General features: G+C 44.3%; 2 protein-coding genes across 2 annotated transcripts; both read left to right on the top strand.

Moving 5' to 3' along the window:
• Positions 1 to 5,288: 5,288 nt before the first annotated feature.
• On the top strand, positions 5,289 to 116,721 carry LOC117045022 (the record flags this gene model as incomplete). Its single annotated transcript, XM_033145811.1, is given in 13 exon segments — positions 5,289 to 5,310; positions 5,409 to 5,495; positions 8,300 to 8,423; positions 9,078 to 9,519; positions 9,768 to 10,778; positions 30,561 to 32,999; positions 46,026 to 47,197; positions 48,537 to 48,540; positions 69,882 to 71,278; positions 84,101 to 84,799; positions 88,715 to 88,718; positions 100,823 to 101,907; positions 115,386 to 116,721. Coding segments are annotated over 13 exon segments (9,822 nt in total), but the record flags the coding sequence as incomplete, so codon positions are not given.
• On the top strand, positions 89,717 to 90,744 carry LOC117045116 (U6 snRNA-associated Sm-like protein LSm6). The gene is made up of 2 exons (XM_033145894.1): positions 89,717 to 89,843; positions 90,389 to 90,744. Exons 1-2 carry the CDS (start codon positions 89,724 to 89,726, stop codon positions 90,509 to 90,511), a joined length of 243 nt encoding a protein of 80 aa, XP_033001785.1. The 5' UTR covers positions 89,717 to 89,723; the 3' UTR covers positions 90,512 to 90,744.
• Positions 116,722 to 129,494: the final 12,773 nt, after the last annotated feature.

Raw genomic sequence — 129,494 nt, forward strand, 5'->3', positions numbered from 1 at the left:
CCTTAATATAGTTGTATTTAAATAAATTATTTGTATTGTTGGTAATCCAAATTCCCTAATATTTTGTTTTGCTTATCACTTTCAATCCTACCTCTTTTTGCAATCTCTCAATTTCTTCTTTTGTCAATTTTTTGGTCAAGATATTAGTTTTGTTCTTATTTAAACTAAGGCCAGCCAGACTTCCATATTCTTCTACTCTCTTTATACTTTGTTTAATACTTTCTATTGGTTCTTCTACCATAATAATGACATCATCAGCAAAAGCTTTGATCTTGTGAACATCTCTTCCATTCTTAATACCTTTGATTTTGTCATCATTTTGCATATTTTCCAATAGAAATTCCAAACTTAATATAAAAAGTAATGGAGATAAAGGGCAACCCTGTCTGGTACCTCTTTGTATCTTTATTTCTCCCGTTATTTCACTATTTATTATAAGTTTTGCTCTTTGATTTTTATATATTGCCTCAACTGCATTTAAGAAATTTTTACCAAATCCTAATAATCCTACTGCACCTTTGAGAAATGGCCATGAAACTCTTATCAAAGGCTTTCTCTGCATCCAATAATAGAAGAGCCACTTTTTTCTCTTTCTTTACACTCAGGTACTCCAAAACATCAATGACATTCCTCATATTGCTATGCATGTGTCTATTTGGCAGAAACCCTGTCTGGTCCTTATTTATCTTATCCCCCAATATTTTCTTTAACCGATTTGCCATAATTCCAGTGAATAATTTATAATCATTATTTAAAAGGGAAATTGGTCTAAAGTTTTTAACCTGATTGTTGTCTGTTCCTTCCTTGGGGATAATTGAAATAAGTGCTTCTTCCCACAATTTTGGAATAATCCCTTTGTCATAGATTCCATTCATGACCATCCTCAAAGGTTCTTTTAATGTGTGTCTCTTGTAAACATATTATGTCTAATTTTTTCTTTCTTAACAGATGTTCCACCCGGTTCCTTTTTACCTTATTGTTCATTCCATTTACATTCCAAGTAATAACTTTCAGGTCCATTTCTATTAATTGAATGTTTATTAGTGTATAATGCTAGATCAACTCTCTGGAATTCAAAGTTTGTTACTAAAGGTTGTCAGTACCAAAACAGAAAGAAAAAGCACTTAGAAAAAGAAAAAAAAGAAAAAAAAGGTTATCTCATATATGTCACTTACATTTGGTATATGTAACAATCAGATTAAAATTATCCTATTATAAAATTTTCCCCTCTCTCTGCAGAACTAATATTATATTCCTTTTATAGTGGCTTACTAGACCTGGAAGGTGTGGACAACAGGTTTGGTTGGCATTCATATTTATTTTATGAAAAGGTGAAGGTCCACAAGGGGTTTCTTAACCATCTAATCAGGAAATCGTTATATTTAATTTGGACCAAATTTAAAAATGCAATTGAACTGAAAATACCGCTGTGGACCTCACCAATAGATGTAATAACAATTAAAAAAGTAAATATGGAAGGAGGAAGAGCCACATACCAAATGTTGTTAGAAGAAAAACAGAATGAACTACACCTGAAAAAATATGAAGAAATTAAGGAACACCTCACGGATTGGTTGCAATACTTTCAAATTTATCAAAGATTTGCGATTGACAAAAAAATTGGCATAGCGAAGGAAAAATCTAAATTTGAAAAAGAGGTCCTCCAAAGCAAAGGGAAATTTATTTCGCGTATATATAACATACTTTTGGAATGGGAACTTAAAGGGGAGGAAGTAAAATCAGTAATGGTGAGATGGGCCCAGGATTTAGGTTACAATATAATGATGGAACAATGGGAGAGATTGTGGCAGGAGGATATTAAATTCACTGCCTGTTACAGCCTTAGAGAAAACACCTTAAAAATGATGTATAGATGGCACCAGACACCAGAAAAACTAGCCAAAATGTATAGAAATAGATCCCCTTTGTGCTGGAGGTGCAATAAAGAAATCGGGTCATATAAACACATGTGGTGGACGTGTCCTGTTATATCTGATTATTGGAATGCTGTATATGAAGAGCATAAAAAACTGTTAAAGTATACATTCAAAAAAAGACCAGAAATGTTCTTATTAAGTATCTTGCTGGAAGAGATTAAAAAAACGGAGAGAGTACTATGTTTGTATGGTATAATAGCGACTAGAATGGTAGTGGCCAGGAACTGGAAAAATCCAGTTTCACCAACTATAACGGACTGGCAAAACTTAATGATAGAATATTTTTAACTAGCTAAAACAACAAGCAAAGTTAGGAAACAGATGACCCAGGAAGTTTGGAAGGAGTGGAGGATATTTAAAGAATACTTAAGGAATAGCGGTATAAGTGGAATCCTAATGGCAGATGCTGACTAAACCTTTTAAAGTAATTAATAGAGACTTAAGGATGGAAAAATATTTGTTAATGAAATATATAACTGTACGTGACAAAAATATAATAGTTTAATATGCAATAAGGATAATTGGAGGTACAAGAATTTATTTATAAATAAGAAAAGAAAAGAATGTTTACTTTGTGTGTTTATGTTTGTGTATATGTGTATTTGTGTTTGTATCTGTACTTTTTTAAATAATAAAGAGAGATATTAAAAATATATATAGTGGCTTACTTATTATTGCTGGTCCTCTTCGCCCTCTATCTCTTCCTCATCTTTCTTATCTCCCTTTTGTCCTTTATTCCCTTCTATTTTCCCCTCCCCCATTGATTTCTCAAATTTTCTCCAAAACCTTTCTGCTTCTAGTTCCGTGGTTACTCTTATCTTTGTCTTGTTATACATAAAGGAGACCCCTTCCGGAAATTCCCATTTAAAATGGATATTATTTCTCGTCAACACATCAGTCAGAGTTTTTTATTTCGATCTTTTCCTCAGCAGTCTTGGTGGAACCTCTCGCTTGATGACAATCTCTATCGTCTATCTTAAATTTTTGATATTTTTTCCTTTGCATTATTTTATCTCTCAAGATTCTAGAGTTCAGAAAGACTAAACAATCCCCTGGCCATCTGCTAGCTCGTGTGTGTCTTGGTTTCAGTCTGAATGCTCTATCAATACATATAGACACGTCCTCCTCTTGCAGTTGCATCCATTCTGCCAACCCTTTAATAAGAATGTTCTCCACATTTTCTTCCTGACTTTCTTTAAGACCTCTAAATCTCAGAGTCAGTTCGTTTTGCCTAAGTTCTTGCATAGCGATCGCGTCCCATGTTGATTCCTGTATATCTTTCAACCTTTGTAGCTCTTCCATTGCTTTTTTTTATAAGAATTTATTAGATTTTCCAATTAAGAAACCAATTAAAACCAATACATTATAATACATGGTTAAACACTCCAGGCTCCCCCCTCTCCCACCGAGGGGAGCAATACACACCAAACCCCCCTCTCACAGAGGTAGCAACAATCATTTTACATTTAACCACATACTTTCCAAAGCACAGCATGCTGACCCTCCTCCCGGGTCAGTCAATTAAATTCCAATCTTTATTCCTTTACAATGACTTCCTCAATCCTCCTCTTACTGATTTCTAAATTATTACATAGTTGCAGCTTTATTTACCTTTAAACTCTAATTTAAAATCCATCTCATCATTTTACCTATTGAACATTTCTCTACCTCCGCCTCAAAATACTTCTGTAATTTCTCATTATCTTAACCAAAAATTTTCATATTGCTCATGCACCTCCCTCCCTTATGGTCCCAGAATTTATTTTTCAAAGCATTGTCCGTTATCGCAGTGTCCATATCCAATTGTCATAACCGTAATAAAATACCATTTCGTTTTTAAATTCTGATATTTTACCCTATACCCTCCCTTTCAAAGAACCCGGCCCATGAAACATAAAAAAGAAGATCCTGTAACTGTCCAACTAATCGCAGGTCTGTAGTCCTTTGACAATCCAGTGGCAACAGGAACCAGTCTTTAACACTGTTAAATTCTTCTTGCCTAAAGGCTCCAATTAATGTATCCTGTTCCAGCTCCTCTTTTTCAGCATTGTCACTGTTCCCTTCTTCCTTTCCCTTCTGTTCCAATGTAAAGTCCTCCAAATTGTCCACAGTCTCAATCTCCAATTCTTTATGTGCCAATTGTGCAATGGTGTTGATTCCCACGGCTACTTGCTGCAAAAGTTCCAAAGCTTGCTTTACAAACCGCGAGGACAGTTTTCCCTTTGTCATTTCAAGGTCGAGCTTCAAGTTGCTAGTCACAACAATTTATTTCTTGCTATGTAGATCCTTACTGCATAAGTACACCATTTTTATTTTTAATCATTGCCAAAGTTTATAATATCCACTCCATCTGGACCTCCAGGAAAGAGGAAAATAGATCCAATCCACTTTTAAAACTAAAAACACCCTTACAAAAGTTTATTTGTTTCAATCGCATTGAAAATAGCTTCAGTTACAAAGTCGCACTGTCTCTTAATCTCAGCAGAGAGGGATTGACTTCCGTTTTTAGAATCCCCTCCGAAGCCAAATCAAATCAAGTTACTTACAGTTTTCTCTTCAGATTTGTTCATTTGTCCATTTTTTATTTACTTGGAAGAATTGAAACGCTATAGCCCCTCAGTATCGCAGCTTCGTGCAGGCAGGGAAAGCAGTATGTCCGATTTGCCGGGGCTCCACTCCCTCGCTCTCGGGGGCTCAAAACAGAGCCTTACCGGGGAGGGAGGAGCACCCTTCTGGCACCAGCCGGATGACCATGCCCCCAAAACTCGTTTTGGGGTTCCTTGGGGGTCTTCTGCGCTGTAGAAGACACCCCGTCCCTGCCGCACTCAGGTTTGCTCAGCCGAGCGAAACCTGCGACTGACTCCATTGCTTTTTCTTGACTCCTCCTGTTTTCTCTACAATCATCTGATATTTTCTTCACCACTTCTTCTTGCTTATTTATTTTTATTGTCAGGTTCTGTGATTTCGTCTCCATCTCTTGATCTTTCTTTTGCAGTTCTTCATATTGTTTATTTAGGTCCACTATCGCTTGGGAATTTTGTTCAATCATTTTCAAATTTTGCTCAATTTTATTTTCCATTTTGTCTAATTTCACATTTATGGAATCCATTTTATCACCTAATTCTGCTCTTAGCCCCAAAATCAGCTCCTTTATCTCACTAATTTTCCACTTCCATATTTGATGGGCATCTTTGAGTGGTCGCTGGGGTACTGATATTATGGTTCTTAGACTTCTTATCGTCCTTTTCCATTTTTCTTTACTATCTATTCACTTCTCCAAATATCTATTTTTATAGTCCTTTTATAGTCTTTTTATTCTGCTTTGTTTTATTCCTTTTGAGGAGATGGGTAATGGTTCTTTTCAACGGGAGAGGTTTGTCTATATATTTAAAATCTCATCTTTTGCTTTTCCCCCTTTATTTTTCGTTAGTTTGCCTGTTGACTCTCAGCCTTTTTCCTTTTTTCGCCCAGCTGGAGACCCCCTCACCCACTCCTACTCACTCAGCACAGATCCTCAAGCTGTCGTCTTTACACCTCGTTCTTCCCCCGACACTGCAGGTACATCCAGACTCGGCGTGCTGGGGTGGGTGGTGAGCTCTAAGTTCTAGGTCTCCCGTTTTAGTTCTCTCTCATATATTTATTTCTGTATTGCTTTTTTGTAGTAAAAAGGCTCTCCAGTATTCAGACAAGTTCCTTCATATATAAGTCCTTGTTAACTCCCTTGGCTTATTTCAGTTTAATATCGAAGCTGCAAGGGTTATTGTGGTTCAATATTCGAGACCACAATAATTTATTGTTGATTTATAAGGTTTATACTATTAGCTCCGCTCTGGGTTTGCTTTCTTGTCTCCTGAAAACCCAGCCGCTGAGCTGCGCCTTTGTCTCGAGGCTTTTCTTACAGAGGGTTGGGTTACTCGATTGCGCCGGGGTTTCTCTATCGATCTTTTTTGTGATATTAGTGAGAAACCTGGTCTGAACAAAGACATTGGATTCTTAGCTCATTATACATAACAAAGTATCTTTAGCCATCTCACCCCTTGCCTTTCCCTGCAAGACTTAATTGCAGCCGTTAAGAGTCGTCAACAGGTTTTCCACACCTATCAGCTGATCACCTATTCCCACTACCCTTCTGAGTAATACCCCTCCCCACTCCCTCACTATATTTAAGGATCTGGTGACTTCTGTTTCAGTGTATCTGAAGAAGTGTGCATGCGAACGAAAGCTCATACCAAGAACAAACACAGTTGGTCTCTAAGGTGCTACTGAAAAGAATTTTCTATTTTGTTTCAACTATGGCAGACCAACACGGCTACCCACCAGTAACTTGTGATATTATTGTTCTTCTTACCCCTCTTCACGGCGATGTTCCTTGCCCTCTGAGCTCAGGAATTTTCCTCTGTGAGCTTATGTTCGTTGCCTCCAAAACTTCTTTCCCTCTGTGGATAGACTGCCCGAGTCACAACCCTGGCAGTTTTAGACCTGGCTGCAGGAGCGGCCAAACTGGAAGCCGATCTCTTTTCAGTTTATCGCTCTGCTCTAGAATCTTTCCTGGTATTTATGTCAGGCTGACTGGGCGGTAATTGTTTGGGTCCTCTCTTTCCCCCTTTTTGAAAATAGGGACAACATTTGCCCTCCTCCAGTCTGCTGGGACTTCGCCTGTTCTTCAGGAATTCTCAAAGATTACTGCCAGTGGTTCTGAAATCACCTCTGCCAGTTCTTTTAATACTGTTTGATGTAGCTCATCTGGCCCTGGAGACTTGAATACATTAAACTAGCCAAGTATTCTTGTACTACCTCCTTACTTATTCTGGGCTGTGTTTCCCCTGCATTCCAATCATGAGACTTATCCCACCAGGTTACAGTGATGCCTATTATGTCGTATTTAGTTTGCTGTACCAAGAGCTCAAGTTCATCTTGTTCATTTCCCATGCTCTGTGCATTAGTATACAGACATTGAAGACCATTGAGCATTCCCCCATGGCTCTTATTTAAGGATATTTTCCTCCCACCACTAGGTCTGCATGCTGTTTGCTCCATTTGGTCCTTGACATTTGAATGATCATTGTCAGCACTTGATAGACTCCTACCTTCAGGACCACTGTCTCCCTCCCCCACATAAGTAAGTTTAAAGCCCTCCTGATGAGGTTTTTGAGATTGTTGATGAAAAAGTTCCTCCCCACCCTTGTGAGGTGCAGTCCATCACTTGCCAGAAGTCCATGTTCAAGAAACTGCAGACCGTGATCTAAGAATCCAAACTGTTCCTGCTGGCACCATTTGCGAAGCCAGGTGTTCACTTCCCCTATTTCTCTCTCTCCCTGGGCCACGCCGTTCAACTGGGAGGACAGATGAGATGACAATTTGTGCATTTTATTGCTTCATAATCACTTTTGATCTTCTGGAGGCTATGGCTTGCAGTGTCATTGGTTCCCACATGGACCAAAAGGAAGGGGTATTTGTTAGTGGGTTTTATGATTCCTTGCAGCCGCTCTGTTACACCTTGGATCTTGGCCCCAGGGAGACAGCACACCTCTCGAGACGTCAGGCCCACAGATCACTGCTTCTGTACCCCTCAGTAGGGAATCCCCTATCACCACTACACGCCTCCTCTTAGGCTTGGTTGGGATTCTTCCATGTGCTGTCATTCCAAGGTCACTTGCACATTCCCGGAGGACTGACTGTGCTGCTCGTCTTCATATTCCTCATCAACTGTGATCTTCAAATGGAGTCTGTTCTTCATCTTCCATGTTAAGGGAGAGCACTTCAAATCGATTGTGTAGTTCTAAACACCCAGAGCGATCCCTGGGCTTTCTACTTCTATGAGTCACGTTCCTCCATACATCTGGTCCTGTGTTGGGGAACTGTCCTCTTCCTCAGGGATGTGCTCTGACTCCCCCTTGGTGCAGACAGTGTGCTCTGCTGCATCCATGAAAAGCTCAATTTCATTAATTTTCTGAAGCGTAAATATATGGGCCTGAAGTTGCTGGACCTTGTCTTCTAGTAGGGCAACCAACTTGCAATTGCTGCAGGTGTAGCTGCCTACATCCTTTGGCAAGAAGACAAACATTGCACAGGAACTGCAAGTGACTACAGTTGTCCCCTCACCCTCCATCCTGAAAAGCTTGAAGTCAGGACAAAAAGGAAGCCTAGGTCTCCCCCAATAAACGTTTGAGACCAGTTCCCCTTTATCTAAAAGATGGGTCAAACTGGCTCTGACTAGCTCCGCCCACAGCTAGTCACCTGACAACAGAAGCCCTGCCCCTTCAGGGAGAGCACACAGCCAGAAACAAACACACACACAAGCCTGGATAGTCACACAAATCCAAGAGGCAGAAGCCCCAGAAGCCCTTGTGCTCCCGCCTCAGCCGCTGCCCTCCAGGGGCATACAGGGGAGAAATCCTATCAGTGCATGGAATGTGGAAAGAGTTTCCGTTGGAGCGCCGTTCTCAGTTCCCATCAAAGAAATCATACATGGCTGAAACCCTATCAGTGTGTGGAATGTGGAAAGAGCTTCAGTCAGAGCTCCAAACTCACTTCTCATCAAAGAATCCATACAAAGGTTGGAAAAAGCATTATACAGCTTTAGGAGCCAGGCCAATCTGCACCTTTTTAACAACGAGTAAGAAAACACCTGGAAAGGACCATACCAAATGGACATCCGGTGTGAAGAGGTAACTTTTCCCATTGCTGAACAATGCCACAGATAGAGATGAAATGCTAGAAGTGTTCTCCGGGGCAAGGGGAGCTGCTGGGTAATTGAACTATGGGCTCAAAATATTTTGAATTTTTGAAATTTGTTGAATTGCATTCTTGATTAAATTTTCTTTCCAATGATATATAGTTTTATCTTACTCCAAAAGAAGTGGTGTTATGAACCATGAAACCTCTGAAATACACTTTTTTCCAAAAGTCTTCCACAATTTTGACCACTACTGTATATCAAACAAAGCAAAATTCAACAACTCATCAGAATCTAATAATAAATATGTTGGTTAATGACAAAAAACACAGGTAATGAACACACACCCAACTCCCTTCGGTTCTTCTCCATTTGTTCCTGAGGCTCTAATCCCTTTTTGTCTTCATTGCAGATTGTGATGAATTGGAAATCGAGAACAAAGGTGACCACGACAAAATCCCCAGAGAGGGGAAGCCCCGTAAAAATTTGGAGTGTGGGGAGAGCTGTAGTGAGAGCTCCCATTCCACATCCCATCAACAAAATCACATTGGAAAGAAACCATATGAGTGCTTGGAATGTGGAAAGAGTTTCAGTCGAAGCGACTCCCTCACTTCCCATCAAAGAATTCATACAGGGGAGAAACCCTATCAGTGTGTGGAATGTGGAAAGAGCTTCACTGATAGCTCCTCTCTCACTTCCCATCAAAGAATTCATACAGGGGAGAAACCCTATCAGTACGTGGAATGTGGAAAGAGCTTCAGGAATAGCAGCGATCTCACTTCCCATCAAAGAATTCATACAGGGGAGAAACCCTATCAGTGTGTGGAATGTAGAAAGAACTTCAGTCATAGCTCCTCTCTCACTTCCCATCAAAGAATTCATACAGGGGAGAAACCCTATCGGTGTGTGGAATGTGGAAAGAGCTAAAGTCATAGCTCCTCTCTCTCTTCCCATCAAAGAATTCATAAGGGGAGAAACCTTTTCAGTGTGTGGAATGTGGAAAGAGCTTCAGGAAGAGCAGCGATCTCACTTCCCATCAAAGAATTCATACAGGGGAGAAACCCTAGCAGTGTGTGGAATGTGGAAAGAGCTTCACTGATAGCTCCTCTCTCACTTCCAATCAAAGAATTCATACAGGGCTGAAACCCTATCAGTGTGTGGAATGTGGAAAGAGCTTCAGTCAGAGGGGCAATCTCACTTCCCATCAAAAAATCCATACAGGGGAGAAACCATATCAGTGCGTGGAATGTGGAAAGAGCTTCAGTCAGAGCTCCGATCTCACTTCCCATCAAAGAATCCATACAGGGGAGAAACCCTATCAATGTGTGGAATGTGGAAAGAGCTTCAGTCAGAGGGGCAATCTCACTAAGCATAAGAAAATTCATACAGGGGAGAAACCATATCAGTGCATGGAATGTGGAAAGAGCTTCAGTCGGAGCTCCCATCTCACATCCCATCAGAAAATTCATACAGGGGAGAAACCCTATCAGTGTGTGGAATGTGGAAAGAGCTTCAGTACGCACTCCACTCTCACTTCCCATCAAAGAATCCATACAGGGGGAAAACCCTATCAATGCGTGGAATGTGGAAAGAGCTTCAGAAAGAGCTCCAATCTCACTTCCCATCAAAGAATCCATACAGGGGAGAAACCCTATCAGTGCGTGGAATGTGGAAAGAGCTTCAGTCAGACGGGAAATCTCACTTCCCATCAAAAAATCCATACAGGGTAGAAACCCTATCAGTGCGTGGAATGTGGAAAGAGCTTCAGTTTGAGATCTTCTCTCACTTCCCATCAGAAAATTCATACAGGGGAGAAACCATATCAGTGTGTGGAATGTGGAAAGAGTTTCAGTCAGAGGGGCAATCTCACTTCCCATCAAAGAATCTATACAGGGGAGAAACCCTATCAGTGCGTGGAATGTGTTAAGAGCTTCAGAAAGAGCTCCAATCTCACTTCCCATTAAAGAATCCATACAGGGGAGAAACCCTATCAGTGTGTGGAATGTGGAAAGAGCTTCAGTCAAAGGGGCAATCTCACTTCCCATCAAAAAATCTGTACAGGGGAGAAACCGTATCAGTGCGTGGAATGTGGAAAGAGCTTCAGAAAGAGCTCCAATCTCACTTCCCATCAAAGAATCCATACAGGGGAGAAACCATATCAGTGCGTGGAATGTGGAAAGAGCTTCAGTCGGAGCTCCCATCTCACATCCCATCAGAAAATTCATACGGGATAAACCCTATCAGTGCGTAGAATGTGGAAAGAGCTTCAGTCATAGCTCCAAACTCACTTCCCATAAAATAATCCATTGTATAAACCATTATACAGCTTTAGGAGCCATGCAAATCAGCCCCTTTTTTACCAGGCGTTTGTCTGATTGACATTTAATGCCCTTTTAAAATGTGTTTTTATGTGTTTTTATGTTGTGTTTTTATGTTGTAACCATCCTGAGACCTGTAGATGTAGGGAATAGACTCTAACTCTTAAGGGCCCAGGGGGTCCCTTGCCCCCATAAAATATTTGATGAAGCCACCGCCCAGTTTTTTGTGTGTGTTTTTCAAACACAATCTTTTATTCTTCTGCAGCTTGCCATACAATGTCTCTTTCAATTTGCTCTCTGAAAAAACAAACACACAAAGCTCACTAGGAAAACAAAATACAAGAAAATACAAATGTGGACAGGTCCCTTCTTTGCGGGCCTAACACATAAGTTGCTTTAAAGCAGGGTTTCCCAGACTTGGGTCCCCAGAAGCTCCTGGACTACAGTTCCCATTATCCTTCCTCATTGGTCCTGAGCCACCCCAGAGCCAGCTGCCTCAGCATGGATTTTGAAGTCGGCCAGTACTAGCAGTCGGGGAGTCCTCAACTCCGCCAGCGTGACCAGCTCTGTCCGCTCAGGCAGGGAGACCATGGAGGGCAAAGGAAACAAGAAGCAGCCCTGCTAGGAGACCCCCCCTCAGCAAGACCCCAACCCCAGAGTCTGTTCAGCCCTCTCCGCTTCTTGTAGCTGGAGTCCGTCTGGGCGCTGCCCTCCCAAGCCAGGTGGGAAAGGCCTGCCAGGCAGGGACTCCCAGCAAGAAAACCTGGGAGGTGAGTCTTGGGCAAAGAAGGGACAAGGGAGTTCCCTGTCTCCAAGGTGTGGGGCTTACCTTCTTTCAGATTCAGCTGTAATCAGGCCAGGTCTGGCTGAACTACTGTCATCTGCAGAGGAAAGAAAAATCCGGGTCAGATGATGCTATGAAACCCACCTTGGATGGGTGCAAGAGAGCACAGAAGCAGCCCCAAGGCAGGAAGGAAGAGCCTCCCTCTGCTTTGGGCCCAATCCCTTGTCCCAGAGGGCCTCCCTGAACCCTGGAGCCTCCTGGGCAGAGGTGGAAGGGCAGCATCAGGAAAGGGGGCAGGAAAAGCCTCTGGCCTCATCCTGGCCCCCAATATTCCAAGAAATGAATGCATGAAGGCAAACTACTTACTGTGAACTGGGGAAAGCTTTGGGCAAAGGGCAGCAGTGCAGAGATGCTGCTGGCTGCCAGGTTTTTGGTCTCCCCACTTTCTTCAACGGTGTAGCTTTGGAGATCCTGCAGGTGAGAAGAGTGTCTGTGCTGATGCTCCTCAGGTGAACAAAGAAGGCCCTCAAACATGCAGAGCAGAGGAGAGACGTCAGCTCCTTCCGGGGGGCATTCGGAGGATGGCTCCGACCCCAAAGGCCAGGCTTGATTTCTACGGGATCGGCAACCCCATACCTTAAGCTGGCACAAGGCCTTCCCCCAAAGCCCCCCACCTCACCATGGGGGTCTCTCACACCACTGGTCACTCACCTGAAGGATGTGGATGCCTCTCAGGGTAGCTGTGTATCACCTGGAGCAAGACATCTTGCTCCGGCTCCAGCGGCTGAGATGGCAAAATCAGGCTGTCAGTTCCTTGTGGGGGGAGGGCTCCTCTGCATCCGAGAGTACAGAGTGGGGGGGGGGAAGAGCCCGGGCGGGGGGCAGCTCTGAGCGATCCTCTCTCTGCTCTTGTTTTCTCCAATACTCACTATTGCTGGAGGGAAGAAAACCCAAGAAGAGGAAAACATGGGGACAGGTGAGTTCCTCTCAGAGCACCTGGCCAGGTTCTTCCTAGATTCTTCTCCTGGATTACTCAGCTTCTACTCAAAGTCCTATTACAGGGGTGGGACGCCCCAAACACTGGAGCAGATGGAGCCTGCTTGGAGCACTTCAGGGTTCGGAGCCCCCTGAGCTGAGCTGCCTGGCAGTTCGGAATCACCTCCAGCAGGTACAGCTGATCTTCCTCTAGCAGCTGAAAGGCAAAAGTCAGGTGTCAGTTCCTCGCAAAAGAGGGGAAGGCTTCTCCACATCCGGGAGTGCAGAGTGGGGAGCAAGGAGGGCAGGTCTGAATCCCTGCTCTGGTTCTCTCCAATACTCACCCCTGGGGGAGGGATGTGCAACTGCAGCACATCTGCAAAGAGAAGGACATGGGGACAGGTGAGTCTGTCCCTGAGCACCTGGCAAGGCTATTCCAAGAGTTTTCTCCTGGATTCCGAGTCGTACTAGATGGGCAGGATGCCCCCGGCCTTAGGGGCTAATCCTGGCCTCCTTCAACCAGAATGTGGCTCCCCAGGATAATGCAATGGCCAACATCCGGTTCCACTGCACACTTTTAAAATTTAAATCTCAAAACAGATCGCAACTTTCAGAGCATTTGAATCACATGAGTGGAAAGACCACTGCCATTCACAGAAATAGGACTATACTTCCTTCCTTCTCCCACCTCTAAAGTGAACGTCAACGGAACAAAACCGCATCGACCCAAGTCTGCCTTCCTCCGCCAACCTCAACTTTGCTCTTCACATGATCAATTTTGATTATTATTATTATTATTATTATTATTATTTATTTATTTATTTATACCCTGCACATGTGGCTGGGTTTCCCCAGTCACTCTGGGCGGCTTCCAACAAAATATTAAAATACAATACTTCATCAAATATTAAAAGCTTCCCTAAACATAATAACAACAACCATCCATTTTCAGTGCATTGAATTAGCAATTAAGCACTTCTGGAAAGGGAAATGGCACACTTTTGTATATTAGCATAAATGCAGGCATAAGAAAGTATTACTCATTTATGATGAGAAGAGGATTTATTTATTTAGAACCTCGCTTGGTTCCTCCTTGGGAGCCAGTGCGATTGTTTCAGCAGTGCTCGAACTCAGGACCCGCTGCCTTGAGGGACATCTAAGAGCAGTTTGACAGGGGAAAGGTCTCCTTTGGGAGGGGGTAGACTCTCCTTCCTTGGAGGTTTGTAAGCAGAGATGCTTTAGCTGAGATTCCTGCATTGCTGGGGGTTGGACTAGATGACCTTGGGCTCCCCTCCTCTCTCTCCACTCCTGAATTCCTTGCTTCCTGCAAAGCCCTTTTCCCTGCAAGCTGTTCCTCTGGTTTCCAGACAAGGAAGGGAGATGCTCAGAGTCCAACCAAGAGCCTCACTCGCAATAGGATATCTGGGCATTGGCGTAGCCCCCTAAATCCATTAATAATAATAATAATAATAATAAACTGAGGTTCTGCCAAGCGAGAGAGGGCTGAGCTGGGTGGACTCGGCTTTGCATCGTCATCAAAATTTAATTCGCCCATCAGTCAGAAAACAAGGATTTATCCATACAAAAATTAAAACGACTTTTAAGCATCTAAAGGAACATGACACTTAAGCCAGCAATAAGAAGTAGGTTATACATTTAGACCCATGTCAGTGCTGTCAATTTTAACCTTACGGTGCTTAAGGGGCAAAAATAAAAAATAAAAAAGGAATTTGGCCACCAAGGATGCTGTTGGTCCAATAAAGTTATTCAGCAAAAACAAAACCTGTTTTTCTCTGTCTACAGGACTAGGTTGGGATAGCAGTGGAACTATAATTTTTTTGTCTAAGGTGTACATAAAATGGGCAGATCAGAAGAATATGCTCAGTTGACTCAACCACTCCCAAGGCACAGGGACAAAATCTCTGGGCATATGGGACTCCCCTGTACCTTCCCATCCAAACCGCCGATTCCAGCACATTAAACCTGGCAGCTGTGAAAAGCCTACGGTAGGTACTCCACGTAGTGGATTTCCTCCAGATGAGGGGCTGGTGAAATCTGAAATATCTGGTCCCCCCCAAACATCCCAGGTTTCACAAGAGCAGTGTCCTCTTGTCTTGCAATGTCCCTCAATCTTTGAGAGATCACAGCTCTAGCTTGACTGAATGTCATGGATCCCAGGTAAAGATGTGACAATCCGCAAGCCTGCACTTCCATTTATAATCTCCTTTCCCCACGATGATGGGAAATCATCCCTCTGTATCAAGGGTTAAAGAGAACCGAGCTGCCTTCCTAGAGAGGACAGGAAGCAACAGGGGGCGGGACAGGTCCTCCAGAGCTCAGGCCCCTCCCTCTCCTGCAAGGGCTGCCTGGCTGTCCCCTCCTGGGATCTGGTGAGTGGGGAGGCGGTGGGGGTCCCAGGGCTGCAGCAGGGGAGGGGGCCAGCCTGGGGGGGGGACTGGTCTGCTCATGCAGGGGGAGGAGAGAGAGGGGCCTGCCAGGGAGGGGCCAGGTCTGCAACGCTCTCCTTCCGGGAGATCACAGGATCCCAAATGGCTCCCACGAAATCTCGCTTCTTTAAACAAAGTACTTTTAACTCCGTGTGAGGTCGCTCAGCATCATTGCACAACAGAGGAAACATGGGCAAATGGTTCTCCAAAGCTGGACGAGGAAGGAAGGAAAGGGGGGAGACGAGAAAGGCCAGGAATAAAGAGAGGGATCCCATCCCATAGTCTGGCTGCTGCATTACAAACCAGTTTCCCAGTGTCTCCAAGGGCAGCTCCACACGGAGGCCACTGCAGCAATCCCCTCGCACCCAGAGCAGGGCATCCCAGGACCACATCCTCTCTCTCCCAAAGGGATTGTTGCTGGAAAACCAGCCGGAAATGGGCGCTGCTACTCACTGAGCCTCCAGGGACCTTGGCATCAATGGCTGTGTGTGTGTGTGTGTGTGTGTGTGTGTGTGTGTGTGTTAAGCTATCTGACAGAATATTAATGCTAAAATACCTGCCTAAATCTCAGGGGAAGTGTCTTTGGCCTCACCCACTTGGCCCTCATGGGGTTGGCCAGATACATACCTGGCCCTCAGAGCAAAGAAAAAGAGATCCCACCCAAGGAGCAGCAGAGAGTCCAAGTGCAAGAAAAGGAGACAGAAGCAGGGGAGTGGGGGGTTGGGGTGGGGAGCAACTCCCGAGGACCCCCGGGTGAGGACTCCACTAGAGCCAAGCGTCCATTTTTTGCAAGATACAACTGATTCCCTTGTCAGTCAGTTCTGACTTCATGCATTGACTGGAAGGCAGCAGCAACCAGGTTGATTAATCTCACAGAAATCCCTTCAGTTGCCTCCACATTTTGCATTGCTAGAAGGCTAGAGACTTATTTCTTCTCCTCTTTCTCCTCCTCTTTTTTTCAAAAAGATAGCTCAAGGTCTGGAATGCGGTACAGTCCAGCTCTGGTTCCCTCCAAGACTCATCCATGCTTGCTCAGGGAACCATTCCCTCCCCGCATCCTCCAAATTCTGTAACAGAACAATGTATTTGCTTTGTAGGATTTGCTAGAGCTTCTCATTAAGACGGACAGAAATTGGCAGAAGACCAAAGGGTTCCTTCCGATCTCTCAGAGGCTTCCTGAGACCACAGATGGATGAGCAAGACTCAGCTGGCCCTGAAGCAGGAAGAGGACATGCCATCCAAACTGGGAGCAGTGGGGGATTCTGGGAAAACCCAGTGCAGAAGATCCTGGGTGAGGAGGACACCCTCTGCTCAGAGGTGCAGAGCCGGCAGTTGAGGCAGTTCTGCTGCCAGGAGGCCAAAGGACCCCGAGAGGTTTGCAGCCGACTCTACCACTTTTGCCACCAGTGGCTGAAACTGGAAAGGCACACGAAAGCTGAGATGCTGGACCTGGTGATCTTGGAGCAGTTCCTGGCTGTCCTTCCCCCAGAGATGGAGAGCTGGGTGAGGGAATGCGGAGCGGAGACCAGTTCCCAGGCAGTGGCCCTGGCCGAAGGTTTCCTCCTGAGTCAGGCAGAGGAGAGAAAGCAGGTGAGAGAGACTTTCCTCTGGATACCTCCGTTGGACACCAGAGAGAGGCCACTGGGTAAGGAGAGAGGTAGGTTTTCTCCGTTTGGTCTCATTCTGTTGGTTTTCCAACTCCTCTGAGGGTTCTTTTCATCTTGTTTTGGGGGGAGACAGTTGGGAACAAGGGTCCAGGGGAGGGGAGATGTATTTCTAAACCAGTGTTTTTCAACCTTTTTTGGGCAAGGGCACACTTGTTTTATGAAAAAAATCACGAGGCACACCACCATTAGAAAATGTTAAAAAATTTAACTCTGTTCCTATATTGACTATATATAAAGTCATTCTCTTGAATAGGAATCAAATAAACACAATTTTTCCCACGGCACACCAGGCAACATCTAAACAACTGACATATGAAACAGGCACAAAAGTCCAAATGCTCTCAGCAGGTAAGGCTTTCTCAAAGGCCCATCTGTAGTTAGAGATGCCCTGTATCACCTGTGAGAGAAGCAGGCACTCCTGGCATCCTGTTTACCTTTTTTCTCTTGCAGGTGACAGAATGATGCTGGCAAGACCTCCTGATCCGTCTTTTCATGGGGGCAGAAGGGAAGCAGTGGCTGTGGAACCTGATCAGGTCAGGGGAAGCTGCCTTGTGGGGACAGAGGCCGAGGGATGGAGCAATTTCATGGACTGGTTGGGCACAGAGGAATGGTGGGAGGAAGCAGCCGGAGAACCAGAAAAGGAAGATGGCTCAGAGCCCAAGAAGTGGAGGTAGAAGAATGATGGGCGGTCAGAGGGGGAAGAAGGAGAAGCCCGGGAAGAGGAGGTGTCAGAAGGTTGAAACAGGGTTTAGTGAGCTGAGAGACTCTGTGACAGAATGCAGTCCAGAATAAGAGGCAGAAGAGGAAGGAGGCGAGTGGGAGGAGGGAGGTTGAGAGGCAGAGGTGAGTCAGGATAAGGAGGAGCCACCGGTGGTTCCCTCTCCTTTTGCCAGAAGCCACCCTCCCTGCTTGTCTCTCAGAGCCAGGAGACCTCCTGCATTGCAGGAATCTCTGCTAGATCATCCAAGACAGATGGCCATCCAAAATAGGCTTATTTTTCAACACTCAGGAATGATGTAAGAAGATCATGGCCAACATATAAAGAACTAGTAGTAGAAATGAAAGAAAGACCAAAATTAAAAGAATTTGAAGAATTACAAAAGGATGGAATGAGCTGGTTGGAATATTTTCAACTAAAAGCAACTTTTGAAAAAGACTTAAAAATAGAGGGTTTGAAAATAAATCAGGGAAATTAGAAGAATTTTTACAGAGTAAACAAAAAGTACTTACAAAAATGTATAAAATATTAAATAATAAACAACCAGATCAGGAAATCAAAGGGAAAAATATACTAAATTGGGAAAAAGATTTTGGTTATGAAATTGAGTATAATAAATGGAAGAAGTTTTGGACAAGGGATATTAACTTCACAGCATCATACCAATTAAAAGAAAACTTTATGAAAATACACCATGGATGGTATATGTCACCGGACAGGATAGCAAAAATAAATAAATCTGAAAATGATAAATGCTGGAGGTGTAAAGAGATGATAGGAGTAGAATAATTTAAAGTTGAATTACAGTAACATTAAAAAATGCATGGTGTCAAAGGAAAGAATGGCAGAAAAATTCAGTTGGAAATAGGTAGTGTTACGCAGCGGTGGAAGTCAACCAATTGTAATGTAATTTTTCCTTTAAAAAAAGTATCTTTTTTTTTCTTTTTCCTTTTTCTTCCACTCCGTTATTTGCTTTTCTTCTTCTTCTTTTCTCTCTCTTCTTTTCCCTTTAGTGGCTATTTCGTTTGTTTTTTATGTAAGTATGTACTCTTATGTAAATTTACAAACTTATGTATACATTTTATGTAATAGAACTTATTAAATTAATAAAATTTTAAAAATTAAAAAAACAAAAACACAAAAACACAATAGGCTTATTTTATTTCTAGATTGATCAGTGAATGCTAAAATGGGTTTCTAAGCAGTGGACAAATGAGAACAAATATTGGCCTGGATAACTAGCCCCATCCGCTGCAAAATGGGGCCTGCCCCCCATTCCTCCCCCTCTCCAATTTATTGGTATTTCCACACAAAACAACAAATAAAAAGCATACATTCTACATAAAAAACAAACACACCACAAAATACAAATAACAATCAAATAAAACTAGTACATACCTATCACCCCACAGGAACTTATCAACTTATTCATAACCATAATATCTAATATAAAAATCACAATCTTAACTTCTTATATACGATTTTAACCTAACATTGTATAGCTATCGTCTATTATGTTCACTGATTTCACTTCAAATGTCCAACTTTTCACGTTGTTTCAAATATTTTTTAAATTTCTTCCACTCTTTGTGCACCTTCTCCTCCCTCTGGTCTCGGAGTTTCGCGGTCAGTTCTGCGAGTTCCATATAATCAATTAACTTCATCTGCCATTCTTCTACTGTTGGGAGCTCTTCACCTTTCCAGTTTTTAGCAATCAAAATTCTAGCAGCTGTTGTGGCATACATAAAAAACACTCTGTCTTTTCTGGGTATCTCATGGTTGGTTATGCCCAACAGGAAGGCCTCTGGTTTCTTAGTAAAAGTGTTTTTCAACACTTTTTAAGTTCGTTGTAATTTTTCTCCCAGAAGTCCTTAACCTTTGGGCACGTCCACCACATGTGATAGAAGGTACCTTTACTTTTTTACATTTCCAACATTCATTACTCACTCCATGATACATCTTAGCTAATTTAACTGGCGTTAAATACCATCTATATACCATTTTCATAATATTCTCTCTTAAAACATTGCATGCAGTGAATTTGATACCTTCCCTCCACAGCTTCTCCCAATCCTCTAACATAATATTATGTCCCACATCTTTTGCCCAGTCAATCATTACAGATTTGACCATTTCATCTTTTGTATGCCACTCTAGCAACAAATTGTACATTCTGGAAAGGTTTTTAGAGTTCGGTTCAATTAGTTCTGTTTCCAACTTAGATTTCTCTAATTGAAAGCCATATTTCCTGTCCAACTTAAAAACTTCATTTATTTGGTAGTACTGCAACCAGTCAGCAACCTCCTCTTTCAATTGTTCATAACTCTTCAACTTAAAATTCTGGCCTTCTTGTTGCAGTATATCAGCATATTTCGGCCATTTTGCAGGCATGTTAGGCCTCTTATAGGCCTTAGCCTCCACTGGAGATATCCATCTAGGGGTCTTTCTCTCCAGTAAGTCTTTGTTTCGAATCCAAACCTGATACAAGGCATTTCTAATCACATGATTTTTGAAAGCTTTGTGGGCCTTAACCTTATCGTACCAAAGATAAGCGTGCCAACCAAAAACATTATCATGTCCCTCCAAGTCCAACACATCCGTGTTTTCTAACTTAAACCAGTCCTTCAAAATAAATCCTTAGGTCTGGCAGGGAGAATCCACCTCTTTCCTTAGAGTCTGTCAAGATCTTGTATTTTATTCTAGGCTTCTTCCCCTGCCAGATAAATTTAGACAAGTCCTTTTGCCATCTTCTAAAACAATCGAGCTTATCTATAATCGGTAACACTTGGAATAGAAACAGCATCTTTGGTAATACATTCATCTTTATAGCCGCTATTCTGCCCATCAAGGATAACTTTAACCTAGTCCAAGTCTCTAGGTCTCTTTTTATCTCATTCCATAATTTTTCATAATTGTCCTTGAACAGGTTTAGATTCTTCGGAGTCAGATACACCCCTAGATATTTCACCTTTTTAACAAAGTTCAATCCAGTATGGTCTTGCAATTTCTGTATCTGCAATGGCGTCATATTTTTTGTCAGTACTTTAGTTTTGGCTTTATTCAGCTTAAATCCTGCTACTTGTCAAAACATATCAATCGTCTCTAGTGCTTTGGGAACACTGCTTTCTGGTTCTTGTAGGGATAACACCAAATCATCGGCAAAGGCTCTCAATTTGTATTCTTTCTCTCCCACCCTTATTCCTTTTATCTGTTTATCGGTCCTAATCATATTCAAAAGGACCTCCAGGACCGTAATAAAAAGTAAAGGGGAGATAGGGCACCCTTGTCTCGTTCCTTTTTCAATTCTAATTTCTTCTGATATCACACTGTTTATTATAATTTTTGCTTTTTGTTCTTTATAAATGCCATTAATGCCATTTAGAAATCTTTGGCCGACCCCCATCTTTTCTAATTTTTTCTTCATAAAAGTCCAAGAAATATTGTCAAAGGCCTTCTCTGCATCAATAAACAACAGTGTTGCATCTGTATTTATCTTCTTTTCCAACCTTTCCAATATATCCACAATAGTCCTTGTGTTACTGTTTATATGTGTTCCAGGTAAAAAACCTGCTTGATCTTTGTGGATATAATCCTTCAACACTCTTTTTAGTCTCGTGGCCATGACATTTGCAAAAATTTTATAATCCACATTCAAAAGCGAAATTGGTTGGTAATTCTTCATAGATGTTTTATCGGAATCTGGTTTCAAAATCAATGTGATATATGCTTCTTTCCATGAGTCTGGTGCCCTACCTCCCTCCAACAGTCCATTACACACATCCTTCAACGGCTGAATTAACCAATCTTTCAAGGACTTATAATACTTTGCAGTCAGTCCTGGGGCCTTTCCTATCTGCATGTTGTTAATTGCATCTTCCATCTCTTGAGTTGAAATTGGGTGGTTGAGTATTGTTGCTTTCTCTTCTGGGACTTTGTGCAATCCATTTTTCTCCAAGAATTGTTCAATATCTTTCTCCTCTACTTTCTCTTCCTTGTACAATTGTTTGTAGAATTTTTGAAAACACTTTCTAATCTCCTCTGGATTCTCCACATTCTTATCTTTAACCTTTAAATTGGTGATGGTATTCAATTTCTGTCTCTTCTTTAACTGCCAAGCCAACATTCTCCCACATTTATTAGCCGAATCAAAAGTTCTCTGCTTCATCAACTTGATTTTCCATTCTATTTCTTGATTTAAAATTTTTGCATATTGGGACTGTAAGATCTTTATTTCTTTCTGGATATGTTGGTTTTTCAGATGCCCTCTTAATTTCTTCTCTTTTTCTTTTATTTGATCCAACAGTCTTTCCTTTTCTAAATTTTGTTGCTTCCTCTTTTTAGCTTTTTCCCTTATGAGGAACCCTCTCATCACCGCCTTACTTGCGTCCCAAACAATTCTTTTCTCCACTTCTGTATTCAAATTTATCTGAAAGTACTTGTCACGGCAACCCTTGCCTTTTTGCTGTTGCTGTGAGTAAAAGCCGGCTCCAGTTTCAAGCTTCAAAAGCATTTATTTAGTCCTTGGTAATTACAGTGCAATAAATCATGGCTACTCCCTCTACGGCAAATATCCTAACTGCTCTCTTCTTCGCGCGCTTTCCAGCATAAGAATTTCCTGGTCGCTCTGAAATGACGTGTGAATTTCTTCTTCCCCCTCTGGCTCCCCTCCCCCTGTCTATTACTGACGTAAGTACTTTCTCTTTCTTCCGGTGATGTCTGCAAGTGAGGGCTGTCTGATGAGGACGTATCTGTTGAGATTAATTGTGCCGGTTCTCTATATCCAGCCTCCTCCCCCTGACTGTCTGCTTTCCAGCTTTCTCTCCCTGTTCCTTCTCCCACGCTCCCTTCCCGAGCCATGCTTGGCTCCGTGACAGTACTCTCTCATCTTCTTTGCAGCTTCTTCGATGAGCTTGGCATCTCTCAACAATGCATCATCCATTCTCCATCTAAAAGAATCCTTGGAGAGAATTTTTAAATCCAATTGTACAGCATTATGATCTGAACAGGTCTTGGGGCAGATTACCGCCTTCTGTATTTTTGGTGCCAATCCTCTAGAAATCCAGATGTAATCGAGCCTCGACCATGACTACTGTGGTTCTGAGAAATAAGTTGCCTCAGTTTCTGTTGGGTTCTTTAATCTCCATGTATCAATTAAGTCCAAATTATCTACCATCTGAAAGAAGGTTTTGGGCAGTTTCCCATCATTTGTAATTTTTGTCCTTTGTGATCTGTCCATCAAAGTGGAAACTGCCCCATTGAAATCTCTAAGGCAAATCAAATTATAGTCCAAATAGTCCATCAGCAAATCATGGATCTTTTTAAAGATGACTGACTTTCCTTCATTTGGTGCATAAAGTCCCAATATTAGGTATTTGTTGCCTTGTACCGGTACTTTAATCTCGATTGCAATGTATCTCCCTTCTTCATCTTTAAACAGCTGTCTTGGATTATGTTTCGATTTTGCATAAATTACAACTCCTCTCTTCTTGACCTTGTCAGAAGATATAAATTCTTGGCCTAACTTTTTATTCTGTAAAATCCTTCTATGGTGCCGGATAACATGGGTCTCTTGTAAACAAATTATATCCAAATTCTTCTTCTCAAGTGCATGGTATACTCTGTGTCTCTTCGGTCTCTGGTTCAGACCGTGGACATTCCACGTTAAAACCTTCAGCGCCATCTTATAGTTTATTCCCTCCTGTCGCTCCTTCTTCTGCTGCTGCTTCCTCTCCTTCTCCTGGGACTACTCTTTCTGGTCCAGGTGGGTACAACTGAAAAAGTCTTGCTGGATCCAATGAAGAACCTGCAAAATCCGCTATGTGCTTATCCAAAAACTTCTTATCTTCAGGGGATCTGATTCTTCCTCTTCTCTCTTTATACTTAAAAGTTAGGCCTTCAGGGAATTCCCAGCTGAAAGGGATCTTCCTTGCTCTCAAATCCGTCGATAAATCATTGTAGTCAAATCTCCGGTTCAAAAAATAACGTGGGATGTCCTTAAAAATGATTACTGGTTTCTGCTGGACCACCAGGTTTTTCTTGTAATGAAAATCAAGTATCTGGTCTCTCTGGAATCTATTCTGGAACACAATCATACAGTCATTAACTGTTTTAGGGCTCTTCTTGCCTTTCGTTCCAAATCTATAGGCCTTTAAAATGAATGTTTGCAAATCGTTTTCTTCTAGCTCCCAGAAAGCAGAGAATTCCTTAATTATAAAGTCCTTCAAACTTTCTTGCTCCAACTCGGGCAAACCTCTCAGCCTCAGGTTATTCTCTCTCTCTTTGAGTTGCAGAAAAGCCAGAGGTTCTGGTACGTCTCTTTGTTGAACTTCAATCCTCTGAATCTTTTCAGGATCCACACTCTCAATTTAACTTTCAGCAGTCTTAATTTTTTCCTTAAATTCCTCTGACTCTTTTTTTAAGTACTTCCACCTCTGTTCCAATCTTTCCAATCGCAGCCCTGTTCTCCTTTACCGTCTTCTCAACAGAACGAATTGCAGTGTCCAATTTATTAGAGGATTCTTTAATATCACTTTGAAGTTTCTCTTTAGTTTCTTTAATGTCACTTTGGAGCCTCTCTGCAACTGCCTGCAGATTAGCATTGACTTTCTCCATAGCTGAAAGCATTTGCTCCTCGTAAGTTTTTGTCAGTGAAGCTTTTCTCTTTTTTTCCTCTTCTTCTTTTCTTACTTTTGCCCTTGTGGATGGTGTTTCCTGAACTTGCATTATCAAAACACTCTATTTCTGGTAGCTCAAGGTCACTTCAGCCACACTAGATCACTGTGAGCCAGACTCAAAACAATCCTATAACAGTCTCCAGTTGGAAACAGCAGTCGGAAGCAGACTAATACAATGTATCCACTGCCCGCTAACTGACCCGGACTCCTTACTCCAGAGGGTGTAGCAGTGTCTTCTTCAGAAATTATAAATCCAAAGGAAGAAATCGAACAACCATAATGTTTTCCCCAACTGGGGTCTTTAAAATCTCCAAAAAGTTCGTGAAATCAGTATTAAATTCCACTTTAAACTGCGCGGCTCAGCTCCATTGACATTACTTTGATCTCACCGCTGTCAGAGAGAAACGAACTTCCTCATTTTAAGTTCCTCTCCGAAAGCCAAATTCAGTAACTTTAGAGTCAAATTAAGCTCCGTACTTACAGAGTTCTTGCTTTGAGTCCAAATTGAGAAAGAATGGGGCACTAAAAATCCGGCAGATCCCGCTGCTTTGTATCCTCGGTTAGCAATGGCTTCTTCAGCGCCGTGTGGGAGCCTCGCTCACCCGATCCTCCCTTTTACAAGGGTCGATCAGGAGCGGGGACGACACGTCTGGCGCCCGCAAGAAACCCGGGTCCACAGAACGCTCCTCCCGTGGCTTTAAGGGGTCCGTAGCGTGGTTACGGTCACCCCAAATCCCCGAGGATACCGGAGCTAACTCAGCTCCCGGCTGCTCGGAATGGCGCCCACACCGGAGGTCCCCCTTGAATTTGACTCTAGGGCATTGGGAGGGAAGTTCCCAGAACAGCTCAATGTGCAGCAAAGCAATCCTATTGAAACAACACCGTCATTTACAGGAAGGGAACAAGAGAGCATTGTGTAGCACATCATATTGATGCTGTCTCAGAGGAGGACATTTCCCTTTTTCTTTTAGGGTCCAGTGTGCTTTGAAGATGTTGCTGTTTGTTTCACAGACGAGGAATGGCCGTTGCTGGATCCTGACCAGAGAGCTCTGCATAAGGACGTCATGGAGGAGACTTGTGGGATCGTGGCCTCTCTTGGTAAGGCTCCCTGAGGGATCGTCCTATCTGCCTTGAAATTCAAAAAATACCTCTATGGGACCAACCTCATATATTTTCACAGAGCTCAACAGCGCCCCCTACAACACCTGGGAACCTAACACCCCCACAATAAACAGTAAATTACAAGGTGGTTTTTTTTTAACAATCTTCCTCCAGTTATTCCTTTCTCTACCATGATTGGGCTGCTCTGAACTGCCCAGGCCATCTTAAATGTCAGCTTCAGAATTGTTAGGAAAGATAAGTAGCTTCAGGTTTTCTGTTTTTGTTTTTGCTCCTGTCAGTCTTGGGTTGACCAAAGAGACGACTGACCTTGGAGATAGAGGGGATGCCATGACTGGGCCAAACAAAATCCATCCCAGAGAAGAGCCAGGCTTATTGAATATCAGGTAGTAGTAGCAGTGATGATGAAGAGGATGAGGATGATAATACTTAAATCAAGGTACCATTGTAGTAATAATAATACAGTGATACCCGTTCGCAACCAGAGGTACCACTGTAATTTTTATTTTTACTCTGACAATCTGGCTGTGTTGCCCCAGCCACTCTGGGCGACTTCCAACAAATATATAAACATGAAACATAAATAATAATCATAATCTGATCCCATATAAAAAGAGAAATAACTTTAAAATGAACAACTTATACGAATGGCCAAAATTGTGGAAACCTTTTGTGAAAAGTGTATTTCTGAGGTTTGATGGCTCATAACACCACTTTTGTGTGGATTCATAGAATCATAGAATCATAGAGTTGGAAGAGACCACAAGGGCCATCCAGTCCAACCCCCTGCCAAGCAGGAAACACCATCAAAGCATTCCTGACAGATGGCTGTCAAGCCTCCGCTTAAAGACCTCCAAAGGAGACTCCACCACACCTTGGTAGGAAATTCCACTGCCAAACAGTTCTCACTGTCAGGAAGTTCTTCCTAATGTTTAGGTGGAATCTTCTTTCTTGGAGTTTGAATCCATTGCCCCGTGTCCGCTTCTCTGGAGCAGCAGAAAACAACCATTCACCCTCCTATATATGACATCCTTTTTTATATTTGAACATGGCTATCATATCCCCCCTTAACCTTCTCTTCTCCTGGCTAAACATACCCAGCTCCCTAAGCCGTTCTTCCTAAGGCATTGTTTCCAGGCCTTTGACCATTTTGGTTACCCTCTTCTGGATACGTTCCAGCATGTCAGTATCCTTCTTTAACTGTGGTGCCCAGAACTGGACACAGTATTCCAGGTCAGGTCTGACCAGAGCAGAATATAGTGGTACTATTAGCTCCCTTGATCTAGACGCTATACTCCTATTGATGCAGCCCAGAATTGCATTGGCTTTTTTAGCTGCTGCATCACACTGTTGACTCATGTCAAGTTTGTGGTCTACCAAGACTCCTAGATCCTTTTCACGTGCACTGCTCTCAAGCCAGGTGTCACCCATCCTGTATTTGTGCCTTTCATTTTTTTTGCCCAAGTGTAGTACTTTACATTTCTCCTTGTTAAAATTCATCTTGTTTGCTTTGGCCCAGTTGTCTAATCTGTTAAGGTCATTTTGAAGTGTGATCCTGTCCTCTGGGGTATTAGCCACCCCTCCCAATTTGGTGTCATCTGCAAACTTGATCAGCATGCTCTCAAGCCCATCATCCAAGTCATTGCTGAAGATGTTGAATAAGACTGGGCCCAAGACAGAACCCTGTGGCACCCCACTAGTCACATCTCTCCAGGAGCCATTGATGAGCACCCATTGGGTTCGGTCAGTCAGCCAGTTTCAAATCCACTGAATGGTAGCATTGTCTAGCCCACATTTTACCAGCTTCTTTACAAGAATATCATGGGGCACCTTGTCAAAGGCCTTGCTGAAATCAAGATAGGCTATATCCACAGCATTCCCTTCATCTACCAGGCTTGTAATTCTGTCAAAAAATGAGATCAGGTTAGTCTGACATGACTTATTTTTCAGAAACGCATGCTGACTTTTAGTGATCACAGCGTTCCTTTCTAGGTGCTCACAGACTGTTTGTTTAATGATCTGCTCTAGAATCTTTCCTGATATTGATGTCAGACTGACTGGGCGGTAATTGTTTGGGTCCTCTCTTTCCCCCTTTTTGAAAATAGGGACAACATTTGCCCTCCTCCAGTCTGCTGGCACTTCACCTGTTCTCCAGGAATTCTCAAAGATTACTGGCAGTGGTTCTGAAATCACCTCTGCCAGTTCTTTTAATACTCTTGGATGTAGTTCATCTGGCCCTGGAAACTTGAATACATCTAAATTAGCCAAGTATTCCTGTACTACCTCCTTACTTATTCTGGGCTGTGTTTCCCCTGCTGAATCATCTGCTCCATATTCTTCAGGTTCGGGCATTGTTTTCTTTCTTGGAGAAGACTGAGGCAAAGTAGGCATTGAGGAGTTCTGCCCTTTCTCTGTCCCCTGTTTGCATTTCACCATCTTCTCCTCTAAGTGACCCCACTGTTTCCTTGTTCTTCCTTTTGCTACGGACATACCCATAAAAGCCCTTTTTATTGCTTTTAACCTCTCTAGCAAGCCTGAGTTCATTCTGTGCTTTAGCTTTTCTGACTTTGTCTCTACACGTGCTGGCTATTTGTTTGAATTCCTCTCTGGTGGTTTCCCCCTTTTTCCATTTTTTGTACATATCCCTTTTAAATCTTAACTCAATTAAAAGTTCTTTAGATAGCCACCCTGGCTTCTTTAGGCACCTTCCATGTTTCCGTCTCACTTGTATTGCCTGAAGTTGTGCTTTTAATACCTGCCTTTTAACAAGCTCCCAACCATCATGAACTCCCTTCCCTTTTAGTATTTCTGTCCATGGGATTAATACCATAAAATTATATATTAATGGAAAGATAATTTAATGAAGAATGTAATGCAATAACTTTTATGAAGGAGTATTTATTAGAACAGCAGTCATAAAGAAAAAATGTGAAACCTTTGGTAACCATTGGAAACCTTTAGCTTTAACTACGGCCTTACAACGTCTTCCTGTGAAGTGAACCAAGTTTTTAGTTCTGCAGCTGTAATAATGTGAAACCAAGACTGAATTATTGCCTCTGTTAATTGGGCTTTATTGCTGGGCTGCTTCTGACTAACATGTTTCTTTAGTCGGCTCCATAGATTTCCGATTGGGTTAAAGTTTGGGCTATTCCCAGGCTTCAGTATCTAGGAAAAGATCACCTGCAGAATGGTTCAGTTTGAGCTCAAGTATTCCATTAATACATTTGGGGGCATTTACATCCCCATGAATGATGCAAATTCTGCCCACACCTTTTGCTGCCATACAACCCCAGAGCATCACACTATCTGGGTGTTTCACGGTCAGTGTAATGCAAATAGGATGTAAATCTTCTCTTATTCTCCTCACGTATTTCATGCCATCACTACCAAGCAAGGAGATTTGCGTCTCATCGCTCCAAATAACACTGTCCCCTTGTTCCACTGTCCAGTTAACATGGGTTTTTCCTTAGAATTCTAACGTTTAGACCAGTCCTTGCACTCAACTTCACATTACATTTCACCATGTCATCTTGTATAGACCCAGATGATTTTCTTCTAACATGTAGGGACAGTCTCTCCATACTTCGATTGTCACTTGCCTTTCTGCAACTTTTCCTGCATTTACCAGTCTGATTTTGTAGTTACTGAATCTCCTTATCCCTCTTCAAAAATATAGAAATGCCAGTTTGGTTAAGATTCTCTCAATCTTTCATCTAATTTCTTCCTTACTCTCAGGGGCGTAGCTAGCCGCTGGGCTGCCGGGGGCGTCAAGCCAAGCGGCACCCATGGGGGCGGGGCGTCGCTCTGTGCGCATGACGTCATGACGCATGCGCTCGGAACGACGCCTCTGCCTGGGCCAGTTGGCCCGCCCCTCTCCCGCTGCGCTCCGTGAGCGGAGCCGTCCCGGGAAAGGAGAGGGGTTGGGCCAGCGAGGGGGGTATCTTTCCCCTCGCTGGCCTGCCCCTGTCCTTTCCCCTCGGGCTCCACTCCCTGACCACAGCGGGCAGGGAGCAGAGCGGCGAAAAAAGCCGCTAAAAGGGGGAAAGCCCCCTCTTTCAGCGGCTTTTTTCACCACTGGCTGCAGGCGGGCCGTGCGCTGCTGCTCCCGGGTGACGGAGGAAGGGGCAGTGTGTGTGAGTGGTGGGAGGGGCTGCCGCTTGTCACCCCACGTGCCGCCATTCGTTCCGTCGCCCCGGGAGCAGCAGCACGACACACACTGTGCGTTGCTGCTCCCACGGCGACAGAGCAAGCGGCAGTGCATGGGGGTGACAAGCGGCGGCCCCTCCTGCCACTCCCCACGCACCACTGGTCACCCCGGGAGGAGCAGCGCTGCACGGATGGGGTGCTCGCTCGGCCAAGCGAACACCCCGGCCGTGCAGCGCTGCTGCTCCCGGGGTGACCGAGTCGGAGGGAGCGGCGGCGCGTGGGAGTGGTGGGAGTGGCCGCCGCTTGTCACCCCACCCGCCGCTTGTCACCCCCACCCTCCCCTGTCACTGGGGGCGTACCGCCCCTACCGCCCCTCCCCAGCGACGCCCATGCTTACTCTACCCTTCTTCACTTAATGATACAATTTTACATCGCTTTCTGGGTGACCAGTCAACTCTTTGTGCCATTTCTATAATTATATTATGTTTTACAGCCTCACTAAATGAAAGAACACCAAAAAACCAACCAACTTGATAGTAGTCACATAACACACTGACAAAAGTCAACCTAAGAAAGTTGTACTTCCTTTTTCTGGTTATTTGGCTATAACGTTTGCTAGCATATGCATAATTGAACAAACTTTGTTGAATTGCATTCTTGATTCAATTATCTTTCCAATGATATATCATTTTATGATATTACTCCAAAAGATGTGGTGTTATGAACCATCAACCTCTGAAATACACTTTTTTCCCCAAAAGTCTTCCGCAATGTTGACCACTACTGTATATCAAACAAAGCAAAATTCAACTATTCATCAGAATCTAATAATAAATATGTTGGTTAATGACAAAAAAAACACAGGTAATGAACACGCACCCAACTCCCTTCAGTTCTACTCCATTTGTTCCTGAGGCTCTAATCCCTTCTTGTCTCCATTGCAGATTGTGATGAATTGGAAATCGAGAACAAAGGTGATCACGACAAAATCCCCAGAGAGGGGAGGCCCCGTAAAAATTTGGAGTGTGGGGATAGCTGTACTCAGAGCTCCCATTCCACATCCCATCAACAAAATCTCATTGGAAACAAACCATATCAGTGCTTGGAATGTGGAAAGAGTTTCAGTCGGAGCGACTCTGTCACTTCCCATCAAAGAATTCATACAGGGGAGAAACCCTATCAGTGTGTGGAATGTGGAAAGAGCTTCAGTCATAGCTCCTCTCTCTCGTCCCATCAAAGAATTAATACAGGGGAGAAACCTTTTCAGTGCGTGGAATGTGGAAAGAGCTTCAGGAAGAGCAGCGATCTCACTTCCCATCAAAGAATTCATAAAGGGGAGAAACCCTATCAGTGTGTGGAATGTGGAAAGAGCTTCAGTCATAGTTCCTCTCTCTCTTCCCATCAAAGAATTCATAAAGGGGAGAAACCATATCAGTGTGTGGAATGTGGAAAGAGCTTCAGGAAGAGCAGCGATCTCACTTCCCATCATAGAATTCATACAGGGGAGAAACCATATCAGTGTGTGGAATGTGGAAAGAGCTTCACTGATAGCTCCTCTCTCACTTCCCATCAAAGAATTCATACAGGGGAGAAACCCTATCAGTGTGTGGAATGTGGAAAGAGCTTCAGTCAGAGGGGCAATCTCACTTCCCATCAAAAAATCCATACAGGGGAGAAACCCTATCAGTGCGTGGAATGTGGAAAGAGCTTCAGTTTGAGATCTTCTCTCACTTCCCATCAGAAAATTCATACAGGGGAGAAACCATATCGGTGTGTGGAATGTGGAAAGAGCTTCAGTCACAGAAACAATCTCACTTCCCATCAAAGAATTCATACAGGGGAGAAACCCTATCAGTGTGTGGAATGTGGAAAGAGCTTCAGTCGGAGCTCCCATCTCACATCCCATCAGAAAATTCATATAGGTGAGAAACCCTATCAGTGCATGGAATGTGGAAAGAGCTTCAGTTTGATATCTTCTCTCACTTCCCATCAGAAAATTCATACAGGGGAGAGACCATATCAGTGTGTGGAATGTGGAAAGAGCTTCAGAAAGAGCTCCAATCTCACTTCCCATCAAAGAATCCATACAGGGGGAAAACCCTATCAGTGCGTGGAATGTGGAAAGAGCTTCACTGATAGCTCCTCTCTCACTTCCCATCAAAGAATTCATACAGGGGAGAAACCCTATCAGTGTGTGGAATGTGGAAAGAGTTTCAGTTATAGCTCCTCTCTCTCTTCCCATCAAAGAATTCATACAGGGGAGAAACCATATCAGTGTGTGCAATGTGGAAAGAGCTTCACTGATAGCTCCTCTCTCACTTCCCATCAAAGAATTCATACAGGGGAGAAACCCTATCAGTGTGTGGAATGTGGAAAGAGCTTCAGTCATAGATCCGCTCTCTCTTCCCATCAAAGAATTCATACCGGGGAGAAACCTTTTCAGTGCGTGGAATGTGGAAAGAGCTTCAGGAAGAGCAGCGATCTCACTTCCCATCAAAGAATTCATACAGGGGAGAAACCATATCAGTGTGTGGAATGTGGAAAGAGCATCAGTATGAGCTCCTATCTCACTTCCCATCACACAATTCATACAGGGCAGAAACCCTATCAGTGTGTGGAATGTGGAAAGAACTTCATTCATAGCTCCTCTCTCACTTCCCATCAAAGAATTCATACAGGGGAGAAACCCTATCAGTGTGTGGAATGTGGAAAGAGCTTCAGTTTGAGATCTTCTTTCACTTCCCATCAGAAAATTCATACAGGGGAGAAACCATATCAGTGTGTGGAATGTGGAAAGAGCTTCAGTCACAGCCACAATCTCACTTCCCATCAAAGAATTCATACAGGGGAGAAACCCTATCAGTGTGTGGAATGTGGAAAGAGCTTCAGTCGGAGCTCCCATCTCACATCCCATCAGAAAATTCATACAGGGGAGAAACCCTATCAGTGCGTGGAATGTGGAAAGAGCTTCACTGATAGCTCCTCTCTCACTTCCCATCAAAGAATCCATACAGGGGAGAAACCCTATCAGTGCGTGGAATGTGGAAAGAGCTTCAGAAAGAGCTCCAATCTCACTTCCCATCAAAGAATCCATACAGGGGAGAAACCCTATCAGTGCGTGGAATGTGGAAAGAGCTTCAGTCAGAGCTCCGATCTCACTTCACATCAAAGAATCCATACGGGGGAGAAACCCTATCAGTGTGTGGAATGTGGAAAGAGCTTCAGTCAGAACTGCTCTCTTACCAAGCATCAGAGAATTCATACAGGGGAGAAACCATATCAGTGTGTGGAATGTGGAAAGAGCTTCACTGATAGCTCCTCTCTCACTTCCCATCAAAGAATTCATACAGGGGAGAAAGCATATCAGTGCGTGGAATGTGGAAAGAGCTTCAGGAATAGCAGCGATCTCACTTCCCATCAAAGAATTCATACAGGGGAGAAACCCTATCAGTGTGTGGAATGTGGAAAGAGCTTCAGTCATAGCTCCTCTCTCACTTCCCATCAAAGAATTCATACAGGGGAGAAACCATATCAGTGTGTGGAATGTGGAAAGAGCTTCAGGAATAGCTGCGATCTCACTTCCCATCAAAGAATTCATACAGGGGGAAAACCCTATCAGTGTATGGAATGTGGAAAGAGCTTTCGTCACAGTTCCCATCTCACGGAGCATCAAAGAATTCATACAGGGCTGAAACCCTTTCAGTGCGTGGAATGTGGAAAGAGCTTCAGTCAGAGGGGCAATCTCACTTCCCATCAAAAAATTCATACAGGGGAGAAACCATATCAGCGCGTCGAATGTGGAAAGAGCTTCAGTCAGAGCTCTAAACTCACTTCTCATAAAATAATCCATTGTATAAACCATTATACAGCTTTAGGAGCCAGGCAAATCAGCCCCTTTTTAACCAGGCCTTTGTCTGATTGACATTTAATGCCCTTTTAAAATGTGGTGTTTTGTGTTTTTATGTTGTGTTTTTATATTGTAACTATCCTGAGAGCTGTAGATGTCGGGAATAGACTCCAGCTCTTAAAGGCCCAGGGGGTCCCTTGCCCCCCATAAAATATTTGAGGAAGCCACCCCCCAGTTTTTGTGTGTGTTTTTCAAACGCAATCTTTTATTCTTCTGCAACTTGCCATACAAAGCTCACGAGGAAAACAAAATACAATAAAATACAAACGTGGACAGGTCCCTTCTTTGCGGGCCTAACACATAAGTTGCTTTAAAGCAGGGTTTCCCAGACTTGTGTCCCCTGAACCTCCTGGACTACAGTTCCCATTATCCTTCCTCATTGGTCCTGAGCCTCCCCAGAGCCACCTGCCTCGGCACGGATTTTAAAGTCGGGTAGCACCAGCAGTCTGGAGTCCTCAACTCCGCCTGCGTGACCAGCTCTGTCCGCTCAGGCAGGGAGACCATGGAGGGCAAAGGAAACAAGAAGCACCCCTGCTAGGAGACTCCCCCTCAACAAGACCCCAACCCCAGAGTCTGTTCAGCCCTCTCCGCTTCTTGTAGCTGGAGTCTGTCTGAGCGCTGCCCTCCCAAGCCAGGTGGGAAAGGCCTGCCAGGCAGGGACTCCCAGCAAGAAAACCTGGGAGGTGAGTCTTGGGCAAAGAAGGGACAAGGGAGTTCCCTGTCTCCAAGGTGTGGGGCTTACCTTCTTTCAGATTCAGCCGGTAGCAGGCCAGGTCCAGCTGAACTACTGTCATCTGCAGAGGAAAGAAAAATCCGGGTCAGATGATGCTATGAAACCCACCTTGGATGGGTCCAAGAGAGCACAGAAGCAGCCCCAAGCCATGAAGGAAGGGCCTCCCTCTGCTTTGGTCCCAATCCCTTTTCCCAGAGGGCCTCCCTGAGCCCTGGAGCCTCCTGGGCTGAGGTGGAAGGGCAGCATCAGGAAAGGGGGCAGGAAAAGCCTCTGGCCTCATCCTGGCCCCCAGTATTCCAAGAAAGAATGCATGAAGGCAAACTACTTACTGTGAACTGGGGAAAGCTTTGGGCAAAGGGTAGCAGTGCAGAGATGCTGCTAGCCGCCAGGTTTCTTGTCTCCCCGCTTTCTTCAACGGTGTAGCTTTGGAGATCCTGCAGGAGAGAAGAGCGTCTCAGAGTCAAGCCAACTCTTGGCCAAAGCGCTTTCTCCTCTCTTGGAAAAGGCTTCTGCTGCACTCAGGGCAACCCTAAAACCACCCTGATGTCATCAGGACACTTACATTGAGTAGCTGGAGGAGGGTGGCAGCATTGGGGGGCCTCCGTAAGGAGACCCTCCAGCAGGTGGTGGAAATGACCCTTCAGATCCCATGGGAAAAGAGAGAAGAGAGGTTACGTGCAGTGTGGAATTACGTAAGAGCCATGCAAAGACAAGCTAAAGACAAAGGACCACCCTCCCTGTGTTGATGCTCCTCAGACATATGAAGAAGTCCCTCAAACATGCAGAGCAGAGGAGAGACGTCAGCTCCTTCCGGGGGGCAGTCGGAGGATGGCTCCGACCCCAAAGGCCAGGCTTGGCTTTCTATGGGATCGGCAACCCCATACCTTAAGCTGGCACAAGGCCTTCCCCAAAGCCCCCCACCTCACCATGGGGGTCCCTCACACCACTGGTGCGATGAACCTCCACTTCAGACTCTCCCCTCGTTACTAAGTGAATTTTTAATGAGGTGTTCTGGGTCAAATTACAATGCACCCCACCTGTCCCTCTGAGGTCCGTCTGTTATTTCACTTCCCTTTTATTAATAATCTGGGAATTTCTTAGTAACGGGAGTTTTCCTGTCCAGCGGCCATGGCCAGTTATATCTTCTGCTCTGGGCTTCAGGGGTTAACCTCTCCTTTGCCTACAGTTCGGGGTCTCTCTTTATTAGATCCCCTCACTATATCAGTTAGCTAAGCCCTCTTAGCAACCCTGTGGCAACACCAGGGTTTCCGCCCGCTAGCCCCTCCTGAGGGAACTCCAAGACACAAACTATCACCCTTCAGTTTAGTTTTGTCCTTTCCCTGAGTTCACCTCCTCAAGAGCCTATATAATTCGCTGGACCAAATGAACGACGATATTTTCTTAGCTCAACAATAAGAGGTCTTTATTTCTTACAGAACATAACAGTTTCAGTGATGGTTCATAAGCTTAGTTTCATAACAGTGTAAACTCTTTCTCTCAGCAACATCTACACATCTTCAACGATCTTAACCTAACCTAACCTAACCGAAACCTAACCTGGCCCCACACCCTCCTCCTTCCAGTCACCACTCTCTCTACACACTAACGGCTCCACCCTCCTTTTAAAGAGCGGAATGTCCCACCTCCCAAGGGGTATCTGCCACTCAAAGTGGGGTGCCCATTAACTCCTAAAATACCGTGGGTTTCTGAACATCCCCTAACTTAGATCTGAGTCATTACATTTCTCCCCACCCCAAAGATATTGCATAGGCATACTCAAACCTTTCAGAGTAATGCTGGAGCAAGGAGTTTATTCAATACCTTTATATTGCATACCTAATACAGGAATCATTATTTACAATAAGACATTCAAATACTCATACCTTCACTTATTATGTCATGAAATATCTTGATAGAGCATCAGCTATCACATTGTCTTTTCCCCTTATGTGCTTTATATCAAAGGTGTAGTCTTGTAGTTGCAAAGTACACCTGATCAGATTGTTATTAGTGCACTTCATCTGATTTAGCCATCGCAACCGGGAATGATCAGTATACAGAGTGAACTGCCTTCCCCACAAATAAGGTTTTAACTTGGTCACAGCCCACACAATCACTAAAAATTCCCGTTCCACCGTAGAAAGTCGCTGCTCCCTTTCAATTCACTTTCTACTAATATATAGGACCGGATGTAAAAACTTTTTAACTAGGAGCAGGGGTGCTGACCAGGGGCTTTGTGAAGGTTCTATAAGCCCCAACTCCAACATTTCTTTTACCTCCCATGATACCAAATCTGCCTGCACTCCTGTTACCCTGTAAGGGGTTTTTGCAATTGGTCTTGCATCCCCGTTTCAATTTTATGCACAATCATCCCTGTTCTTCCTGGGATGTCCGAAAACACTTGTGCATACTGCGCCAAAACCATTTTTAATTGGTTTTCTTGTTCTGTATTTAATTCACTATCAAAAGACACTTTATCAAGGGTAGTTCCTGGGCTTACCTTCCCCCATCCCTCTAGTTTCATTTCATTCTTCCTCTCACCCTCAAACTTCAAAATTAGATTCTTTCGATTAGAATAGGGTTTGAGTAAATTGACATGTACTACTTTGCACCGCCCCCCTTCCTTGTCAACCTCTACCATATAAGTCACCGCAGACATCTTTTCAACCACCCGAAAAGGACCGTCCCAAGAAGCTTCCATCTTCCTCCGCCGTCTGGTCCTCAGCATCAACACGCTGTCTCCAGGCTGAAAAGTTCTATTCCGGGCGTGCGTGTCGTACCACATCTTCTGTCTCTTTTGGGCTTTCTGTGCATTGCTTGCAGCTTGCTCTCTCAGCTGTTGCAACCCCTTCTGCAGATCTTGCACGTAGGTCACTACATCTGTGCCATTGATCTCTTCGTGTCCAGTCCATGCATCTTTCAATAAATCAAGCGGCCCACGTGGTTGTCTCCCAAATAACAACTCAAAAGGGCTAAAACCTGTGCTTTGCTGTGGTACCTCCCGATACCCAAACAGAAAATGTTGTAGTCTTTCATCCCAATAATTTGGATGATTCATGGCATAGGTTTTAATCATCTGGTTTAGAGTGCTGTTGAACTTCTCTGTTAACCCATTAGTCTGTGGATATGCGGAAGTCTTCAGATGCTTAATTCCACATAGTCTAAATAGTTCTTCCATAGTTTTCGAGACAAAAGTCGATCCCAAGTCCATAATAATCTCCCTCGGAAAGCCTATTCTAGCAAAAACTGATAATAGTGCTTTTGCTACGCTCTTGGCATCAATTTCTCTTAGAGCTACTACTTCCAGATAATGTGTGGCATAGTCAACCACATTAAGAATAAATTTATTTCCTCTGGTGGTTGCTCTTGAGATCGGACCTACTATATCTACACCTATTCTAGTGAAGGGTTCCGATATAACTGGGATAGATTGCAGCAATCCCTTAGTTTTATCCCCGCTTTTTCCTGCCATCTGACATACATAACATGACTGGCAGTATGATCAGATATCTCTCCCCACTTTAGGCCAGTAAAAACGTGCTTGCACTCTTTCTCTGGTTTTACTTATGCCTAAATGCACAGCGGTGGGGGCATCATGTGCCATATTCAGCACCTGAAGCCTGTATTTTCTTGGCAACACTAGTTGCTCTTTCTTTTCCCACTCAGCTGTGGTCCTTCTCCTTAGAGATAATCTATATAACAGTCCTTCTTTAATAATAAATGCCCAGGGCTTCTCCACAGATACCTCTGCCTCCTGCCCTTGAGCTTTCTCCCAGACTTCTTTTAAAGTCTCATCATTTTGCTGCTCATTCATGAACTGATCCCTATGTTCGGTTGCAACTGCCATATTCTCCAACATTCCGTACCCCTCATTTTCAACTGGGGCCTCACTAGTGGCATCCAACTGACTTTCTAAGGCTTGGGTTTGGGCTCTGGTAACAACTTGTATTTTACTCCTCTGCTTTTCAATATCATTGCCTATCAGGACAGGCTCCTCAATATTGTCCCAAACGCCCACTTTCCACTTCCCCTTGAAGCCTTTATATTCAACCTGTACTTCCACGACAGGTATTTCGAACTCAGGTCCCCATAGCCCTCTCAGATTGAATGACTGATCTGGGAGATACTGGTCCCTTTGTACACAGTGTGATTTCACTAAACATACATCACCGCTGGTATCTCTCAATCCTTTTAATTCTTTTCCATTAATCATCACTGGCTCAATATAGTCTCTTCCACCCTCCTGCTCAGCTTTCCAGACTTGCATTACTTTCGCTACAGGCTCCAAGGAACTCTCAGTCTCGTCTGAGCTCATATTCTGAGGTAATTCCTCTACCTCAGTTTGAGTTAATAATTTTACAGATTTACTAGATGTTGTTGTACTTTGCTTCTTAACCAGCAGGGGGCATTGTCTCTTCACATGATCTTCTTGGTCACAGAAAAAACAAACAATTTTTCTCTTCACATTTCTGTCTTCTCTGACAGGAATTTTCTCAGACTTGTCCTTTTTCTCACTATCTCTCCATTGCTTATCCTTGCGCCATGGTTTTGGACATATTCCCTCTTCTAAATCTCCCTCCAGTCCATCCACCAGCTCAGCTATCTCACTCACACTTGTTAGCCGCTTATCTTTTATAAACCAACGTAAATTTCCAGGGATGTGTTTATAGAATTGTTCCACACAGATGAATTGTTTCAATTCATTAAAGTCTTTCACACCACTCCCTTGAATCCATCTGTCTAGTAAGCGTTCTAATCTGCTCGCCAGCTGTGAATACATTTCTTTAGGGTTACGCTTTATCTCTCGAAAGGCTTTTCTACTCTGGTCTGCAGTCAGCCCACAGCGTACTCTCACCCTTTGTTTGAATATATCATAACTAGATAACTCAGTTTCCCTCAGATCAGAATATATTTCACTCAATATTCCACAGATTTGTGGTTTTAGGTATACCATTGAGTTTTCTTCATTTTCTTTCAGTTCTTTGCACACTCTCTCAAAACTAAAGAGAAATGCCTCCACGTCATCCCCATTCACATACTTAGGGAAGCGTTTTAAGTTGGCTGAGGTAAATTCACTGCTATCTCTGCTCTGAGGTAATTCTGCCCTCAGCTGAATTTCTTCTAACCTCATCCTTCCCATCTGCATTTCTTTCTCCATAGCCAATCTCTCCTGTTCTAATTTTAATTTTTCAGACTGCATTCTCTCCTCTGAAGCCAACTTAGCTTTCTCTCTTTCTGCCTCTGAAGCCAACTTAGCTTTCTCTCTTTCTGCCTCTGAAGCCAACCTAGCTTTCTTTCTTTCTGCCTCAATTCGGGCTAATTCTAATTTCATTTTCATTATTTCTATTTCAGAACTGGGGTCTTCTCTTTCCTCAACCCCTTCTGTTCTCTCATCTCCTTTGGCCTCTCTTGCTTTTCTTAAATGAGCCATTTCCTTCACAGGATTATATCGTCTCAACTACACCAAACCCTTGCGTGTGGGTTACAGATTCAAATCGCGACGCTGCCACCAATTAATGCGACAAACCTCCACTTCAGACTCTCCCCTCGTTACTAAGTGAATTTTTAATCAGGTGTTCTGGGTCAAATTATAATGCACCCCACCTGTCCCTCTGAGGTCCGTCTGTTATTTCACTTCCCTTTGATTAATAATATGGAAATTTCTTAGTAACGGGACTTTTCCTGTCCAGTGGCCGTGGCCGGTTATATCTTCTGCTCTGGGCTTCAGGGGTTAACCTCTCCTTTGCCTACAGTTCAGGGTCTCTCTTTATTAGATCCCCTCACTATACCAGTTAGCTAAGCCCTCTTAGCAACTCTGTGGCAATACCAGGGTTTCCGCCCGCTAGCCCCTCCTGAGGGAACTCCAAGACACAAACTATCACCCTTCAGTTTAGTTTTGTCCTTTCCCTGAGTTCACCTCCTCAAGAGCCTATATAATTCGCTGGACCAAATGAACGACGATATTTTCTTAGCTCAACAATAAGAGGTCTTTATTTCTTACAGAACATAACGGTTTCAGTGATGGTTCATAAGCTTAGTTTCATAACAGTGTAAACTCTTTCTCTCAGCAACATCTACACATCTTCAACGATCTTAACCTAACCTAACCTAAACCTAACCTGGCCCCACATCCTCCTTCTTCCAGTCACCACTCTCTCTACACACTAATGGCTCCTCCCTCCTTTTAAAGAGCGGACTGTCCCGCCTCCCAAGGGGTATCTGCCACTCAAAGTGGGGTGCCCATTAACTCCTAAAATACCGTGGGTTTCTGAACATCCCCTATCTTAGATCTGATTCATTACAACTGGTCACTCACCAGAACGGCCTCTGCTGTCCGGTGCTTTGACACCTGAAGGATGTGGAGGCCTCTCAGGGTAGCTGTGTATCACCTGGAGCAAGACATCTTGCTCCAGCTCCAGCGGCTGAGATGGCAAAATCAGACTGTCAGTTCCTCATGGGGGGAGGGCTCCTCTGCATCCTACAGTGCAGAGTGGGGGGGGGAAGAGCCCGGGCGGGAGGGGGGCAGCTCTGAGCAATCCTCTCTCTGCTCTTGTTTTTTCCAATACTCACTATTGCTGAAGGGAAGAAAACCCAAGAAGAGGAAAACATGGGGACAGGTGAGTTCCTCTCAGAGCACCTGGCGAGGTTCTTCCTAGATTCTCCTGGATTCCTCAGCTTCTACTCAAAGTCCTATTACAGGGGTGGGATGCCCCAAACACTGGAGCAGATGGAGCCTGCTTGGAGCACTTTAGGGTTCGGAGCCCCCTGAGCTGAGCTGCCTGGCAGTTCTGAATCACCTCCAGCAGGTGCAGCTGATCTTCCACCAGCAGCTGAAAGGCAAAAGTCAGGTGTCAGTTCCTCAGGAAGGGAAGGCTTCTCCACATCTGAGAGTGCAGAGTGGGGGGCAAGGAGCACAGGTCTGAGTCCCTGCTCTGGTTCTCTCCAATACTCACCCCTGGGGGAGGGATGTGCAACCGCAGCACATCTGCAAAGAGAAGGACATGGGGACAGGTGAGTCCGTCCCTGAGCACCTGGCAAGGCTATTGCAAGAGGTTCCTCCTGGATTCCAAGTCCTACTAGATGGGCAGGACGGCCCAGGCCTTGGAGGCTAATCCTGGCCTCCTTGAACCAGAATGTGGCTCTCCAGGATAATGCAATGGCCAACATCCGGTTCCACTGCACCCTTTTAAAATTTAAATCTCAAAACCGATCACAACTTTCAGAGCATTTGAATTACATGAGTGGAAAGACCACTGCCATTCACAGAAATAGGACTATACTTCCTTCCTTCTCCCACCTCTAAAGTAAACGGAACAAAACCGAATCGACCCAAGTCTGCCTTCCTCCGCCAACCTCAACTTTGCTCTTCAAGCCAAAAGACAACACTTCCTCGTCCCGGGCGAAACCCCCTGGCCTTTTATTGGTAGAACCGCCACCACGCCAGTGGCGTTTACCTCAGCGCAGCTCAGGGACTGTGGAGATTCCAACTTCCTCTTTCAGAAGGAGAACACTCACATGATCAATTATTATTATTATTATTATTATTATTATTATTATTACTATTACTTATTTATACCCTGCACATGTGGCTGGGTTTCCCCAGTCACTCTGGGTGGCTTCCAGCAAAATATTAAAATACAATACTTCATCAAATATTAAAAGCTTCCCTAAACATAATAACAACAACAATCCAGGGAGAGGGGAGAGCTTTGGGTCATTCATTAACATGGATGGGGACTTATTCTCATAATGTTTAATTGGTTGGTGAAATTGGCAGCCACAATATTTGGCATAGACAGGCTTGCCGGATTGGTACGGGGGTCATGTCTCTTCATGGAGGAGCAGCAGGAGGAGAAGAGAATCTCTGGTAATAATCAGAATGTCTAGAGCTTCCAGCTAGAGAGGCAGTCTAGCACGGAAGGCACCTGCGAGAGGACAGGCCACAGGAGTGGGCTGTCGCTGGTGGGCTTCTAGGAGACATCTGCTTGGCCGTGGCTGTGGGCAGGAGCCCCCTCTCTGGGTCTGCCATATCCCTTGCTATATCCAACAGTCCAGTCCAAAGGAAAGAGTATTACCAGCTGTTCAAGGGCTGCTCTGCCTCGCATTCTTTTACCCTGCACATCTGGCTGGGTTTCCCCAGCCACCCTTGGCAGCTTCCAAAAAAACATGAAAATACAATTCCTTGCCTCCTGCAAAGCGCTTTCCCCTCCAAGCTGTTTCTCCAGTTTCTGGCCAAGAGAAGGAGATGTTCAGAGTCCAGCCAAGAGCCTCACCCCCAAAAGGATATCTGGACATTGGCGTAGCCCCCCCCCCTAAATCCATAAAAAAGAATAAATAGCCGAGGTTCTGCCAAGCGAGAAACGGCTGAGCTGAGTCAGAGGGCTTTGCAAGGGTTAAAGGGAACCGAGCTGCCTTCCTAGAGAGGACAGGAAGCGAGAGAGAGGAGGCCAGGTCCTCCAGAGCCCAGGCCCCTCCCTCTCCTGCAAGGGCTGCCTGGCTGTCCCCTCCTGGGATCTGGTGAGTGGGGAGGCGGTGGGGGTCCCAGGGCTGCAGCAGGGGAGGGGGCCAGCCTGGGGGGGGGGGCTGGTCTGCTCAGGCAGGGGGAGGAGAGGGGCCTGCCAGGGAGGGGCCAGGTCTGCCACGCTCTCCTTCCGGGAGATCACAGGATCCCAAATGGCTCCCACGAAATCTCGCTTCTTTAAACAAAGGAGTCCCTGGGACTTGAACTCTGTGTGACGTCGCTCAGCGTCATTGCACAACAGAGGAAACATGGGCAAAGGGTTTTCCAAAGCTGGACGAGGAAGGAAGGAAAGGGGGGAGAGAAAGGGCAGGAATAAAGAGAGGGATCCCAGCCCATAGTCTGGCTGCTGCATTGCAAACCAGTTTCCCAGTGTCTCCAAGGGCAGCTCCACACGGAGGCCACTGCAGCAATCCCCTCGCACCCAGAGCAGGGCATCCCAGGACCACATCCTCTCTGTCCCAAAGGGATTGTTGCTGGAAAACCAGCCGGAAATGGGCGCTGCTACTCACTGAGCCTCCAGGGACATCAGCATCAATGGCTGTGTGTGTGTTAAGCTATCTAACAGAATAATAATAATAATAATAATAATAATAATAAATTACCCCCCCCCTAAATTTCAAGGAAGATGTCTTCTTCCTCATCCACTTGGCCCTGAGGGGGATGGCCAGATACATACCTGACCCTCAGAGCAAAGAAAAAGGGACCCCACCCCAGGAGTCTGTCTGGAGAGCGGCAGAGAGTCCAAGTGCAAGAAAAGGAGACAGAAGCAGGGGGGTGGGGGTGGGGGTGGGGAGGAACTCCTGAGGACCCCTGGGTGAGGACCCCACTAGAGCCAAGCATCCATTTTTCACAAGATACAAGATTCCCTTGTCAGTCGGTTCTGACTTCATGCATTGACTGGAAGGCACCAGGTTGATTATTCTCACAGAAATCCCTTCATTTGCCTCCACAGTCCAGTGTGCTTTGAAGATCTCGCTGTTCGTTTCATGGACAAGGAGTGGGCGTTGCTGGATGGATACTGAGCAGAGAGCTGTGCAAAAGGACATCATGGAGGAGAATTGTGGGATCGTGGCCTCTCTTGGTAAGGCTCCCTGTGGGATCGTCATATCTGCCTGGAAATTAAAAAAATACTTATATGTGACCAACCACATATATTTTCACAGTGCTCAACAGCGCCCCCTATAACACGTGGGAACCTAACACTCCCACAATAAACAGTAACTTACAGTTTTTTCTTTGAACAATCTTCCTCAAATTATTCCTTTTTCTACCAGAATTGGGCTGCTCTGAACTGCCCAGGCCATCTTAAATATCAGCTTCTGAAGAAGTGTATATATAAATGTATAAGTATTAATGTGTATAAAGGTAAAGGGACCCCTGACCATTAGGTACAGTTGCGGACGACTCTGGGGTTGCGGCGCTCATCTTGCTTTACTGACCGAGGGAGCCAGCTTACAGCATGACTAAGCCGCTTCTGGTGATCCAGAGCAGCGTACGGAAACGCCGTTTACCTTACCGCTGGAGCAGTACCTATTTATCTACTTGCACTTTGACATGCTTTCGAACTGCTAGGTAGACGGGAGCTGGTACTGAACAATGGGACCTCACCCCATCATGGGGATTCGAACTGCTGACCTTCTGATCGGCAAGCCCTAGGCTCTGTGGTTTAGACCACAGCGCCACCAGCGTCCTTATAAATGTGTATATGTGGCTATAAATGTGGGATGGCATTCAAAGTATCTATCTATCAATCATCTATCTAAAATGAGCCACTTATACTCTTGTCCAAAATTGTGGAAACCTTTTATGAAAAGTGTATTTATGAGGTTTGATGGCTCATAACACCCCTTTTGTGTAGAGTAATACCATAAAATAATATATATATGGAAAGATAATTTAATGAAGAATGTAATGCAATAACTTTTATGGACAGCAGTCATAAAGAAAAAATGTGAAACCTTTGGTAACCATTGGAAACCTTTAGCTTTAACTACGGCCTTACAACGTCTTCCTGTGAAGTGAACCAAGTTTTTAGTTCTGCAGCTGTAATAATATGAAACCAAGACTGAATTATTGCCTCAGTTAACTGGACTTTATTGCTGGGTTGCTTCTGACTGACAAGTTTCTTTAGTCGGCTCCATAGATTTCTGATTGGGTTAAAGTTTGGGCTGTTCCCAGGCCATTCCAGCAGTGGAATAGGATTATCTTGAAAGCACCTTCTGCACACAGCAGCAACATGACATGCAGCTGAATCCTGTTGAAATAGAAAATAAATAAATAAATATTTCTATACATAAATATAAATGCTTCAGTATCTGGGAAAAGATAATCTGCGGAACGCTTCAGTTTGGGCTCAAGTATTTCATTTATGCATTTGGGGGCATTTACATTCCCATTAATGATGCAAATTCTGCCCACACATTTTGTTGCCATACAACCCCAGATCATCCCACTATCTGGGTGTTTCACGGTCGGTGTAATGCAAGTAGGATATAAATCTTCTCTGATTCTTCTCCTCGCGTATTTCATGCCATCACTACCAAGCAAGGAGATTGGGGTCTCATCGCTCCAAATACACTGCCCCCTTGTTCCGCTGTCCAGTTAACATGGGTTTAATCTTTTCAACCTTTGCTTGACAGATAACAATGGCTTTTTCCTTTGAATTCTAACATTTAGACCAGTCCTTGCACTCAACTTCACATTACATTTCACCATGTCATCTTGTAGACACCCAGATGATTTTCTTCTGTCATGTAGGGACAGTCTCTCCATTCTTCGATCGTCACTTGCCTTTGTGCACCTTTTCCTGCCTTTAAATGTCTGATTTTGCAGTGATTGAGTCTCCTTATACCTCTTCAAAAATATAGAAATGTTTAAGTTTTCCCCAATCTTAAATCCAATTTCTTCATAAGTCTAGCCTTGTTCACTTAATAGTACTATTTTACATCACTTTCTGAGTGACCAGTCAACTCTTTGTGCCATTTCTATAATTTTATTATGTTTTACAACCTCACTAAATGAATGAACTCTAAAAAACAAACCTACTTGATAGCAATGAAATGCACTTTTTTATATACAAAAGGCTTCCACTATTTTGACCACTACTATATATCAAACAAAGCAACATTCACCAACTCATCAGAATCTAATAATACACATGTTGGTTAATGACAAACAACACAGGTAATGAACACATAGCCAACTCCCTTCCATTCTCCATTTGTTCCTGAGGCTCTTATCCCTTTTTGTCTCCATTGCAGATTGTTATGAATCAGAAATTGAGAACAAAGGTGACCACGACAAAATCCCCAGAGAGGGGAAGCCACGTAAAAATTTGGAGTGTGGGGAGAGCTGCAGTCAGAGCTCCCATTCCACTTCCCATCAAGAAAATCTCAGAGGAAAGAAACTCTATCAGTGCATGGAATGTGGAAAGAGCTTCAGTCAGAGGGGCAATCTCACTTCCCATCAAAAAATCCATACAGGGGAGAAACCCTATCAGTGTGTGGAATGTGGAAAGCGCTTCAGTCAGAGCTCCTCTCTCACTAAGCATCAGATAATTCATACAGGGGAGAAACCCTATGAGTGTGTGGAATGTGGAAAGAGCTTCAGAACAAGCTCCAATCTCACTTGCCATCAAAGAATTCATACAGGGGAGAAACCCTATCAGTGCTTTGAATGTGGAAAGAGCTTCATTCTCAGCAGCATTCTCACTTCCCATCAAAGAATTCATACAGGGGAGAAACCCTATCAGTGCTTTGAATGTGGAAAGAGCTTCAGGAAGAGCTCCGATCTCACTTCCCATCACAGAATTCATACTGGGGAGAAACCATATCAGTGCGTGGAATGTGGAAGGAGCTTCAGTGTAAGCTCCTCTCTCACTAAGCACCAGAGAATTCATACAGGGGAGAAACCCTATCAGTGTGTAGAATGTGGAAAGAGCTTCAGGAAGAAGGACAAGCTCATTTCCCATCAAAAAATTCATACAGGGGAGAAACCCTATCAGTGCTTCGAATGTGGAAAAAGTTTCAGTCAGAGTCACCATCTCACGTCCCATAAAAGAATTCATACAGGGGAGAAACCCTATCAGTGCTTCGAATGTGGAAAGAGATTCAGACAGAGCTCTGATCTCACTTCCCACCAAAGAATTCATACAGGGGAGAAACCATATCAGTGCTTTGAATGTGGAAAGAGATTCAGTGCAAGCTCCCCTCTCATTAAGCATCAGAAAATTCATACAGGGGAGAAACCCTATCAGTGCTTTGAATGTGGAAAGAGCTTCATTCACAGCAGGAGTCTCACTTCCCATCAAAGAATTCATACAGGGGAAAAACCCTATCAGTGCTTTGAATGTGGGAAGAGCTTCAGTCAGAGCTCCTCTCTCACTTCCCATCAAAGAATTCATACAGGGGAGAAACCCTATCAGTGCTTCGAATGTGGAAAGAGCTTCACTGATAGCTCCTCTCTCACTTCCCATCAAAGAATTCACACAGGGGAAAAACCCTATCAGTGTGTGGAATGTGAGAAGAGCTTCAGTCAGAGCTCCTCTCTCACTTCCCACCTGAGAATCCATACAAAGTTCAGAAAAACAATTATACAGCTTTAGCAGCCATGCAAATCAGCACCTTTCTAACCAGGCCTTTGGCTGATGGACATCTAATGCTGTTTTTAAATGTGGTGTTTTGTGTTTTTATGTTGTCTTTTTATTTTGTCACCATCCTGAGACCTGTGGGTTTAGGGAATAGGTGCCAACCCTTAAAGGCCTAGGGGTCTCCCTCCCCCTGAGATATTTGAAGAGGCCACTGTCACGCAGCGTAAATTAATAATGCAGAGTTTTCAGTGAAATAATAAGAGCTTTACTAGAGTAAACTTCTTCATAAACAACATGGTTCCAAACAGTTTGACTGAGATTACATACTGACTCTGCTCACAACTGAGGCGCCTCCTCTCCAACATCCCTGAATGTCAGAAACCTCTACATTTGGTTTAAAAAGAACAAAATCCCTCTGGGACTTCTTGGTAAAATCAGACATGGTGCCGCACATAAAACCAGGGTTTTATTAGATGCGGAGGATGCAGTGTCTGCAGATATTCCTTACAGGCGAAGGAATTCTCTGGTGAACAATCTGGATTCAGATTTACCATTAGACATTTCAGTAATTGCAACACAAAAAACTGTGTTTCTGTATGGACCTGTCCCTGCAAAAAGATGTACATTGGTAAATGTTCTAGGCCTATAAGACTCGGGATCAATGAACACTGATCCAGAATGCGTAATCATATTATGGAAGCGCCCCTTGTGGAACATTACATTCAACAAATACACACAGAAGATGATTTCCTATTTTTCGTTATATGGAAGCTGCCGCCAAATCGTTTCCACCGCAAGAACTCTGATAGACTTCTCTTGCAACAAGAAACCAGATTTATCCATCTTTTTAATACGTTTTCTCCCTGGGGTCTGAACAACCATCAGGACTTTACTTCCTTTCTATTATTTGCTTTAATCTTTATTGTAACTTTAAGACCAACTGTATCGCTGTTGCTTTAAATTCTCTCAGCATATTGTTATAACTCTTTTTGTAATCTCAAACTGTACCACTGCTACTTTAATTCTTTAGCAGACCACATTTTTTCTTTCTTTTAAATTTCACAAACGCTTTTTGAGTAATTCAACTCAAAATAATTGGTACACTTTGACCTGAAAACTCTTAAGACACTAGTAGGTAAGATTAACTTTCCTTGTACATTTCTTTGTATATTTCATATATGTTGTAACAGATTGGTCCTAGGTTAAGGGCTTCGGAGTATCCCCAGGGAGTTAAGAGTTAAGTTGCACTCCGTTAGAGTGACAGTTCGCTGTTGGGTGGTGGGACATTCCACACTTTAAAAGGAGGGAGCAGCCGTTGAGAGAGAGAGAAGTGGGCGGAGGGAGAGTGGTGACTGGAAGGTAGAGGGTGTGGGGGCCAGGATAGTGGTGGTTAGGTTTGAAATACTGATGTTCAACTGAAGGAAGATATGCTCTATCGTAACTAAGCTTGTAAACAGAAGAAATATTAAGACTGTTATGTTTGGTGAAAAATAAAGCCTTGTTCTTGTTGTGCCAAGACATATTGTGAATTATTTGATCCAGCAAGTTAGGAGGGCTCAAAAGAGGGTGAACTCAGAGAAGTGGACCAAAAGACTTACAGGGTGATAAGTTAGGTCCTGGAGTTACACTAAGGAGGGGTGCAGGGGCTAAAAGCCTAGAAGTGCCACATAGTTGCCCTGTGAGCTGAGGTAACAGTAGCAGGGAGGGTTCATACGTGAGTGAATCCCTGGACTATAGGCCAAAAGGACTTTACATCCCAGTAGCCCAGAGCCAAGCCTTAAACCGGCCACGGTAGCTGGATTGGAGTACGACTTCCGGTTTGGGCGCCATCCCGAGCAGTTGGGAAATGTCTCAGCTCTGAGACAGCTCCGGTTTCCTCGGGGGTAGGAGCACCCGCAACCGCGCTGCGGGCTCCGGTAAACCACGGGAGGAGCATCCCGTGGTACAGGGTTTATTGCGGGCCCCACAAGTGCCGACCCGTTCTCAGGCAACCCTTGTAAAAGGGGCGCTTGAGCGAGCGGGCTCCGGCAAGGGGCTGAAGAGGCTGTCTCTAACCGAGGAAACACAGCGGCAGCAACTGCCGGATTTTGAGTGCCCTGCTCTTCCTCTATCTGGACCTTAAAGAAGTACTCTGTAAGTACGGAATTTAATTTTGGACCAAAAAGAACAATTTGGCTTATGGAGAGAGATTAAAATGAGGAAGTCCGTTTCTCTCCAATAGCGGTAACAGGACGGTAACGTCAAAGAAGCTGGAGCCGTTTTAAACTTGCTTTGAAGTTTAACTCTGATTTCGTATACCTTAGAGTCCCCTGTTTTTGGGGGTAAGACTAAGACTTTGATTGATTTCTTCCTGTGGATTATAAAGTATCAGGTTGATGTTACCAACCCTCTGGCTAAGGATCCCTGGCTGGTCCGGTAATGGTGGCTGCTGACTGGCTGGCGCAGTTGGAAAAGTACTGAAACCTTATCACTTCCGCCCAACTAATTCCCACGGTCTCCGCAGACCCAACAATGACACCAATTCAGGAGAGAATATTGTTGGAACTAAGACTACTTCAATCACTTCAGCAAAATCTCGCAGGAAAGTTTATCCAGATTGCAGCAACTTTGGGAAATTCTGCTCTATGCTCGCTCGAAGGAGAGGAGGTAGTGAAAGTGGACCCTGTGGAATCTTTGGAGGATGAATTGGCACTGGCTTCTAAGCAAGAGGGGCTTCCTTTATGTGAGAGGCAGGGAGCTCCCAACGGGAACATTATAGTTGACTTTTGGGGTGGCAGCCCAGAAGTTCAAGAAGTTCAAGAACAACAGGGAATCCAACAGAAACTTGAGAGTGGGGAAATGAAATGTTGTTATGACTTTATTGAAACAAGCTATCAAGAAGAAAGCTACACTCTGGAGAAGAAGCTACTTTTGAAGGGAAGCGTAGAAGTGAATGTGAAAGAAGTTAAATCAGTTTTGGATGAGATAATAGGAGAAGGAGAATCTGGACTGGTGGAAGGTTGGGGGGGAGACTGGGGGTGTGTGGGAAAGTTGAAGGATGGGAAACAAATGGGCAGGAGAGGGGTGGGGTAATGGGTGAATTATTAGAAAGGAAAGATTGACCACGGTATCCGACACCAGAGGGAAAATGGAATATGAGATTGGAAGAAATATTTAGGCATAGGTTATTTTGTGCTTTTTTTTGTTCCTTTTTTTAATAGACTGAGAATTGGAATCAGAAGATATATAGGCTATAGCATAAAAAAGTTAAGTTAAGAAAGGATATAAGAGGTAGTGATGTGTAATTTGATGTTTATTTTATAAAATAAAATTTTGGAGTTAAAATGTGTGGATAAGAATAAGGATTAAGATGTAAGATATAATGAGTATGATTGTATGACTAAGATTAGAGGGTGAAAAGTAGATATTACAATGTTACAAAGTTACTAAAAGAGGATTGGAAATGAACGCAGAGGAGAGGACGTGGGGAGGTCCCAATAGAATGTTAATAACCAGGGAAAGATAATGAGATTTTTGTTTTTTTTTGTAGTATTATAGTTTTGTAGTTTTGTAGTTTTGATATTTGTTTTTTGTTTGTTATTGTTTGTTTGATTGTGGTTTGTATTTGTCTTATTGGAAATTTAATATTTTTTTATAAAAAAAAGGAGTACCCTTGTTACTACAGGACACTGAGTGGAGGGGGGGAATGTTGGCAGTTTAGTCAGACCTCGAAGTACAGGTGGGGTGGGTGTGTAAGAGTACACAGCACGCCACCACAGAGAAATAAATAGTAACGGGGAATTTGAGAGGGGTTCCGTCGCATATATGCATTAGTAAATTTGTAGATAACTAAATCTGTAGACAATTTTAGACTATCAATGTGATAATTAACATAGGGTCTCTCAATTTTCCAGCTGAGGAATAATACCGAAACAAGGCCTTGTCCTGGCATTTTCATCTCATTTGTATTACAAACCTCAAGGAATAAAACCCATAAGAGACTTATATAATTTATATCTATCAAATCGTTAACTTGGCCTGAGTCCTTTGTGTCCTTTTAGCTTCTTTTCCTGAATCAGTTTTATAGCAGATTCTAAAGTCAAGCATTCTCAACTAGTGCCATTCAGTTGGCGCCAGAGGCATCAATAACCACCTCAACCTGTTCTGAAACCACCCCGCTGGTGATCTGGGAAAAAGATGTACGGAGCGTTTTACAGAGACAGAAGGCCAGAAAAGCTCCAGGCACAGATGGGGTGACTCCTCTTTGCTTGAAAATGTGTGCGGCACAATTGGCTCCTCTCCTCACAAAGATATTTAATCATTCTTTGGAGTTGTGTAGAGTCCCTTCATGCTTTAAACATTCTGTCATCATTCCTGTACCTAAGAAACCTTCCATCAGTGTGATGAACGATTATAGACTGGTTGCTTTAACATCTGTGGTAATGAAAGTCTTTGAGAGACTAGTGCTGGCCTATTTGAAAGACGTTACTGATCCCTTGCTGGATCCTTTGCAATTTGCTTATTGAGCTAATAGGTCAGTAGATGATACAATCAACATGGCATTGCACTACATCCTGCAACACCTGGATTCCCTGCGGGTCTATGTGCGAGTTTTGTTTGTGGATTTTAGCTCAGTTTTTAATACTATTGTTCCATCTAAATTGTTTTCTAAATTACTTCATCTTAATGTACCTGCCCCTGTTTGCCAATGGATATACAGCTTTTTAATGGACAGGAGGCAGCAGGTGAAGTTGGGGAAAATTATATCGAGCAACAATACCATCAATACCGGTGCTCCCCAGGGGTGTGTCCTTTCCCCACTGCTTTTCTCTCTATACACAAATGACTGTACCTCAACTGATCCATCAGTTAAGATCTTGAAATTTGCCGATGACACAACAGTTATTGGGCTTATCCAGGACGACGATGAATCCGTGTATAGGTGGGAAGTAGACCATCTTGTTTCGTGGTGCACCAGAAATAATTTGGTGCTAAATGCCCAAAAGACAGTGGAAATGGTAATTGATTTTAGAAGGCACTTTTCCGTCCTGCCACCACTTTCCATGGTTGTAGTAGTAGAGTCCTTTAAGTTCTTGGGCTCTATAATTTATCAAAACTTAAATTGGTCAGGCAACATCAATAGTATTATTAAAAATGTTGACCAGAGGTTGTATTTCCTGCGTCAACTAAGGGAATTTAAATTGCCCCAGGAAGTGTTGATCCAATTTTACAGAGGTATCATTTAAACTGTTCTCTGTAATTATATTACTGCTTGGTACAGACCAGCCTCCAAGATGGACAAGAAAAAGCTCCAACGAGCAGAACGAATGGCAGAAAGGGTAATTGGTGCTAGCTTGCCTTCACTAGGGACACTCTATGCTACGCGAGTTAGGAAGAGAGCAGAGGGAATTGTCTTATATCCTTTGCATCCCAGTCATCATTTGCTTGATTTACTTTCAGCTGGACGTTGCTACAGGACTTCATACACAAAATTGGCCAGGCCCAGGAACAGTTTTTCCCCTTGTGCCATTAAATTGTTAAACTCGTAGTTGTGTAGCGGAAAGGGAGGTCAGTTATGGGTGGGGTTTCTTTGATGTGTCATTGTATTGTGAGTGGAACAGTGTTTGTATAAGGTATGTTTACATTGCAACGTAAAAGGTAAAGGACCCCTGACCGTTAGGTCCAGTCATGTCCAGGGGCATCTTAAGTATATCAGGCGCCCTGGCATGACGCCGAACTCACGCTCCGCCGGGCAGCCGGAGGGCATGACGGGGATGGTGAAGCTGTGCTCCGCTGAGCAGCCAGAGGGTGGGGCGGGGACGGCCAACTCGCGCTCCGCCAAGCAGCCGGTGGGCGCGGCGGGGATGGCGAAGTCGTGCTCCGCCGGGCATCCGGAGGGCGTGGTGCGGCAGGTGCCGGCGGGGCTGGAGGGTGGAGGCACCCTCCAGGCCATGGCGCCCTGGTGCCTTGCGCCAGTAGGCTCTGGTCATGTCTGACTCTTGGCTTGCGGCACTCATCTTGCGTTAGTGGCCAAGGGAGCCGGCGTACAGCTTCTGGGTCGTGGACAGCATGACTAAGCCGCTTCTGGTGAACCAGAGCAACACACGGAAATACCATTTACCTTCCTGCTGGAGCGATACCTATTTATCTACTTGCACTTTGACGTGCTTTCGAACTACTAGGTGGGCAGGAGCGGGGACCGAGCAACGGGAGCTCACCCCGTTGCAGGGATTTGAACTGCCAACCTTCTGATCAGTAAACCCTAGGCTCAGTGGTTTAACCCAGAGCACAATGTACTTGGCCAATAAAATTATTCCTATTCCTACAATAATTAGGCCATATCTAGATTCTCCCTCACTCACTGGAACAGGACCAATTAAGTCAGAATGAACAAGTTGCAAAGCATGTGTAGAAATTCTATCGCTTCTACCTGGTATTGGTTGCAACTTTGATTTTGCTTGCTTGCATATAGCATAATCAAGGCATGTGCTGCACTTGTTAACTTTTAAATCTTCACATATTTTTTGCATGTTCTCCAGATATTTGAAACTTGCATGCCCCATTCTTCTATGCAAAGCATGGATGCAGTTTTTATGCAGGCAATTATAGTTTTGCTGACATAGTTCGGTTATTAACATATCATTTTTTCCAGCTTTAGGTCTCTCTGTGACCCAGGGGCATTTCTAGCCCCTTGGCACCCCTGGGGGTGGAGCATCGCGGGGGGTTTGCGTCCCGAAGTTGCCACCGATGGGGGCACCCCTTCGTGCAGCGGCTGCTCGTGCCTGTGCGAGGAGCAACCGCACGAAGGGGTGCCGGGCAGTGGATTTGGGAGTCTGCAGGCTGTGAGAGCCAGTGTGGTGTAGTGGTTAAGAGTGGTAGACTCGTAATCTGGGGAACCGGGTTTGCATCTCCACTCCCCCACATGCAGCTGCTGGGTGACCTTGGGCTAGTCATACTTCTCTGAAGTCTCTCAGCCCCACTCACCTCACAGAGTGTTTGTTGTGGGGGAGGAAGCGAAAGGAGAATGTTAGCCGCTTTGAGACTCCTTCGGGTAGTGAAAAGCGGGATATCAAATCCAAACTCTTCTTCTTCTGCTTCCCGAAGCCACCACCCGGCGGTGGCACCCCTTCCTGCCATGGCTGCTTGTGCCTGCGTGAGCAGCCGCCACACAAAGGGGTGCCGGGTGGTGGATTGGGCAGCCTGCAGAGACACACTAAGCTGCCGCCCGGGCTCCCTTTGCGGAGCGCAAGTCGGGGCAGGGAGAGGGACGGGCCAGCGAGGAGGGGGTGGCACTATTTTCACTGGAAGGGGAGGACTATTTTCGGCACTGCCGGAGTGGAGCCACAGGGGCGGCCAGTGAGGGGAGGTGCCACCCCTCCTGGCTGGCCACCCCTGTCGCTCTACCCCGGCAGTGCCGAAAATAGCCTTTAAAAAATAAAAATAAAAATAAAAATTTTTAAAGCCCAGGGGGCGGGGCCACCGCCCGAAATGTCACCCTCAGCAGGGTGCTGCTGGCCCCCCCGCCCCCCCTTGCTACACCCCTGCTGTGACACCATCACTGGGTGGAGAATGCTGTAAATAGTACAAGCCATCCACCATTTTTGTAAAAGTAATTACCTTGCCCTGCTTCTTAATAAAACACTCATCACCCTCAAAAATAAATTCAAAACCAACATTTGTAAGGCATGAAATTGACAATAAAGAAGATTCTAGTTCTTCAACAAACAATACATCACTCAATTCTGCATCAGACATGGCAGATAACACATACCTATACCTGAGTTTGGGCAATGCCATCCATCAGCAAGACAAATGCTGTTCTTGCCTTTTGATAATTTGCTCAGGGTTGTAAAGCAGTCAGGGCTGTTCATTATGATTCTGACAGAGCCAGAGTCCAAAATGTAGCTGTCTGGAAAACTTTTCTTTTCTTGTGGCGGTCAAGACGAAATGCGTCCGCTTTTCTGTCTCACTTGGATCGCTTGCTCTTCCTGTGATTTTCACACTGCAATCTTTTTTCATGTGCCTGAGATTGCCACACCAAAAGCATTTCTTCGCCAACATGGCACGATCCATGGAGTGTTATTTGGTCCCTTCTCCTCCTGAGAATCTGGGTCTCTGGTTAGCACAGCGACTCAAACTCCTCCAGTCTGCCTTCTCCCTCAGCTTTTCAGATTCCTCCTGTAGACGGGTTGTCACATACACCATCGATAAATCTTCTTGCCTTATGCTTTCCAGAGAGGCTATCACAATATTAAAGCTTGGTGGGAGACTGGATAGCAGGATATAGACTTGATTCAGGTCTGGAAAACTTTTATCTCTCCTTTGCAACTGGAGGAATAACATGCAGAAAGTCTGGAGGTGTGTTGTTAAACATCCACCTTCAGGCAGCACAGTTCTGTACAGCCTCCTAGTTAGTCTAATTATTGAACCAGCGCTGTCAGACAGGTGTATCTGACATAGACAATCCCAATATTGTTTGGCAGAGTCCAAATCTGCAATGTGCAGGACCTGTGGCTCCTCTAAAGCCAACAAAATGTGCGCTCTGGCTCTATCATCTTTTTAAAAAAATTATTTTTATTCATTTTACAATAAAAAAGTACAAACAAAACATAAATACAACACAGACACACTAATACAAATACAAATTTTCCTTGTATCTTAGTAACATTTTTCTTTCTCATTTTCTTTATTTATTTATTTATTTGATTAGTTCGTTTTCCATTTTGCCAAAGAAACCAACTAAGAGAAATGAAAAGGAAAAGGGGGGGGGGAATCTTCACATTCCTGCTCAGAGTGTTGTGGCTTCAAACCAGTTTCCACACAGTGCCAAAGTCTATCACATTTTAGAACCAGTTAAAGTTTGAAAGCCCAAGTCAAGTAGTTCTTTCCATTCAGACGTTCCATCTGGGCAGTGTTGCCAAGATTAATAAACTGCACAGGTTGCTGAGCTGGCATGGCTTCTGCTCCTTGCTGCATCGGGTCTGCTTCTTTGGTACGCGGCCTCACCACTGGAACTTCAGTCCCTTCGAGGTCCTCACCGACAGCACCCTGATTCTCCAGCTTTAGCAATTCGCCATCAATTAAACACTGGGCCCCATAACCTGTTGCGCAGCGTAAATTAATAATGCATAGTTTTCAGTGAAATAATAAGAGCTTTACTGAGCTAAAGTAAACTTCTTCATAAACAACATGGTTCCAAACAGTTTGAATGAGATTTACATACTGACTCTGCTCACAACTGAGGCAGACTGACTCTGACTGAAATCTTACTGAGAACATAGAAAGAAAATGGCTGCTGCTTTTAAGGAGAGAGTCACATGTCAGAGTGATTCAGCAGTTAGGCCTGAATAACTTTAGTAGGCCCGAATGATTGTGCAGTCCAAGTACTTCCCAGCCTGCTTTGCTGCTTCTGCTCTCATGTGTCTTTGTCACATGACAGTCACCCCCCAGGTTTTTTTTAGTTTTTTTTTCAAACGCAAACTTTTATTCTTCCGCAACTTGCCATACAATTTCCCTTTCAATTTGCCCTCTTAAAAAATAAAAGAAATAAGCTCACAAAGGTCACGAGGAAAACAAAATACAAGAAAATACAAATGTGGACAGGTCCTGAACCACTTGAACCTAGAAGAGAGGAGCAGGGGAGAGTGACTCAGGAGCTCCAATGGGTGTGGTGTGCTTGTGTCTGTGCGGGGGGCGAGAAAGGATAAGGCCAATGGCATTGAACAGCTGGAGAGATGCAAGATGGAGCCAGGCAGAAGTGTAGTGGTTGGAGGGCTGGACTAGGAGTACTTGAGAGAGCAGGATTCGAATCTCCACTCAGCCATGAAGCTCCCTGGTGGACCTTGGGCCAGCCTAGCCTACTTCGCAGGGCTCCTATGAAAAGAAAAAATGGTGGCAGGGAGAACCATGAAGGCCACCTTGAGCTCCTGGGAGGAAAGTGGGCTAGGAATGTCCTAATAAAAGTGGAGGATGAGTGGGGAGAGAAAAGGGGAAGGCAGGGAAGAGTGTGGAGGAGCTGAGCTCCCTGGAGAAGACTGGCCGGGTCGATTTCCAGAAAGCCAAGGCTGTGCAGGAGACCCCAGGACTCAAACCACTACCACCACCACCCCTGGACCAAGAGAAAGGGAAGGAATCCTACTTACAGCCTGCCCATTTCTTCCAGGAAAAACTACCACCCTCTTTTCTAAATTAGCTAACTATTTAAAATGCTCATCCAAGCCTAACTCAGACCCCAACCCCAGCCCTAAGCCTACCCCTAACCCTGAGTACTCTATGTACAAAACAAATATATACAAAATATATACCAAAGAGGCACAAATGTGCACAAAATAAAAATATAAAATATTAAACAAAAGAACAATAAAATAAAAACAAAAATATTAAAAATAAAAACAAATCAAATAAAAACAAACAAACAAACAAATAATCAACCACTAAAGCACACCTGTGTCAAGAATCTCAGCGGGCTGAAAACAAACCAAGGCAAAAGCAAAAGCTGTGAGGGGGAATGAGGGCTCTTAGCTGCTTTGTGCAAAATGAATGAAATAAAGTGTTAAAATAAAGTATAAATAAATCAAATAAAAGTAATAAATGAAATCATAATCAAAATAAGAAATTGAGAGTATAAGAATCCACTGAAGGCCTCGCCTAATCCTTCGCCAAACACCACCAACTGCAGAGTGGGGGGCAAAGAGCCCAGCCAGCGGGAAGCAGGTCTGAGGGGCCCAATCCCTAAGCCAGCAGGATCCTCCTCTCCTGCAGATGCACAACCCCTTCCCCAAAGCCCCTCCCTCCCCCACTTTCCCATGGGGGTCCCCCACACCACCCATCACCTGCTTGGAGCACTTCAGGGTTCGGAGCCCCCTGAGCTGAGCTGCCTGGCACTTCTGAATCACCTCCAGCAGGTACAGCTGGTCTTCCTCCAGCAGCTGAAAGGCAAAAGTCAGGCTGTCAGTTCCTCACCAGCCAGTGCGATTATTTCAGCAGGGCTAGAACTCAGGACCCGCTGCCTTGAGGGAAATCTAAGAGCCCTTTGGCAGGGGAAAGGTCTCCCTTGGGTGGTGGTGGACTCTCTTTCCTTGGAGGTTTCAAAGCAGAGATCGGACGGCCATCTGCCATGAATGCTTTAGCAGAGATTCCTGCATTGCTGGGGGTTGGACTAGATGACCCTCGGATCCCCTCCTATCTCTCCACTCCTGAATTCCTTTCCTCCTGCAAAGCCATTTCCCCTGAAGCTGTTCCTCTGGTTTCTGGACAACGGAGGGAGATGCTCAGAGTCCAACCAAGAGCCTCAACCCCAAAAAGATATCTGGGCATTGGCGTAGCCCCCCCCCCCCCCATAATCCATAAAAAGAATAACAATCTGAGGTTCTGCAAACCGAGAGAGGGCTGAGCTGGGCGGAATCGGCTTTGCAAGGGTTAAAGGGAACCGAGCGGACTTCCTAGAGAGGACAGGAAGTGACGGTGATCCAAGTCCTCCAGAGCACAGGCCCCTCCCTCCCTCCCTCCCCCCTCCCTCTCCTGCAAGGGCTGCATGGCTGTCCCCTCCTGGGATCTGGTGAGTCTCCTCTCTCTCTCTCTCTCTCCCCAGAGGGTGCAGTGGGGAGGCGGTGGGGGTCCCAGGGCTGCAGCAGGGGGGGGCAGCCTGGGGGGCCTGGTCTGCTCATGCAGGGGGAGGAGAGAGAGGGGCCTGCCAGGGAGGGGCCAGGTCTGCAACGCTCTCCCTTCTTCAAACAAAGGACTTTAACTCTGTGTGACTTCGCTCAGCCTCATTGCACAACAGAGGAAAAGTGCAAATGTTTTTCCAAAGCTGGGCGAGGAGGTGGACTAGCCCCCCCCCCAAAAAAAACACGTGGAGGAAGGAAGGAAAGGTGGGAGAGAAAGGGCAGGAATAAAGAGAGGGATCCCAGCCCATAGTCTAGCTGCTGCATTGCAAACCGGTTTCCCAAAGTCTCCAAGGGCAGCTCCACACGGAGGCCACTGCAGCAATCCCCACCTAAATTTCAAAGGAGATGTCTCTGGCCCCACCCACTTGGCCCTCAGGGGGTTGGCCAGATACATACCTGGCCCTCAGAGCAAAGAAAAAGGGACCCCACCCCAGGAGTCTGTCTTGAGAGCGGCAGAGAGTCCAAGTGCAAGAAAAGGAGACAGAAGCAGGGGAGTGGGGGGTGGGGGTGGGGAGGAACTCCTGAGGACCCCCACTAGAGCCAAGCATCCATTTTTCAGAAGATACAAATGACTCAGTTCTGACTTCATGCATTGACTGGAAGGCAGCAGAAACCAGGTTCATTAATCTCACAGAAATCCCTTCAGTCGCCTCCACATTTTGCGTTGCTAGAAGGCTATAAACTTATTTCTTCTCCTCTTCCTCATCCTCTTTCTTTTCAAAAAGAAAGCTCAAGGTCTGGGATGTGGTGCAGTCCAGCCCTGGTTCCCAGCAAGACTCATCCATGCTTGCTCAGGGAACCATTTCCCCCCCTGTCCTACAAATTCTGTAACAGAACAATGTATTTGCTTTGTAGGATTTGCTAGAGCTTCTCATTCAGAGGGACAGAACTTGGCAGAAGACCAAAGGGTTCCTTCCGATCTCTCGGAGGCTTCCTGAGAGCACAGATGGATGAGCGAGACTCAGCTGGCCCTGGAGCAGGAAGAGGCCATGCCATCCAAACTGGGAGCAGTGGGGGATTCTGGGAAAACTCTGTGCAGAAGATCCTGGGTGAGGAGGACTCCCTCCGCTCAGAGGTACAGAGCCGGCAGTTGAGGCAGTTCTGCTGCCAGGAGGCCAAAGGACCCCGAGAGTTGTGTAGCCAACTCTACCACCTTTGCCACCAGTGGCTGAAGCCAGAAAGGCACACGAAAGCTGAGATGCTGGACCTGGTGATCTTGGAGCAGTTCCTGGCTGTCCTTCCCCCGGAGATGGAGAGCTGGGTGAGGGAATGCGGAGCGGAGACCAGTTCCCAGGCGGTGGCCCTGGCCGAAGGTTTCCTCCTGAGTCAGGCAGAGGAGAGAAAGCAGGTGAGAGAGACTTTCCTCTGGATTCTCCCAAGGGGCTCCAAACAGGACAGAGAACATCCCATAATGGTCTGCTGATGGCCCACCCGTTTTCTGGGAAAGCATACATGGAATGAGATCTCACACCCTTCAAGTCTTTGTCATTCTCTTTCTAATATTTCTCAGCATTCTCTGTTTTGAATCCTTGTTTCTTTTTCAGGGAAAAGATCATTTTGCAGAAATGGACCTGGATTCCTGTGAGGCAGAGAGGCCTCCGTTGGACACCAGAGAGAGGCCACTGGGTAAGGAGGAAGGTGGTTTTTCCTCCGTTTGGTCTCATTGTGTTGGTTTTCCAACTCATCTGAGGGTTCTTTTCATCTTGTTTTGGGGGGAGACAGTTGGCAACAAGGGTTCAGAGAAGGGAGATGTAGGTATTTCTGCACAACAAACATATGAAACGGGCACAAAAGTCCAAATGCTCTCAGCATGTAATGCTTTCTCAAAGGCCCATCTGTAGTTAGAGATGCCCTGTTTCACCTGTGAGAGAAGCAGGCACTCCTGGCGTCCTGTTTACTATTTCTCTCTTGCAGGTGACAGAATTATGCCGGCAAGACCTCCTTATTCGTCTTCTCATGGGGGCAGAAGGGAAGCAGCGGCTGTGGAACCAGATAAGGTCAGGGGAAGCTGCCTTGTGGGGACAGAGGCCGAGGGATGGAGCGACGTCGTGGACTGGTTGGGCACAGAGGATTGGTGGGAGGAAGGAGCCAGGGAACCAGGAAGGGAAGACGTCATAGAGGCCAAGGAGTGGAGGTGGAAGAAGGATGGGCGGTCAGAGGGGGAAGAGGGAGAAGCCTGGGAATAATAATAATAATATTTATTATTTGTACCCCACCCATCTGGCTGGATTTCCCCAGCCACTCTGGGCGGCTTCCAACAGAAATCAAATACAAAAATATCATACATTAAAAACTTCCCTAAAAAGGGCTGCCTTCAGGTATTTTCTGAATGTCAGGTAGTTGTTTATTTCCTTGACCAATATTTTATCCTATGCCCACCCTTTCAAAAAACCCGCCCCATAAGTCAAAAGTGACGAAGTCCTATGTCTGTCCATCTTCTCGCAGCCGTGTAGCCTTCACACAATGCAGTGGCAGCAACCTAAGTAAGTTCACTTGTTTATCATCCTCCTGGATCGGATCTTTAACATTTTCAAAGTCTTCTTGTATAGAAATTCCATTTAATGTGTCTTGTTCCAGTTCCTCCTTCTCAGCATTGTCGAGTTCTTCTTGGGTATAAATTCCATTTAGTATGGCTCCTTTCAATTCTTCCTTTTCCTTTTGTTCTGGTATTGAGTCCTCCAGGTTACTCTCTGTCTCCAATTCTCTATTCTGTAAAGTTGGCTTCAGTCCTTCTGCCAATTGTCCAATACAGTTTATTCCCACGGCTACTTGCTGCAAGAGTTCTAAAGCTTGTTTTATAAACTGCGGAGACCATTTTCCCTTTGTCATTTCAAGGCCGAGTTTCAGCTTCCTAGTCAAAACAATTTATTTCTTACTGCGTTGTTCACCATTTTATTTAATTCATACCAAACTCTTCCAGACCTCCGGGAAGAAGGAAAGTATATTTTCCAAGCCTGTCCAAATCAAATCCACTCTTAAATCCTTTGCAAGAAACGCAAATACAGAAGTTTTCTTTGTTTCAATGCATTGGCAATAGCTTCAGTTTCAATATCACACTGTCTCTTAATCTTCAGCAGAGAGGGACTGACCTCCGTTTTTAGAATCCCTTCCGAATCAAATTTTAAAAAGGATTTTCTTTTAAAAATGGGTACTCACAAAGTCCAAATGTATTCTTGGAGAAATCGGAGCGCTCCAGCTGTCAGCAGCCACTACTTCTTACTGTGCCTGGTAGTGTTCTCCTCCACAGTGCCCCAGCCTTCTACCCCGTTCGCAAAACGGCCGCCCTTACAAGGGCTTACCAGCGAATAAGGGAGGCTTTCCAGACAACCGCTGGAACCATGCCTCCAGGACTCTCTACCTGGAGTTTTTACCAGGGGTCGCAGCGCAGTTGCAACTCCCCAATCCAGCACAATAACGGAAAAACCTCGGAACTGAGATTTTTCCCGACTGAACAGCTTGGCTCTCCGACCGGAAGTCCAAATCATTAGGTTCTTATCCCCCATATCCCACGTGGAGTTCCGTAGAAAAGCCAATCAAATTAAAAGTTTAATTGTGGATTCACCAATGGCAAGGTGATAAGCATTCATCTCCTAGCTGTCAGAGAACAAGGCAGTTGCTAGTTATTTACACTTCAAAGCAAATAGCAAAAGGAAACTCCCTCACATTCTGATTTATAGTAGCATATAAATCAGGTAACCTCCTTCCCAGCTTTTACTGGCAGGTGCAATTAAACTTACATAGTAACATTCCACTTCCTCCCTCCCTGCGTGTCTCTCAGAGCCAGAGCCAGGAGACTTCTGACAATGGAGGAGGAAAGGCAGGCTGCACACTGGCGTACCGTTCAATCGCTTGCCAGAAACCTCAGAGAGGAGGGGACTTTGAAAGCTGTGGGGAGCCAGGGGCCTTCACTCCCGGCAACCGATTCCGTGGAGGAAGACCATGTCATGGAATTCTACTCAATACTGATCCAGAGCAGAACTCCAACGTATAGTTAGCAGAGTAAAAACTTTAACATGTTACAGGATCCCCCCAAAACCGACCAGAGGCAATTGTATTTCATCCAGCAGAGCTTTCCTGCTACTGAAGGCAAATGAGCAGTTGTCCCAAATCCCAAACGTTCAGGGTTGGCCCTGTCCATAAGAAATCCAGTTGCAGCAGAATTAACTGGAACTTACAATATGTCTAAACCTTAACACTCAGCATACTACGTACAGAACAGCAGAAGGAAGAGAGACAGAAAGAGAAATTGAAACCCAGGCTCCTTCTGGCCTCTTATTATAGTCAGCATAACCTTGACAGAAGAGATAACAGAACCACTTTAACCTAGCTGTGCTCGCTTCTCTGAAGGAATAACCCAAACACCAGGAACTTTCTGCTCGTTTCTTTTATGCAGAGAAGCTTCCAGAACCCTCTTGAATTAATTAAAATAGGAAAGAGCTCTACATATCAGATCAATACTTTTTGTACCAAGAAATAAAAACTGACACTCCCCGCATTTATTAGGTGCAGGAAGTACTGATATGCAAGACACCTATAGAAAATCATTGCATGTACACCATCCTTCCATAAGAATAAATCCTAGCCTTTTTTTGGTAGACCTGCAGTTCACCAGCAGACGACACAATCTGACCAGATGCTTCTGTGAGCAGCAGAACGACACCCTGACTCCTAGAAAAAGACAACTCAACTTTCTCAAGCTAAATGTAGCCGATCGCATTATAAAACAAAACACTACCTATGAAACCTGACACAGTTAAGGAAAAAACACGACTCACTTGTCAGGGATCGCCTGGCTCCTTGCGAGGAGAGGGTGAGGGGAGGTCCTACTCGGCAGGAGAGCCAGGGCAGAGGTATTCCTTGGGAGGAACGAGGGGAGAGAGGTCCTCCTCCCGAGGAGGAGTAGGACAGGAGGACTACTCAAGGGGAAGGGCTAGGAGGAGGTTCTACTCGCGAGGAGGGCAGGGAAAGAGGTCCGCCTCGGGAGGAGGACAGGGAGAGCAGCCTTTCGCGAGAGGAAGTCTCACTAAGTTACTGGGAACCCCAGCCACTTCGGTCAACAGACTCTTCCTCCTCCTCCAGCATTTCTCCTGAGGTCTCTCCGAGGAGGAGGAGCAGAGGGTTGGAGGCACTGGGCAAAGACCCAGCACCACCAGCCAGAGAGGATTTGAGGAAGAGATGCTGCTTCCGGCGCCGGCACAGCATCGGGGGATCAGGAGGCAACACAGACGTCATTTTGGGGTGCCGAAACTTTGGTGTTGGGCAAGAAAATGGAGAGGGGCACTTCCGGATTCTGCTAGTGACTGAGCAGTCATGTTTTGAACTAGCTCTACAATGTAAATAGGAATGCACAATAAATAGTCTTGATGAATAGATGCAGAAAATAATGGAGTAACAAGAACTCAGGCCACAGTAATGGTTTGATTAATTTCAGTTTTACAATTGTTTTGTAATATTATTTCTTAGTATTTGTGTGTTGAGTGGAAACAAAGCACCAGGACACGGCCCTGTTTCGGAAATTCTTCCTTCTTCAGCTGCAACAATCAGAGACCCTATGTAAATTACCGCCACAACAGTCCAAAGTTATCTAAAAATTATATAAACAAATATATGAATCTGGATTACCTAATTCTAAACTCTGTGACACCAGCCTTCTAAATGTCGCCATTAGGATTAATCTGTAGCTGCAGTTTTCATGGAATCCTAGAGTTGTAAGGGTCATCAAGTCCAACCCCCTGCATTGCGGGAATCTCTGCTAGATCATCCAAGACAGATGGCCATCCAAACTAGGATTATTATATTTCTATATTCATCATTGAATGCTAAAATAGGCTTCTAAAGCAGTGGACAAACAGGAACAAATAGTGGCCTGGATTCACCTAACCAGCCCCATCCGCTGAAAAATGGGGCCTGCCCCCCCATTCCTCCCCCTCTCCATGCTCCCATAAACCCCCTGAATTTGACTCTAGGGCAATGGGAGGGAACTCCCCAGAACAGCTCACAAGGAGAGGAGAAAGGGGATCCTTGCATCTGGGAAACTGGAATGCTTGCGTCGGCAGAATGACTTGGAAAACACAAGGTGGAGTACCACCTATTTGCACAAAGACGAACACGCATTATTAAAACGCAGAATAAAATAAGCATCCATTAATAAAATGTGCAGCAAAGCAATTCATTTGAAACCACACCGCAATCACTACCGAAGGAGTCTCAAAGCAGCTCACATTCTCCTTTCCCTTCCTTCCCCACAACAAACACTCTGTGAGGTGAGTGGGGCTGAGAGACTTCAAAGAAGTGTGACTAGTCCAAGGTCACCTAGCAGCTGCATGTGGAGGAGTGGAGACACAAACCCGGTTCACCAGATTACGAGTCTACCACTCTTAACCACTACACCACACTAGCTCTCTCTGTTGGAAGGAAACAACAGAGTATTGTGTAGCAGATGATATTTTTGCTGTCTCAGAGGAGGACATTTCCCTTTTTCTTTCAGGGTCCAGTGTGCTTTGAGGATGTCGCTGTTCGTTTCACGGACGAGGAGTGGGCGTTGCTGGATCTTGACCAGAGAGCTCTGCATAAGGACGTCATGGAGGAGAATTGTGGGATCGTGGCCTCTCTTGGTAAGGCTCCCTGTGGGATCGTCATATCTGCCTGGAAATTCAAAAAATACCTCTATGTGACCAACCTCATATATTTTCTCAGAGCTCAACAGCGCCCCCTATAACACCTGGGAACCTAACACCCCCACAATAAACAGTAACTTACAGTTTTTTCTATGAATAGTCTTCCTCAAATTATTCCTTTTTCTACCACAATTGGGCTGGTCTGAACTGCCCAGGCCATCTTGAATGTCAGTTTCAGAATTGTTAGGAAAGATAAGTAGCTTCAGGTTTTCTGTTTTTGTTTTTGCTCCTGTCAGTCTTGGGTTGACCAAAGAGACGACAGACATTGGAGATGGAGGGGATGCCATGACTGGGCCAAACAACATCCATCCCAGAGAAGAGCCAGGCTGTTGTTGTTGTTGTTCAGTCGTTCAGTCGTGTCTGACTCTTTGTGACCCCATGGAACAGAGCACGCCAGGCACGCCTATCCTTCACTGCCTCCCGCAGTTTGGCCAAACTCATGCTAGTACCACTGTAGTAATAATAATTATTTTTATTTATACCCTGCCCATCTGTCTGGGTTGTCCCAGGCACTCTGGGAGGCTTTTAACATATATATAAACATGAAACATAAATAATAATGATCTGATCCCATATAAAAGGAACATTAAAATGAACAACTTATACTAGTGGCCAAAATTGTGGAAACCTTTTGTGGAAAGTTTATTTCTGAGGTTTGATGGCTCACAACACTTTTGAGTGGAATAATACCATAAAATAATATATCAGTGGAAAGATAATTTAATGAAGAAAGTAAGGCAATAACTTTTATGAAGGAGTGTTTATTAGAACAGCGGTCATAAAGAAAAAATGTGAAACCATTCGTAACCATTGGTAACCTTTAGCTTTAATTACGGCCTTCCAACACCTTCCCATGAAGTGAACCAAGTTTTTAGTTTTGCAGCTCTAACAATGTGAAACGAATAATGAATTATTGCCTCTGTTAATTGGGCTTTATTGCTGGGTTGCTTTTGACTAGCAAGTTTCTTTAGTTGGCTCCATAGATTTCCAATTGGGTTAAAGTTTGGGCTATTCTCAGGCCATTCCAGCAGTGGAATAGGATTATCTTGAAAGCACCTTAGAATTCTAACATTTAGACCAGTCCTTGCACTGAAGTTCACATTACCGTATTTTTCGCTCCATAAGACGCACTTTTCCCCTCCTAAAAAGGAAGGGGAAATGTCTCTGCGTCCTATGCAGCGAAGGCTCTTCCTCCGATTGCTCTACACGGAGCCAGGAAGTAGGGGTCTGGCCCTCCTTCCCAACGCACTGTACAGCGATTGCAGCGAGAGCCGGTAAAACTCTTGTGTGCAGCTCCTGCTTTGCTCACAGCTTTCCCCCCACAATGCATGCTGGGCCCATGCTCACTCGCCCCACTCCCTCAGCATGCTTCCCTTTCCCAGCCTCTCTGTTCCTGACCCCACACCCCATTCTTCCCTCAGTGAAGGCATCATCTCCCTCCCTGACCCCACACCCCATTCTTCCCTCAGTGAAGGCAGCATCTCCCTCCCTGACCCCACACCTCATTCTTCCCTCAGTGAAGGCAGCATCTCCCTCCCTGACCCCACACCCCATTCTTCCCTCAGTGAAGGCAGCATCTCCCTCCCTGACCCCACACCCCATTCTTCCCTCAGTGAAGGCAGCATCTCCCTCCCTGACCCCACACCCCATTCTTCCCTCAGTGAAGGCAGCATCTCCCTCCCTGACCCCACACCTCATTCTTCCCTCAGTGAAGGCAGCATCTCCCTTCCTGACCCACACCCCATTCTTCCCTCAGTGAAGGCAGCATCTCCCTCCCTGACTCCACACCCCATTCTTCCCTCAGTGAAGGCAGCATCTCCCTCCCTGACCCCACACCCCATTCTTCCCTCAGTGAAGGCAGCATCTCCCTCCCTGACCCCACACCCCATTCTTCCCTCAGTGAAGGCAGCATCTCCCTCCCTGACCCCACACCCCATTCTTCCCTCAATGAAGGCAGCATCTCCCTCCCTGACCCCACACCCCATTCTTCCCTCAGTGAAGGCAGCATCTCCCTCCCTGACCCACACCCCATTCTTCCCTCAGTGAAGGCAGCATCTCCCTCCCTGACCCACACCCCATTCTTCCCTCAGTGAAGGCAGCATCTCCCTCCCTGACCCACACCCCATTCTTCCCTCAGTGAAGGCAGCATCTCCCTCCCTGACCCCACACCTCATTCTTCCCTCAGTGAAGGCAGCATCTCCCTCCCTGACCCCACACCCCATTCTTCCCTCAGTGAAGGCAGCATCTCCCTCCCTGACCCCACACCCCATTCTTCCCTCAATGAAGGCAGCATCTCCCTCCCTGACCCCACACCCCATTCTTCCCTCAGTGAAGGCAGCATCTCCCTCCCTGACCCCACACCCCATTCTTCCCTCAGTGAAGGCAGCATCTCCCTCCCTGACCCCACACCCCATTCTTCCCTCCGTGAAAGTACGGTAGCATTTATTACTACTCGGGAGGAGGAGGTGGTAGCAGCAAGATGAACATTTGGGGGTGCCCCACATGCACCCCACGCAAGACCCTCATTCAGCCACTGGTCTTGCTGGGACAGTAGTGCCTGCCTTTGCAGAAGTGTGAAATTTGAAGAGTGGCTGTGGTTTGGTTCTTGCATTGTGTAAGTTTGACTTTAAATGGGAATTGAATCAGATTTCTCCCTCATTCCTCCCTCATATGAAAGTCCCCAGAGCTCTCTGCAATGAGCAAAAAAGAAGAAAGTCCCACATCTTTTGGGTTTATTAAAATAATTGTGTAGGTCCAAACCATATAGTCCTTCGATCTAAGGGACTCAGTGGTGGAAGCTCATATATTTCCTTTGCCAGCCCCTCTTAGTAAGGGATAAAGTCTCTCCTCGTTTGTTAATGACAGTGATGGTGGTTCTTAATGCCATTGTTGACTGCTGTTCACTTTACATTGTTGAAATATTCTAATATACTGGTAGTTTTTTAATAGTTTAGTTAGTACATTTGATTCAGAATATTTTTTTCTTGTTTTCCTCCTCTAAAAACTATGTGCATCTTATGGTCTGGTCTTACGGAGCGAAAAATACCATACATTGCACCATGTAATCTTGTATACACCCAGATGATTTTCTTCTGTCATGTAGGGACAGTGTCTCCATTCTTCGATCGTCACTTCCTTTGTGCACCTTTTCCTGCCTTTACCAGTCTGATTTTGTAGAGACTGAGTCTCCTTATACCTTTTCAAAAATATAGAAAGGCCAGGTTTAGTTAAGTTTCCCCCATCTCTCTCCTAAATTCTTCATAACTGTAGCCTTGTTCACTTAATAGTACAATTTAACATCGCTTTCTGGGTGACCAGTCAACTCTTTGTGCCATTTCTATAATTTTATTATGTTTTACAACCTCACTAAATGAAATAACACAAAAACCCCAACTTGATAGCAATCCCATAACACACTGACAAAAGTCAACCTGAGCAAGTTCTGCTTCCTTTTTCTTGTTATTTGGCTATAACATTTGATAGAATATGGGTAACTGAACAAACTTTGTTGGATTGCATTCCTGATTAAATTATATTTCCATTGATATATAATTTTATGACATTACTCCCAAAGAAGTGGTGTTATAAGCCATCAAACCTCTGAAATACACTTTTTTCCAAAAAGGTTTCCACAATTTTGACCACTACTGTATATCAAACAAAGCAACATTCAACAACTCATCAGAATCTAATAATAAAAATGTTGGTTAATGACAAAAAACACAGGTAATGAACACACACCCAACTCCCTGTTGGTATTTTTACCACTCCCATTGCAAGAATCTGGTGCTCTTATGTTATGAGAAAGGAGGGGGCGGAAACTGCTCTTCTGTTCTTCCATCCCTGACACACAGAGAGAAAGTTTTCACTCTTATCTATGTAGTGATAAGATGGCTGCATGAGAACTGAAACACTAAAGCATGCCTGTAGTTTGTAGTAGTTTTAGAAATAAAAAAGGCACGCTTCAAAACCTCCACAGCTTGTTTCCACTTTTATACTCTGCTAAAGTCTGGTGATTGCAATGAGAAGTTGTGAGTCCACCAGCACACGTTCTCCGGGAGTGTGATCAGAAGGTCGGTGGAGGTGCTCCAGTTGCCTAGCCCAGGCAAGCGCTGAAGGCGTGGGTTGAAGTGGGCGTACTGACACTCCCTTCAGTTCTTCTCGATTTTTTCCTGAGGCACTAATCCCTTTTTGTCTCCATTGCAGATTGTGATGAATTGGAAATTGAGAACCAGGGTGACCATGACAAAATCCCCACAGAGGAGAAGCCACGTAAAAATTTGGAGTGTGCAGAAAGCTGCAGTCAGAGCTCCCATTCCACTTCCCATCAACAAAATCTCATTGGAAAGAAACTCTATCAGTGCATGGAATGTGCAAAGAGCTTCAGTCGGAGCTCCTCTCTTACTAAGCATCAAAGAATTCATACAAGGGAGAAATCCTATCAGTGTGTGGAATGTGGAAAGAGCTTCAGTCACAGCTCCGATCTCACTTTGCATCAAAGAATTCATACAGGGGAGAAACCCTATCAGTGTGTGGAATGTGGAAAGAGCTTCATTGACAGATCCTCTCTTACTAAGCACCAAAGAATTCATACAGGGGAGAAACCATATCAGTGCATGGAATGCGCAAAGAGCTTCACTCGGAGCTCCGCTCTTACTAAGCATCAAAGAATTCATACAGGGGAGAAACCATATCAGTGTGTGGAATGTGGAAAGAGCTTTAGTCACAGCTCCCATCTCACTTCCCATGAAAGAATTCATACGGGGGATAAACCCTATTGGTGTGCGGAATGTGGAAAGAGCTTCACTGACAGGTCCTCTCTTACTAAGCACCAAAGAATTCATACAGGGGAGAAACCATATCAGTGTGTGGAATGTGGAAAGAGCTTCAGTCACAGCTGCTCTCTTACTAAGCATCAAAGAATTCATACAAGGGAGAAATCCTATCAGTGTGTGGAATGTGGAAAGAGCTTCAGTCAGAGCTCCCATCTCACTTCCCATGAAAGAATTCATACAGGGGAGAAACCCTATCAGTGTGTGGAATGTGGAAAGAGCTTAATTGACAGGTCCTCTCTTACTAAGCACCAAAGAATTCATACAGGGGAGAAACCATATCAGTGCATGGAATGCGCAAAGAGCTTCAGTCGGCGCTCCTCTCTTACTAAGCATCAAAGAATTCATACAAGGGAGAAATCCTATCAGTGTGTGGAATGTCGAAAGAGGTTCAGTCACAGCTCCGATCTCACTTCCCATCAAAGAATTCATACAGGGGAGAAACCATATCAGTGTGTGGAATGTGGAAAGAGCTTTAGTCACAGCTCGCATCTCACTTCCCATGAAAGAAGTCATACAGGGGAGAAACCTTATCAGTGCATGGAATGCGCAAAGAGCTTCAGTCGGAGCTCCTCTCTTACTAAGCACCAAAGAATTCATACAGGGGAGAAACCATATCAGTGTGTGGAATGTGGAAAGAGCTTCAGTCACAGCTGCTCTCTTACTAAGCATCAAAGAATTCATACAGGGGAGAAACCTTTTCATTGTGTGGAATGTGGAACTAGTTTCAGCTATAGCTCCTCTCTCACTTCCCATCGGAGAATCCATACCAGGGAGAAACCCTATCAGTGTGTGGAATGTGGAAAGAGCTTCATTACGAACTCCACTCTCACTAAGCACCAAAGAATCCATACAGGGGAGAAACCCTATCAGTGTGTGGAATGTGGAAAGAACTTCAGGAAAAACTCCAATCTCACTTCCCATCAAAGAATTCATAGAATCATAGAATCCTAGAGTTGGAAGAGACCCCAAGGGCCATCCAGTCCAACCCCCTGCCAAGCAGGAAACACCATCAAAGCATTCCTGACAGATGGCTGTCAAGCCTCCGCTTCAAGACCTCCAAAGAAGGAGACTTCACCACACTCCTTGGCAGCAAATTCCACTGTAGAACAGCTCTTACTGTCAGGAAGTTCTTCCTCACATTATAAAACAATACACTACCCATGAAACCTGACACAGTTAAGGAAAAAACACAACAGCTATCTTATAAACCTTCTCTTACCTTGTCTTACTAATAGTATATGAACTCCACTCAAATACATAATCCAAGGCCTGAAAGCATCACTTTATAGCAGGTATGTCCAGCTAGTAGATCGCAATCTACTGATTGATCCCCAGCTGATCCTGGTAGATCGCAGGATCCTTATCGTGTACAAAAAGTTACAGGAAAAAAGCTTTCAAACTCTGCGCAATGCTCCCTCTAAAAAGCTCAACAGCTCTGGGCAATCCACCCACCCAACGAACACTCCTTCTCCCTCCGATGACAATGGGTAGATCACTGCCAGATTTTTTTATACTGGGAGTAGATCTCAGTCTCTTGGGAGTTGGACATGCCTGCCTTATAGCAAACCTCTCTAACAGAATACTCAACAGAGCACCTCTTTACCAGAGCACTTCAACAAACCTTGCACTATATAATCTGAGGTTTTAAGAAACAAAGATCTTACCTTTTGTTGTTGTTGTTCAGTCGTTCAGTCGTGTCCGACTCTTCGTGACCCCATGGACCAGAGTACGCCAGGCACGCCTATCCTTCACTGCCTCTCGCAGTTTGGCCAAACTCATGTTAGTAGCTTCAAGAACACTGTCCAACCATCTCATCCTCTGTCGTCCCCTTCTCCTTGTGCCCTCCATCTTTCCCAACATCAGGGTCTTTTCTAGGGATTCTTCTCTTCTCATGAGGTGGCCAAAGTACTGGAGCCTCAACTTCAGGATCTGTCCTTCTAGTGAGTACTCAGGGCTGATTTCTTTGAGAATGGATAGGTTTGATCTTCTTGCAGTCCACGGGACTCTCAAGAGTCTCCTCCAGCACCATAATTCAAAAGCATCAATTCTACGGCGATCAGCCTTCTTTATGGTCCAGCTCTCAGTTCCGTACATTACTACTGGGAAAACCATAGCTTTAACTATACGGACTTTTGTCGGCAAGGTGATGTCTTTGCTTTTTAAGATGCTGTCTAGGTTTGTCATTGCTTTTCTCCCAAGAAGCAGGCGTCTTCTGATTTCGTGACTGCTGTCACCATCTGCAGTGATCATGGAACCCAAGAAAGTGAAATCTCTCACTGCCTCCATTTCTTCCCCTTCTATTTGCCAGGAGGTGATGGGACCAGTGGCCATGATCTTAGTTTTTTTGATGTTGAGCTTCAGACCATATTTTGCGCTCTCTTCTTTCACCCTCATTAAAAGGTTCTTCAATTCTTCCTCACTTTCTGCCATCAAGGTAGTATCATCAGCATATCTGAGGTTGTTGATATTTTTTCCGGCAATCTTAATTCCAGTTGGGGATTCATCCAGTCCAGCCTTTCGCATGATGTATTCTGCATATAAGTTAAATAAGCAGGGAGACAATATACAGCCTTGTCGTACTCCTTTCCCAATTTTGAACCAATCAGTTGTTCCATATCCAGTTCTAACTGTAGCTTCTTGTCCCACATAGAGATTTCTCAGGAGGCAAATGAGGTGATCCGGCACTCCCATTTCTTTAAGAACTTGCCATAGTTTGCTGTGGTCGACACAGTCAAATGCTTTTGCATAATCAATGAAGCAGAAGTAGATGTTTTTCTGGAACTCTCTGGCTTTCTCCATAATCCAGCGCATGTTTGCAATTTGGTCTCTGGTTCCTCTGCCTCTTCGAAATCCAGCTTGCACTTCTGGGAGTTCTCGGTCCACATACTGCTTAAGCCTGCCTTGTAGAATTTTAAGCATAACCTTGCTAGCGTGTGAAATGAGTGCAATTGTGCGGTAGTTGGAGCATTCTTTGGCACTGCCCTTCTTTGGGATTGGGATGTAGACTGATCTTCTCCAATCCTCTGGCCACTGCTGAGTTTTCCAAACTTGCTGGCATATTGAGTGCAGCACCTTAACAGCATCCTCTTTTAAAATTTTAAATAGTTCAGCTGGAATATCATCACTTCCACTGGCCTTGTTGGTAGCCAGGCTTACCTTAGATAAAACCAAATTATTGCCTTGGTTTCTTCCATCTGTCTGTCTAGTTGTTTTAACTGTATCTTGTTTTGAAACTGTTTTGTGGGTCTTTGGACCGCAATAAAGTTGCAATATAATCTCACTTTTCAAACCGTCCACACTAAACAAACTTCCACCTAGAAAACTAGTCCATTAATTGATTGACAATGCAAACTGACAGACCCTCAGGGAATGAGTTGCTGTTCTCCTTAGGCCTGAAACTCATCTAAGCCTGTGAATATCATGTTCTTGCTGGTAAAGAGTTAACTCCAGCTATGAACTGTGGGATTTCCTGCCCAGATAACTCTGTGACACCAGCCTTTTAAATGTCGCCATTAGGATTCATCTGTAGCTGCAGTTTTCATGGAATCCTAGAGTTGTAAGGGTCATCAAGTCCAACCCCCTGCATTGCGGGAATCTCTGCTAGATCATCCAAGACAGATGGCCATCCAAACTAGGATTATTTTATAGCTATATTCATCATTGAATGCTAAAATAGGCTTCTAAGCAGTGGACAAACAAGAACAAATATTGGTCTGGATTCACCTAACCAGCCCCATCCGCTGAAAAATGGGGCCTGCCCCCCATTCCTCCCCCTCTCCATGCCCCCATGAACCCCCTGAATTTGACTCTAGGGCAATGGGAGGGAACTCCCCAGAACAGCTCACAAGGAGAGGAGAAAGTGGATCCTTCCATCTGGGAAACTGGAATGCTTGCGTCGGCAGAATGACTTGGAAAACACAAGGTGGAATACCACCTATTTGCACAAAGATGAATACCCATTATTAAAACGCAGAATAAAATAAGCATCTATTAATAAAATGTGCAGCAAAGCAATCCATTTGAAACAACACTGCAATCACTACTGAAGGGAGTCTCAAAGCGGCTAACATTCTCCTTTCCCTTCCTCCCCCACAACAAACACTCTGTGAGGTGAGTGGGGCTGAGAGACTTCAAAGAAGTGTGACTAGTCCAAGGTCACCCAGCAGCTGCATGTGGAGGAGTGGAGACACGAACCCGGTTCACCAGATTACGAGTCCACCGCTCTTAACCACTACACCACACTAGCTCTCTCTGTTGAAAGGAAACAACAGAGCATTGTGTAGCAGATGATATTTCTGCTGTCTCAGAGGAGGACATTTCCCTTTTTCTTTTAGGGTCCAGTGTGCTTTGAAGATGTCGCTGTTCGTTTAAACTTTAAACAATGAATTTCTCAGTATATGATTTTATTTCTTAAAATTTTTTTTATTGAAAAAATCCAAATTCATACAATTTATCAATATTACAACCAATTACCTTTTACTCTCTTTCCCCCCCCCACCGTCCCGGACTTCCCTCAGCCCCCCTTTCTGATTTCTCTATTCATATTGTTTCTGCATGTTATAAAAATGTACATCTTAATTCAATGTTTATTCTTATTCTACTAATAAAAAGAACAATTGTGCATTTCTTTTCCAACCCTGCCAGTGAATCCAAGTCTCTTTGTAAGAGCCACACAAATACAAAGGACCACCCTCCCTGTGTTGATGCTCCTCAGGCACACGAAGAAGTCCCTCGAACATGCAGAGCAGAGGAGAGACGTCAGCTTCTTCGGGGGGGGGGCAGCCGGAGGAAGGCTCTGACCCCAAAGGCCAGGCTTGGCTGTCTACGGGATCAGCAACCCCATGCCTAAGCTGGCACAAGCCCTTCCCCAAACCCCCCCACCTTGCCATGGGGGTCCCTCTCACCACTGGTCACTCGCCAGAATGGCCTCCGCTGTCTGGTGCTTGGACACCTGAAGGATGTGGAGGCCTCTCAGTGTAGCTGTGTATCACCTGGAGCAAGACATCTTGTTCCGGCTCCAGCGGCTGAAACGGCAAAAGTCAGTCTGTCAGTTCCTCGCAAGGGGAGGGCTCCTCCGCATCCAAGAGTGCAGAGTGCGGTGGGGGCAATCAGCCCGGGCAGTGGGGGGCAGCTCTGAGCGATCCTCTCCGTGATCTTGTTTTCTCCAATACTTACTATTGCTGGATGGAAGAAAACCCAAGAAGAGGAAAACATGGGGACAAGTGAGTTCCTCTCAGAGCACCTGGCCAGGTTCTTCCTAGATTCTTCTCCTGGATTCCAAGTCCTACCAGACGGAAGGGACACCCCAGGCCTTGGGGCTAATCCTGGCCTCCTTCAACCACAATGTGGCTCCCCAGGCTAACGAGATGGGCAATATCCGGTTCCACTCCACCCTTTTAAAATTTAAATATGAAAACAGATCCCAACTTTCAGAGCATATAAATCACATGAGAGGAAAGACTGCTGTGCCACTCACAGAAATAAGACTTTACTTCCTTCTCCCACCTTTAAACGAAACCTAATTGACCCAAGTCTGCCTTCCTCCGCCAACCTCAACTTCGCTCTTCAAGCCAAAAGACAACACTACCCTGTCCCAAGGTGAAACCCCCTGGCCTTTCATTGGTAGAGCCGCCACCACGCCAGTGGCATTTACCTCAGAGTGGCACAGGGACTGACTAAGCGGGCAGCGAGATGCTTTCAGCCTCGGACACTTGGCGGATTCTAAAATGGCCATGCAGGCCAGATTCATGACCCTGGTGTGCTGGATATGGCACGAGGAACATAATTTGAGGACCCCTGGTCTACACTGACTGGCAGCAGCTCCCCAGTTTCAGGCATGGATTTCGTCAAGCCCTTGCAGGAGATGTCAGGGGTTGACCCAGGGACATTCTGCATGTCAAGCAGATGCTCTAGGGCTCCCCATTTTTCACTAGCCTTTCAACGTTATGCTATTAACAACCGTGGAGATTCCACCTGCCTCTTTCGAAAGAACACTCACCTGATCAATTTAATTAATAATAATAATAATAATTTATTTATACCCAACACATCTGGCTGGGTTTCCCCAGCCACTCTGGGTGGCTTCCAACAAAGTATTAAAATACAATAGTCCATTAAATATTAAAAGCTTTCCTAAACATAATAAACCCAGCCAGATGGGCGGGGTATAAATAATAAATTATTATTATTATTATTATAACAACAACCATCCATTTCAGTCCATTGAATTAGCAAGCATTTCTGGAAAGGGAAATGGCATACTTTTGTATATTAGCATAAAAAGCATGCATCAGAAAGTATTACTCATTTATGATGGGAATAGGATTTATTTATTTTGAACTTCTCTTGGTTCCTCCTTGGGAGCCAGTGCGATTGTTTCAGCAGTGCTCAAACTCAGGACCCACTGCCTTGAGGGACATCTAAGAGCAGTTTGGCAGGGGGAAGGTCTCCCTAGGGAGGTGGACTCTCCTTCCTTGGATGTTTCTAAGCAGAGATCGGACGGCCATCTGCCATGGATGCTTTAGCTGAGATTCCTGCATTGCAGGGGGTTGGACTAGATGACCCTCGGACCCCTCCTATCACTCCTGAATTCGAGGAGGAGGTTCCTTTCCTCCTGCAAAGCCCTTTCCCCTCCAAGCTGTTTCTCCAGTTTCTGTCCAAGGGAAGGAGAGGCTCAGAGTCCAACCAAGAGCCTCACCCCCCCAAAAGGATATCTGGGCATTGGCGTAGCCCCCCTAAATCCATAAAAGAATAATAATAAACTGAGGTTCTGCCAAGCGAGAGACGGCGGAGCTGGGCGGACTCGGCTTTGCAAGGGTTAAAGGGAACTGAGCTGTCTTCCTAGAGAGGACAGGAAGCAAGGGAAGGCGGGCCAGGTCCTCCAGAGCCCAGGCCCCTCCCTCTCCTGCAAGGGCTGCCTGGCTGTCCCCTCCTGGGATCTGGTGAGTGGGGAGGCGGTGGGGGTCCCAGGGCTGCAGCAGGGGAGGGGGCCAGCCTGGGGGGGGGGCCTGGTCTGCTCAGGCAGGGGGAGGAGAGAGAGGGGCCTGCCAGGGAGGGGCCAGGTCTGCAACGCTCTCCTTCCGGGAGATCACAGGATCTCAAACTCATTTGGCCTTTCAGAAAAAAAGGACTCCCACGAAATCTCCCTTCTTTGAACAAAGGAGTCCCTAGGACTTTAACTCAGTGTGACATCGCTCAGCATCATTGCACAACAGAGGAAACATGGGCAAATGGTTCTCCAAAGCTGGACGAGGAGGTGGACTTGTTGTTCAGTCTTCTTCCTCCTCTTTCTTTTCTAAAAGATAGCTCATGGTCTGGGATGTGGTGCAGTCCAGCCCTGGTTCCCTCCAAGACTCATCCATGCTTGCTCAGGGAACCATTCCCTCCCCCCATACTACAAATTCTGTAACAGTACAATGTATTTGCTTTGTAGGATTTCCTAGAGCTTCTTATTAAGATAGACAGAACCTGGCAGAAGACCAAAGGGTTCCTTCCGATCTCTCAGAGGCTTCCTGAGAGCACAGATGGACGAGCGAGACTCAGCTGGCCCTAGAGCAGGAAGAGGCCATGCCAACCAAACTGGGAGCAGTGGGGGATTCTGGGAAAACTCTGTGCAGAAGATCCTGGGTGAGGAGGACACCCTCCGCTCAGAGGTGCAGAGCCGGCAGTTGAGGCAGTTCTGCTGCCAGGAGGCCAAAGGACCCCGAGAGGTTTGCAGCCGACTCTACCACCTTGACCGTCAGTGGCTGAATCCAGAAAGGCACACGAAAGCTGAGATGCTGGACCTGGTCATCTTGGAGCAGCTCCTGGCTGTCCTTCCCCCAGAGATGGAGAGCTGGGTGAGGGAATGCGGAGCGGAGACTAGTTCCCAGGTGGTGGCCCTGGCCGAAGGTTTCCTCCTGAGTCAGGCAGAGGAGAGAAAGCAGGTGAGAGAGACTTTCCTCTGGATACTCCCAAGGGGCTCCATACAGGACAGAGAACGTCCCATAATGGTCTGCTGATGGCCCCTCTGTCTTCTAGGAAGGTATCCATGGAATGAGATCTCACACCCTTCTTCTTCTTCTCCTCCTCCTCCTCTTTACTGCTGCTTCTCTTTTTTTAAATTAAATTTTAATTAAATTACTATTTTAACATTATCACAAACAACATATATCCATATCATTCATATTACATTCCCTCCTCCCTTCTCCCCGGGCTTCCCCCATCTCCCACTTCCGATTTCCCCCCTCTTATTCCGCACTGCTATATCTAATAATTTTAATATACTATTTTCATATTACCAATATATGTTACTAACATCGTCAATGTTTAAATCCTGCCATCAAATCGCTGGTCTTTTTCTGTTTCTGTTTCTGCTGATAGTCTGTAAGTGGTTCCCATAGTAGTCTGCTGATGGCCCATCCGTTTTCTGGGAAAGCATCCATGGAATGAGATCTCACACCCTTCAAGTCTTTGTCATTCTCTTTCTAATATTTCTCACCATTCTCTGTTTTGAATCCTTGTTTCTTTTTCAGGGAAAGGATCGTTTTGCAAAAATGGACCTGGATTCCTGTGAGGCAGAGAGGCCTCTGTTGGACACCAGAGAGAGGCCACTGGGTAAGGAGGAAGGTGGTTTTTCTCCGTTTGGTCTCCTTCAGTTGGTTTTCCAACTCCTCTGAGGGTTCTTTTTATCCTGTTTTGGGGGGAGACAGTTGGGAAGAAGGGTCCAGAGGAGGGGGAATGTATTTCTGCAAAACTAACATATGTTAGTTGGCCAAACTGCGAGAGGCAGTGAAGGATAGGCGTGCCTGGCGTACTCTGGTCCATGGGGTCACGAAGAGTCGGACACGACTGAACGACTGAACAACAACAACAACATATGAAATGGGCACAAAAGTCCAAATGCTCTCAGCTGGTAAGGCTTTCTCAAAGGCCCATCTGTAGTTAGAGATGCCCTGTTTCATCTGTGAGAGAAGCAGGCACTCCTGACCCCCTGTTTACCTTTTTCCTCTTGCAGGTGACAGAATGATGCTGAGAAGACCTCCTGATCCGTCTTTCCATGGGGGCAGAAGGGAAGCAGCGGCTGTGGAGCCAGATCAGGTCAGTGGAAACTGCCTTGTGGGGAGAGAGGCCGAGGGGTGGAATGATGTCAAGGATCAAGAAGTGGTGGTGAACAACAGTGTTGTCTCAGAGGAGGACATTTCCCTTTTTCTTTCAGGGTCCAGTGTGCTTTGAAGATGTCGCTGTTCATTTCACGGATGAGGAGTGGGCGTTGCTGGATCCTGACCAGAGAGCTCTGCATAAAGACGTCATGGAGGAGAATTGTGGGATCGTGGCCTCTCTTGGTAAGGCTCCCTGTGGTATCGTCATATCTGCCTGGAAATTCAAAAAATACCTCTATGTGACCAACCACATATATTTTCACTGTGCTCAGTAGCGCCCCCTATAACACCTGGGAACCTAACACCCCCAACAATAAACAGTAAATTACAGTTTTCTCTTTGAACAATCTTCCTCAGATTATTCCTTTTTCTACCACGATTGGGCTGGTCTGAACTGCCCAGGCCATCTTAAATGTCAGCTTCAGAATTCTTAGGAAAGATAAGTAGCTCCAGGTTTTTTGTTTTTGTTTTTGCTCCTGTCAGTCTTGGGTTGACCAAAGAGACGACCGACCTTGGAGATGGAGGGGATGCCATGACTGGGCCAACAAAATCCATCCCAGAGAAGAGCCAGGCTTATTGAATCTCAGGGGGTAGTAGCAGCAGTGATGATGAGGATGATAGTAATACAGTTGTACCTCGGTTTACAAATCTAATCTGTTCTGGAACAGGACTGTTCTTAAATCGAGGTACCACTGTGGTTATAATAATAATTTTTGTTTATACCCTGCCCATCTGGTTGGGTTGAGTCAGCCACTCTGGGCAGCTTCCAATACATTTATAAACATGAAACATAAATAATAATAATCTGATTCCATATGAAAAGAACATTAACTTTAAAATGAACAACTTATACTAGTGGCCAAAATTGTGGAAACCTTTTGTGAAAAGTGTATTTCTGAGGTTTGATGGCTCATAACTCCACTTTTGTGTGGAGTAATACCATAAAATCATATATCAATGGAAAGATAATTTAATGAAAAAAGTAATGCAATACCTTTTATGAAGGAGTATTTATTAGAACCGGGGTCATAAAGAAAAAATGTGAAACCTTTGGTAATCATTGTTAACCTTTAGTTTTAATTACGGCCTTCCAACACCTTCCCATGAAGTGAAGCAAGTTTTTAGTTCTGCAGCTGTAATAATGTGAAACCAAGACTCAATTATTGCCTCTGTTAATTGGGCTTTATTGTTGGGTTGCTTCTGACTAACAAGTTTCTTTAGTCGGCTCCATAGATTTCTGATTGGGTTAAAGTTTGGGCTATTCCCAGGCCATTCCAGCAGTGGAATAGGATTGTCTTGAAAGCAACTTTTTTTTCCTTTTTCCTTTTTGTTTTTTTATAATAATTTTTATTCATTTTATCCAATATAATAAAACAAACACACAACAACAAAAGAAAAACATAACATAAACAGTTAAACACAACAATAAAATATATAGTATTTTCATCTAATTTTCTTAACATCTTAATAACACTTCCTCCTGTCTTCCCTTCCTGGTTTCCATTTTAACTCCTATTTTAAGCAGATTCATCTTCATATTTAATTTTCCTACCTCTTATTATCCATTTAATCAATTATTCATTTTATAACCCATTCTTTCCTATTTTCTTAACTATCATATTTATTTTACCCCATCCTTCTTCTTCTTCTTTTCTACTATTACTAGTGCTTCCAGGAACCCCTAGGTATATCCTCTGAATTTCTTATCTTCAACCTGGAAATCATATATTCATTAACTTTTATAATTTTCCAGTTTTCCGACTCCCCCCTCCCCCTCCCAGTCTTGCAATTCCGCTGACAGATCATTTTCCCCAACCCCTCCTCCTACCAGCAACTTCTCTCCCCCCCCCGCATCCCAGCGAGTTCCTTAAAAACCTTTATTTAAAATCATTCCCATTCTTTACACCATATGTAAAAGATTTATAACCTAAATCCTTCTCAATATCCCAACAGTCCAGTTCAAATCCATATTAACCTATTTAGAGAGAAATATTCACTTTTTCAACCCACACCACTCCTGGAAATTCCCCAGACCCATAAGTCACCCAGTAAAGTCTGCTGCCTTTCTCTCTTCTTTTGGGCAAATCTGTCCTCTTTGTCAGCATCCTCCTTTAGGTAACATCCTTTTAGATCAGTTGACAAGCATCTCCTTCTTGTTTGTTGTTCTTTCCTTTGGAATAAATCTATGACAGGCTTCAGCTCCTTCAATTTTCTTAACAAATCAATGTCAGCTTCATTCTCCAAAACTTATCGTTCCTCTCATTTGATAGCTGCGATTCTTCATTTCCAAAATCCAAGTTGACTTTTAACATTTGGTTGGACCTTTTCCAGGTCTGTAAAATTCCATGCAATAATTCTAAAGCCTTCTCCTTGAAAGAGGCGGACCATCTTTCCTTTGTCATTTTCCTCAAGGTCAAAAAATTTCTCTTTGGCCATAACTGGAAGTCAAACAATAAGAAGTTCCCACAGTAAGTTTTTTGTTTCCACCAGCTGTTTTACTGTGAGCTTTCCACCAGACTTATTGAGAGCAAACTTAATCCAAGCTGACAGTGGTTTCTTTGTAACAAATTAGTATCAGTCCTGCAAACTTTCAATCTTCCAGGGCGAAATAGATGATACTTTCTTTCAAATTGTCTTAGTACTAACTTAAAGAGAGCTCGCTGTTCTGCCCAGGGTCCATGCTTTCAGAGCAGGGATGGCTCTTGTCAATTTCCCCTTTGCTGACAGCGGTTGTACTGCCGGTGGGGGAGGTGGGCTGTCAAATTTAACGACCCTCAATTCATAGGGATCAATAGAAAGAAAGTTTGACAGTTTTTACAGCTTTTAAGGTTCCCGGTAACAGCGACCGCCTCCAGGTCCCCAGTGGAGGAGACCGGTTCCGTTTTTAGATCTCTCCGTGTCCAAATTCTTAAAGCTTCAAATCAAATTTTTACTCATGCTTTTTCTTAACTTAATTCCTTTTTTCAACGAAAAACGAACCGCTAACTGCCGCCAGTCCTGAAGCTTGTGTGAAGAAGCTAGTGATGTCTGTCCTCAGTGCCAAGGAGCTCCAATCCCTCACTCTCGGCCCGCTCCCGCGGGGGCTTTGCCGGGGAGGGGAGTCTACAAAATATAGAGAGGCACCCGCCAGATCCTCACGTCCTCAGAATGCTCTATCTGAGGTTTTTTTCAGGGCCCTGCAGTGCTTTTGCAGATTTCCCCTCGCTTTTTCCACACAAGAATCCCGGAGCCCCGAGATTCTTCGACCGGCAAAAGCAGCGCGGTGGACCGGAAGCCTGAAAGCACCTTTTGCACACAGCAGCAACATGACATTGAGCTGAATCCTGTCAAAATGGACTATATATATATATATATATATATATATATATATATATATATGCTACAGTATCTGGGAAAAGATCACCAGCAGAACGTTTCAGTTTGGGCTCAAATTTTTCATTTATGTATTTTGGGGCATTTGCATTCCCTTTAATGATGCAAATTCAGCCCACACCTATTGCTGCCATACAACCCCAGATCATAACAGTATCTGGGTGTTTTACGGTTGCTGTAATGCAAATAGGATGTAAATCTTCCCTGATTCTTCTCCTTGTGTATTTCAGGTGATCATTACCATGCAAGGAGATTTTGGATCTCATTGCTCTAAATAACACTGCCCCATTGTTCCGCTGTCCAGTTAACATGGGTTTTTCCTTTGAATTATAACATTTAGACCAGTCTTTGAACTCCATACATTGTGCCATGTCATCTTGTAGACACCCAGATGATTTTCTTCCGTCATATAAGGACAGTCTCTCCATTCTTCAATCGTCACTTTCCTTTGTGCACCTTTTCCTGCCTTTACCAGTCTGATTTTGTAGCGACTGAGTCTCCTTATACCTCTTCAAAAATAAAGAAATGACAGCTTTGGTTAAGTTTTCCCCAACCTTTCTTCTAATTTATTCCTAACTGTAGCCTTGTTCACTAAATACTACAATTTTACACCGTTTTCTGGGTGATGCGTCAACTGTTTGTGCCATTTCTATAATTTTGTTATGTTTTACAACCTCACTAAATGAAAGAACACAAAAATACCAACCAACTTTATAGCAATCACATAACACACTGACCAAAGTCAACCTGAGCAAGTTGTGCTTCCTTTTTCTGGTTATTTGGCTATAAAGTTTGATAGAAAACAGGTAATAGAACTAACTTTCTGGATTAAATTATCTTCCAATTGACACATAATTTTATAATATTACTCCCAAAGAAGTGGTGTTATGAACCATCAAACCTCTGAAATACACTTTTTTCCAAAAAGGTTTCCACAATTTTGACCACTACTGTATATCAAACAAAGCAACATTCAACAACTCATCAGAATCTAATAATAAAAATGTTGGTTAATGACAAACAACACAGGTAATGAACACACACACAACACCCTTCACTTCTTCTCCATTTTTTCCTGAGCCTCTAATCCCTTTTTGTCTCCATTACAGATTGTGATGAATTGGAAATCAAGAACAAGGGTGAACGTGATAAAATCCCCAGAGAGGAGAAGCCACGTAAAAATTTGGAGTGTGGAGAAAGCTGCAGTCGGAGCTCCCATTCCACTTCCCATCAAAGAATTCATACAGCGGAGAAACCCTATCAGTGCTTTGAATGTGGAAAGAGCTTCAGTTACAGCTGCAATCTCACTTCCCATCAAAGAATTCATACAGGGGAGAAACCATATCAGTGCTGCGAATGTGGAAAGAGCTTTAGTCACAAAATCAGTCTCGTTTCCCATCAAAGAATTCATACAGGGGAGAAACCATATCAGTGTGTGGAATGTGGAAAGAGCTTCAGGAAGAAGGACAAGCTCATTTCCCATAAAAGAATTCATACAGGGGAGAAACCATATCAGTGTGTGGAATGTGGAAAGAGATTCACTGAGAGGTCCTCTCTCATTTCCCACCAAAGAATTCATACAGGGGAGAAACCCTATCAGTGCTTTGAATGTGGAAAGAGCTTTAGTCACAGAATCAGTCTTACTTCCCATCAAAGAATTCATACAGGGGAGAAACCATATCAGTGCTTTGAATGTGGAAAGAGCTTTAGTCAGAGCGCCCATCTCTCTTGCCATCAAAGAATCCATACAGGGGAGAAACCCTATCAGTGTGTGGAATGTGGAAAGAGCTTCAGCTGTAGCTCCTCTCTCAGTTCCCATCAAAGAATTCATACAGGGGAGAAACCATATCAGTGTGTGGAATGTGGAAAGACCTTTAGTCAGAGCTCCAAACTCACTTCCCATAAGAGAATCCATACAAAGTTCACAAAAACCATTATACAGCTTTAGGAGCCAGGCAAATCAGCCTCTTTTTATCCAGACCTTTGGCTGATTGACATCTAATGCCCTTTTAAAATGTGGTGTTTTGTGTTTTTATGTTGTTATATAATGTTGTAACCATCCTGAGACCTGTAGGTGTAGGGAATAGGTGCCAACTCTTAAAGTCCTAGGGGTCTTTGCCCCCCAAATTTTTTTTGAGGAGGTGTGGCGTTTGCCCACTCATAATGCAGACATACGGGGGGAGAGAAAGGGTTAATGGGCTGACCAATAAGAAAGCCCAGGGGCAGAGCCTAACTGTGTTTAAGGCTCAACACATGGGTTTTGACAATTAGTTCAGTTGGTTTCCTTTTTTTTTCTTTTAATCCAAGCTTTCAGGGAAACTTAACATATATACATAATAACCAAAATTACCCATAATTCCCTAACATAAAATATAATAACTAAATTATAACTACATAATTATATGCTTATAAAAAACCCACCCACCCTCTACTTCCCTCCACAGCAATTCTACTTCTTTATATTTCACTCCACTTCTTTATATTTGACCCCAAGACGGCCATCCATGGCAGAGCTAGATGCGAACTTTCATGTGAACGAATTAAATGAATAAATCCATCAACGATAAATTGGATAATATCCAATTAAAGATAAAGATGGAACAAAACTCTAAATTAATTATGGACTTGTCGGGTCAATTGAAAGATCTAACAATTAAGAATATGGAAATCGAAAAAACGGTAACGGCAAAATTAAAAAACAGGAAGAAACAATGAAAAAATTGCAAAGTGAAATAAAAGGTCTTAAGAAAGGACAAGAAGTAATGAATGCCAATATAATAGAGTTGAAAAATATATAAGAAGATACAGGAAGAGGCAGTAGGAGCAATTGGAGGGGGAGAAAAGAGATCATGAGGAGAATACAAGAGGACAAAGTAATACACTACGTTCCCCACAAAAAGCAAAGACAGAAGATAGACTGTAAGGAGTTAGGAGATAATTGAATATCTTTTACATCTAATAAATTATTGAACCCTGAATTGAATTGTTAAATACTAATAAGGTTTGATGAATCTGAACATAATTTCATGGAATAGTAATGGTTTAAATAACTAAACTAAAAGGAATAAAACACAACACATACTAAAGAAACAAAATGGGTTGTGGTTTGCCTACAAGAAACTCATATAGCTAAGAGACATGAAAGATTATTAGTGAATAAGAGATTAGGTACAGAATTTATAGCTTCAGACCAGACCAAGAAAAGAGGTATAGTTTTTTAGTTTTTTTATTATTTTAAACCCTATAGTTTTTTATATAAACCCAAAATTAGAAGCTAAACCATTATTTAAAGATGTGGAGGGAAGAACACTGGGAATACAACTGATGAAAAATAAGGAGAAGCTAATACTTGTAGGTATCTATGCACCAAATGCCAACCAATCAACATATTTTTTAAAATTACAGGGGAGATTATTAGAATTTAATAATGTGAAGATGATGCTGATGCTGGTGGGTGACCTGAAAGGAGTTACTTTGTTGAATCTAGATAGAACCGAAAGGGAAATCAAAACAAAAACAAGCAAACTCCGAGGACATTTTTTCAAATAGTGGAAGATCTGAATCTAAAGGATATCTAGAGAGAGAAACACGAGAAAGAAAAACAGTTTACATTCTGACACATGCAAATCAGCAAGCCGAACTGATGCTATATGGGCATCGAATAATCTTATCCCAGCAATAAAGAAATTAGAGATCCTACCTAAGTCTATATCAGACCATAACCCAATAATGTTGGTAATGAGACGAAAGGAAAACAAAGGCAGAAGCTGGAGAATGAATGAAAGATTATTGAATGATGAGAAGATATGGGTGAAGGCACAACAACTGCTGAAGGAATAAAAATAATAATAATAAAAATTCCTTCCAGTAGCACCTTAGAGACCAACTAAGTTTGTTCTTGGTATGAGCTTTCATGTGCATGCACACTTCTTCAGATACACTGAAACAAAAGTCACCAGACCCTTATGTAGGGGAGTGGGGGGGTATGACTCAGAAGAGTGGTGGGAATGGGTGATTGACTGATAGGTGTGGGAACCTGTTGACGACTGTTAATGACTGCAAGGGGTGATGTAAGGTTCTCAGTTGTTGCTCATGAGTAACCTAGCGGACTCTGTCGCTTCTTTTCTAAAGTCTTTATTGTGCAGATATTTACAGTGCAGAGCATAAAAGTTCACATCTGTCTCAGCCTTCGGCAGAGTCCGGGAATGACTCTCCAGTTTTTAGACCAGCATAAAAGCCGCGGGATGCGGAACCCCCTCCTACCATCCCTGCGCCTAGCCCCTCTGCGCAGGTGGGGAGATGGAAGAGGTGCATCTCCCCCTGTGCCTGCTCGGTGCGCTGGCTCTCTGACCCTGCTAGAGCCCTGATCCACACTCCCCTGGTCAGGCTCTCCCTCCCCACTACAGGGACCGCTGCCTTCCCCACTAGAAGAAGAAGAATTGCTGAGCAGATGGTGTGGGGGCTTGCAATACCCAGAAAGCCCCAACACCACTCTGCGCTGAGGCGAGGGCAGTACCCTGACAGGTGAGATGGCTAAAGATAGCTTTGTCATGTATAATGAGATAAGAATCCAATGTCTTTGTTCAGACCAGGTGTCTCCATGGTTTTAAGTTTGGTAATTAGTTGCAATTCAGCAACTTCTCTTTCCAATCTATTTCTGAAATTCCTTTGTATTAAGACAGCTACTTTGAGATCTTGTATAGAATGTCCTGGGAGACTGAAGAGTTCTACTGGTTTCTCTGTCCTGATTCTTGATATCAAATTTATGTCCATTTATCCTTTGGCGTAGGGTTTGTCCTGTTTGTCCAATATAGAGGGCTGAAGGGCACTGTTGGCATTTGACTGCATATACAATGCTGGAAGATGAGCAATTGAATAGTCCTGAGATGTTATGTTTGATGTTGTTGGGGCCAGAAATGGTGTCCAGGTTTATGTGGCAGCAAAGTTGGCATCTGGGTTTATTGCAGGCTCTGGTACCAGTGTCCATGTTAAGTCCTGTTGTTGTATTATTGTGGGTGAGGAGTTGTTTAAGATTGGGTGGCTTTCTGTAGGCGACGAAAGGTCTTCCTCCAAGAGCTTGAGAAAGAGAACTGTCATTGTCTAGGAGAGGTTGTGGATCTCTGATGATGTGTTGTACTGTTTTAACTTGGGAGCTGTATGTGATTACTAGTGGTGTTCTGTTATTTTCTTTTTTGGGTCTGTCTTGCAGCAAGTTCTCTCTGGGTATCAGTCTGGCTCTGTTGATCTGTTGCTTAACTTCAAAACTCGCCAAAAATTATAAATTAAAATCCAACCTTTGTTGGAAATGTAACAAGGAACCTGGAACAACAATTCATATGTGGTGGGGTTGCAAGGAAATAATTTTTGGGGGGGAAATAATACACGAGGAACTTAAGAAAATGTTAAAAATACCCTTGATTTAAAAAACCCCAAAGCTTATCTTTAAGCTTTAAAGGTATTTAAGCAGAGGCTTGACAGCCATCTGTCAGGAATGCTTTGATGGTGTTTCCTGCTTGGCAGGGGGTTGGACTGGATGGCCCTTGGGGTCTCCTCCAACTCTAGGATTCTAGGATTATCTGTAAGGGCTGGTGGCCAAAGGCATACCACATATATAAAAAAATATCTTTGTATGCAACAACAGCTGCCAGGGTAGTGATTGCCACTAAATGGAAATCTCAGGACTTACCAACAAAGGAAGAGAAGAAGCAGAAAAGTTTGGATTTGATATCCCGCTTCATCACTACCTGAAGGAGTCTCAAAGCGGCTAACATTCTCCTTTCCCTTCCTCCCCCACAACAAACACTCTGTGGGGTGAGTGGGGCTGAGAGACTTCAGAGAAGTGTGACTAGCCCAAGGTCACCCAGCAGCCGCATGTGGAGGAGCAGAGGTGCAAACCCGGTTCACCAGATTACAAGTCTACCACTCTTAACCACTGCAGCACACTGGCTCTGGATTTGCAAATTAAGTGAATATATAAAATTGGCAAAATTAACCTCAATCATAAGATACCAATCAAATCAAGTTAAGAAAGGAGTGGAAGTATTTCGAAGATTATATGTCAAAATATTGTTCTAAAAACGACATGCTTACATTAAACAATGTAAGCAATAACAAAACCAAAAGAGAAGGAAAAATCAGAATTTAACAATATATATATATATATATATATATATATATATATATATATATATTCTCATTGCGTGCGCGCCAGACAGAACCTTGCTCCATAACCGCTGAACCAAATTGCATCAAATTAGGACACAGCATACCATGACCATAAAGGAAGGATCTGGCATCATAAAAATTCAAAAAAACCCATACCTGATATACCTAAAATAAAGAATAAATGCAAAAAAATTGGTGCACCTATAGATGTCACCAGCAACAGCACTGATACCACAAACAGCAACCAATAGAAAGGCGCAATCCACTCTCGAGGCGACAACCTACAACAGCCGCCGCAAACGGTTGTCCGCCATTTGCGGCCTAACTTTCAGCGGCCTACCTTTCAGCCACTGCCTCAAGGGGCCCGACAACGCATAACAAGCAGGCAGCTCTTTGCAGAGAGGCGGGGGGCAGAGTGGGTGGGGGGCGACAGAGCTGCTGCTACGCGGGCAAACCTCAAGAGGCAGGAGAGAAGCCGGGCTGTGAGGCAAGCCAGAGTTGCGAGGCCAGGTTGCTATGGTAACGCGGGGCAAAAATGGAGGCCACCAAACCCCAAAGAAGCCATCTGCATGTGCGTGTGCGCACCTTCCCAGTAAGCAAGAGCGTTTTGGGGTGCGGGGGAGGGGAAGGTAGCAGGCAGAAACGGGGGGAAAGACGGAGAGGAGGCAGGTCTGTCAAAATGAGTTTACGGAAACAAACCCCAAGTGATTTCTTGAAACAAATTATTGGAAGACCAGTTGTTGTAAAGTTGAATTCTGGAGTTGATTATCGAGGTGTTCTGGCTTGCTTGGATGGGTACATCCATTTAAGGGACCGCCTCTCCTGGTATGTCCCATGTAGGACCTTAAGGTCCTCAAGTGATAATCTTTTGGAGGTCCCGAGCAACAAAGACGTTAGGTTGGCCTCAACTAGGGCCAGGGCCTTCTCAATATTGGCCCCGACTTGGTGGAACAGCCTATCACGGGAGACCAGGGCCCTGCGGGATTTGGCATCTTTCCGCAGGGCCTGCAAGACGGAGCTGTTCCACCTGGCCTTTGGGTTGGTTTCTGTTTAATATTTATGCTTCATCTTTTATTGGTGGGTTATTTTGAAATTGAGACCTGCAGTTTTAATTGAATTTTAAATTTGTATTTTAATCTGTTATTTTAAATTGATCGTTTTTATGTTTTTTGTTGTGATTTTAATTGATGTTAGCCGCCCTGAGCCCGGTTCTCTGGCTGGGAAGGGCGGGGTATAAATAAAATTATTATTATTATTATTATTATTATTATTATTATTATTATTATTATTATATTATATTATTATTATTATTATTATTATTATTATTATTATTATTATTATTACATGAATATAGCTCTGGAGCAGACAGAGGAATATGTAAGAGGACAACTAAAGAATAAATATGGGGATGTTTTCATCAGAGGAAACAATGTTTTGTATATAAGTACACAGAAGAGGAGAATGTGAGCATATCTGAAGATGGAACATTTTTGTATTGCAACTTTAGTTTCTTAACATTTTTTTGTTTGTTACTGGCAATTCTTCAGTGAACAAGGTTATTTCATTCTGCTGTAAAAGTTACATGGCCTGTAAGAAAGGATGGTTGTTTTTTATATGTAAAAACAAAATGGAATATTGCTGACAGAGTTTGGAATACATCTTGTGTTATAATTTGGAATGAAATAAACTTGGAAAAGAAATTAAAAAAAAAACGGGGGGAAAGACGGAGGGGAGGCAGGCGGAAATTCAACGGGAGAAGCTGTGTGGAGGCAGTCAGAAACGGAGAGGAGGCAGGAGGAAATTCAACATGAGAAGCTGTGGGCATGGACAGTTTATATATATATATGTATATGTATGTATGTATATATATATATATATATATCTTCCTTTTCCATTTCACAAAAAAGCCACTGCAACGCACTTTGCCGCTTGCAGAGTGGCACCGGGCAGGGGGCAGCGGCGGTGGGTGGGGGGGGCAGGCTGGCCATCGCCCCCTCCATTTTGGCGCCCTAGGCAATTGCCTAGTCCACCTTAATGGACGCGCCGGCTCTGGGCGGAAGTTAAGAGCACGTTCTGTGTTCAAGCCTGCGCCATTATTCTTTGAGCCTTACCAATCGCTCACTTTTCTTAGAATCACCCCTGCGTCCCGCAAGCTCTTGCCCTCCTTCAGTTCCCAATACTTTTAATTCCAGCACTGCTCCTCAGTGTCTCCGTCTTTTATATATGCACGTTGTTCTGTCTAGTTCCCTTTATATCATTTCTCTCTATGCCGCTTCTATCTTGCTTGGTGTCTCTTTCACTTTCTTCTTCTTTCTTCCTCCGCCTCTCCATGTGCTCCCCCCCCTTGAATTCCTGTTTTCTGCTCCTCTTCTCCTCCTTCCTCTCCTCCGCTCTCTTTTATGATTCCCTCTTTCCCACCGCACTTTTAACCTCTCTTTATTGTTTTATTTTAAAGCCTCCTTACTGCCAAATATATTTTGGCTGGCAAGGGCTTGCTCCCGGAGGAGGATCCTGGCTTTCCCCTCCTCTCTTGCCGTCACCCTGCAGCTCCAGGGAAATAGCCATGCAGGTCAGCTCAGCTTTTATAGCTCTCTGCTAATCTGCTGGAAGTGAGAGCTGGACCATAAGCAGATCCTGAAGTTGAGGCTCCAGTACTTTGGCCACCTCATGAGAAGAGATTTAATTTGAATAGGAATAAAACCAAATATTGGCAGGGGAAGAAATTGAACAGTTCCAGAAAGAGGTGGGGTTAAAAGTAGCAAACAAAGTAAAATATCTCGGTATCTGGATCACCAGCAATACAAATAATCTATGTAGGGACAACTATATCAATACATGGAAAGAAATTAAAAAAGATTTGGATATTTGGAGAAGATTAAATTTGTCATTATTAGGGAAAATCGCGGCCATTGAAATGAACATACTGCCTAGAATCTGGTATCTGAAGAAGTGTGCATGCACACGAAAGCTCATACCAAGAACAAACTTAGTTGGTCTCTAAGGTGCTACTGGAAGGGATTTTTAACTTTTTATTTTGTTTAAGCTTAAGCTTAGCCACTTAAAGCAATCTGGGGGTCCTCTTCACCCCGCCGCAGCAACACCAATTCGTCTCGGGACCTCCTTGTTCACCCCCCCCCCCGCCCCACTGTGGAAAGGCGAAGGAAACGCATCAGTCCCTGAGTATCGAACAACACCTTCCCCGGGTGGTTTACAAATTGAATAAATACAGAAATCGCCGTCCTTTGCCCATGTTCCAGCTTGTCAATATCCTTATTTATTATCATTTTTCAAATTTATTTGCCCTTCATCTGAAGATATCACAACATAAACATACAGGTTGAAAGCCTGGCTTTCTCAAAAACAAGTAAAACCAGAGAAATCTCTCCTCCCCTTTTTTGGATGGAATTACAAACTTTGTTGATCAGGGGACTTCCCAGGTTCTGCCAAGCGAGAGAGAGTTGAACTGGGCGGACTCGGCTTTGCAAGGGTTAAAGGGAACTGTGCTGCCTTCCTAGAGAGGAAAGGAAGCAACAGGGGGCGGGCCAGGTCCTCCAGAGCCCAGGCCCCTCCCTCCCTCCCTGCCCAGTCCTCTCCTGCAAGGGCTGCCTGGCTGTCCCCCCCTGGGATCTGGTGAGTGGGGAGGCGGTGGGGGTCCCAGGGCTGCAGCAGGGGAGGGGGCCAGCCTGGGGGGGGGGCTGGTCTGCTCATGCAGGGGGAGGAGAGGGGCCTGCCAGGGAGGGGCCAGGTCTGCAACGCTCTCCTTCCGGGAGATCAGAGGATCCCAAATGGCTCCCACGAAATCTCCCTTCTTCGAACAAAGGAGTCCCTAGGACTTTAACGGTGTGTGACGTCGCGCAGCGTCATTCAGCAACAGAGGAAATATGTGCAATTGGTTTTAAAAGGCTGGACGAGGAAGGAAGGAAAGGGGGGAGAGAAAGGGCAGGAATAAAGAGAGGGATCCCAGCCCATAGTCTGGCTGCTGCATTGCAAACCAGTTTCCCAGTGTCTCCAAGGGCAGCTCCACACAGAGGCCACTACAGCAATCCCCTCGCACCCAGAGCAGGGCATCCCAGGACCACATCCTCTCTGTCCCAAAGGGATTGTTGCTGGAAACCAGCCGGAAATGGGTGCTGCTACTCACTGAGCCTCCAGGGACCTTGACACCAATGGCTGTGTGTGTGTGTGTTAAGCTATCTAACAGAATTATAATGCTAAAATACCTGCCTAAATTTCAGGGGAAGTGTCTTTGGCCTCACCCACTTGGCCCTCAGGGGGTTGGCCAGATACATACTTGGCCCTCAGAGCAAAGAAAAAGGGACCCCACCCCAGGAGTCTGTCTTGAGAGCAGCAGAGAGTCCAAGTGCAAGACAAGGAGACAGAAGCAGGGGAGTGGGGGTGGGGAGGAACTCCTGAATCCCCCCTGGGTGAGGACCCCCACTAGAGACAAGCATCCATTTTTCACAGGATACAAATGATTCCCTTGTCAGTCAGTTCTGACTTCATGCATTGACTGGAAGGATGCACAAACCAGGTTGATTATACTCACAGAAATCGCTTCATTTCCCTGCACATTTTGCATAGCTAGAAGGCTAGAGACTTATTTCTTCTCCTCTTCCTCCTCCTCTTTCTTTTCAAAAAGATAGCTCATGGTCTGGGATGTGGTGCAGTCCAGTCCTGGTTCCCTCCAAGACTCATCCATGCTTGCTTAGGGAACCATTCCCTCCCCGCGTCCTCCAAATTCTGTAACAGAACAATGTATTTGCTTTGTAGGATTTGCTAGAGCTTCTCATTCAGAGGGACAGAACTTGGCAGAAGACCAAAGGGTTCCTTCTGATTTCTCAGAGGCTTCCTGAGAGCACAGATGGATGAGCGAGACTCAGCTGGCCCTGGAGCAGGAAGAGGCCATGCCAACCAAACTGGGAGCAGTGGGCGATTCTGGGAAAACCCAGTGCAGAAGATCCTGGGTGAGCAGGACACCCTCCTCTCAGAGGTGCAGAGCCAGCAGTTGAGGCAGTTCTGCTGCCAGGAGGCCAAAGGACCCCGAGAGGTTTGTAGCCGACTCTACCACTTTTGCCACCAGTGGCTGAAGCCGCAAAGGCACACGAAAGCTGAGATGCTGGACCTGGTGATCTTGGAGCAGTTCCTGGCTGTCCTTCCCCCGGAGATGGAGAGCTGGGTGAGGGAATGCGGAGCGGAGACCAGTTCCCAGGCGGTGGCCCTGGCCGAAGGTTTCCTCCTGAGTCAGGCAGAGGAGAGAAAGCAGGTGAGAGAGACTTTCCTCTGGATACTCCCAAGGGGCTCCAAAGAGGACAGAGAACATCCCATAATGTTCTGCTGATGGCCTATCCGTTTCCTGGGAAAGCACCCATGAAATGAGATCTCACACCCTTCAAGTCTTTCTCATTCTCTTTCTAATATTTCTCGCCATTCTGTTTTCAATCCTTGTTTCTTTTTCAGGGAAAGGATCATTTTGCAGAAATGGACCTGGATTCCTGTGAGGCAGAGAGGCCTCCGTTGGACACCAGAGAGAGGCCACTGGGTAAGGAGGAAGGTGGTTTTTCCTCCGTTTGGTCTCATTGTGTTGGTTTTCCAACTCATCTGAGGATTCTTTTCATCTTGTTTTGGGGGGAGACAGTTGGGAACAAGGGTCCAGGGGAGGGGAGATGTATTTCTGCACAGCAAACATATGAAATGGGCACAAACATCCATATGCTCTAAGCAGGTAAGGCTTTCTCAAAGGCCCATCTGTAGTTAGAGATGCCCTGTTTCACCTGTGAGAGAAGCAGGCACTCCTGGCATCCTGTTTACCTTTTTTCTCTTGCAGGTGACAGAATGATGCTGGCAAGACCTCCTGATCCGTCTTTTCATGGGGGCAGAAGGGAAGCAGCAGCTGTGGAACCAGATCAGGTCAGGGGAAACTGCCTTGTGGGGACAGAAGCTGAGGGATGGAGCAATGTCAAGGCTCAAGGAGTGGTTGTGAACAACAGTGTTGTCTCAGAGGAGGACATTTCCCTTTTTCTTTCAGGCTCCAGTGTGCTTTGAAGATGTCGCTGTTCATTTCGCGGACGAGGAGTGGGCGTTGCTGGATCCTGACCAGAGAGCTCTGCATAAGGACGTCATGGAGGAGAATTGTGGGATCGTGGCCTCTCTTGGTAAGGCTCCCTGTGGGATCATTATATCTACCTTGAAATTCCTCTATGGGACCAACCTCATAAATTTTCACAGAGCTCAACAGCGCCCCCTATAACACCTGGGAACCCAACACCCCCACAATAAACAGTAAATAACAGTTTTTTCTTTGAACAATCTACCTCAATTTATTCCTTCTTCTACCACGATTGGACTGCTCTGAACTGCCCAGGCCATCTTAAATGTCAGCTTCAGAAATGTTAGGAAAGATAAGTAGCTTCAGGTTTTCTGTTTTTGTTTTTGCTCCTGTCAGTATTGGGTTGACCACAGAGACGACTGACATTGGAGATGGAGGGGATGCCATGACTGGGCCAAACAAAATCCATCCCAGAGAAGAGCCAGGCTTATTGAATCTCAGGTGGTTGTAGCAGCAGTGATGATGATGATGATGATAGTAATACAGTTGTACCTCGGTTTACAAACTTAATCTGTTTTGGAACAGGACTGTTCTTAAATCGAGGTACCACTGTGGTTATAATAATATTTTTTATTTATACCCTGCGGCTTCCAACACATTTATAAACATGAAACATAAATAATAATCTGATTCCATATAAAAAGAACATTAAAAAGAACAACTCATACTAGTGGGCAAAATTGTGGAAACCTTTTGTGAAAAGTGTATTTCTGAGGTTTGATGGCTTATAACTCCACTTCTGTGTGGAGTAATACCATAAAATTATATATCAATGGAAAGAGAATTTAATGAAGAAAGTAATGCAATACCTTTTATGAAGGAGTATTTATTAGAACAGCAGTCATAAAGAAAAACCGTGAAACCTTTGCTAACCATTGGCAGGCTTTAGCTTTAATTACGGCCTTCCAACACCTTCCCATGAAGTGAAGCAAGTTTTTACTTCTGCAGCTGTAATAATGAGAAACCAAGACTGAATTATTGCCTCTGTTAATTGGACTTTATTGTTGGGTTGCTTCTGACAAACAAGTATCTTTCGTTGGCTCCACAAATTTCCGATTGGGTTAAAGTTTGGGCTATTCCCAGGCCATTCCAGCAGTGGAATAGGATTATCTTGAAAGCACCTTTTGCACAAACCAGCAACATGACATGGAGCTGAATCCTGTTGAAATAGAAAATGAATATAAATGGTTCAGTATCTGGGAAAAGATCACATGTTGAATGCTTCATTTTGGGCTCAAGCATTTCATTCATGCATTTGGGGGTATTTGTTGTTGTTCAGTCATTCAGTCATGTCCGACTCTTCGTGACCCCATGGACCAGAGCACGGCAGGCACCCCTATCCTCTGCTGCCTCCCGCAGTTTGGCCAAACTCATGTCAGTCGCTCATGCCATGGTGATGTCCATGTGTAGAGTCATCTCTTGTGTTGTCGGAAAAGAGTGTTTGTGGTGACCAGCTTGTTCTCTTGACAGAACTCTATTAGTCTTTGACCTGCTTCATGTTGAACTCCAAGGCCAAACTTGCCAGTTGTTCCTTTTATCTCTTGACTCCCTACTTTAGCATTCCAATGGCCTATAATGAGAAGAACATCCTTCTTTGGTGTCATTTCTATAAGATGTTGTAAGTCTTCATAGAATAGGTCAATTTCAGTTTCTTCAGCCCCGGTGGTTGGTGTATAAACTTGGATTACTGTGATGTTAAAAGGTCTGCCTTGGATTCGTATCGAGATCATTCTATCATTTTTGAAATTGCATCCCAGTACAGCTTTCGCCACTCTTTTGTTGACTATGAGGGCCACTCCATTTCTTTTACGGGATTCTTGCCCAAAGTAGTAGATATGATAGTCATCCGAACTGAATTCACCCATTCCCGTCCATGTTACTTCACTGATGCCCAGGATGTCAATGTTTATTCTTGGGGCATTTACATTCCCATAAATGATGCAAATTCGGACCACACCTTTTGCTGCCATACAACCCCAGATCATCACACTATCCGGGTGTTTCACGGTCAGTGTAATGCAAGAGGGATGTAAATCTTCTCTGATTCTTCTCGTATATTTCATGCCATCACTACCAAGCAAGGAGATTTGGGTCTCTTCGCTCCAAATAACCCTGTCCCATTGTTCCGCTCTCCAGTTAACATGGGTATAATTTTTTCAACGTTTGCTTAAGAGATAACAATGGCTTTGCCCTTAAAATTCTAACATTTAGACCAGTCCTTGCACTCAACTTCACATTACATTTCACCATGTCATCTTGTATACACCCAGATGATTTTCTTCTGTCATGTAGGGACAGTCTCTCCATTCTTCGATCGTTATTTGCCTTTGTGCACCTTTTCCTACCTTTACCAGTCTGATTTTGTAGTGACTGACTGTCCTTTTACCTCTTCAAAAACATGGAAATGCCAGCTTTGGTTAAGTTTTTCCGAATCTTTCATGTAATTTCTTCCTAACTGTAGCCTTGTTCACTTAATACTACAATTTTACATAGCTTTCTGGGTGACCAGTAAACTCTTTGTGCCATTTCTATAATTTTATTAGATTTTACAGAATCACTAAATGAAACAACACAAAAATACAAACCAACTTTATAGCAATCACATAACACAGAGACAAAAGTCAACCTAAGCAAGTTGTGCTTGCTTTTTCTGGTTATTTGGCTATAACATTTAATAGAATATGGGTAATTGAACATGGAAGGAGTTAATTAGCTAACCTATATATTTACCTGAATGTATTGTTAGTCCAGTGAATGTATTAAGTATAAAAGTGCCCCTGTTAAGCTTTTCTGTATGAAACTGCTCTGTAAAGCTGTGAACTCTGATCTACATTGCACTGTCTGGAGATAACAGTAGACCTTACGCAGAGAGTACTGTAACTGTCCTTGCAGAGAGGAACTGTTGCCTAGGTCAAGAGATAGGGTGGCCTTGCTGGAGTGCGCATGAACCAACTGAGGGCTAAATGTTCTTTTGCCTTATATGTCCTTTTGCCTTATATGTACAACAGGAAATGTACAACAGGAAATGTTCCCTATATGGACAAGAGGAAGTTTTCTGGGGTGGGAAGAAAGCCAGAGAACTGTCTATAAGAACTGTCTGGAAATTGGCTAGTTTTGTACTTGCTTAGCTGTCTGAACACAGCAAGTACCTCTGCATGCAGAAGAATAAATCTTTCTCCCTTTGAAGCCAGAAGCCTCGTGTCTTTTGACTGCTTCCATGTTTTCTCACCGGGCGCAACAATGGGAACCCGTAGGGGCAAATAAGGCTCCATTACGTGGTGCATTGGCCGGGAACCCTTCGCCGTTCCCCGGGATTGAGAAAACAGGGAGTCCGAGGCATCACCGCACAGCGAAAAGGCTCTCCCGGTCTGGCGTTTGCTGGCCCCAAGCGCGCTTCCTGCCTGTTTGTGGGAAGGGACTGGCTTACCCCAGAGGGAGAGCCAAACTGCACCGTGGCGACGGGAGAAAGAGACAAGCGGCCGCAGGGGGGAAGGGAAGTAAGATCTGCAGAGGACAGGTAAGCTCCACAGGGGGAGCAGCTTCCCAGGGAAGGGGAAGCGCAGGATGTGATCGATCCTGCAACGGCAGTGAGCCAGAGGGCCGCCGTTAAAATCCGGTAGTGTGCAAGTAGAGTTGCCACCGGAGCCTGGCAGTGAGCCATAGGGGGCCGCCAGGAAGTGAGCCAGCAGAGAGCAAAAGAGTGCCGTTGGCTGTGGGGAAAAAGAAGGGGGGTGCGCTCTCTGAGAAGAGAGAAGGGGGTTAAGATTTTTTTCTGTGATTTTATTCTGTGCATGGTGAATGGTGTGTGTGGACACTCCAGTGAATGGTGCTGAGTGAATGAGACGCGGGGGTTCAGAACCCCTAAGCGAAGCGATTTGTGGCCCTTTTGGTGCATTTCTTAGCAAGGCAACTCCGTCTAAGTCACCAACTGGGTGCGAAGAAAGGTGTGTGCACGTGTAAACGTTAGGTGGGAAGGAGTGTCCCAGGTTGAACCTGAGCTAGCTGAGATGGGGAATTGGATTTTTTGTTGCTGTGTAAAAAATTATGACTTGTAATAATTTTATGAACCTGTTGAATATTTTTCCTTCAGTATGTGTGTGTGTTGTATGAGTTCTGTGTTTGCAGTGATTGTGCAGTGTGATTTTTGTGAGTTTGTCTGTATCTGTAGTGCCTGTGTGTGTGTGCTGGTCCCTGTTTGAGGCTTGCATTCATTCTGGAAAGGTGGGGCAGAAAGCAGCCCTAGTCTGTGTGTTCCCAAACTCTGTGTTCCCAAAATTGTTTCATTTCTTGCTGCATTGCCAACGAAGTCTGGGAAGTCTGTTTTTTCCCTTGTATATGTGGCTGCACAACGGCAGTCCTCTTGTATTCTTGTATTTGTTGTTTTGTTTTGTTGTCCCTTCAAGGAATCTGTTTGAACCCCAGGGTTTGGTGAGTGTGTTTTGGAAATTGTTTGTGTGCCAAGGTATGTGTCTTTAATAGAATGGGCTGTAAAAGTATTTCTCTGCAATGTTTAGGTGAATGTAAAAGTGTGTCTGAAGCATTGAAAGGAGGGCTGCTCTTGCAATTACAGTCTTATTTTGTTTCTTAATTGACCTTTGGTAAAGCAATGAGAGTGGGGAGATGGACAGAAACAGAGAGAAGCCTTAGTTTAAACAGCAAGGATTTTTTCTCTTTGCAGCAGTGAATCTTGCAAAGGAAGGGAATTTGCCTCCCACAAAGGGGGGGGAAAGGTGATTATGTCTTCAGAAGAGAGAAGATGATCTCCAACAGAAGTTGATTAGGGGAAATGTTTTATTTTATATCCCAGGTTTTAAGTTTTTCAGGGAAGGTTTTGAAACAGAAGAAATGGCTTCTTAGCAGAATGTATTTGGGAATGTAGTTGTAGGTTTGTGGGATGTAGAATGAAGGAGAAGAGAATGTTGAAGTAGAATGGGAAGGGGCTCATGGTTAGCAACTGACAGTGTAGCCCTGACAGTGTAAGTTAGGCTTTGGAGGAATTTACTCCATTGTAAGTTTGAACCTCAGGAGGAAAAGGGGGCAGAACTGTCTGGAAATTGGCTAGTTTTGTACTTGCTTAGCTGTCTGAACAAAGCAAGTACCTCTGCATGCAGAAGAATAAATCTTTCTCCCTTTGAAGCCAGAAGCCTCGTGTCTTTTGACTGCTTCCATGTTTTCTCACCGGGCGCAACAATGGGAACCCGTAGGGGCAAATAAGGCTCCAAACACACTTTGTTGAATTACATTCTTGATTAAATTATACTTCCATTGATATATAATTGTATATTATTACTTCAAAAGAAGTGGTGCTATGCAACATTAAACCTCTGAAATACACTTTTTTCAAAAATTCTTCCCATATTTTGGCCACTACTGTATATCAAACAAAGCAACATTCAACAACTCATCAGAATCTAATAATAAATTTGTTGGTTAATGAAAAACAACACAGGTAATGAACAAACACACAACTCCCTTCAGTTCTTCTCCATTTGTTCCTGAGGCTCTAATCCCTTTTTGTCTCCATTGCAGATTGTGATGAATGGGAAATTGAGAACAAGGGTGACCACGACAAAATCCCCAGAGAGGAGAAGCCGCGTACAAATTTGGAGTGTGGAGAAAGCTGCAGTCAGAGCTCCAATTCCACTTCCCATCAACAAAATCTCAATGGAAAGAAAACCTATCAGTGCATGGAATGTGAAAAGAGCTTCTGTCAGAGCTCCTCTCTCACTTACCACCAAAGAATTCATACAGGGGAGAAACCCTATCAGTGTGTGGAATGTGGAAAGAGCTTTAGTCACAGCCACAGTCTCACTTGCCATCAAAGAATTCATACAGGGGAGAAACCCTATCAGTGTGTGGAATGTGGAAAGAGCTTCAGTAAGAAGGACAGTCTCACTAAGCATCAAAGAATTCATACAGGGGAGAAACCCTATCAGTGTGTGGAATGTGGAAAGAGCTTCAGTACGAACTCCAGTCTCACTTCCCATCAGAGAATTCATACAGGGGAGAAACCCTATCAGTGTGTGGAATGTGGAAAGAGCTTTAGTCACAGCCACAGTCTCACTTCCCATCAAAGAATTCATACAGGGGAGAAACCCTACCAGTGTGTGGAATGTGGAAAGAGCTTTAGTCACAGCCACAGTCTCACTTCCCATCAGAGAATTCACACAGGAGAAAAACCCTATCAGTGTGTGGAATGTGGAAAGAGCTTTAGTCACAGCCATAGTCTCACTTCCCATCGAAGAATTCATACAGGGGAGAAACCCTATCAGTGTGTGCAATGTGGAAAGAGCTTCAATAATAACTCCAATCTAACTTCCCATCAAAGAATTCATACAGGGGAGAAACCCTATCAGTGTGTTGAATGTGGAAAGAGCTTCACTGATAGCTCCTCTCTCACTTCCCATCAAAGAATTCATACAGGGGAGAAACCTTATCAGTGCTTTGACTGTGGAAAGAGCTTCAGTCACAGCTCCAGTCTTACTTCCCATGAAAGAATTCATATAGGGGAGAAACCCTATGAGTGTGTTGAATGTGGAAAGAGCTTCACTGATAGCTCCTCTCTCACTTCCCATCAAAGAATTCATACAGGGGAGAAACCTTATAAGTGTGTGGAATGTGGAAAGAGCTTCAGTCACAGCCACAGTCTCACTTCCCATCAAATAATTCATACAGGGGAGAAACCCTATCAGTGTGTGGAATGTGGAAAGAGCTTCAGTCACAGCCACAGCCTCACTACCCATAAAAGAATCCATACAAAGGCTGGAAAAACCATTATACAGCTTTAGGAGCCAGACAAATCTGCACCTTTTTAACCAGGCCTTTGGCTGATTGACATTTAATGCCATTTTTAAATGTGGTGTTTTGTGTTTTTATGTTGTGTTTTTATTTGTAACCATCCTGAGACCTGTTGGTGGAGGGAATAGGCTCCAACTCTTAAAAACCAAGAGTCTTCCCCCTATGAAATATTTGAGGAGGCCACCCTCCAATTTTTTGTGTTCTTTTCAATCTCAACCTTTTATTCTTCCACAACCTGCCATACAAATTCTCTTTCTATATATATATATATATATATATATATATATATATATATATATATATATATATAATGCACAACAGGTTGTGAGGAGAACAAAGTACAAGAAAATACAAACGTAGGCAGGTCCCATGTTTTTTGGCGAAACACAAAAGTTGCTTTAAAGCATGGTTTCCCAAACTTGGGTCCCAAGCAGTTCCCAGACTACAGTTGCCATCATCCCTTCCCATTGGTCCTTCTAGTTAGGGATGATTGGAGTTGTAGTCCAAAAACAGCTGGAGACCCAAGTTTGCTTTAAAGGGAATGTAGGTTGTCCCTGTGACACTCTCTGCTGGCCAAAGGCGGTCTACAACAGAAATCTGAGTGCATTTATCTCCTGTCTGGCAAGTTACCTGGTTGCATTATCTGGGTTTTGGCCACTCTTTTCTTATTAGAACTACTTAATTCCTGAATCTAGGTCACAGGCTCACACCCTGTTCATATCCTGAATGTGACCGTAAGACAGGATTTGTGAGGAAAGAGACAAAGGGGAGGTTTCCCACTTTGACCTTGAAGAGAAATATTTGAGGTCAATTAGTTCAGGACCTAATATATGGGATTTCATACATGTGGTTTATATATACAGTTATGACCTTAAAATTCTTTTACAATTCCCCCCTTTGGGTGTATCATTTTTATAAAAAAATTGTTGCCCTACAAAATAATAACCAGGTATGTTGTAAATGGATGACTTGCATGTTTGGCGTCTTAAGGCAATTCACAAGTGCAGCAGTGCATGTAGCTGGATGTAGGATATCACCTAAAAATAACACATGTTGCATTTTGTTACTAAAATTACTTGTGGCATTCTAGCACTTTGGGAGAAACATTCTCAACAGTGGTCTATTTTTTACACTTAGCAGGAAGGTCAGATAATGACTGAAAAATGCGGTTTGTTTTGTTTCTGCCTTTTTTGTGTGTTCCCAGGTGTCAAAGCTAGCTCTCCTCTGGTCTCACACCTCCATCATACCACAGCAGCAACAATCCCTGGTGAATCCCCTTAGGGCTTTCATATAGACCATGTCACCTTGCCATAGGTTTGGACAGGTTTGGACTTGTCGTGAGAGAGATGTCCTTTTTGTTACCATAGGCTCTGGTCTTGCACTGTGGGGAAGTTGCTCAGTTGTTCCTAATGGACCAAAAAGCTAATTGCAGCTAAATCAAAGCATAGTTACAGGGAACCAGACAGAGGGCTTTCTCGGTAGTGGCACCCGCCCTGTGGAATGCCCTCCCACCAGATGTCAAAGAGAACAACAACTACCAGACTTTTAGAAGGTATCTGAAGGCAGCCCTGTTTAGGGAAGCTTTGAACGTTTAATGGATTATTGTGTTTTAATATTTTGTTGGAAGCCGCTCAGAGTGACTGGGGAAGCCCAGCCAGATGGGTGGGGTATAAATAGTAAATTATTATTATTATTATTCATGTACCTGCTGTTTAATGGATCCTGAAGCTTTTTCTTGGTGAAGTGAATTTAAAACAATTTAAAAATGGGTAGAGAAGGTTGCCACACTGCAGAGTGCCAGGTGGAACAAGGAAATGTGGTCATAAATTGATCTATATACTGGACTACGCAATAGCCTGATCTATTAGAAAGCTTAAAATGCATGAGAATCCTCCATTGGGGTGTAAGCAATAAAACACCATACATTGAACATAAAAACAATTATACACAAAATTGGGTCGTTCCCCCCTCCCCCTTTGTGGAAATAACATACTGTCAGGAATGCTTTGATGGTGTTTCCTGCTTGGCAGGGGGTTGGACTGGATGGCCCTGGTGGTCTCTTCCAACTCTAGGATTCTATGATTCAGCAAATCTATAATACCATTAAAAGTGTTGCATCTCTTGGCTAAATTACCACTTGAATAAAGGAAGGGAAGGGTAAGGAGTAGATTTAAAACAAAAACAGAAACACAGCAAGGTTTTCACCAAAGCCAGTAATACAGGTTTTGGTGAAACTAAATTCCTAATGAAGTCTCCTTGCTAATGGATCATCGTGTGCTTAAACTTTGACTGGACTTTTGCAGTTAAAAAAAATAGCTGACAACATGGTGAAAACCCCTTAGATACTCACTCTTAATGCATGATATACAAACGCCACTTCTTAAACTCTCTATTCCAAACTCAGAAAACCCATCCTTCCATCCTTCTCTGCCGTAGACCAAAGTTTGACTGAATTTCAGCCCATTATACCACTCCACCAGAATTTAAAATTCACTTTCCAGTGCTTGCAGACACATTCCCTAGCCTTCCTTCTACCTATCTAGCACCGTCACATGACATGCAATCCCACTGAACTCCGCTTCCATACAGTCCTAGATTTGCGGAACTGGAAGGGACCCTGGGGTCACCTAGTCCAACCCTCTGAAATACAGGGGTCTCAACACCATCAACCTTCCCTTTGCAGCAAGAGACCAGAGAGACACACACATACTTATGTACACAGACACAACTGGGGAAGGAAACACAAGCCATGCCTTTACCATGCAAGCACACACACTAAGGAATCAAACAAGACAAGAAAATAAAAGTACCCTTTAACAGATCTTAAGATAGTTTAAGTGACCGAGTTTCTAGAAGCGTTCTTTAAAGGAAGATAAAAGTGAACAGACAGTTTTATTAGGTTTTGATAGGGAGAGAAAATCTTTAGTAAATAACAGGGTTAATTCAAGAGTTGATGTAACCACCCACAAATAATAAAACAGCCATAGATTTGATAGAAGTGATTTAAAAAGGAAGATAAAAGTGAACAATTAAACAATTTTCCTCAGGCCCCTCCCCCTTTGCAGTTTCCTTGATAAAGGAAGCTTACTTGGGAGTAGATGTACCTGTTCAAGCAAAAAGTAAGAAGGGGAAGGAAAAAGCTCAGAGACAGAACAAGGAAAAAAAAATTTTTTTTAGGGAAGCCTGTGTCTGGGTTAATCTTATGGACACAGCCATGGAAGTTCTACCTTAAAAACAATATTAAGATTCCTCAAAAGACCTTTTACTCTAAGGAGACCTTGTTGTTGTTCAGTCGTTCAGTCATGTCCGACTCTTCGTGACCCCATGGACCAGAGCACGCCAGGCACCCCTATCCTCCACTGCCTCCCACAGTTTGGCCAAACTCATGCCAGTTGCTTCGAGAACACTGTCCAACCATCTCATCCTCTGTCGTCCCCTTCTCCTTGTGCCCTCCATCTTTCCCAACATCAGGGTCTTTTCCAGGGAGTCTTCTCTTCTCATAAGGTGGCCAAAGTACTGGAGTCTAAACATCAGGATCTGCCCTTCCAGTGAGCACTCAGGCCTGATTTTTTTAAGGATGGATAAGTTTGATCTTCTTGCAGTCCATGGGACTCTCAAGAGTCTCCTCCAGCACCATAATTCAAAAGCATCAATTCTTCGGCGATCAGCCTTCTTTATGGTCCAGCTCTCACTTCCATACATTACTACTGGGAAAACCATAGCTTTAACTTTGTCGGCATGGTGATGTCTCTGCTTTTTAAGATGCTGTCTAGGTTTGTCATTGCTCTCCTCCCAAGAAGCAGGCGTCTTTTAATTTCGTGACTGCTGTCACCCTCTGCAGTGATCATGGAGCCCAAGAAAGTAAAATCTCTCACTGCCTCCATTTCTTGCCCTTCTATTTGCCAGGAGGTGATGGGACCAGTGGCCATGATCTTAGTTTTTTTGATGTTGAGCTTCAGACCATATTTTGCGCTCTCCTCTTTCACCCTCATTTAGAAGTTCTTTAATTCCTCCTCAGTTTTTGCAATCCAGGTTGTGTCATCAGCATATCTGAGGTTGTTGATATTTCTTCCGGCAATCTTAATTACGGCTTGGGATTCATCCAGTCCATCTTTTCGCATGATGAATTCTGCATATAAGTTAAATAAGCAGGGAGACAGTATACAGCCTTGTCGTACTCCTTTCACAATTTTAAAACAATCAAAACAAAATAGGAAATTCTTTCCAGTAGCACCTTAGAGACCAAGTTGGTCTCTAAGGTGCTACTGGAAAGAATTTCCTATTTTGTTTCGACTATGGCAGACCAACACGGCTACCCACCTGTAATTGAAACAATCAGTTATTCCATATCCAGTTCTAACTGTAGCTTCTTGTCCCACATAGAGATTTCTCAGGAGACAAATGAAGTGATCTGGCACTCCCATTTCTTTAAGAACTTGCCCAAGAACTTTGCAGCAGGGAAAATTAAGTACGGAGTACATGGCACAAGAGATTGGATTCAGAGCCTCTTTTTCAAAGGACCAGGGATGTTCTTATAGATGGAGTTTATGAAGCAAAACACTTTCAAGTTTCAAAACATTTTCAAACTTTCAAGCAAACTTTACAAATATGGCTCCCCGTTTTTCACTAGCTTTTCAACGTTATGCTATTAGCATCCATGGAGATTCCACCTGCCTCTTTCGAAAGGAGAACACTCACCAATCAATTCAATTAATAATAATGATAACAACAACAACAACTCTGGGCGGCTTCCAACAATATACTAAAATTGTAGTAGCGTGGGGATAGTGATTTCAGCAAGTGATTTCAGCTCTCTGACATAGCAGGCAGGAGACAGCTTCTTCAACGTAACACTCTTTATTCAGGCAAACAAGACTGGGCAACTGAGGAGAGGGAAGCTACCTTTATAGGGACAGAAGACTGGCTAGAAGGGATACATTTTGGAGGGAACAATCTCAAGCAATCACAAAGCTGCCTTTTGGTGCAAACCAATAAGACTGAAGATCCAAATGCAGCAGCTTGAACGAACCAATAGTAGCTGTTCCTTCTGGAACAGGAAGGCAGTTACCGATACATAGCATACCCTTGAATCAACACACAACAAAAATACAATAGTCAATCAAATATTAATAGCTTCCCGAAACAATAACAACCATCCATTTTCAATCCATTGAATTAGCAGTTAAATATTTCTGGAAAGGGAAATGGCATACTTTTGTATATTAGCATAAAAAGCACGCATAAGAAAGTATTACAGTACTCATTTAAGATGAGAATAGGATTTATTTATTTAGATCTCTGGCCATAAAATCCATAAAAAAGAATAAAAATCTGAGGTTCTGCAAAGCGAGAGAGGGCTGAGCTGGGCGGACTCGGCTTTGCAAGGGTTAAAGGGAACAGAGCTGCCTTCCTAGAAAGGACAGGAAGCAAGAGGGGGCCAGGTCCTCCAGAGCCCAGGCCCCTCCCTCCCTCCCTCCCTGCCCAGTCCTCTCCTGCAAGGGCTGCATGGCTGTCCCCTCCTGGGATCTGGTGAGTCTCCTCTCTCTCTCCCCCCCCAGAGGGTGCAGTGGGGAGGCGGTGGGGGTCCCAGGGCTGCAGCAGGGGAGGGGGCCAGCCTGGGGGGCCTGGTCTGCTCATGCAGGGGGAGGAGAGGGTCCTGCCAGGGAGGGGCCAGGTCTGCAATGCTCTCCTTCCTGCAGATCAGAGGGTCCCAAATGGCTCCTCTTTCTTTAAACAAAGGAGTCCCTGGGACTTTAACTCTGTGTGACGTCGCTCAGCCTCATTGCACAACAGAGGACACATGGGCAAATGGTTCTCCAAAGCTGGACGAGGAGGTGGAGTAGCCGCCCAAAAAAAAAAACCCACGTAGAAGAAGGAAGGAAAGAAAGAAAGAAAGAAAGAAAGAAAGAAAGAAAGAAAGAGGGGAGAGAAAGGGCAGGAATGAAGAGAGGGACCCCAGCCCATAGTCTGGCTGCTCCACTGCAAACCAGTTTCCCAGTGTCTCCAAGGGCAGCTGCACACAGAGGCCACTGCAGCAATCCCCTCGCACCCAGAGCAGGGCATCCCAGGACCGCATCCTCTCTGTCCCAAAGGGATTGTTGCTGGCAAAGCAGCCGGAAATGGACGCTGCTACTCACTGAGCCTCCAGGGACCTTGGCATCAATGGCTGTGTGTGTTAAGCTATCTAACAGAATAATAATAATAATAATAATAATAATAATAAATGCCTAAATTTCAAGGGAGATCTTTGGCCAGAAACATACCTGGCCCTCAGAGCAAAGAAAAAGGGACCCCCCCAGGAGTCTTTCTTGAGAGCAGCAGAGAGTCCAAGTGCAAGAAAAGGAGACAGAAGCAGGGGAGTGGGGGGGTGGAAGTGGGGAGCAACTCCTGAGGACCCCCGGGTGAGGACCCTCACTAGAGCCAAGCATCCATTTTTCACAAGATACAAAGGATTCCCTTGTCAGTCGGTTCTGACTTCATGCATTGACTGGAAGACAGCAGAAACCAGGTTGATTAATTTCACAGAAATCCCTTCAGCTGCCTCCAGATTTTGCGTTGCTAGAAGGCTATTGACTTATTTCTCCTCCTCTTTCTTTTCAAAAAGATAGCTCAAGGTCTGCAATGCGGTACAGTCCAGCCCTGGTTCCCAGCAAGACTCATCCATGCTTGCTCAGGGAACCATTCCCTCCCCGTGTCCTCCAAATTCTGTAACAGAACAATGTATTTGATTTCTAGGATTTCCTAAAGCTTCTCATTCAGACAGACATAACTTGGCAGAAGACCAAAGGGTTCCTTCCGACCTGGGTGAGGAGGACACCCTCCTCTCAGAGATGCAGAGCCAGCAGTTGAGGCAGTTCTGCTGCCAGGAGGTCAAAGGACCCCGAGAGGTTTGCAGCCGACTCTACCACTTTTGCCACCAGTGGCTGAAGCCAGAAAGGCACACGAAAGCTGAGATGCTGGACCTGGTGATCTTGGAGCAGTTCCTGGCTGTCCTTCCCCCGGAGATGGAGAGCTGGGTGAGGGAATGCGGAGCGGAGACCAGTGCCCAGGCGGTGGCCCTGGCCGAAGGTTTCCTCCTGAGTCAGGCAGAGGAGAGAAAGCAGGTGAGAGAGACTTTCCTCTGGATACGCCCAAGAGACTCCAAACACGACAGAGAACATCCCATAATGGTCTGCTGATGGCCCATCCTTTTTCTGGGAAAGTATCCATGGGATGAGATCTCACACCCTTCAAGTCTTTGTCATTCTCTTTCTAATATTTCTCGCCATTCTCTGTCTTGAATCCTTGTTTCTTTTTCAGGGAAAGGATCATTTTGCAGAAATGGACCTGGATTCCTGTGAGGCAGAGAGGCCTCCGTTGGACACCAGAGAGAGGCCACTGGGTAAGGAGGAAAGTGGTTTTGCTCCGTTTGGTCTCATTCTGATGGTTTTCCAACTCATCTGAGGGTTCTTTTCATCTTGGTTTGGGGGGAGACAGTTGGGAACAAGGGTCCAGAGGAGGGGAGGTGTATTTCTGCACAACAAACATATGAAATGAGCACAAAAGTCCAAATGCTCTCAGCAGGTAAGGCTTTCTCAAAGGCCCATCTGTAGTTAGAGATGCCCTGTATCACCTGTGAGAGAAGCAGGCACTCCTGGCATCCTGTTTACCTTTTTTCTCTTGCAGGTGACAGAATGATGCCAGCAAGACCTCCTGATCCGTCTTTCCATGGGGACAGAATGGAAGCAGCGGCTGTGGAACCAGATCAGGTCAGGAGAAGCTGCCTTGTGGGGACAGAGGCCGAGGGATGGAGCAATGTCATGGACTGGTTGGGCACAGAGGAGTGGTGGGAGGAAGCAGCCGGAGAACCAGGAAGGGAAGACGTCTTAGAGGCCAAGGAGTGGAGGTGGAAGAAGGATGAGCTGTCAGAGGGGGAAGAGGGAGAAGCCTGGGAAGAGGAGGTGTCAGAAGCTGAAGGGGTAACAGGGCTTAGTGAGCTGGGAGACTCTGTGGCAGAATGCAGTGCAGAATCAGAGGCAGAAGAGGAAGGAGGCGAGTGGGAGGAGGAAGGTCGAGAGGCAGAGGTGAGTCAGGAGAAGGAGGAGCCACTGGTGTCTCCCTCTCCTTTTGCCAGAAGCCACCCTCCTTGCTTGTCTTTCAGAGCCAGGAGACCCCCTGCATTGCAAGAATCTCTGCTTATTTTATTTCTAGATTGATGACTGAATGCTAAAATTGGTTTCTAAGCAGTTGACATATGAAAACAAATAGTGGCCTGGATTCACCTAACCAGCCCCTTCCGCTGCAAATTGGGGCCTGCTCTCCATTCCTCCCGCTCTCCATGCCCTCATGAACCCCCTGCATTTGACTCTAGGGAAAGGGGATCCTTCCATCTGGGAAACTGGAATGCTTGCGTAGGCAGAATGATTTGGAAAACACAAGGTGGAGTACCACCTATTTGTACAAAGACGAACACCCATAATTAAAACGCAGAATAAAATAAGCATCCAGAATTAAAATGTGAAGCAAAGCAATCCTATTGAAACAACACCACAATTTACAGGAAGGAAACAACAGAGCATTGTGTAGCAGATCATATTGATGCTATCTCAGAGGAGGTACATTTCCCTTTTTCTTTTAGGGTCCAGTGTGCTTTGAAGATGTCGCTGTTCGTTTCACGGACGAGGAGTGGGTGTTGCTGGATCCTAATCAGAGAGCTCTGCATAAGGACGTCATGGAGGAGAATTGTGGGATCGTGGCCTCTCTTGGTAAGGCTCCCTGTGGGATCGTCATATCTGCCTGGAAATTCAAAAAATACCTCTATGTGACCAACCTGATATATTTTCACAGAGCTCAACAGCGCCCCTGGGAACCTAACACCCCCATAATAAACAGCAAATTACAGTTTTTTCTTTGAACAATCTTCCTCAAATTGCTCCTTGAACAAATTTCCTCAAATTACAGTGGTACCTCGGTTTATAAACTTAACAACAACAACAACAACAACAACCATTCTTAAATCGAGGTACCACTGTAGTTATAATAATTTTTATTTATTCCTATCCCATAATTTTTAGTTCTGCAGCTGTAATAATGTGAAACCAAGATTGAATTATTATCATCATCAAACCTTTTATTGTCATCACATACAAACATCCATAGCAAATCAGTACAGAATTACCACCTTCATTTGTCAAGTGAAAGAAGCAGAGCAGTCTAACATTACACCTCTAGGTCTCCAGGGGGAATCAGACGTCTGCAATGTGTTTCGAAGACAAAAAACCAAATAAAGGTCTTTAGCCATGAGCTTGGTGAGCTCCTGATCATTCCTCAGTAATAGAAAATGTATGACCTCTAATTCTGGTTTCCATTTGGGGATGCAGAGTTGATCTAGGAACTGCTGGCGGAGATCAGCATATAGTTTACATTTGAGAACCGTGTGTGTAAGACTTTCCACCTGATGGTCTTCACATGGGCAAAATCTTTCTCCTTCCACTGTTCCCGAGAACCTTCCCCACAGGAGGTTTGAGGGATTTGAATTAAACCTGCCCAGCGAAAATGCCCTTCGTTCTTGAGCATTAAGCAAAATTCAATATAATTGTGGTTAATTCCGTGTGCTTAAGAAAGTTGAAAGTTGAGAGGGGAACATGTTTTCTCTGCTGCTGCTGCTGCTAGTTCCTGGCGTTCGATGTCCCACTACCCAGATGGTGGGGGCATCGATTTCAAAAGTTCCACTGACAGCCAAAGTTGCTTTATGTTAAACCGTTGTAGCCCTTGGGAAAGAAAGGGGTCTAACAAAACTTCCCTAAGGAGAGGATCTTTATCTGTTGTGAGGCAGATGTTTAACCAGAACATAAGAAATCTCTCCCAGGCAACGGACTCTACCTTGTGTTGACCTCCCTCTAGACACAAGGCTGCATAGGGTACACAACGTGGGACAGCAATAATCTTTAAAAGGAAAGCTGCCTGCACTCGTTCTGCCAGCTGGGTAAACCCTGGCAGCCAGACTGAAATTCTGTAGAGCAATTGAGCTATAACTTTGGCGTTGAAGACCTTGCGTTGAGTTTTGGGCTATGGGCATCCACCTGTTTTTGTAAAGGAGCGAGTTTGTTAATAAATAGATTAAAAGGGAGGGGGCAAGTACACAGCCCTGCTTTACTCCTCAGTTTATACTGATAGGATCTGTCAATTCATTCCCTGGTGTTGTTCTGATACCACAGGTGTTCTTTGTGTAAAGCTTTTTGATCAAGTAGAGTAATCTAGGCTCTAGGCCCCATAACAGCCCCCTATCGGCAGTGTCAAAAGCAGCCTTAATATCAAGGAAGGTGCGACGAACCTCCCCTTCACACTCTCCCCTGTTACTAAGTGAATTTCTAATCAGGTGTTCTGGGTCAAATTTCATTCATGCATTTTGGGGCATTTACATTCCCTTAAATGATGCAAATTCAGCCCACACCTTTTGCTGCCATACAACCCCAGAGCATCACACTACAGTGGTGCCCCGCTAGACGAAAACGCTAAACGAAAAAAAAAGACGAAAATTTTTCATCTTGCAAAGCAGCCCCATTGACTTTTTCGTCTTGCGGGGCAGCTTCCGCTAGACGAATGCCGTTCGTCTAGCGAGGCATTCGTCTAGCGGGGCACCACTGTATCTGGGTGTTTCACGGTTGCTCTAATTCAAGTAGGATGTAAATCTTCTCTGATTCTTCTCCTCACATATTTCATGCCATCACTACCAAGCAAGGAGATTTGGGTCTCATTGCTCTAAATAACACTGTGCCATTGCTCTGCTCTCCAGTTAACATGGTTTTGAGCCCAGTTTAATCTTTTCAACCTTTGCTGGAGAGATAACAATGGCTTTTTCCTTAGAATTCTAACATTTAGACCAGTCCTTGCACTCAACTTCACATTACATTTGCCATGTCATCTTGTAGACACCCGGATGATTTTCTTCTGTCATGTAGGGACAGTCTCTCCGTTCTTCAATCATCACTTTCCTTTGTGCACCTTTCCCTGCCTTTACCAGTCTGATTTTGTAGTGACTGAGTCTCCTTATACCTCTTCAAAAATACAGAAAGGCCGGACTTCCTGTGGGCACAGCGGGAGAAATGGCTGACCGTTCCACCTCTCCTATCCATCACGAGTTAATTTGGCAGCTGTGATGGGAGTAAAGCAGCCTCCCTACCTCCCCGGGATGACGGGAAGGGCTGCCTCGCCCGCGGATGCCCCTCAACCCACTTTGATCCTTCGGGACCGAGGGGGGGGGCCTGGGCGCATAGGGCTTGTTTGGATAGAGCTCCTGGAAGCCGGCCCGTTCGTGCACGACCCCCAGAACTGGAAATATAAATTTGGCTAAAGGTTTTGGGCACTCCTCGGACAAAGGAGTGGGAAGAATGTTGCTAACTGCAGCCCTGAGTGGTTAAGAATGAACACTGGAAGAAGACATGGACTTTACATTGGTATGTGAAAGAGGGAGAAGAAGGGGGGGAGCTCTGGACTTTTCGTTTGTTTTGCCTCAATATCTTACCTAACACAGGCGAAACCTCCCCCAGAAAATCCACTTTCACAGGGAAATAGCAAGCAGACTTTAAAGACTGAGAGTGAACTAGATTGGAAGTTACATAAACAAACTGTATGGACTTGAAACAAGATTTGGAACGATTTAATAGTAATGGAGGACTTCCGGCTGGTAATGACGCAGCAAAGATTGATTGTTGATTGCTGAGGAGAGCCCGTGAAGCTGAACACCACTTCAAAGGGAGAAGCCAGCTTTGATGGACGATTGATAGTGGAATTTACAAGGTGTCTGGCTCTCCTGGAAAGGAGTGGTAGGAATGCACATGGGGAAGATTGCTGTGCAGAAGTTTGATTTACGAGAAGGGAAGAGAAGATGGCGCCGACCGGAATGTGACATTGGGAAGGAGAATGGCTTTATCCATACAGAGACATCATTTATTATAATCGTGTCTGCTTGCTGGCATTTATCAGAGGCTGTGAAAATATTGGACTGTGAAGGCAACTGGAAGAGATGAGAAAAGCGCTCCGGAGTCCGAGACATGGGGAGTCCACAAATTATAAAAAAAAAATTAGCATAATTGGAATTGTTTTAATTGGAATTGTATAATTAATTTGGATGTTAATTTGATTGGTAATTGGAAATATATATTGGAAAATCAATAAATATGGTTAAAAACAAAAACAAAAATACAGAAAGGCCAGCTTTGGTTAAATTTTCCCCAATCTCTCTTCTAATTTCTTCATAACTGTAGCCTTGTTCACTTAATACTACAATTTTACATCGCTTTCTGGGTGACCAATTCACTCTTTTTGCCATTTCTATAATTTTATTGTGTTTTACAACCTCACTAAATGAAACAACACAAAAAACCAACCAACTTGATAGCAGTCACATAACACACTGACAAAAGTCAACCTAAGCAAGTTGTGCTTCCTTTATCTGGTTATTTGGCTATAACATTTGATAGAATATGGGTAATTGAACAAACTTTGTTGAATTGCATTCTTGATTAAATTATCTTTCCACTAAATGAAAGAACTCTAAAAAACAAACCTACTTGATAGCAATGAAATGCACTTTTTTTTTTTACAAAAGGCTTGCACTATTTTGACCACTATTATATATCAAACAAAGCAACATTCACCAACTAATCAGAATCTAATAATAAATTTGTTCGTTAATGACAAACAACACAGGTATTGAACACACACCCAACTCCCTTCAGTTCTTTTCCATTTGTTCCTGAGGTTCTAATCTATTTTTGTCTCCATTGCAGATTGTGATGAATCAGAAATCGAGAACAAAGGTGACCAGTCAACTCTTTGTGCCATTTTTTTCTAATTTTATTATGTTTTACAACCTAACTAAATGAAAGAACACAAAAAACCAACCAACTTGATAGCAATCACATAACACACTGAAAAAAGACAAGCTAAGCAAGTTGTGCTTCCTTTATCTGGTTATTTGGCTACAACGTTTGATAGAATATGGGTAATTGAACGAACTTTGTTGAATTGCATTCTTGATTAAATTATCTTTCCATTAATATATAATTGTATAATATTACTTCAAAAGAAGTGGTGTGATGCACCATTAAACCTCTAAATACACTTTCCCAAAAAAAAAGTCTTCCACTATTTAGGCCACTACTGTATATCAAAAAAGCAACATTCAACAGCTCATCAGAATATAATAATAAATTTGTTGGTTAATGACAAACAACACAGGTAATGAACACACACCCAATTCCCTTCATTTATTCCCCAATTGTTCCTGAGGCTCTAATCCCTTTTTGTCTCCATTGCAGATTATGATGAATTGGAAATCGAGAACCAGGGAGACCACAACAAAATCCCCAGAGAGGAGAAGCCACGTACAAAATTGGGGTGTGGAGAAAGCTGCAGTCAGAGTTCCCATTCCACTTCTCATCAACAAAATCTCATTGGAAAGAAAATCTATCAGTGCATGGAATGTGGAAAGAGCTTCAGTAAGAGCTCCCATCTCACTTCCCATCAAAGAATTCATACAGGGGAGAAATCATATCACTGCATGGAATGTGGAAAGAGCTTCAGTAAGAGCAACCATCTCATTTGCCATCAAAGAATTCATACAGGGGAGAAACCATATCAGTGCGTGCAATGTGGAAAGAGCTTCAGTCAAGGCTCCTCTCTCACTTCCCACCAGAGAATACATACAGGTGAGAAACCATATCAGTGTGTGAATTGTGGGAAAAGGTTCAAACAGAAGAACTGTCTCACTAAGCATCAAATGATTCATACAGGGGAGAAACCCTACCAGTGTGTGGAATGTGAAAAGAGCTTCATTACAAACTGCAGTCTCACTAAGCATCAAATGGTTCATACAGGGGAGAAACCCTATCATTGTGTGGAATGTGGAAAGAGCTTCAGTCAGAACTCCAAACTCACTTCCCATCAAAGAATTCATACAGGGGAGAAACCCTATCAGTGTGTGGAATGTGGAAAGAGCTTTAGTGTGAACTCCAAACTCACATCGCATCAAAGAATTCATACAGGGGAGAAACCATATCAGTGTCTGGAATGTGGAAAGAGCTTCCATAATAGCTCCAATCTAACTTCCCATCAAATAATTCATACAGTGTTGACACCCTATCAGTGTGTGAAATGTGGAAAGAAGTTCAGTCAGAGCTCCAGTCTCACTAAGCATCAGAGAATTCATACAGGGGAAAAACCATATCAGTGTGTAGAATGTGGAAAGAGCTTCAGTCACAGCTACGGTCTCACTTCCCATCAAAGAATTCATACAGGGGAGAAACCTTATCAGTGTGTGGAATGTGGAAAGAGATTCAGTAGGAGCTCCTATCTCACTTCCCATGAAAGAATTCATAAAGGGGAGAAACCCTATCAGTGTGTTCAATGTGGAAAGAGCTTCACTGATCGTTCCGCTCTCACTTCCCATCAAAGAATTCATACAGGGGAGAAACCTTATCAGTGCTTCGACTGTGGAAAGAGCTTTAGTCACAGCTACAGTCTCACTTCCCATCAAAGAATTCATACAGGGGAGAAACCCTATCGGTGTATGGAATGTGGAAAGAGCTTCTATAGCAGCTCCAAACTCACTTCCCATCATAGAATTCATACAGGGGAGAAACCCTATCAGTGTGTGGAATGTGGAAAGAGCTTCAGTCAGAGCTCCAAACTCACTTGCCATCAAAGAATTCATACAGGGGAGAAACCCTATCAGTGTGTGGAATGTGGAAAGAGCTTCAGTAGGAGCTACAATCTCACTTCCCATAAAAGAATCCATACAAAGGTCGGAAAAACCATTATACAGCTTTAGGAGTGCTAGAGGAGATTCTTGAGAGTCCCATGGACTGCAAAAAGATCAAACGTATCCATTGAGTTGAGGCTCCAGTGCTTTGGCCAGCTCAAGAGAAGAATAGACTCCCTAGAAAAGACCCTGATGTTGGGAAAGATGGAAGAATTTGGAAAAGATGGAGATTGGTCAAAGATTTATGAATTGTATAAATGCCATTTATAAAGAACAAAAAGCTAAAATTATAATAAACAATGTGACATCTGAAGAAATTAGAATAGAAAAAGGAACGAGACAAGGATGCCCTATCTCCCCTCTACTTTTTATAACGGTCCTGGAGGTCCTACTGAATATGATTAGAACAGAACAGCAGATAAAAGGAATAAGGGTGGGAGAAAAAGAATATAAATTGAGAGCCTTTGCCGATGACGTTGTGTTATCCCTACAAGACCCAGAAACCAGCGTGGTTAACGCTTTAGAGACAATTGAATCATTTGGACAAGTAGCAGGATTTAAGTTGAATAAAGCAAAGACTAAAGTTTTGACAAAAAATCTAACACCTATGCAGGTACAGAAATTACAAAATCAAATGGGACTTAGCTTTGTTAACAAGGTGAGATATCTGGGAGTGAATTTGACTCCTAAGAATCTGAACCTGTTCAAGGACAATTTTGAGAAACTGTGGAGTGAGATAAAAAGGGATTTGGACATATGGACGAGATTGAGATTGTCTTTGATGGGCAGAATAGCAGTCATTAAGATGAACGTATTACCAAAGATGCTGCTTTTATTCCAAGTGCTTCCGATTATTCACAAGATGGACTGTTTCAGAAAGTGGCAAAAGGATTTATCTAAATTCATCTGGCAGGGGAAAAAACCCAGGATAAAATATAAGATTTTGACAGACTCTAAGGAAAGAAGTGGATTCTCACTTTTTTGTTAGAGAGGAAAACCCCCAGATGGATATCACCAGTTGAGGCTAAGGCCTACAAGAGACCCAACATGCCTGCAAATTGGCCGAAATATGCTGACATATTAGAGCAAGAAGGTTAGAACTTTAAACTGAAAAGTTATGAACAATTGAAGGAGAAAGTATCTGACTGGTTGCAGTATTATCAGATAAATGAAGTTTCTAAATTGGATAAAAAACAAGGCTTTCAGTTAGAGAAATCCAAGTTGGATAGATTGGGCCAAAGATGTTGGACATAATATAATGTACTAAGTTTACTGCGTGCAATGTGTTAAGGGACCGCGAAACTCCGAGACCAGAGGGAAGAAACGGTGCAAGAGGAATGGAAGAAATTTAAAGACTATTTGAAACGATGTGAAAAGATAGACATTTGAAATTGAAATCAGAGGACATTTAAGGTACAGTAATATCAGAAGTTAGGTTAAGATAGGATATAAGAAGTTTGAATTGGATTAAGTTTCTTTTATTGGAAATAAATTATAGAAATAGGATGATTATGTTATATACAGATTAAGATTAGTTGATAAGGAAGTATTTACAGTGTTATAAAGTTACTATCGTTAATTAGAAATGAACGCAGAAGAGAGGATGTGAGGAGGTCCCAAAACAATGGTCTGAATAAGATAAGAATAGGGGATTAAGTGTTTGTTAGTCATGTTTTGTTTTTTTTAATAAGAATTTATTGGTATTTCCACACAAAACAAACAAAGCAAAAACTTACATACTACCAAAAATACAAACAAACTACAAAATACAAATACAAAAAAACCAACAAAAGAAACAAATACATACCTAACAACCCACCTACCACAGGAACACACCAATCTAATAATTTTAACCTTATTTTAAATCTTACTTAGGGGACTTCCTCACGTTCTCTCTTCTGCGTTCAGTTCAAATTTACCTTAGTAACTTTGTAACTACTTTAACACTCATTTAACAATTATTCTTAATCCTAATCTAACACCTTATCTCTATCAACTTATTCATAACCATAATATAAATTCTAAAAAGAAATCACAATCTTAACTTCTTATATACTATTTTAACCTAACATTGTATAGCTATCGCCTATTATGTTCGCCGATTTTTCTTCAAATGTCCAACTTTTCACGTTGTTTCAAATATTCTTTGAATTTCTTCCACTCTTCTTGCACCTTCTCCTCCCTCTGGTCTCTGAGTTTCGCGGTCAGTTCTGCGAGTTCCATGTATTCAATTAACTTCATCTGCCAATCTTCTACTGTCGGGAGCTCTTTGCCTTTCCAGTTTTTAGCAATCAAAATCCTAGCAGCTGTTGTGGCATACATACATGTTTTTATGTAACATTTGTAGTATTGTAGTGTCTTGTTTATTTTGTATTTTGTATTTCTGTAGTTGTTATTTGTTTTTGTTGTTGAAAATTTAATAAATTCCTTTAAAAAAAAAGATGGTGGGAAAGATGGAGGGCACAAGGAGAAGGGGACGACAGAGGATGAGATGGTGGGACAGTGTTCTCGAAGCTACTAACATGAGTTTGGACAAACTGCGAGAGGCAGTGGAAGACAGGAGTGCCTGGCGTGCTCTGGTCCAGGTGGTCACGAAGAGTCAGACACGACTGAACAACAACAATAACCTTCAGAACATAAAATACATAAAATAAAACTGGTCTTTTTCTATGTGCCAGACTTCCCGTCTATTCCTTATTACAGATTGTTCAATTGCAATATCTCTTAATCCATTCATTGGTTTTACCACATTTTTAACACTGCTACTGAAATTATTCGAATGCTGCATATGACCTTAAACTACTACTATTATTTTTCAAGTGTATTCTAAAAACTTCCCAATTTGAGATACCTGTTTTGGTTTATTTTTTTATCTTTTCTGACATGCTATTTAATTCCGCATATTCAGCTATTTTTTGAATGCATTCTAATCTTGACGGGACTTTATCACATTTCCAATTTGCCGCAATGAGAACTCTTGCTGCAACCATAGCATATAATATCTCTTTAACCTTTTTAGGAATATGCGAGTCTGTGATTCCCAAAAGGAAAGCTTCCGGTTTTCTATTAAAAGATATTTTAAACATTTTTTCGAATTCTATGTAGATATCCTCCCAAAACACCTTGGTTTCTTTACACTGCCTTCTTTATGGTCCAGCTCTCACTTCCATACATCACTACTAGGAAAACCATAGCTTGAACTATACGGACCTTTGTCGGCAAGGTGATGTCTCTGCTTTTTAAGATGCTGTCTAGGTTTGTCATTGCTTTCCTCCCAAGAAGCAGGCGTCTTCTAATTTCGTGACTGTTGTCACCATCTGCAGTGATCATGGAGCCCAAGAAAGTAAAATCTCTCACTGCCTCCATTTCTTCCCCTTCTAAGTCATGTCAGACTAACCTGATCTCATTTTTTGACAGAATTACAAGCCTGGTAGATGAAGGGAACACTGTGGATATAGCCTATCTTGATTTCAGCAAGGCCTTTGACAAGGTGTCCCATGATATTCTTGTAAAGAAGCTGGTAAAATGTGGGCTAGACAATGCTACCATTCAGTGGATTTGTAACTGGCTGACTGATCGAACCCAAAGGGTGCTCATCAATGGCTCCTCTTCATCCTGGAGAGAAGTGACTAGTGGGGTGCCACAAGTTTGCAGATGACACCAAATTGGGAGGGGTGGCTAATACCCCAGAGGACAGGATCACACTTCAAAATGACCTTAACAGATTAGACAACTGGGCCAAAGCAAACGATGAATTTTAACAAGGAGAAATATAAAGTTCTACACTTGAGCAAAAAAAATGAAAGGCACAAATACAGGATGGGAGACACCTGGCTTGAGAGCAGTACATGTGAAAAGGATCTAGGAGTCTTGGTAGCCCCACCTCCTTGAACTTGAGTAACACTGCACAAACACCCTCAGCCTGTTCCTGGGGGTCTTTAAAGCAGCAGGTTTATCAATTTTATAATCTATGTATTGTAAAACATTAATTACATATCTTAAGGTTGGACTGCATATCATAGAATCCTAGAGTTGGAAGAGACCACAAGGGCCATCCAGTCCAACCCCCTGCCAAGCAGGAAACACCATCAAAGCATTCCTGACAGGTGGCTGTCAAGCCTCTGCTTAAAGACCTCCAAAGAAGGAGACTCCACCACACTCCTTGGCAGCAAAATAGCATGTCCTGGAAGAAATTCAGTTTGATCTTTATGAATTAAGTCATTTAAGATTGCTTTTAATCTATTTGCTATAATGTCAGTAAAGATCTTTTAATCGTTCAACAAGGCGATGGGTCTATAATTTGCAATAATTGAGGGGTCTGTTCCTTGTTTATGAATAAGGGTGCTGAAACTCCTTTTTTAACAAAATAATTTTTATTCATTTTATAAGATATCAAAATATAACATAATAATACATTACATAATGACACATATATCATGAAAACTTTAAAACACTAAAGAAAAGAATGAAATAGAAAGGAACCATGTGAAATGAGTGCAATTGTGCGGTAGTTGGAGCATTCTTTGGCACTGCCCTTCTTTGGGATTGGGATGTAGACTGATCTTCTCCAATCCTCTGGCCACTGCTGAGTTTTCCAAAGTTGTTGGCATATTTAGTGTAGCACCTTAACAGCATCCTTTAAAATTTAAAATAATTCAGCTGGAATATTATCACTTCCACTGGCCTTGTTATTAGCAGTGCTTTCTAAGGCCCATTTGACTTCCAAACATTATGAGGTGTTAATTCATTTGCTAAACATTGTTATAAAAATTAGGTTCAACCCCAGAAGGGAGTCCATGAACCCGGGGGAGAGCCTTAGTAGGGCTCCCCTCCTCTCAAGAGCACTTATGAATAAAATAGAGACAATACAAAATCTCCCAAAGCAAGGCGATAGCCCTTTACTTATTACTGTTGCATCAGGGTGTTTTGCAAGCCAAAGACCATGAACAAAGGCGGGCAAGCTCCTATATACTTTTGAAATTGCCCCCCTCCAGCTCAAGACCACCCCATTATACATTAGAATTACATCACAAATTGGGAGGGTCTGGTAGCAGTGATCTGAGCATCTTGGACCCTGCCCCCAAGTCTCCTCTTGCCCTCCACCAAAAACCCATCAAGTGAAACAAAAGATATTTACATTTCCCTATTTCCCAGCCAAGTTAATCACACCTTTTTGTCTGGCACTCAGGTATCAGGATGCCAGAGATTATCACTCAGGCAGAGGGCTGCTGAGTAGCTGGAGGGGCAAACCCCCCCCCTTTGTTCCTGAGACAAAGAAATAGGCTACTTGGTCAGTTGGGAGTCAAAATGGAGTGAGGCCTGTCTTCCTGTGCTGTTTTCCAGACATGTGGCCTTATTTGTTTTGGTACATTAATAACAATTATTATATATAAATAAAATACTTTAAAATTCTTACAACAACATTTGTTAACAGCTTTACAACTGTGTATGCTGATCGGTTAGGTCAGCTTCAGTTTACCGGAGATAAGCCGCTTACATGCCCACGAACTTGGGGGCAGCGGAGGGTCGCTGGAACTAGCGCCGGAGAAGTTCTCCCACTTTCTGCCCCACGCTTGCAAGCTTAAGCTTAGTTAGCCGTGTTGGTCTGCCATTGTCAAAACAAAATAAAAAATAAAAAACTCCTTCCAGGAGCGCCCTAGAGACCAACTAAGTTCGTCCTTGGTATGAGCTTCCATGGTATCTGAAGAAGTGTGCATGCACACGAAAGCTCATACAAAGAACAAACTTAGTTGGTCTCTAAGGTGCTACTGGAAGGAATTTTTTACTTTTTATTTTGTTTAAGCTTAAGCTTAGCCACTTAAAGCAATCTGGGGGGTCCTCTTCATCGCGCCGCAGCAACACCAATTCGTCTCGGGACCTCCTTGTTCCCCCCCCCCCAACCCGACTGGGGAAAGGCGAAGGAAACGCATCAGTCCCAAATTGAATAAATACAGAAATCGCCTTCATTTGCCCATGTTCCAGCTTGTCAATATCATTATTTATTATCATTTTTTTTCAAATTTATGTGCCCTTCATCTGAAGATATCACAACATAAACATACAGGTTGAAAGCCTGGCTTTCTCAAAAACAAGTAAAACCAGATAAAATCTCCCCTCCCCTTTTTTCGGGTGGAGTTACAAACTTTGTTGATCGGGGACTGGCCAGATTCTGCCAAGCGAGAGAGGGCTGAGCTGGGCGGACTCGGCTTTGCAAGGGTTAAAGGGAACTGAGCTGCCTTCCTAGAGAGGACAGGAAGCAAGAGAGAGGAGGCCAGGTCCTCCAGAGCCCAGGCCCCTCCCTCTCCTGCCAGGGCTGCCTGGCTGTCCCCTCCTGGGATCTGGTGAGTGGGGAGGCGGTGGGGGTCCCAGGGCTGCAGCAGGGGAGGGGGCCAGCCTGGGGGGGGCCTGGTCTGCTCAGGCAGGGGGAGGAGAGAGAGGGGCCTGCCAGGGAGGGGCCAGGTCTGCAACGCTCTCCTTCCGGGAGATCACAGGATCCCAAATGGCTCCCACGAAATCTCCCTTCTTCGAACAAAGGAGTCCCTGGGACTTTGACTCTGTGTGACTTCACTCAGCGTCATTGCACAACAGAGGAAACATGGGCAAAGGGTTTTCCAAAGCTGGACGAGGAAATCGACTAGCCCCCCCTCCCCTCAAAGAAACCCCATGTAGAGGAAGGAAGTTAAAGTGGGGAGAGAAAGGCCAGGAATAAAGAGAGGGATCCCATCCCATAGTCTGGCTGCTGCATTACAAACCAGTTTCCCAGTGTCTCCAAGGGCAGCTCCACACGGAGGCCACTGCAGCAATCCCCTCGCACCCAGAGCAGGGCATCCCAGGACCACATCCTCTCTGTCCCAAAGGGATTGTTGCTGGAAAACTGGCCGGAAATGGGCGCTGCTACTCACTGAGCCTCCAGGGACCTTGGCATCAATGGCTGTGTGTGTGTGTTAAGCTATCTGACAGAATATTAATGCTAAAATACCTGCCTAAATTTCAAGGGAGGTGTCTTTGGCCCCGCCCACTTGGCCCTCAGGGGGTTGGCCAGATACATACTTGGCCCTCAGAGTAAAGAAAAAGGGACCCCCCCCCCCAGGAGTCTGTCTGGAGAGCGGCAGAGAGTCCAAGTGCAAGAAAAGGAGACAGAAGCAGGGGGGTGGGGGTGAGGGTGGGGAGGAACTCCTGAGGACCCCCGGGTGAGGACCCCACTAGAGCCAAGCATCCATTTTTCACAAGATACAACTGATTCCCTAGTCAGTCACTTCTGACTTCATGCATTGACTGGAAGGATGCAGAAACCAGGTTGATTCATCTCACAGAAATCCCTTAATTTCCCTCCACATTTTGCATTGCTAGAAGGCTAGAGACTTATTTCTTCTCCTCTTCCTCCTCCTCTTTCTTTTCTAAAAGATACCTCATGGTCTGGGTGTGGTGCAGTCCAGCCCTGGTTCCCTCCAAGACTCATCCATGCTTGCTCAGGGAACCATTCCCTCCCCCCGTCCTACAAATTCTGTAACAGAACAATGTATTTCCTTTTGTTGGATTTGCTAGAGCTTCTCATTCAGACGTACAGAACTTGGCAGAAGACCAAAGGGTTCCTTCCGATCTCTTAGAGGCTTCCTGAGAGCACAGATGGATGAGCGAGACTCAGCTGGCCCTGAAGCTGGAAGAGGCCATGCCACCCAAACTGGGAGCAGTGGGGGATTCTGGGACAGCCCAGCGCAGAAGATCATGGGTGAGGAGGACACCCTCCGCTCAGAGGTGCAGAGCCGGCAGTTGAGGCAGTTCTGCTGCCAGGAGGCCAAAGGACCCCGAGAGGTTTGCAGCCGACTCTACCACCTTTGCCACCAGTGGCTGAAGCCGGAAAGGCACACGAAAGCTGAGATGCTGGACCTGGTGATCTTGGAGCAGTTCCTGGCTGTCCTTCCCCCGGAGATGGAGAGCTGGGTGAGGGAATGCGGAGCGGAGACCAGTTCCCAGGCGGTGGCCCTGGCCGAAGGTTTCCTCCTGAGTCAGGCAGAGGAGAGAAAGCAGGTGAGAGAGACTTTCCTCTGGATACTCCCAAGGGGTTCCAAACAGGACGGAGAACATCCCATAATGGTCTGCTGATGGCCCATCCATTTTCCAGGAAAGTATCCATGGGATGAGATCTCACACCCTTCAAGTCTTTGTCATTCTCTTCCTAATATTTCTCACCAGGATCGTTTTGCAGAAATGGACCTGGATTCCTGTGAGGCAGAGAGGCCTCCGTTGGACACCAGAGAGAGGCCACTGGGTAAGGAAGAAGGTGTTTTTTCTCCGTTTGGTCTCATTCTGTTGGTTTTCCAACTCATCTGAGGGTTCTTTTCATCTTGTTTTGGGGGGAAACAGTTAGGAACAAGGGTCCAGGGAAGGGGAGATCTATTTCTGCACAACAAACATATGAAATGGGCACAAACATCCAAATTCTCTCAGCAGGTAAGGCTATCTCAAAGGCCCATCTGTAGTTAGAGATGCTCTGTTTCACCTGTGAGAGAAGCTGGCACTCCTGGCATCCTGTTTATCTTTTCTCTCTTGCAGGTGACAGAATGACGCCAGCAAGACCTCCTGATCCGTCTTTTCATGGGGGCAGAAGGGAAGCAGCGGCTGTGGAACCAGATCAGGTCAGGGGAAGCTGCCTTGTGGGGACTGAGGCCGAGGGATGGAGCAATGTCATGGACTGGTTGGGCACAGAGGAATGGTGGGAGGAAGCAGCCGGGGAACCAGGAAAGGAATATGGCTCAGAGCCCAAGAAGTGGAGGTGGAGGAAGGATGAGCGGTCTGAGGGGGAAGAGGGAGAAGCCTGGGAAGAGGAGGTGTCAGAAGCTGAAGGGGTAACAGGGCTTATTGAGCTGGGAGACTCTGTGACAGAATGCAGTGCAGAATCAGAGTCAGAAGAGGAAGGAGGCGAGTGGGAGGAGGGAGGTCGAGAGACAGAGGTGAGTCAGGAGAAGGAGGAGCCACCGGTGGTTCCCTCTCCTTTTGCCAGAAGCCACCCCCCCCTGCTTGTCTCTCAGAGCCAGGAGACCCCCTGCATTGCAGGAATCTGCTAGATCATCCGAAATAGGCTTATTCTATTTCTAGTTTGATCAGTGAATGCTAAAATTGGTTTCTAAGCAGTGGTCAAATGAGAACAAATAGTGGCCTGGATTCACCTAACCAGCTCCAGCCGCTGCAAAATGGGGCCTGCCCCCCATTTCTCCCCCTCTCCATGCCCCCATGAACCCCTTGTATTTGACTCTAGGGCAATGGGAGGGAACTCCCCAGAACAGCTCACAAGGAGAGGAGAAAGGGGATCCTTCCATCTGGGAAACTGGAATGCTTGCGTAGGCAGAATGACTAGGAAAACACAAGGTGGAGTACCAGCTATTTGCACAAAGATGAACACCCATAATTAAAACGCAGAATAAAATAAGCAGCCACAAATAAAATGTGCAGCAAAGCAATCCTGTTGTAACAACACCGTGATTTACAGGAAGGAAACAAGAGCATTGTGTAGCAGATGATATTTCTGCTGTCTCAGAGGAGGACATTTCCCTTTTTCTTTCAGGGTCCAGTGTGCTTTGAAGATGTTGCCGTTTGTTTCACGGACGAGGAGTGGGCGTTGCTTGATCCTGACCAGAGAGCTCTGCATAAGGACGTCATGGAGGAGAATTGTGGGATCGTGGCCTCTCTTGGTAAGGCTCCCTGTGGGATCGTCATATCTGCCGGGAAATTCAAAAAATACCCCTATGGGACCAACCTCATATATTTTCACAGAGCTCAACAGCGCCCCCTATAACACCTGGGAACCTAACACCCCCACAATAAACAGTAAATTACAGTTTTTTCTTTGAACAATCTTCCTCAATTTATTCCTTTTTCTACCACGATTGGGCTGCTCTGAACTGCCCAGGCCATCTTAAATGTCAGCTTCAGAATTGTTAGGAAAGATAAGTAGCTTCAGGTTTTCTGTTTTTGTTTTTGCTCCTGTCAGTCTTGGGTTGACCAAAGAGACGACCGACCTTGGAGATGGAGGGGATGCCATGACTGGGCCAAACAAAATCCATCCCAGAGAAGAGCCAGGCTTATTGAATCTCAGGTACTAGTAGCAGTGGTGGTGGTGGTGATGACGATGATAATAATAATTCACAAAATTGAGGTACCACTGTAGTAATAATAATAATTTTTATTTATACCCTGCCCATCTGGCTGGGTTGCCCCAGCCACTCTGGGCGGCTTCCATCACATATATATATACATGAAACATCTGTATATATATATAAATGTTCCCATTGCATGTTTGTTCCGTAACTGCTGGACAGAATCACATCCAATTAGGACTCAGCGTTCCATGCCCATTGGAGAAGGGTATGGCAAAATTAAATTACAAAAAAACACCTGTCATACCTTAACATTTTTTTTTAATAAAAATTTATTAGGATTTGCAGACAGAGAAGAAAGAAAAAGAAAAAAATAAGAAAGAAGAAAGAAAAACAAACATACAATACAAAAGAACATCTTAAAACAAACAATAACTCAACAAAACATATAATTATACATTTTCTAATCCTTATTTTCATATTCCTCTTAGGTGGACTTCCCCAAAACCCCCCCTTTCTGATTTTCATTATAAAACGACTTTGGCAATTTCTATTTCATATTTTTCCCATCTTAAAAATGAAAGAATTACTCACCCCCTATCTTCTATCAGTCTAAATCATTTTCCAACCCATCATCATACTTCCTTCCGCCTTTGAAAAGTGGGTATATTCCTACTTTGTTGCCATTTAATATACTCAATTCCCTTCTTTTTGCAACCTGGGCTAAGCATAGCCCCGAGTAGTTACATCTACTGTCTCTGGAGAGTCGTGTGAGACCTATGTCTGTTGTGTTTCCAGGGTCTTGGATCTGGTTATATTGACTGTAAAGGTTGTGGTCATCTGTTCCCATGCGTGCGTTGAAGTCCCCACCGATTATAATTGGGGTGGATGGATAGGAGAATTCAAGGGGCTCTAGGAACGCTTCCAGCTCTTCCCAGTTGGCTTTAACTTCGGATTTCTTTTTACAGGGGGGCAGATAGACATTGACCAACAATAATGCTTCTTTCCTTAGATTGAGTAAGACAGCCATTGCTAGTGAATTGCAGCTTGGTAGGACCCTTAGGGAGTGTTCTAACTCTGTGGAGACAAGACTTGCTAGGCCTCCGCTTGGCCTGCCTCCCCTTAGGGATGGCGTGGCGGGCAGAGAGTGGCAGCAGTAGCCGTTAAACAAGGATGGGATCGTTGTGCCAAGTCTCCTGCAGGAAGATAATATCATATTGCTTTAGGAATGTTATAAATTGTTGGTTGTTTTTCTTTGCTTGCCATCCTGCAATATTCCAGGACAGCAGCTTTAATTCCCGGCCCCTCCGTGGTGTCAATTCATCCATTCCACGCGGTCCAACAGTCCTTTTGTGTCTAAAAAAACACTCCCGTTGGATCTGTCAGTGGGCATCTGCTTCATAGGAGGGTGGTATACCTTTGCTCTTGGTATAGGGTTTGAAGTTTCGGGAGTAGCTGTTTCATTGGGGGAGAGCTTACGGTAGCCGATCCATGCACTCGGGGATGTCGCCGCCTGATTTAATTCTGCCTTTTCATAGACCAGTGGGGGCTGCACTTGAAGTTCCGAATCTACGCATTTGAAGGAGCCTCCCACCGTCCTCTTATCCACTGAGCACTTAGGGGATATGGGCCATATATGGGGGCCCTCCGTAGTCTTGTCATGGTCCTCCTTTCTGACCAGTCTGCTTCTCAGTGTATCCAGTCTTTTCAGGATTTCAGTTTGAGCTGGTGGTTGTAATGTCCAAAACCGATTTATTAAGGCATCCTCTTCTGAGGAGACAGAGTCCTCTCTGGCACTCAAGTGTGATAGACTCTCTGGAGGGGCAGTGGCTTCCTTCTTGAGTTTTGGTGCAACGTATTCTGCATGCTCCCGCTTTTGCGCTTGACTCCTATTTTGTTGCTGATATGCTCTACCTTTTTGTTCTTCTGCTCCTGTCCTCCTTTCCCTCTTGGCTGCCAGTAGGGAGATTGGTGGAGCTCTGTTTTCAAAGATTCTTGATAATTCTATTCTTTTCTTTTTAAATAGATTCCTTATTCTCAGGATAAGGTTAACCGTGTTGTAATCAGTAAAGGTAATCAGGGCTCGTACCGATTGTCCGTCATGATATAGATATTCTATATCGGCTAGATCGTCTGCTTTAACTACCCCCGGTAAGATACCGTTTATGATAGTCAACAGATGTTTCACACGGTCTATCCCTATACAGGGGCCCAGCGGTTTAGGATAGTTTGCGAGTACAATCTTTTTTGGGTTTAAGACCAGGTTCCATCCATTCTTGATGCATGGAGCTTGGGAGTCCAGTAAAGCATTCCCAACAATGTTAGGTGCCCCTGATTCACTTCTATTCGCAATTGCAGCGGGAGCCCTAAATAGGCTCGGGTCAGGAGTGTCTGGAGGAAGATTTATTTCTTTAGTCAGACTGGGGGGACACAGGGGAGAAGCATCCATGGAAGAGGTGCTTTCTTTGGGTATACTCAAGGATTTGCTCTCACATCCAGAGTCACATTTGATCTTTGTCGAACCCTCTTTGCCAGTCTCTTTGATGCCTTGTACCTTGGATTTTTTTTGTTACGGGTAAGGAGGAGGATGGTAGTAAGTTAAAGAGTTTCTGCCACTGTTTTTTGCTAATGTGTTGGGTTCTTCTGGACCGCTTTATGTTTTTGATATTTTTACTTTTCTTCATTTTGGATCTTCTCTTGCTTGGTTTG

Source organism: Lacerta agilis, chromosome 4 (assembly GCF_009819535.1).
Source record: "Lacerta agilis isolate rLacAgi1 chromosome 4, rLacAgi1.pri, whole genome shotgun sequence".
Lineage (NCBI taxonomy): Eukaryota > Metazoa > Chordata > Lepidosauria > Squamata > Lacertidae > Lacerta > Lacerta agilis.

Bases quoted from the DNA above. Each gene is read 5' to 3' on its own strand.
- LOC117045116 (XM_033145894.1), top strand. From the start codon at position 89,724: ATGAGTTTACGGAAACAAACCCCAAGTGATTTCTTGAAACAAATTATT. The intron at 89,844-90,388 runs ATCCATTTAAGG...TATTATTATTAC, and splicing joins TGGCTTGCTTGGATGGGTAC to ATGAATATAGCTCTGGAGCA.